The 144,179-nt window shown below is 33.1% G+C and overlaps 2 protein-coding genes across 2 annotated transcripts; both read right to left on the bottom strand.

Annotated features, from left to right (window-relative positions):
* Positions 1 to 56,257: 56,257 nt before the first annotated feature.
* LOC142974291 (nose resistant to fluoxetine protein 6-like) lies at positions 56,258 to 118,544 on the bottom strand. Its single transcript, XM_076116526.1, has 12 exons — positions 118,054 to 118,544; positions 77,633 to 77,805; positions 73,251 to 73,444; positions 69,946 to 70,228; positions 67,782 to 67,945; positions 63,708 to 63,876; positions 62,544 to 62,737; positions 62,279 to 62,404; positions 61,460 to 61,665; positions 60,826 to 60,968; positions 58,904 to 59,015; positions 56,258 to 57,836 (listed from the first exon to the last, which is right to left on the bottom strand). The coding sequence occupies exons 1-12, from the start codon at positions 118,517 to 118,519 to the stop codon at positions 57,751 to 57,753; spliced, it is 2,316 nt and encodes a 771-aa protein (XP_075972641.1). The 5' UTR covers positions 118,520 to 118,544; the 3' UTR covers positions 56,258 to 57,750.
* Positions 118,545 to 120,422: 1,878 nt separating this feature from the next.
* On the bottom strand, positions 120,423 to 142,960 carry LOC142974289 (uncharacterized). Its single transcript, XM_076116525.1, has 12 exons — positions 140,282 to 142,960; positions 139,606 to 139,844; positions 138,243 to 138,463; positions 137,742 to 137,899; positions 136,434 to 136,615; positions 132,307 to 132,452; positions 128,046 to 128,214; positions 126,519 to 126,712; positions 122,416 to 122,536; positions 121,845 to 122,034; positions 121,270 to 121,412; positions 120,423 to 121,029 (listed from the first exon to the last, which is right to left on the bottom strand). Exons 1-12 carry the CDS (start codon positions 142,749 to 142,751, stop codon positions 120,460 to 120,462), a joined length of 4,803 nt encoding a protein of 1,600 aa, XP_075972640.1. The 5' UTR covers positions 142,752 to 142,960; the 3' UTR covers positions 120,423 to 120,459.
* Positions 142,961 to 144,179: the final 1,219 nt, after the last annotated feature.

Below are 144,179 nucleotides of genomic sequence, written 5' to 3'. Positions count from 1 at the left end.
AAAAATTCAATCTTATTGACGCCTTAATTTTAGCTGTTAAGATGACTATGAGGGAATATCGAAATTGAAAAAGTTAAATTTTTAAAGTAATCAAATAATATAAGTCGGTAGAAGAATATGAAAAATAATTAAATGCGGATATTTTACCGTGTTATTGTTTTTTAACCCATTACAGTGCCACTGCTGTTCATGGGTCTCCTCCCGGAATAAGGGAGGTATTAGGTCTTGAATCCACCACACTGACCAAGTACGGGTTGCTCGTATGCTTGAGTTATGGCGATACAATAGACCTTTGCTTTAACAACTATAATGCTTACCCAAACATTGTACCAACAGGTCACCTCTTAATGGAAATAGGCTTGTCTCTTTGACATCCGTAGCGAACACCACTAAGCTTAGCTCAAAGCTTGGCCGTAGTCTGGCGAGTGAAACCGCAGCTCCAACACATTGTTCACTTCCGTGACACTTAGTGACATGTTGGTGAAATAACTAACATTACAGAACAATTATAGAATCGTTAGCTTAATTTTTGAACAGTGTTTTATTTCGGTACGTTAATAACAAATACGAAACATAAGACTGATGTTTCGCACACCACCACATTAGGCAACAAAAAATTGTGGAGTAATTTAAAAAAACAAGTTTACTGAAAATTTCTAAAGTGTTAGGTTTCACGTTAATAGTCGGAGGTATTGCGCAAATGGCTTTCAAACAATACACATCAAGTATTATTTAACTGTAGTAGACAGTAAATAATCTTTATCAGTGTTATTTGTTATTTTGTTATCCAATTTTTTTAATAAAGTTATCTATCTTTCAATACGTACTATTCATATTTCGCACAGCATCGCACTAGAATGTACCGAAGCAACAATACAAACGTCTCAAGTTTGAGAAACTCGAGCAAGTCCAATATAAAGTTTGTCAATATTTCCGTTGTACGGGCTGATGGCCGACACTCATTGATTGGGCCAGTCCAGGCGAAAAATAAAGTTGTGCTACAATATAAACTCTCGAGGGACGACGGTGTTATTGCCGTGACTTACCTACACGCCGGCTTTTGTAAATATCGATATATGTACGGTTTGTGCTTCGTCAAGGCTAGGCGTAAAACAGTTGCGACAACTTTAAAACTGGTATTTGATATCTTTATATTATAACGTCATGAACCTATTACAGAAACGGTTAAGCATCCTCTCACGAGACCAAGTTATGGTATGTTTGTTTAAAGGCGTATTTTGGGCGCACATTGAAACTTCTTGCAATAGACATCCAAAAGCGAATATGAAAATAAAAGTCGTCTAATGATTATGACTTTAAAGTCATGGCTCTATTAGAATGGATGCTTTTGGCTAAATAGCAAACCATATACACAGGAACTCTGTTTAACGGAAAGTTTTTTTGGTAAAAAGTAAATTTACGTTACAAATTGTAACGTTAATTTACTTTTTACCAAAAAAGCTTTATTGTAAGTTACAAATAAAATAGAAAAACATCGTACTTACCTTTCGTGCAAATGAAGCCTACATTAGCTTTCAAAAATATGACCAAAAGTCCTAAAACCTAAAATGTCCAGCAGAATAAAGTAGTTAGAACGAGTGGGTTCAAAGGTTGCCGTTATGCATGCGGCCACGTGCGCCCATTGAAGCCACATGGCGCAAAATAACCGATACGTATAACATTTGTATTATTTACACGTTAAAGGCTTCGGCAAAGGTCGCTACGGAGTTATGAGGACGTAGGATTGGGGTAGTGTTATATGTAATAGCTCTGTTCTTTTTTGTGATAAGTTTGGATTTTTAGTTGACTTTTCCGAACTAATAGTTTTAAATTATTTTCTAAAGTTCTAAAACACAACTTTTTAGGTACGAAAGTGGTAGCAATTGTGACTACCCTATTGATTTTTAGAGGTTTCTTTTCAAAAACCACCCAAATAAAGATAGTTTTTACACTTAACGAAACCACTACTATTTTTATGTATTGTAACGGCAAACACAAATTCGCTTTGGGTCTATTGTAGCTTATTCATATCTCGTAAAGTAAAAATAAAACACGACATTTATAAAAAAACGATGTAATGTTTGTACAAAACATTAATATTCCCAACAGACGAACACGTAAATACAAGTCAATATTGAATATTTAAATACACACGAAAATCAGATATTCACGAACACTATCTGTGTTAAAGATTATCTCCACAATGCAACCACGGACAGAACATTTCACGCAGCTGTTGGTAATAATATTTGTATCACTCGACGCTTTACATGGCGGAAATTAAAAAGTTTTATGCTGTACTTTATTTTGCGGTAGATATTCGAATCAATATTATTTTGGCTTTAGATTTACGACTAATTTATATAATTTCAAATACTAATGTATTTAGAATCCGCTGACATTCATGGGTTCACACGTGTATTACTTTGGCTGCATATGAGCAGATTTTTCAAAGAACTATATCCTATTTTGATCTAAGTACTTTAACGCTGTGCCACATTTTATTAGAATCGGGAGAGCAATTTTTTTCCTGTGAGCGTGAGAGGCACATAAACTACAGCATTTATAATAATGTAGGAACCTAGGTTCCTACTTATATTTAGTACATACATATTATTTATTTATGCTAGTATGGATAGATAATAATATTATGTATTATGAATACAAAAGCCCAATCGACATCGTCCGAGCCTTTCAGCTGATATCAAATTAGGTGTACGCAAGCCCTTCGACGTTGGCAACAGTCCAGTAAAAATAGGAAAAACAAAAATTATACAGATGAATAATTTATAACGATATACATACTTTTATTTGATTTGATATGACCTGAATATCATAGAAGTTTTACTTGGAATTCAGTCGATCGCACTGGGAAACATTCGATGAGATGTCGACGTAAATATCGAACGTTCACACATTCGCAGGTTTGACGTTTCATAAATATCACTGTGATGTTTCCCCGAAGGATTTTGTTGTTGTAGTGAGGTTTGAGGCTTTAAACTTGCAACTTGAGACTGTTTTTTTTCAATTTGTGATTCGCTTTACTGATTTTTTTAACGATCAAACAAGTTAATAGTCTTTTAGGCTGTTCATCGCATTTTTAGGTTAATATGTAAATATTTTTTAATTCACCAAAATGTAATTAGCGTTATTAGTAAATTTTGCCGTAGAGTAAGGTTCAAATCAATTGGCAGTATACTAAATTAAACGACCTCTCATAATTAACTTTCGCCTTTTAAAATAGATAAAGTATCAAATAAATAAGCCCACCTATACTTGTATACATCCCACTATTCCCGTAGCGGGGATTTTCAGAGGGCAACATAAATTTGATAATTATTTACACAAACTTCGCTGAAGGCTGGGTCCTTTAATCTAATAGGAATTTATGATGTAATTTTAATCACTGCTCGTGTTGATGATGGCAATCGAGGGCTTAGAGAATTATGTAATTTACATGCAGGTTGCGAACCTTTTACAATACACGTGGATTTTATTATATTTTTAGCTGATGTGATATAATACAGCGAACATGTATTAGGTATTACGTTTTTGGGACTAGTACCTTGTCACTCACTCACAGCAATATTTATTTGGATGGTTTGTTGAAATATATTTCGCTTTTGAACCTCGTCTTTTACAGTGTCTGGATTAAGGTTAGCAAGATTTGATACTTGTGTAACATAAAAACTTGTGACAAGGGGTTAAAACAATCAATGAGCTGTCTATCCGACCTATACAAATAAAGATGTACCGCTGAAACTATACCGAATACATCTTTGGGTATTAGATTGCTCGAATGAACATTATTGAACTGTTAGATAATCCAAAATTATGTAAGATTCAACTCTACCTAATATTACAATACCAAGAAGACTCCCACAGCGGTCTATTATCACAACGCCTAAAGAAATTCACTCAAAAAATATACATTAGCAAACATTACCTGAGATTATGTAAGGCGTAGTCTAATACATCTTCGTTACAAGGTCGCGACGAAGTAACACGACAGTGACACGACAAAATGACGTATGTATATCAACAATGTACACCGCATTGTATGGAAGTTAATATGCATTAACTTCAAACCCTACGCGTAGGGCTGTCTCGCGGTTCCTCAGAGTGTTATGCTGATCGTAAGCCCACGTCACGGATGTAATTAATCAAAGAAGTTGCGAGTACTATAATTATCTTAATTTAATTCTGTTTTGATGTATATGTCTTCGTTAGTTAACTATTACACGTGCAATGCTTTGCGACAAAGATTACAAGCATATTGCTGTTTGCTGTAATTATTCAATAATTAACTGCTTAGTAATTAATTTGACTTTTCTGCCTTTATGGCGCGATCGGTATTATAGAACACTCATAATCACGGGGTCTCCCTGGGGGTTTCCTTGGTCGGTCAAAGTTCTTTTAGTATTTCCTCATTTTTGTGGATTTATTCTCAATAGTAGCCCGCAGTACAGTAACGTACACGGTATATGGCAATAGGTTTTCTATGTACACGGATCTAACCCTGTAAAATGGTAACACGTTGATGTTAACTTCTCTGCCTTATTCTTAGCGACAACTTTACATAACAACAATCATTCGCAAAATACTGTTCATTAACTACAAAAATAATACGCATTTTAATTCTCATTGATCAAATAATACAACCCGAACGTTAATGAAGCAAACGTAAGCTAAGTAGCATCTTCATTAGGTAACAAAATCACGTGTCAATGTGAACAAGTTAATAGTCCTCGTCACAACCCTACATCAGTTCTAGGGCTGCGGCATTCAGGTTTGCCATGTCCGGGATCCGATTGTGACCGCAAGTGTCCGCGTTCAACCGAGGTACATTTGCGATTGAAATCATTGGTCTGTTCAATTATACCTGCAAAAGGATTTCGTTAAACTTTCAGTGCAAACCGAATATAGATGTCATAATTAAAGCTTTGATTTGTAAGTACCGATTTTGTAATCATTTCTAAGTAAAGTAACATAAATTTTACTACGATAATGTTTTGTTTAAAGTTTGCCTAAGTACGTTTATATCCTACCTTGCTTTACATTACATTAAGATTCATCTAGACGTCTCATTATGTTGTATAATTTAGAAATCATTCATTAAATTTGCTTGCATAATGATATCTCACCGTAGATCAGTGGAATATAGGTATTAAAATGAGGGCTAACATTTGCAACAAATTGAATGCGGTTTAAAACGCCACATTTTATAGATTCGCCCAATTGCAACATGAAAAAATAGCAAAAACCCTTTACATAATATTGTCACCAAAATATTATTACTATAACGACATTACGTACGACATCCTTCAACAAACTTAAAATTCACGCATATTAAATAACGCCATTAAAAATCCCCTTGCACCAAAGCTCATCAAGTTTTACAGAGCGTAAATTTCTTACCCTCAAAGTGTCAACCCTATGCTTAAGGATGACACACTTAAAATTAAAATAAAGCTGTAACTTAGGATGTTACACCCTGTATAATTTCATTTTGCGGTTAATGTTTCTTCTACGGTGTGTTATTTTAAACTTAGCGCTAATATGCGAGGTGGCTTTATTACTATGAACTCTTGAAGAGCTTGTGTTAAACTCGACTGAGCCAAATGGCTTCTTAGGGCGCTCGTTTTCCTTTACAATGTGAACAACTTCGAACGACGTCAATTTGAAAGTGTCGGTTTAAGAATAAACGTAGCGTAAAATGTACGAATATTGAGGTTTAACATTGTGTTTAAATATTGTTACCTGATGGTTTATTAAAATATAGAACTTAGTAACATTGTCTTATACATATATTTCATTATCTAGATTTAGTTATAATTTATTTCAGTGTGCCAGTTTATTAATTATTTCAATAAATTTTGCTTAGTATAAGATAAGTCGTGTTGGCAAAATATCCAGCAAGAGAGACTAAGCAAAAGTGTCACCAAACTGTTCCGCATAAGGAAAGATAAAGAGAAGTATGGAGAACCTTACCTATGCCAGCTACTTAATTCATTGTCAAATTCACTTATAAAATGCGTAACAATTGTATATTATATTATTATTATTTACTAATATGGACTACATTTGTATGTAAATAATATGTCTACAGCCAACCATCGGGCATCGTGGATACATAAAACAGACATGCAAACTTTCAATATCATGCAAAGGTCAACGTACTTTCCCTAAAAAAATGCTATCACAACCTTCAATTTGACCCCTAACCGTCATTGTATAGAAATAATCTCTTTAGAATAAAACCGCTCTTTAAGAATTTTTGATCACAAAAAGTAAGCAAATTGAAGTATAAACTATTCTTTGTGAGAATTTCTTTTTAATTTTGATAACAAGAGTGAGGCAAAGAACATTATAAAGCCTTCAGAAGATACGTATTAATTTTTGTTGCTGTGGTTCTGAAAGTTTCGTACATTGTTCCCTAGAGGGCATCAATTACAATGCGTAAACTATACAAAGGGTTTTCAAACTTTCGCCGAAGGGTTAATGCAGATAGATTGCTTGCAGTATTTTTGGATAAACAGCTGACCTAAATGTGTTAGTAAGTTTTGATGTACAAACAACTTTCGGTGGTGTAAGTCGTGGGAAACTACAAACATATGAATGAAACTACTGTTTACGAACACAAAAACTTTGCGTTCACCACCATTTAGTAAAGGTAAAATACCATTATTATAAGTGCAATCAAATATAGTAATATTTTGCAATATTATTATTTTTTTGTATCAGTATATTTAGTATAGAAGAAAGGATAACGCTAGGGTTTCTATGAAATCACTGCATATACGGTACATAATTGGATAGCTAATCTTAAGCTGATTCAATGACTATACAACCGAGTTCCTTATAACCAGGGACTAAATAAAGGTGGCATCGTTCTTTAATGTAATTTTAATTATATTGGCACTTCCACTCAAAAACAATACAACATAGCAGAATTGTACTATCAGGAAGCACATCAAACACAAAACCCAATAAAAAAATCAGACATAAATCTATTTCAAATGAACTTATTACATGGCTGAATTCCTCCTTATCTTCATATCAGTAAAGTTTTAATAAGAAGGTGCGAAGGGCACGTCTAAAGTATAAAAAGGAGCGATAACCTCCAAAACTTTGAGATCAACTGTGAGGAAATAATTGAATTTTTCTTAAAAGTCAATTGCGTTTAATTAATAACTTTTCCTTTGTCGGTGTTCAGGTTATTTTATCTTTTTCCTTTTATTATTTAAGATGTCTTATTCTAGGAATCTTCTTTTTAGTTATTATAATTATTCTAAGGGCTTTATTTAAACTTAGTTTTATTAATTACTTACCACGTTAAGGTTTAACTTTAGATCTTCTGGCTAAAGAGTAAGTTAAACTGTGCATTTAATATTCATATTTAACCTTTTGAGGCCCTCAAATTGGTTAGAATACAATACTTCCAACATATTTACAGCACTAGACTGCCGGACGAGGCGCCCATAGCCAATAGCGCTCACCGGTCGGTAAACGATCTGCAACCGTTGACGCGGTCATTCCATAGATGGGTGACCGCATAGTAGTATTTGAACTGGGCGTCTCCGTGCTTCGGAGGGCACGTAAATCGTCGGTCCCGGCTGTTATTTACTAAGGTAACAGTCGTTAAGCCATGTCAAAGGCCTTCGGGCGGCTTGAACAACTTTGACACTAGGTTGACCACTGACCATAGGATAAGAAGAAGAAGAAGTACTAGACTGTATCAGTAGTTTTTAAGAACATTATATGTATGTGTGTTATAGGCAAAGCAAAGCAGTAACTTGCTGCTTTTTATGTCTGTGGTATACAGACAAAAAAATAAAATTGGTTATTTAATTGTCTACAGATCAACAATGTTTTTAATATTATTTAATAAGTAAATATAACATTCATTTTAATTCATAAATTATGATTAAAACTAACAAAGCGTTGTACAGTTGGCAAAAAATTAAATTACGTACAAATATAATATGATACCTGATAATGCCAGCCACCGTCAGCTGCATAAGCTACCGGATCACCGATCTTCTAAATTCAGGGTTTCGTATACGCGATATACCAGCCATGATTTTTTCTCTAGCTTAGCTAGAGAGCTTAGTAAGCAAAAATCACGGTTACCATTTTCAACAGCTTAGTAGAAATTAACACATAGGTTGCCAGCAACTCACCAAGTGGGTTCAGAAAACCTACTAAGTAGGTTTGTGGGCAGCGAAAGTGTTGAGCTGTTGAAAATGATATCAATTATTTAATGCTTTTTTTGTTGACTGTAAATGAATAAACTAAAACTATTTACAGCCTTCTATCTCTTAATTTAATTAACACTCAATTAACTCCCGAATACTATGTTTTAATAAATATACCTTAATTATATTATGTTGTAATTTTAAACAAACAGAATAGATATTGCTGTAATTAATTGCCTAGGTTTACATTGTACTCGGTTAGACATTCAACTGCTTTAATCCACGATTACTAAAACATTTATATTAAAACGGGTGAATATTATTGAGAATTAAAAAATCTTAAAGCCCTCTGTTGAGCGTGTCAAGGTTATTTTAGGCCAAAACGGAAAGAACCAGAAGCGCGATGTTCGCTGCTATGCCATTTTTCACCATCAAAACCAGAGACTACTACTAAACTATCAAGAAATTTTGTATGAAAATCTGATCAGCGTTCTACACCGTAGGAAATATTTTGTAGTATTTTTGAAAGTCCAACTTTTGATACAGTATCGTCAAATACGCTACAAGAGATTTTGCAAACTACTATTTTTTATTCACACTTGCTTCTTGAACTGGACATTCTAACTTCTCGAATTTATTATCAAACGCTAAATCCATACTTTTAAAAAGGACTCCCAAAGTAGAAAATATATTATAATCTTTGTTCTATAATTTACTAACCAGTAAGTAGTAAATACAAAAAATATTTTTTTAAACTACACAGCTACATTGAGGGTATTTTAAACCCTTTTTCCAAGTAAACGAGTAAGGAGATTAAGTATCTAAACGTGTAACACGTGTAAAGTATCCAATTCTTCACAAAATAACTGACCACTGTCATACAAAAGACGCACATTTGTAACGAAATCTGTGAAATAATGAGTGAAAACTCATAATATTCTGTTCCTTATGAGGGCATTACGTACGGATGGCCGAACTCATGGCCAGCTCCATTATAATCGGGCCTCTTTCAAACGAGCGGAAGAAGGCCCTTTTTGATGTTGAATGTCTTTGTGTCCGCTTTCATAAAGTATAGGAGGGTTATGGACTGTGGTGCAGTAATTTTTACTGTTGATTAAATGAGGATTGTATGTCATTTATTCGAATTATGGAGTGGTATAAGCATATGGCTCCCACGCTAGCCCTCGAGGTTGAGGATTGCAAATGTTGAACATATACGAACTGGTTGCATATAAATAAACGAACTAGTTACCAAAAGTATTAGAAATATGAATTAATAATTTATTGAAGGAATAAGGAAGAAATTCTCATGCTTCTTTTTGGACCGGTTTGGCATAGAAACGTGTGAGCAATTCCTATATTTTTTAATTATACAAATAACGTGAAATTGGTTCAAACAGTGTTTTACGTTTTCACAGAAAAACGGTTCAGTAAAATGAACAATATGGTACCTATTACAATAATTTGAACAACCTGTTAGTATTGTTGTCTAAATAATTGAAAAAGAAAATGTAGTAGCAAAAGAGTTCTTTTTTCTCGCAAATTTAAAAATAAAACGAGAGAGTGAATTTAAAAACGGTTGTCATTAGACTAAATTAGTTTGCAGTTTCAAAAATGTTTTTGTAAGTCTAATATTTACTTGGAATTGCCAAGTTCGTATAAATTACCACTAGCTAAATAGACCCGAAGAAAATTAAGCAAATTCTTATTTTTTCTAATTTACCTACAGATGTTGGACATTTATAAGGTTTTTAAATTTCTATATATTTTCTCAAATACAAATATTATTTCGGGTTAATTTTCCATTAAAAATAAAAATATATTTACCAAGATTAAACGAAAAGTTTTTGCACTCAATTTGCAAACAATTTTTTCAAGTTATTAATTTTCTAATATTAGTGCATTTCTATGGGCTTAGAGTTCAAAGTTCAAAGTGAAATTAAAATAATTTAAATTACATTCTACGACTTCAGCTACGAAATTAAAAAACGTTTTTCGGAGCTATTTAATTTTCATACCGCGAATAAATTGTCAAAACGTAAATTAAATTTATTAGTTTCAAGAAACTCGCTTTTTCTGCAAAATATATTTTACGAAAACACGTACGCTTAACTTTTAACTGGGTTATTCGCCACCGTATGTCACAATACAATAATTTAGGTCACTGAATACCAATAACAAAGAGCTGAGAACCTTCAAAAAATCTTCATAACAAATGCCAACCACAAGTTAACTTAGCGACATAAACTTTCTATTTCACCGGATAAAGGGGAAACGGGTCGTGGCGCATTCATCTTTTCACTTTTTTATCTGAGGAATAAGGTTGCCTCACTTTGAAAATAGAGCTCCAAGCGAAAATACGCTTGCTTTGGCTCCCGAAGTGCCTATCCACTCACAGTGAGTGGCAGACACAGATCTTATAGATTTGGGAACACTCAATAGGCTGTACTCTCTTTGTAAACTGTACTTGTAAGGTTGCTCCCTACTTTGGTTTTGTTTTGCAAGGAATCTGTTTGAACATTGCACCTGATTTTTTATATTGTGTTATTTGATCTGTGTCTTTGTGGGGGAGATTTAGGTACTCTTTACAAGTGCTGGAAAAACTGAAACAACCAGTTATTTCCTTACATGTTAAGTCACTAATTTACTTAAAACTCATCCCGATTTTTGTATCGCTGGCTTTGATTTGCACTAAGAACATGATGATCAAGACTTTATTTTTATTTAACTTGTGCACAGCATTTCCAAGCGCAATAACCGCGAAAAATAAGGTTCTCGATTTACACCCTCTATAAAGTATTTGGCACGAAATTTGATACAAAACGGGCACATAAATTCGGGACAAAGTTGAAAACTAGTTATATTTTACAACAGATATTAAAAAATAAATCGTGTGCAGTGCAAACAATACTAGGAGCTACTAATGGATTTGCCCGTCATAAATTGTATGCGAAACGAACAAAAGGCTTTATTGCACTACGCTTTAGAGTTCCGTAAACTACCCGAAAAGTTATTTGGAAGAATGTGTGCGTTTTGCATGTTTAAGTCATTAACATGACAACCTCAGCAATTAACTTGCTAATTAGAAACTTGAATAGACTGTCGACGCTGTTGAGTTCAACGAGCTATTTTGCTTTACCCATATTTAGTTATTTAACGATACGGTGAAGCAACGAAATATTTGGATTTTAGTAAGTTTGTAATCATTGCTGACTGAATATGTTGAAATCAAATACAACTTTTTCTTTGTATGGTTTCGTAAAGCTCAAAGCTACATCATTCTGTTAAAATTTAATGTCACAAAAGCATGCAAATATTTAAATTAATATAACTTTAAAACGTACTAGACCAGTTTCAAAATATGATAGGTGTCAGATAACTTATTCAGCAAACAAAATAAACAAACATATTAAAAAATCAAATTATATTTCAATCAAAGCACTATTATAAATATACAATATAACTTTAAACATTCGAAACTAAGTCGAATTTCAGGCTTAAACTCGACACGATTTGACGAGTATATGAAGTCAGTCGAAAACCGGGATCAGCGTGAAGCGTACTCATCGGTATTCGTGGATCGGTCGCGCAACGAATGTGGAGAATTTATGATGTGTGCAGATGCAAGCTGGGCTATAACTCATGTGATCGCCCACACATACTGATTAGCTTTTGTTTTTTTTAGTTTTTCGAAATCTTTTAGTACTAGGAAGTGTGTTTGGAGGGATTTTGCATGATGCAGATGCAAAATCTGATAGTAGGATCAAACTTTAAAGTCTGAGACGACCTAGCATATAAATAGCCTATGGACTGGTTTTATTAGTAACATATTCGTACGTACGTACAAAGTTCTTTGCCCTGCTAAATAGTATAGCTACATATTTGAAGTTTAATAATAACTTTCTGAAAAGTAATACTATGAAAAATAACAACGTAATCATATATTATATATTACGTCAATTTATTTGTAAATGCTTTTTTGTCTTTGAATAGATTACCTACTAAGAAAACCATAACAAAACACAACAATACATTATTCTCACCTTTCCATTATTTATTATTTGTCGTATGGTTAGTGGTCAACCTAGTGTCAAAGTTGGTCAAGCCGCCCGGAAGGCCTTTGACGTGGCTTAACGACTGTTATCTTAGTAGACAACAACCGGGACCGACTTTTAACGTGCCCTCCGAAGCACGGAGACGCCCAGTTCAAATACCACTAAGCGGTCACCCATCTATGGAATGACCGCGCCAATAGTTGCTTAACCCACAGATCGTTTACCGACCGGTGAGCGCAACTGGCTATGGGCGCCTCGCCTTTCCATTTATTTAGAAGAAGTATTTTTTATTCAGAATAGTATATTTGATTTACAAGAGTAAACCGAATGTTCTTAAATAAATATAACCTTTCCATTTATTTAAGAACATTCGGTTTACTCTTGTAAATCAAATATACTATTCTGTATTTCGCCTTTCACATTGTTTTGTTCAAAACATTGATATGAGAACAAAGTTGCTTGTGTAGTTGAATGCAGATTTAAAAACGCCTTAAGGCAAGCTATGTTCTCGAAGAGTCTACACGCCGACCCGCCAACACGCCGTCAAATGTCGGCGACTTGATGTCAGCGGTTTTCTTCCAAAGGCAGACTATAAGTCAGTTACAAGATTGTCTTGAAATAAAATTCCGCCGACATCATATCGCCGACATGTTTCGGCGAGTTGGCGACTTTTGTGTATACTTCTTTAGACATTCAGACACTCAGACTTTCTATTCAAAAGCTTATAACGTGTCATTGTTTTGTATTCAACATTATTTTACACACAAGATTCGAATAACAATGGCGTTTTGGCTAAAAATAAATATGTTTCTGTATGATAAAGTAATGCCTGTATTCAGAATTCTTGGAATAAAATGAATGATGATATTTCACGTTTAGAGACAGGTTGGAACTGAAAATAAATCTATATTTTGTAGGCTTAAAGCTCATATAGGCTTACAAGTGTATCTATAATCGAAATTATGTACCTACTAATAGATTACTTATAAGTTTGATACTTCGATTTAAGGGATGAAATAGTCTTCATAATCCCCAAAAAAAGGTAGGTGTTGTTTTTTCTAATATTCTGGTTATTATCTAAGCATAGATACATCTTTGATGTAACCAAGTTGAAGGTAAAATTAAAAAAAAATACAAAGTTTATTTTGTTTAAAATAATTTCAATATTTATTTTTACGTAAAGTTTTTCATATCGCTCATAATTGAATAAAATTCACTAACATCACAGAGTGTTAGTTCTTGGAAACATAAATAATTTTCGAGCGGCACATCAAACATTTACATGACTAATAATATATTTAAATTCTAACATTCCATAATTCTAATATTAGTCTCTTCCAGGGAACGCAAATTGATTATTATCAAAGCTTAAACTTATATTATAACAGAATTCTCAAAACACCTGCGTAAATGCAAGGAAAACAAATTTTCGATTTAGAATAAAATAGTGGCAAACGATTTATGGCTAAGTCAGCTGAATTCTTAGAAACAAAAGCATTTTATGTTACAGTGAGTAGAATGTTTTCTTAAAATGTTACAACAAAACAAAATTTTATTGGAAAGATTAATAATTTTAAACAGAAATTTAAGTTTCACTTAATAATTAACGTAAATATTTAAATACAGTAATACAAATCTACGAAGATGACCTATGATACCTAATAAATTAAAATTTTCGTGGAAGTATAATTTTAAATCTATCGGTCCTTTGGTATCCAATTAAACATTTTCTAGTTAAACATCAAAATGGAAAATTTTGCATTATATTTTTTCCACATACTTAATACTCCTTAATTGCTCTTGAAACATTTCATTCAGCATCATAGTTCAATATAACAAAATAAACAACCTCTAAACCAATATTAAGAAAATGAAGTATTTTCCAAAGCTCATTCAACACAATTAAATCACAAACAATTAAAACCCCAAGCGTACTCTAACAGTTCAATTTGAAATTCAATTCAACAGCTACCAATAATCGCAAATCATGGTAGACCACATAATCCGTCTATTCTGAGGCACAGTTTGATGACGGCCGCAGATGGCTAGCGGAGGAGCATAACAAAACAAGCCACACGTTGCAACATCAATACAAAACATTGAAAACCACAGGAAGTAATGGTACACCTGGACGCATACTTCATGAATATTGCATGATTCATGGTACGGAAGTCACAGTGTGGGTAAGTGTCAGTATGACAAGTAGTGGGCGGATAGTTGAATGACAACTTGCACCTGATATTTACTGTGTTATATCGTTCGTAGCGATTTAACTGTCTGAAACTCCGCGTAAATGAATAAGGAAAATATAGTTACTATAACGTTAGTTTTACTATTGCATCACAATCCTATGTGTAAGTTAGGCCTGAAATCATGTAGGTTATACACTTATCACAGTTTTTTTTTCTGCATAGGTTTTTATTAAAATTTTAATTCGGTTAAACAATTATTTCTCTTCAAAATACACCTACTCTAACCGCGCCTATTTTTTTTAAAGACATTATACAAAAATAGACTTAAGACTTATCAATTTAATGGAAGCCACAATTTGGTCAAGTTAAACTAAAACTAAACTACTGTGTCCCCTCTACAATGACTTAACACAGTACCGAGTACGGACAAAGTTGTAGACAATGTTATTTGGAATAACTTGCGGTATTGTGTTATTTCCTTGCAAGTGAGTTTTAAATGATAACATGTTTGTTTTTGTGATGTTGATCAACTGCCTCGAGGTTTGTTTGAAACTTTACTAGTTAGCGGTAATACAATATGAGAGTACTAAGTGGAAGCCGTGGTTTACGTAGAAAATAACTGACGTTAGCAGAAGACTTATTCAGTGGGTAGAGCAAAGTTGAGAAAAAAAAATGATAACATGGGGATATTGGGGATGATGCGGGCATGGTTTTTCAGATTGCGATATGTGAAAACACTGATCGATGCAAGAAACAATGTGATCTCAATGATTGGCATATCAATAGGTACTTCAAAATAGTCGTGATAGATTTTTTCTAAACTTTTCTTCGATATTGAAAAGAATGTCACTAGTGCAATTTTTATACTACTTACAATTATTATTGTACAAGTAGAAAAAATTATTAAATCAACGATACAACTGCAACTATGTTTGCAAGTAAATATTTTTTTGTAGAAAATCAATAATTATCGGAGCTTGGCTCACAAGAACTTTCATAAGATTAAGGTATGTAACACTCAATGTAAAACGAACACTACAGTCCGTCCGTGAAAGCACTGATTGCACTACGGTATAGAGAACTCCCAAGTATGCAGGTTGTATCACTATGTTTTGCTCAACCGAGCAGCGAGTGACAATTAATTGCAATATGCACATAACTTTGGAACGCCAGAGATGCCTTGGCTTAGAACTTTAACCTTGTTTATGGCTAATGATATGTGTCTTAGTGCTGATACTTGATCTTATTTAGTATTAAGATTTCCGAGATTGTAATTAATTTATCTTTTGACTTTCATTTAGTATGTTATTTTTATAAGCTTGATAAAGCCGTTAGTTAAACTGACGGGTGTCGTAGGAAACATTTTGGCAGTATATTCTAAATGTCAAACTTTCGATACTGGGCAGTACCGACTGAACAGAATCGCGCTACTGTAGCTCCATTCTCTACTACTATCGACTATCGACAACCGACCTGTCATCGAGAAATTTTGTATGAAAATCTGATCAGCGCCTTTGACGGGTGTCGTAAAAAATATTTTGGCAGTACATTCTAAATGTCAAAATTTCGATAGCTAGCCGGTTGTCGGTAGTCGATAGTGGTAGAGAATTCTACATTATGAACAGTAACAATTGCCAATTAAGTAACAAAATCACAATGCCAACTACCCATTACACCAATCCAGTATGTCATTATCAAGTACATCAGATCCGTATTAACAACAAACGTACTTTCCGTCCTGTTTATTTCAACCAAAGTGCTATCACTCAACTGATCACGGCCGGTTAATGATTCAATTAATTCAATGGTTTCACGAATTCCCTGAGTGATGTAATTATTTTTGGTGAATAACAACTGTCGCATCTGTTATCCTAACAAATGTTCCCCCTGGTTCTAAAGTGTTGGACCATTTGTTTAATGTCGTTATGGGGGTGCAAGAATATTTACATAGCAATATCTATGTCTTCTAAATAGCTGAGAAATGTGTTTTGAAGGGTGGTTCTTAAGTGGTTCTTGACTGAGTTGCAAGCAAATTTCGACTTTAGAGAAGGAAGGAAGATGGTAGGCGTAAACAATAATCATCATCACATTGTATGAATATCTACTACGTTTCGGCGTATTTGCGAATAGAAAGCTACAATATGGTTTATAAGATAATCAACATTATATTCAATACAGCCAGTTCCCACCTACTGTTGAGTACATACTCTTCGTTGTTTTGATTGATACGGATCTGCTTTCGTCTCATACATAGTATCGTCAGCCGTAGAGGTACATTGATAATCAAAATACTAGTCTAGAAATAATGCTATCACAATGAATTGATACGGATAAAATGAAAGATACTGCAAGTGTAACAATTCCATTGCAAGTTAAAAAACGTTTAACAAAAAAAGATGCATAAAAAAGATTTATAATGATGGTAAAATCTTATTTGATCCTCATAAAAGGCAGTAAATATCCTTCATATTATATAAGCAACAAACCAGCCTCTATCCGTATATAAATTCTTTTTAAAACATCTCACCGTTATGATGTCGCTTCTCTTTATCCGAGGCCATTCGTTTGAGCACAAACAAAAAATGCAATTAAAATATATACAGAATACATGCGTATGTTTACAAGCAATTAAAACATGAACAAACAAAGAAATACTTGGTGTATTTCAATTATAATTACTGACTTTCCAGTCGACTTCATTTACTTTGAAAGTTATTTGAAAGTTAGCATAAAGGGAGATTTTCCTTTTGATCTCCTCTTCAAACCTCGTATTTGGATTAGATAATTAGTATAAATTTAGATTAAGTGAAAATTGAGGCCGTTTATAAGTTGATTAAAAATATTTTAATACTCGTTCAGGAATTTTGCGGGTGGAAGTTATTTGAAAATTGCACGATCAGACAACTTTGGTTATTGGATTAATGTACTTGATGTTTTAAAATTAACGGGCTTATTTCGGATATTCTAATACATTTAGGAATTAAAAGTTACCGGGATGAAGTAACTAATTCACGTTTCATGTATATAATCCTCTCTATTTCGTACGTTTTGTTCAAATCCGAAAGTTAGAAAGGGTAAAACTGTAACAAAGCTAATAGCTGTCTTTTTAAAATTGAGCATACGTTATTATAAATAAATAGTCCAGAAAGAGAGCAAATGATCGCGCACAGGTGTGTTAATTTGAAACACCAAACATAGTTACTACATACGGCATATTCTTGTCGAAATTTTAGCCATTTTGAGCTCCTCGATCTATAATAATGTCCTCCTAGCTGATATACGGCTACGGCGGTCAGTTTCTCTCTACTCGATCTATATTACATATTTAAGTCCCATTCTTCACAGCATAAACATCAACAGCCATAAAACACCCGTAAGTTTTAAATTCTTACAACACAATATCTTCCAGTCGTAACTATGTTCTCCGTCATTCAATACCGCGCTAAGTAACCCGTGGGGAAATATAAAGGAAGTGCGTTTGAGTGCAACCAGACAGACCAGGAATTCACGCCTATTTCCCTCAAGGATAAACACTGGTGTATTGCATTTAATTTATTTTCTTAGTTACAAAAGAAAAACTACCACTTTTGTGTTTGGAGATTCTAACGTAAAGGTGAACAGTAGCTGAATTCTCTACCAGTATCTTATATCAACAACCAGCGGGCTTATCACGTATCTCATTTGACAGCTAGTGTACGTCAAATTGATGGTTACTATTCAGTACATTGCTGCTTTGTCGTAACGTGTTAATCACTATATTCTAAGAGAGAAAACAATGTACAGCATAGTGGATTTCAAATTTTTGACAACTGAGATACGTGATAGCCCCCCAGATAGCTGTAAAGAAGTTTTGTATGAAAATCTTATCAGCGCCTCTAGCGAGCGCTTTAGGAACTATTTTTGCAGTATATTTTAAATATCAAACTCAATACTCAATAAAAGCGGTTGTAGTGAATTGCGTTACTAGTCAATCTGCGAATTTTGTTGGGAAAACCTGGACATGAGGAACCGGTCAGTGATGAAAGGGGAACGGTGGTGGGAGTTTATGGCCTTACTATGTTTAAAAAAGCTGTCCATGGTGATGGTAAACATATTCTTTCAAGTGCACTGGGTACTCCTAGATTTTTCAGGCGTACTCAGTACGTTTTCCTTAATCATATGAAATCGTTAACGTAATACGCAAGATAAAATGTTATTTACAGTTTACCGACAGCAGAATATTCAACTATATTAGTTCTTTTTTTTTCGAAACGCTTTTCAATGGATTTACATAACAAAAATATGTAGACTTAAGAGTGAAAAAATCGAAACTCACACGAACAAAGCGGCTTACAAAAGAGGTAATATATTGAAACCTTTTACGTAAACAATTAGAACTATAAATAAACAAGAGCCGCGGTAGTAATCCATTACTGTAGCATTGTGAGTGATACAATGCGCGCAGTGTACTGTGAGTTGACGCGGTGGTGGCGGCGGCGAGTAATGTACCGTGAACTGTCTTGTAACTGGCGATGGTGTAAATTAGTGATGTTCGTTTTTTAGTAGAGGACAACATTTTATAAAAAAATGCATCTTTAGATAATCTACTGCAGTAAGGAAAATCTTATTTTACCACTATTATAAATGCAAAAGTCAAATTTACTGAAATTTTTCAGAGAAATAAGAACCTAGGATCAAAGCTAGGCTTTTTTATTGTGTACAGGATGGGGATTAACCAATACTCCTTATTTTTGATGACGTAGGGCAAAGGTGGCTTAACTGATCGAGGTATAAAAAAAAAATTTCATATTTAACAACTGAACTTTTAAAAAATATCTTGCATTTTCACAACATTTCTACTAAGCTTGTTATTAGTATGAAAATATTCAAATGCAACTTTTTTTATTAACATGCGAACAAAGCCTCCGTTTGCAAAGTCCACAACAGTCAACTACTTTACACACAAATGACAAAAGACGGTTAAAGTGTACATTGCTGTTAATGAACTTCAAGATAATTTAAGTTTTCAAGAAAAAGAGGGAATGTACAATTACCTTAGTTTAATTACCTTCGTATTTGCCGAGGCTTGTTAAGAATGCAGATTGTAGGTCTTGTGTTAATTAAAAAATGTTGTTTTCTTTTAAGAGTTTTGAAGAAGAATGAAGAAAAGATGGACTGTATTAAGAATAATGAAGTTTAATTTATTTAAAGTTCTTTAAGTGTACGTATTTAATATACCTGCGTTTAATAAATAAACAAAATTGTTCTATTCTGTGTTTTTTAACGTCATTAGTTACCTCGCAGGTACTTGATTGTTTGTTATGATACTTTAACTATTTTTGCAAATGTTTTTAACACATCGGTGAACAAGGCTTTCAATTATCCAATCACTTTTTATAAAATTTTCATGAAATGCAAAACAATTTTAGAAGATTGCTTTTCGAATCCAGTCTTCATAATTATATCTTAAATAAAATATATTTAGAACTGTAGCTCGATTCTTTATTACTATCGACTACCGACAACCGGCCTGCTCTCGAGAAATTTTGTATGAAAATCTGATCAGCGCCTCTGACGGGCGTTGTAATAACTATTTTGACAGTACATTCAAAATGTCAAACTTTCGATACTCGACAATACCAACTGTGCAGAATCGCACTACAGTAATGGAAAGTTACTATACCTTAAAAAATACGTATATTTAGATAAAATACAAAACGTACTTCTTAAATCTTTTTCAAACCACAAAAATACAGTCAAACAATTCCTCTCAAATACAGTATTAAAACAACGTAAATGCTAAGCGAAAAAGCGGGGGAACGTTGACAGGAATGCTATGTGTAACCTCGTGTCAGATACAGGGAGGGAAGTTTGGAGCGGAATCCGACGTATTTCCGACACAAAACCCTCACAGACGGACGGAAAAATATTCATAAAACATTACATATGCGGGTCAATGACCGCTGCGATGATTTTTCCTATTTTTGGTCGCGTGTGCTTTTGATATGGATACGCTTGTTACAATTTTGTGGGAGTGACAACTTTTTTTGTTGGTTCTGTGATACAGTTTCTGTTTACTGATCATAAGACAGTATTATTTAATTTTGTTGTTACTGAATAGGTTTCAGTGTCAACTTCGATTTGACGTAATAACTTTATTGATAAGAAATTTTATCATTTGAATTCAACGAAAGAACAACACTGCGAGGTCACTGTATCGTATTTGTAAACTAAAGTATGTTTTTAACATTTCATAAAGAGTAGTTGATGTAACTGGTTGTCAACTTCCCTATTGCATATGATAACCACATATCTTCAGATATTTACTTGTACCAAAACGTCTCTTTACATAACCTAATACCTGCATACCGTTCTCAATATACCGTACATAAATGGTCACAGTCTCTCGGTGTAATCAAACGGCTTTGTTTGAACGAATTTGTGTTAATTAAAGGTCATACATACAGGTGTTGAATGGCTACTCGGCACGTGATTGGTCGAAGGTTTCAATGGTGTAAAGTGACTGGTAATGACGGTTGAATGTGATTTGATGTGTGTAGCTTCGTGTCAGAAGTATGTGGATATGTAGGCAAAATTTACACTAGTTTGTGTAATGTGTATTGTATTAGTAAAACCTTTAAGATTTATGTGGATATAGTTTTTTGTCTGAAGTTATGTTACCAGTACTTCGATTCTCTACTACTATCGACTACCGACAACCGGCTAGCTATAGAAATTTTGACATTTAGAATGTACTGCCAAAAAAGTTTCTACGACGTTCGTCATAGGCGCTGATCAGATTTTCATACAAAATTTATCGATGACAGGTCGGTTGTCGGTAGTCGATAGTGGTAGAGAATCGAGGTACTGTGCCAATTCTTTAACTGCACGTTTGGTGCAGTGGTAACGTAGTCACCTAACTGCAATAACCGTAGCACCGCATGTGCCGGATTCGAATCCCACCCAGGACAAATATTTGTGTGATGAGAACGAGTATTCGTCCTGAACCTGGATGTTAATTTATCTATATAAGTATACATTCAGAAGTATATAAATATGTTTATCAGTTACCACGATCGCTTCTATTTTCATGCAATATATGCATATAAAAAATGTATAATACCTGATCAGCGCCCCTAGCGGATTCCGTAAGAACTGACTGATAAAATTATTTTGAATAGCTGTACAAATAATAATATATCGATCTCAAATCATCTGCGTGTCTGTTCCGCTTCTCTGGTCTGGTCAGCTTTCATGCAGCTTTTATTAAACATTATTCCGTAATTCGATCACTGTTTTAACATCAAAAGTACATACAAAAACGAGTAAACCATCCCATTTTGCGAACTTATTATTCACATTTCACAAGTACCACAGTGCGGTATCAGTCATCGGCTGAGATATTACACAGCTGGGCCTATTAATTACACCGCACGAGTAAATTAAACCTATTACAGAGTAAAGATGATTTGTGTACATTGTTTATAATAAAACTAGCTGTATTGTAATTTTTTTTGTGTTGAAAAGTTGTTTGTAAGGCAAACAACTTTTGAGTATGATTGTAATTGTGAAAATTGATTCGTTATTAGTTGACTTATACAAGCATTTGATTCGATACCTACTTGCTTGGTTATCTCGGTTGATAACTAATAAATTGAAGCGCCCATAGCCAGGTGCACTCACCGGTCGGTAAACGATCCGTGGGTTAAGCAAACCTAGGCGCGGTCATTCCATAGATGGGTGACCGCATAGTGGTATTTGAACTGGGCGTCTCCGTGCTTCAGAGGGCACGAAAAAGTCGGTTCCGGTTGTTGTCGATTAAGATAACAGTCGTTAAGCCACGTCAAAGGCCTTCGGGCGGCTTGAACAACTTTGACACTAGGTTGACCACTAACCATACGACAAGAAGAAGACTAGTAAATTACAATTTGATAGCCACTCTGCAGTACATTGCTGTTTCGACGTAAAGTACTAATCACTGGAATTGAAGGAAAAAACAATGCATAGTATTGGTAGAGGCAAATTGTACGTTGTTTATAAACAAATATAAATATTATCGTTATATAATAATACAATATATACTTATAACTAATTTAAGTATCAATTCTGATACTAAGCCGATATTGAAGGTGGTAATCATAGTAAATAATGCCTAGATGACATTGGATCAAATATCGAAATCCCCGTAAACAAAGTGACGGGAAAGAGCAAGTATTAAAATAAACAGTAACTCAACACATGTAAAGTCCACCCGTTTTAAAATGTAGGTGTAATTTCATTAACAAATGACTAGTATTTCGGACCACGCTTTAAAAATGGGATAAAAATGATAAAAAGTTTGGAGGGGAGAACCACCCCACGTCCCCTGCCACGTAGTTTCATGCCTAAAAGCTTAGCTGGCTACAGTTTTAAATAAAAATCTGAAAACAATTTGTGACGTAACAAAAGAGGTATTTTTTTACCTTTTCAAAACGAGAGCAGCAGATAAATTTGTATTGTATATGCTACGCATGTGGTAAAATGTTTTAAGCAGTTACTACGTCGGAAACATCGTGATTTTTTCAACTTCCTTAAAATGGCGTAACAATATGATCACAGGCGTTTTATAAGACGTGTATCTACATATCATACGAAGCCTTAAAGGTGCCTAGTTACACCAATGAAATCTGTAATTTTTAGTCCTTATTTAACGTAAAGGGTCAATAAAAGCTATAGATCAGGCTCATGGGGTCACCACCCTTGTCCCCCGGCCGGTAAATCCTCTGAAAAAAGCAACCCTATTTGTAATTTTTCCATGGACTAAATAATTTCTACGTAATTTATACACTCTTGGTAAGAGATAAAACGTTTGCAAAATTAAACATGCCTCAAATATGTCTTTGTACCTTCCGGTATAAAAACAAGCGTAAAATTACCTAAGTGACCGATAGTAATTGTACGTAACTGGGTCAGAGCCTTAACCTTATTTATTTAAAGATAATGTCCCTTTGATGATCCGTCCTTAAATGAATTCAAATGCAAATAATGGCGTGAGATTTACAGATTTTCCTCACAAAAATCCCTTGGAAAACCGTCGGCTTTTAAAAAAAATAACGCCTGTAAGAGCAACGGGCCCAATAACAAACGATTTGCTTATAAATATTAAAATATTGAAATCCGTTCCATTATGCAGTCAAAACCGGGGAACAACAAAATATCGGGACGCCGTGATGACGAAACTGGTTAAATCCGGTTAATGCACGCCTTACTAAATGTTGAATAGATTTTGCTTGTAAATCCGGATTTGTCGGTGACCCTTACATGAGGCTATTACATCTTTAGGACCCGGAAAAATAATACTTAGAGGAAAATTTCACGACTTAACGCTTTTAAATACAATTTAGGAATTATTTTTTGTTTACAGATTTTTTTTGTCGACAAGAACTTCTTTTTTTATCTATATACATATATCTAAATTTTCTATTTTTCGGTTTCTTAATACCCCTAGCGACTTTGTTCGCGTAAGAAATATTCCCGTAGTAAAAACCTCTACGTGTTAATCATGGTTATAAACCATCTGTGTACTAAATTTCATCCAAGTCTGTCGAGTAGATTTTTCATGAAAAAGTAGCAAACATACACACATCCCATTCATCCTCACAGACTTTCGCATTTATTATATTAGTAGAATAAGAATTGACTTGTGTTACCGGAATAAATAAACAATTAATTTGCAATTTTTACTTTAACTATTTACGTATATTCTTCTCACAAAGTCTTTCATTATCAAATACCTAAAGCACTTTCGTCTAAACAGAAGCTCAACGTTTTACAAAATCGTTCACGGACACTGGAACAGAATGCAGTAACAAAAGGAGAGGACTCTTCACTACTCAAATTAGATTAGGTGTACCTAAACTTTGTTATAAAGTTAGTACTCCTTTGTCTACTTTTGCTTTCGATAGACGTGCTTCATTGTGAGTTTGTAAATAATTGTTTATTGATGATATGATTTAATCACACCGTATTATTAAAGACTATCAGAGAGGTTTCGTTGTCTTTTCGCAAAATTGGTAATCAATACTGTATTTACTATAACTCATAATTTGAAATAGTATTGCAAACTTATAGGTGGTTTAACCTTGTTTTTGTTAACGTTTTAGTTGGTTTTCTTTGTTTAATGTTACAGAGTTATAGTACATTTTGTAGTAAATTTGTAAATTTTGTAAGTTATGGAAACACATTTGGGAACGACGAAATATAATATTTTGAATATTAATTTCTTCAATATCAACTACAATGAGACAAGAAAGCTACGGTTTCTCTGCGTTATTCTCGTACGCATAGTACAAGGCATACTATCAATAATTTCAAGTAAAAATAAAAGGTCACGTTCACCAAATTTGTTTCCTAAATTCCCAAAAATACGCATAACGAGTTTCACTCACGCAAAAAACTCAAACACAAATTATTTTATGCAAAGTAGGTAGTTTGTAGTTGAACGCCAACTGCCGCGGAACTACATTTAGAATGAACCGATTTATGAGCGGAATTATCAGTAATTATTGGTTTTCCCTATTATTTATGGTTGTTAGTTCGTAATGGTAACGACGGCTGTGATATTATATTAATGGGGAATGTGGTTCGCGCTTTCGTTGCTAACTTTGTGACAACGCTCTAGTTGGGGTCATCGACCTTCTAACTATTATGTTTAAATACATAGATCGGCAATGTAGGAATCATCTCTTAAGTCATAGTAACTTATAGCAGACAATATTGAAAACTTTTTATTTTCCGATAAAATTATGAAACGATGCCTCAAATTTCACTGAAACCTACACATTAATTAACTTTCAACATTGGCAGAATTGTCGATATCGGCAGAGTTCGCAATAATCAAAACCTCAAAGATTGTTCCAATGCCGAGCGTAATAATTTTGCAGTAAGCCAGCAATTTCGAAGGTAATTCACCGTTCAAGTAATTAAACGCGTTCACCCTTACACTAGTGTGAAGACACCCTCATACTATTTTAACTAAACGCGACGCATAAAACGTAGTCACATTACTTCCTGAAATAAAGAGCTAAATAAACAGCTAAAACACATTCCGGTCCAATCATAAAAGCAACCTGAGGACTATCATTGTACGAGTATTTAAAGTACAAAGCACATTTACAGGGAATTTATACGGGACTTAATGAATACGCTCCAATTACAACCCCTTGCAAAGCACGAACGGCCTTAATAAGTAATTTTATTGGGATTACTGTTGTAATTAAAAGTACTGAACGTTTTAAAGCACATCAGATTCTGTAACTACTGCGTAGTCTGTTTGTCTGTGCCGCTTTATAATATTTATATTAAGTAATTTTTAGAATTGAAAATTTCAATAATTATTTTATCAATGGTATGGTGTATGGTTGACTAATCATCTCCCCCTATTTCATTCCGGTGAATTCATTCTTTATTTCGAGAAGAAGAAGAGAAGAGAAAAGCAGGGATGAAATGAATAATTAATTTGACAAATGACGTGACAATTCATTAAACTTTGTTCATGAGTTTCAAGGGATCTAATATTCGTTTCTTGTTTAAGTAGTTCATTACCTAATAAATACCTAAAAGTTAGATAATCTGTGCTAATAAAAAGCACTTTTCATTTTCACAATGTGCACCAATAATTTTCCAACCAGAAAAATATGCATGGAACTATTGGCGCGGGCCAGTAGATTTTTAGTTACAGTACAAATAACAGCTTTAATAAAATTCGAACCACTGCCCGCTACAGGGAACGGACAGGCATAAACATTGATTTTTCTACATACATATTGATTTTATGTCAAGGTTTATTCAACTGAAATAAATTCAAATGTAACTGAGGCTTTGAATTGCGTGTTTATTTCGTATTTTGGTTTTAAAAAGTATTTTAATGCTGGCTTCAATTTAACTTGTACAACTTTTGTTAGTTGATTAATTTAGGTCGGATAATTTTATGATTGAGCCGTAATTAAAACTGTGACTGAAAAGCTTTTTAATAGTCACTTTTTTAGTTGACTAAATATAATAATTACTTTATACAATTTTTCGTGTGACGCTAAAGATCTCCTAATATAAAAATAATTTGTATTACAACTTTTGCTCTAATCTTTTATTCATGTTTATATAGCCCATTAAGTACATTAAGAGATTTTCAGCTCCCTCTGTCGATTGTTGCATCTTAGCTACTATTTGCTACTAGTTCAATAACAAACCAAATTGACATACGATTTCAAAATAAGGTACTTTTCATTCAGCGAGTATATTCGCTACTGGTTGATTCGGTATAACTCATAGCAAATAGCAACTTGAACAAGTACGGGTGTATTACCATTGGACCAGTAAACACAGTGCGATGTTATCAGTACATTGCTGGACGCTCTGCGATAGACAAAATCGATTAGCCGCCTTTTACGACACCCTCGGGAATTTATGGCCAGTGTATTCTTAGCAAAACCACTGGGTGGAGAGAAAAATACTGGAAAAAAGCACTATCAATCTGCTTTATTTATTTTTATGTGCGGTTTGACAGATTTTCATGGGAACGCATTTTTTTCTCGGCACCACGGAGAGAGATGTATGCCGTTTGCCAATGACGAGGTTTCGAGTCTGATTTCAACAGGACAAAATCCTATAGAAACGCACTTTCTATTGAAATGGTCTCGATAGTGGATAGTAGCCTGAAGTTTGGTTACGTGTCTGGTATTTGGCAATAGGCACGCGCGTAACGTAGGCCCAATATAAAACGGCACGGTGAAAATATGGGTGCATTTCGATCCTTCCATCGACACAGGTTATCGGACTATGAGCGCACTAGATTTTCTACGAGAAATGTGACCCTAAAATATCATAATATCTGATCTGTTAGTTACAGATTGTGGGATGAAAAGACATTGCAGAATAATTCGGGTGTAAGTGTGAAGGAGGATGAGCGAGAAAATAAAGAGGTAGTGTTAGAAAGAATTAAATTAAATGTAAACCCATTTCTAGACTTGTTTTTCTTAACGAGTGCCCATACAAATTCAAAAGCTCGTGATAAATCAGTCGTATATCTGCTCAGATAAAAATAAGATATCGTATAAAAAGCTGTACTTAAACAGCTGTAAAACAAGTTTCAACAGTTATTAATTACACATACATACTCGACCCATTTCCCATCTGAGTCCTGACCAGGTTACAACAATAGCCACAAAGCCACTACATAAGCGAACAAACTTACCAACTTGACGACTTGAAATTTGTCTCAATAACACTGTTAATAACTTCTACCGGTGTCAGTGTTGGCCCACCAAGACTAAACTGTTAGTTACTACGAGTTCCGATGGTGTAACTATTTGCTTTGTTTCCCGAAGTAAGGGATACAGTAGCGCGATTCTGTACAGTCGGTACTGCCGAGTATCGAAATTTTGACATTTAGAATGTAAAAATATTTTCTACGACACCCGTCAAAGGCGCTGATCAAATTTTCATCAGAAATTTCTCGATGACAAGTCGGTTGTCGGTATTCGATAGTAGTAGAGAATCGAGCTATAGTAGATACTATAGAAGTACATTAAAGACCATTTAAAGTACATTTAATGCAATGCCATAATATACTTACTTCATTTCTTAGAAAAAGCGAATGTGTTATTAATATCTAAAGCGTGAACCGCCTTGATTACGAAAACATAATAATATGATACCCCTTTCATTGAAAGCCACGTTGCTTTTAGAGCCTATTCTGACAGTTAAATTTAATACCCTTTGTCTGGTAAGATTATTGTATTACTTGAAAGAAACTATTACTATATTTTTAAACTATTAAGCTAGTTTAATAACATATTTTTTGGAAATTAAGCAAAAGGTGTAAGTATCTCAAATATTTAACAGATAGCGTTGCACCAAAACAGTATAAACAAATCATATACTACAAGCTCTATCGAAATATCCGCTAGTAACTCATAGTACTCGAACAAAGTCCGGGCTTAAACTACTACATGCTCAACTTTTGGCCGATGTATGAAACTTGAACGATGCAAGTTGGTAAACTGGGAGCTAAATGGAACTGACATTTAGGTTAGGATAATACACCCAGCGGCGGTGAGCCGTCGAGACCTGGTGGAAGTTTGAAGAAAAATTAAATAACGGGTTTTTTTAACGCTACGTCTGAGTTTCCGAGAAGGCAAAGCTAAATAAAATATGTATGTTTTTCGTAAGTAGCAATAGCGACGTCATCACTAGTAGGTTAATTTAAAATAACTATTCTTATTTTCTGGAACTTATATAATATTTGTGTTTAAAACATACTTATCGTCAGCTTGTAACTTATCTTGTGTTAAAATCTGTAACGCGATTCTCAACAGTCTGCACTAATGATTATCGTTTCTACGGCGCCCACTACAGACGCTGATAGCAACAAATTTTTCGATAGCTATACGGTTGTCGATAATCGATAGTAATAGGCAATCGTTCCAATTACCCAGTCGTTAATGTTTCCTAACCAAATAACAAATATCAACCTCGGAAACATGCGGTCCGATGCATTATTAGAACGATAAAGCCACACCATTGAATAATAAACTAAATGTTAATCAATAATTTTATTTCATTTTGTGGTTCACCCTAATTGGAGGGCTATGTACAAATTATTTATAATTCGATATTAACCAGTTAACTATAATGCCAATTTGATGTTGCTTTCGTGAGAAATTTTGCAAATAAATAGTTGAATAAAACCACAGTAATAGTATGGGAAATTAACTAAATAAAAATTTGTTAATGATAGTTTTAGTCCTAACTTATAATGACAAAACTTTTTCATTAATTCGTATTCGTATAACATTAATATAAACTTACATATTATGTCAACTTTATTAACCGGAATAACTTCAACCAAAGAACACTCTGTAGCTATTTACTTTTCAAAGTATATTCTGACTATATTTTGATTTTCTATTTATAACATGAGGCGTCCAATTTTAATCGCAAAATCCTACTTTATGTAACTTTACCGAAGTTCCACTTTATTTCTTAGCGCCGAGCGCTCCAAGTTTCCCAAGAAAAACTAAATACCTGTGGGAAAGTTGCGGACTCTTGTTTTATGATGTTCGGTGTTGTTGAGACGAACAAAATAAGAAGGACTTAAAGTTTCAAGATAAAAAATATACTAAAAGCTTTTACATGAAAATGTCCACCAATTGGTTCAGTGTTCAAGTTGGATGGCACTAAGGCTTTTAGTATGAAAATATTTTCTTTTTGTTTTTTTAAAATAAGAGTCGTACTAACGAACTTTTTTCTAGATTCTAAAAAGACGACAATCAACGCCATCTGTAGAGTATTGAGTGTATTTTTTTAAAGAAAACTAAATCTATATTGTCAACCACGACAACCACGTCTCGGTGCTAACATTGATAACACGGAGGACGATTTACGGTCATCTTATGACAGCGAATCGCTCATACTATAGGGACAAATGTCTAAAGTCATATTTGATGACTAACGTCTACATAATGATTATATCAAATCATGCGATGACCAAGTCGATCTATTTGTTTTAAAGGTATTTTTTTTTAAATTGGCATGATAATAACATACGTAATAACTTAAGACAGAAGGTCCTTTAAGTAGAGACTAAATAGATTAATCGACTTGGTATTATATAGATCTCACAACTTTTTACGGCGAGACTTGAGATTTTTACAGAATGTTTTTGATGGTATCTCACTTCTTTTTGTAGAGCGAACATAAGTCCAATTTGTATGGAAAGACGTTTTTTTTCATCATTCAACATATTTTCCTATGGGAATGTTGTTCAGTTTCATGGGTTAAACACCCTTACCCACCCTATACCCCCTCCCGTTATGCCTCATATAGTAGGTACCTATTTACACCTATTTATTTTATTTTCTACAGTAATAATAATTCATAACTGCAAATATAACCTTGTAATCTTATACATTTATATGGGATTACAAAGTTATTGTTGCAGTTGGTGTATTTAGAAAACTGGACCGAAATTTGAAAATATTAAATTTTTCCCATGATTAAAACACTAAACCCTATTTGTATTCTAAATTGTAAGCTTCTAAGTCTGCTAGAAGTACCTTAGACTTTTGATGATCGGTGAGTCAGTGAGTCAGTGAATCAGTGAGTGACAAAATTCAAAATTTTAACAAGTTGTCATTCTTAAACTACTGGTTCAAATTGACTGAAATTTTAAATATACCGTGTTTATACAATTCTTTCTTTTCTTTTTTTTCTTTTTAAAAAGACAACTCCCGCACTAAGAATTGCTCTTGTGTCGCGGGGACTTTTACAAACATACAAACAACGGACACAAAGCACAACCAGACCCGAAACAATTATTTGTGGATCGCACAAATAATTGTCCCGTGTGGGAATCGAACCCACGACCTCCCGTTGCAGTGGTATCGGCGTGGCGACCTAAACCACTGCGCCACAGAGGCAGTCGAGTCGAGAGGCAGACAATGACTGATTAGTTGCTGAAAATCCAGGCTTCTTGTTTTATCCACAACGAAATTATAGGGGTGTCAAAAATAGCCCGAATTGCTTCGAGAAAAGGATGTTACGGCCGTGCCGCTTTTTTTTTGCTCGACTTGCGGGGGCACTTCCGTGCCCCCAGATAAATAATTTTGAGAATATTTTTCGTGAAAAAAGCATATTTTATATCATCACGCTACGACCAATAGGAGCAGAGTAACAATAAAAAGTGTTACAAAAACATGGAAAATTCTGACCTATTCTCTCTTATGTGACGCAAGCGAAGTTGCGCGGGTCAGCTAGTAACCTATATTTCATTCATATTACCACATAAATCAGAATAGCTTACAAGATATTACCAACAGCGATTATAACGTAACACTGAGTTTTCAAACTGTATACTAGCGCTATTAATAATCAGCACTTACAGTTGTTGCAAGTTCACAGGTAAATTAGAATACCTGCAAGTTGCAGCTGGCCGTTGCACAACATACCTTACAATAAATATAGTGAAATTGTAGGAAAAGCATGTGTTGTAGAATATGGGAAAAGTTTTAGCCTACTCTGTCTTACTTCTAGGTTGAAATAAGGGATTTAACCTCTGCATCCACGTGCAGTGAGAAGCTTTTGCAAGTAAAGACAGTAACACTTACATATACAGCGCAATTATTTGCCGCATCTGACTATCGACAACAGCTATTGAGACATTTTGTAAGAAAATCTAATCAGTAGTTTTGCAGTAAATTTTAAATGTCTAACTCTCGAAATCGATAATACTGGCTGTAAAAAATCTAGCCACTGTTTACTCAAAGTTTAGTGCGGTGATGTCGAATTTTCATCTCAAACCTAGACGAAATGACGTTCGAAGAACACGCACCCTATGTTTGTGCATATGCGCAGTTTTCGGCACTTGGTCGCATCCGTTTCCGTTAGAACCCTAGTGCAGAGGAATATGAAAAGGTTTTGGATGTAGATAGATACTAAGCTGGATATTTGGGGCTAAGACATGTATTTTTATATTTTTAACTAAACTAGACCATTTTTTTAATTATTATATAATACCTAATTGTCACTTACTACATTATTTAAATTTTTATCGTCTTGAGACACATTTGGTTTTCTTTTGTTTTTTAATAGTTAAACAGTATTATATTATCGGTTGTTTGTTTTTATCTCGGTACAGGAAAACAATACAATATTAATTTTATATTAAAAAGTCAAATTGGAAGGAAGGCCACGAAATAATTAATATGACATCTGTTGGACGAAGAAAATTAATAATTTATTATTACGAAAACATTAAAATGATCGTTTTTCTTTTCCTTTTCATTTCTTGGAATACAACAATAATTACAAATTATAGGAAATAATTGTTGATTGTTCAAAAACATTGTGATTTTTAAATTAAAAATTGTTTAAGTTATTAATTAAAAAAATAATAAAACTGTAAACATACTTAGAGAATAAAAGTTTAATTAAGGAATAATCGCGGATGCCTGGCTATCAACTTGATTTAACAATATGTATCAAAAGCTTTCGAGAGTCCTTAAAAATATTAATTTAGAGTTTAATCATATCGGTTACCGTAACCAAGGATTTATCGAAATATCTTTCTCAATGTCTTAACGACTGTCTTAATAGACAAAAACTGTGACCGACTCGTACGTGTATCCGAAGTATAAAGACACTCGATTGAAATACCACTTTGCGACTACCCATCTATAGAATATCTGCGCTAAGGCTGTTTAACCCAGTGATTGAATACTGACAGGGTGCCTCAAATGTCTTTGACATCTCGCGTACAGTTCTGAGAAGTCCAGCATTGATATTATAACAAGATGGTTCAAGTCCCAATATGTAGATGTTGGTCATCTCACCAAATTACATGAATCTCCATTCAATATGTACAGAACCAATCCTTTAAAGGTTCAGTGACCTATCTAAATCAATCGTTTTGTGAAGTTCAATGCCCTAGTCATATAACGGGCAGGCTCTAGTGAATGCGTATCGAAACATCAAAGTGCTGTCACCGGCACGACTCGGTTACTTGTCATTGACAGCACACGGTGGGCTTGAACGTTGCGAGAGCAGACTGTGTGATTGTACTGTATATGCGCATGCCAGGTATGAATAGAGATTAGCTTTTGTGTGTTTTTGTTCACAAAAATATAGAATTTTCTTTGAATGTATTTACTCCACTGGGATACACTTTAAACCGAGTGGGAGTATGATGATCAGCGATCATGTTTTGGATTGATAGATGTAGTCTTGGGTTCTGAAAATAGCACCCCTTAACCCCTTAGACATAGTGCAAATAAGCTATTCTACTATGTTAAAATAAATTATTGACCGCATTTGTTTTGTACTCTCATCTCACTAATATAATATTGTCCTGTATGACAAGATGTATGAATGTGAATAAGGCAAGGGACATTTGTAAGGATCGTATCGGATTTAAAGTGACAAAACACTGATAGTATTCAGTAGTACGATTCTCTACCAATATAAACTATCGACAACCGGCTATCGATTCTCGATAGACCCGTCTGTAGAGCATCGCGCTACAAAACTTACACAGTGTAATAGTAGGTATATACATTCTGAAGTAGCAATGTTCATTCTACGATCATATGACGTCACAATTGTATGTAGTACCATCATAATACCTCAGAGAGAACACATCGTCATCCATCTAGTGGCAGCTATAAATATTTATCGACTAACACCGATGTGACTGTCGGCTTGTATTGCTCCCTTGATTGTTTGTGGTAGATGGTGGTATTATAACGTGTGTTATATATTAGTATTATAAGGAAGAATGATGTGAATTTGTGTGTAGGTTGTAATCTCTGGAATCACCATTTAAGCTGAAAGATTACACTATGTGTAGAAGCTTTGTTCACGATTTTTTTTTCTTACCATACAATTTTTCCCGTGTCTTAATCTTACAAAAACTACAAGTGAATTGGTTGAGACATTCTTGAGATTTACGCTTAGCAACACATTCGGCGATTCTTTTTTATACTTATGAAATTATCAGTGGGTAGCCCGAGCGAAGATGATAGGTACAGTTTTGGTATAATATTATAAATCAGAAAGTGGTAGTTTTTCATTCTTTCAAGTCATAATCGCGGAAATTATTTTCACAAAATATGACTTGGGCAATTGAATAAAGGCTAATTATTTGATTATACCTACCAAAGAGACAAAATTTGACCAACGACAAACCCCACGTCCAAAACTATCTAATTAAAAAAGGTTTGATGAACACATTTCATTGATATGTAAATCGCTCTGTATAACTCTATACCCCGCCTTTCAAATCTAATTCTTTTAATACCCAACTATGTAAACTAAACTATAAACACAAAATAGATTCAGTATACACTAACATTTATCGTATTTTTATTACTTTGTTCGATGTCGGGAATCGAACCCGTTTACGACGCCGGCTATAAAGTAGCGACTTTCCCGTCGCTGTTAAAATGTATTACTAAACGATGTTAAGTTAATGCTTTTAGATTATTTTAACTGTTCAATATCATTTTATTTTATGATGTTGCGATACTTTGAGGGTAGTTTGGAAGATCGGGGTTTTAAGTAAGACTTGTATTATTTTTTGGTATAGGACTGATTTCTCAAAATCTGGATTTAAAAAACATTTTCCTTTTTAAAGGATTTTATTTTTGTAAAGTTATCTGGCGATGAAGAAAACTAAGCCCCAAGGACTGCTTATAATTTACTTTGACTTTTTAAAGATTTACCCTCTTATTCATAAACACACTAGAAATCTATTTTAGTTAAAAAGCTACTATAATATGTTTTCTTTTTTTCATTTCGCTAAGGAGAGAAAAAAACAAACCACTTTATAAGCCTTTCATAACATCATATATTCTTATCAAAAAGACGGATAAACTTCAGTTATACTTACATGCGACGACTAGATGAATTTTAAAAATAACTTACAGTAGAAGTAATTTCAGCAAAAACGACACTAATTGGGCTACAAATTCGTTTTCCCAGTGGTTTACTTACAATACAATGAACAAGAGTCAAACGCACATCCAAAGAAATTTCATGTATCTAGCTAGCTAGTAACAACTCAAGTAGCAACCCTAAAAGCTGTTTCCAAAAGTTGAAAAAATAACATAAGATTTTATAATTGCAATTCTAGGGCTATAACAAATTGTGTTGAAACAGACAAATATACATTCAAAATTCTGAGAAATACCCCAAAACTACTTCACATTAACTCTAATAAGTATGTCCTTCGAAGCCTTAAAGTCCATATTACGCATTAACAATTCCCGTACCCATATCCAGTAATTAAAGAGCCGTCAATCATTCTAAGTTCCTTGCCCATTATAAGTGAAACTTGATTCAATCAAAACCCTTCAAAGTTGGACATACAACGTTAATAAGTAATTGAGTGAAAAACAAAGTTTACGGCAAGGAATTGTGAGGTATCTTTATACAGTGTTTATAATTGGTGTAATTTGAACGATTATAAGTTGTTAGTTTTTAAAGCAAGTCATTATATTTGAAATATGACTATGTTATAATACGTATTATTTACATTATGTATATAAATAAATGTACTATTGTATTTATGCATTATGGTGAGTCGTTGACACGACAGAAGAAGAAGAAGAAGAATACGTATTATTTAAGGTTTATGTTAAAAACTTCTTAAATATGGATTAGGTTATGAGAAATAAACGTTTGGGTATCATCACTTAATGAACGGTTTTATTAAAAAAAATACTTTGTGGGCATCTGATGTCAATACAATCTTTGACAGTTGAATACTATTTATAAACATCCTTTTCTTATCACTAAAATCGCAATTATACAACTCTTAAAACTTAGTCCAGTTCATAAAACAAACCAATTTATCATCATTAATGTCAGTAATTCATAAAACTCTCCAATGTCGATACAGATCTGGTAATCCAGTACTAATTACCTTGCATAGTTCTAATTTCTAATATTTTTTGAATTAACCCTAGATTCTGAAAGTGCCATTGCGATATTTTATAATAATATACTTATTTTTGTTGTATTTTTGTGTCAAAGTAAATCAGGTCAAATGTCTGGGAAACATTGAAAAAGTAAAAAGACACCTTCCACACAATCAACTTTCGCACTAAAGTATGACATATTATTTATTATTAAGTATGATATATTAGAAGAGAGCTCCTGCTTTGAAGTAATCAAAATATTTTTGTATCAATAATTATTGTACTGATCCTTTGGACACGTATTTAACATAGATTTTATTTAAACAAGTTGATTTTCCGACAAAGGCGCTGTATCAAAACATAGACAATTGCGCACTTTCGCCTGAGATGTGAGAAATTCATAACCTTTAGTACTATTATACCTACCGAAAATAAATGACCTCTGACCTTCAAGACAGGTTCCACATGTCAAGGCATTTGGCATTCCAATCCAGAATTCCCGATCACTATTTCATACGCTCGGAATATCTTAGATTTATGTGAGTCCTCGCACGTCATATCTTTTCCGAAAAATTTGAGGCCTTTCGCCGATATGACCTAGGTTCTCGGGTATTTCGCAATTCCATGACTTATTCGATCAAGAAAATATTGGTATTAGGATAAGTCAGAAAATGGGAATCAATTTTGAGTCTGATTGTCTCGTCTGTTCGAATGTCTAGTCAAAGTTTATCAGCCAGCAAAGCGGCAACGTACGGTGAAAGATTATTTTTGTTATTATTCTTCCGTTTATTGTCGAATCTCTTGACCAATAGGTACATTGTACTACAATTCTATTGCCAAATATTACGATATAAAAAGAAACCTTTGGTTATTCCACAGTTTTCATTTCAACTATGACATCTCTAAAATACTATATGATCACGTCCGAAATATACACTCTTCCCTATTAAATCACATGACTATCAACTGTTGAACTTAAAGAATTTAATACACGAACTTGCCAATATACTTCCAAATACCAGCTGTTGTAGCCTATAAGAACTGAAGCAAAAAAGGGTCAACTTGGTGAACTCTCACTATGAATAGAAGAGCTAGTGATGTCAATATTTATGGGAAAACTTTAAGTGCTTGAAAATGTCGACCCGTGTCCGACTATAAAACTCGTTACTTTAGTTTTGTATTTTTATTGAGTTATAGCAAGTATTGGTGAATCGAATGGTGAGCTGAATAAGTAGGGAGGGATGTTACATTTTATAGCAGTTTTGATATAGTTAACAATTATCAAGTGAGGCGCATCAAATACATAGAAGATTTTCTATAAATACATATCTTAAAACTGTCTCATTCTTAATTATCATAATAGCAATGCAAATATTTAAAAGTTTGGGCCTTTTCATTGACATCTCGTAATCATACTTAATGAGCATAACGTTACGCGTTACAAATTGTTAACAATAAGATAAAAGGAAATATTTCTGAAATATCTACACAATGAATGCCATCTTAAATCTGAGGGCTGAGTATAGAGCAGTTATTCACTTACTTTTACTATACATAAATGGGTAAGAACAAGGCACGTCTACCCTTACACGTGGACTCCTAAATAAATACTAAAGAAAATAAAGGACAAATAATTTCACGATCAATCAAAGTCATACAGTATGTATTGATCTTTATTTATCATTTAACAGAATCTGAATAACTTTTGATGTCTTGAACTGAATGTAATGTTCCGTTTTCCTGGATGAATAGAAGTTTACTTTCAAAGCTTGGTTACGAACAAAATATCGTAATTTACTAACGCACTGCTTATGTATGAAATACCTACATCTCGATTATCGTAGGAACTGAGTTAACAAATCTCAGTTTTTACGAGTCACGCATGCAGGGACTGTACATGAAATAAGCTTATTAACAGTACAAATGATGCTAGGGGCTGATCTGATTTTCATACAAAATTTGACAATAACTTGCCAGTTGCTGATAGTACTAGAAAATCACCCTACTTCATAACGCTTCATAAATTAGTTAGAAAAGACCACTGGTGACTGTAACTCAAATGCTAGAGTAACTCATATCACACGTTTATCACTTCATAAACGAGTAAAAAAACACAGTACTGAAACATTTCCCGTCAGACCGACGAAGACACAGACTTGTTTCAACACACCTACTTCTGCTTCCATACTAATTTCTAGACTTATCCAATGATCGTAATGGTGCAAATATGTGATTAATTATTAACTGGACATGTTGTTCTAAAAGATTTTTTTGTCAACGCTGTATTTCCAGTAACGCGATTTTCTAGTTCTATCGACTATCGACAACCGGCCACGGAGAAATATTGTATGAAAATCTGATTTGCGCCCCTAGCGGGTTTCGTTGGAACTATTATTGCAGTACATTTTAAATGTCAAATTTTCGATTGAATCGACAACCTTGTTAGTATCGACTGCAGAGCGTTGCGCTACAGTTATGAGCATAAATGCAATACGATATTGTAAGCACAAAATTTTCAGCAGTTTTTATCTATCACTTATAAAGCCTAATAACAAGCACATAGAACTGAAATGTGGCGTAACTCATATGATACGTTTATCACTTCATAAACGAGTACAAAAACACGACAGAACTGAAACATTTCCCGTCAGACCGACGAAGTTAGACACAGACTTGTTCCAACTTGTAACCACAGCAATGATTTACGCTACGAACTACACATGCACGCGTTATGTTCTGTTTATTAATGTGCTGGGATTCGAACGTGGGCGTACTTTGAATTATGCTTGATGTTTCACAGTATTTTTAGTGTGTTACTCATATATTAAGACCTTTACATAGCGAGGAATAAGGTACATATATAATACATAAATAACTGCTACAGACAGCTACTGGCTTATTTCTAAAAACATAAATGATTAATCTTCAGTCTACTTAGATTTAGGAAAATGTTGAAGAAAATTAACCCTTTGACTGCCACGGTGGACTATACTCGACAAATCAAACGTGCTCACGACATTGGATTTTTGTCGACATTTGCCGATGAAAGCCTCGTAAAACAGGCATATAGTTTGAGAAAACCATTTGCACTGCTCTGTTACAAAACCGAAACACTAAATGAAATTTAATTTGAGTCGTACTTAACCCATCCAAGACTTGCTTAATAATTGTACTGCTTTATTCTACTAGCTGACCCGCGCAACTTCGCTTGCGTTACATAAGCGTTGAAAATTTTCCCCGTTTTTGTAACATTTTTCACTAGGAGCTCCTATTGATAGTAGCGTGATGATATATAGCCTATAACCTTCCTCGATAAATGGACTATCTAACACTGAAAGAATTTTTCCAATCGGACCAGTAGTTCCTGAGATTAGCGCGTTCAAACAAACAAACAAACAATCAAACAAACAAACTCTTCAGCTTTATAATATTAAGTATAGATACAAAGAAACCTGCAGGAGAAGGTACCTCAGCATGAAAACACCAAATCAAACAGATCATATCTACTAATTATAGTAAAACACAGGACGTAGCACGCAGAACCAACGTGATAAAAAACTCCGCGAAAATTAGACACAAAGTTAAAACTAACCACTTGAACAGACTAATTGGCAAAGATTACACCCGTTTTAAATATTCAAAGGGAATAATTACACGTTAATGCCCATACGGATTGTGCCGCAATGCGGACTCAAATTGTTGGCGTGTATAGCAAATTTGTATCAATTTAAACAACGCTTTTTTGTTATTAGCTTTAATAAGCTTACATCAATTTTGTTGGACAATATATTTTGGGTGATATGAAATTATGGATGTAGCGTTTCGGTGAATATATTTTTTATTGCGGTGCTCGGGCCGAATTTTTTGTACAAACACTAGTTAGGAGAATAAATGGTTTATATTTTTGTGCTGGGAATTATTACGATTCTGTGTAATGAAAATGAGCAACGAAACTTGTTGCCTACTAATAATTGAAAAATTTAATACTGTTATGAATTAAATATATCCAATTCAAATTAAATGGATAAATATGATGTAATTCAAATATCATGGAGTGCTATTAATTACTGAATATTTAAATACATAAAACATTTTTTGTATTTCTTTTTGTTCGTCGCGATACATTATCAAAACATCAGACTATGAACAATTATTTTTTCAACAGCAAAGAAAAATGTCTAAGGAATAAAAGCTATATTCTATTTTTCACGTAAAGTCTCGTGTTTTCAGTTCAGTGTTTCTGTTACATGCATGCACCTCCCACGGGATGCAACTGAAACTGAAGCGTGGAGGCTCTCTCGCCATAATTATTTAGTACACGTTGTTATTTAAGTAATAAGATAGGTAAGATATATTTATGTTGTATTTTATGTTTAGTAAGTTCAAAGCATCACGCGACTTAAATCATTTTTATAAATAAGTTTTATCCGGTCATTAACAATTTATATATTATGTAGTTTGTACAACGTTACGTTTTGACCATCGATTTAAAATAAAAACCTTCAAAATTTTGGAAACATTTTTTCTCAACTTTTTGTTTCCTTCTTTGCAATCATTTTGTTGACATGTATCTACCAGATCAGCTGTTATATGAACATGTTGTAAGGTCGGTAATTTATTAAAACAATGAAATTACAAATCTTTCCCTCTGTGTACACATGACATCGAATAAGCCAGAAGTTGTACCCAGAACTAATGTAATCAATTAGATACATACCCGTCTTTCAACTCACTGTATCGACAGCAACGTTTGATAAATTCTATAAACCAAATGTACAATACAAGCTTAATACACGAACTCTTAACCCAAAACACTGGCACGATTCCATACATAACTTTCGTCAACAAAGTTATCTATACAGAAAATTTATAAAATTAATCATGAAACAGCAAATTTTCAAGCAGCCGTCACATTGTGAACCCAGACAAGTCGAGCACTCAGTTAAATTAATGTGAAGCTAGGTATCTTCGTTCATAATATACATGTATTAAAAACGTATGAGATGGTCAAAGAGTGTCTGATTTTTTTGATACAGAATAAAATCTTTGAATTCTTGAGCCATTTTCTGCCTATAACGCCTTAACATGATAAGAAGTACATGTCATTAGTACATCTCTCTCAGCCCTGCTAAGCATCCCATACAATAGTGGACAGACAGGTCAGCCTATCTGTATCTTTCTTCTCTACTTCGTTCTATCCTCGACATAGTCTTCGGAAACCTCAGACACGCTCATGTCTTTTACATTTTAGTATCTGTTGCCAAGTTAAATTAATAAATAAATATTATAATATTTAATATCATAATATAATGCCATAATATTTTATTTTTGAGACACTTTTGAAGGCTTTTCGAATTATTTCGATAAAACTAACAACTTAGAAAAATAAAAACCCGTATATCTCTTCATTTAAAACCTAATAACCCGCAGCTGCGAAGTGTAATATGTCGTGAAACAGGAAAAGCTGGTATTTATTTTCATTGAATAGTTGAACTTTGAAAGCTCGAATGAGTTTCAGCGAGGTAATAGTTCAAAACAAACATGCTCTACACCCATATTTGTTATTTATATTGCTTAGATTTTTGTTTGAATTCCCGCAACATGGAACTGCAATATGTAGCTGACAATTTTGTAAACTCAGTTGAACAGTGTTTTACTGAAAATGATTTTGTTAAAAATGTTGCTCCATTTTTCATGTATTTTCTTTCGAATTTCGTTGTTGGAATATTAAAAATACTAGTTGTAACTTTATTATATATTGTACAAGATAATATTTATTTAGAGCACAAATTAATGTTGGGCTTTATGTAGAGAAATAAAGATTGATTGATGACACTCACGAGTCAAATAAAATCATACTTTTAAAATATGTGATAGATAATATTTTTCCTTTTCTACACAGCACATATAAAAACTAACTTAAGTCACAAAAAAATATATTATCCACGAGACATCTTGCCTGTAGGCATTAAACTCCATCCCAAAACGCAACTGATCACATCAATCCACAAATCTTTGGCACACGGTTTAAAACGACGAAGTGCGGCGAAAGCACCGTTTGGCGCCGCGCCCACTCCCGCCACAACCATTACTAGATTCTTTAATATTTTAATACTGTGCATTATGCATCACATTTCAACGCCAGACATTGTGGCAGAGTTTAATCCCGACGAAATGGTTCAAACGATTTCATTATGAAGCTTTGTCTACCTACGGATTATGTGGTCAAAAGTTGAGGGAACATTTTCGACGTATAAACTAGTAAAGTTGAATCCGTGTTGTCTCGTATTGGTTTAATTTTCCGTGTGTTAAGGGCCAATGCAGTTTTCACGTGTATTTTATTTTCACACAATCCAACAGTCGCATTGGACAAATCTGCCATTCTAACACTGACCATTCCGTATTATATATTCCTATTATGGTTCTTTAACAATCAAAAGAGTTAAACATAATTATTTTTCAGCTCAGTCCGATAAAAGCTTTTTAGACAAATGGCTGTCTCGTAAATCTAGTTATATTTTTCTAACTTGTAAATTGAACCGGTTACGCCCCAATGATCACGAACGAAGGAAACTTTCCAACAGTTTTTCAAGTGGAGCCCAAAAGGGTTTAAAATTCTCCTCATAATTTAAGAAAACGGCGTGAAAACAAGTAATTACGGCAACACGAAACCAGTCGCTAGCCCATCCTAAAACTCGATATTCACAAATTAAATTAGCGAAGTAACTCAAGAAGTATCTAAAGTATTCTCTATACAGGTGCCTGAAGTTGCTGAATAAAGTCAATATTGTTTCATTAAGTTTGAAAGGACCCCAGTATTGAACTAGTTAAGTATTCAAAGTGGCTGCCATTTGGTAATTTTATACTTGTGACGGAGCTGAATACTGATGAAAACAAGCCTTATCTGCCCAGTTGTGAAGTATTTGAGGGTTAGACGCCTCAAGTTGTGGTCGGACACACGAGTAAGTTTAGTCCCCCGCCAATGACGAGCGGCTATTTTAAGTTCGCTTTTTGAAATGTTTAACACAAAGTGCTGGACTGTATTCCTGATAAATACGAGATAGGTTCACTAATGTACTGCTTGTTAACTGATTGGCGAGTGCAACTAAGGCAAGATTGTACAGAGACTCCGAAAGTACGATCAAAACAAAACACTCGCTATACGACATGGACATCAAGCAGGTACATAAAAGAAAAAGAATAAAGAAAGAAGGTCAAAGAATAACATACATTTCTGTACAATACATACGTTTATTCATTACAGATATTAACAGGAAAACTTTTGTTTGGCTCTCATCTGTAAGGGGAACTTATAACAAGCGTTGATTAATATTGTTTATTTAGGACCATCGCTCACTAGTTCCACAAATACGAGATTACTTCAGTATTTACTAGTGTAATAGGCGATATTTGTAATAAGATATAACTGAGTAAATAAAGTTAAACTTGAAGATAACTTATTGCTCATTCATTAATAAAGTCCATTGTACTGAACTATCGTTTGTTAGTCAATCATCATTCGTTAGTCATTATCAAGTATCAATCAATTGACATACAAACAAAATGTACTTAAAAATAGTTCTCACGGAACCCGCTAGGGGCTCTGATCAGTTTTTTTACTCAAAATTTGACGATACCTAGATGTCTATCGATGCTAGATGCTAGCACACTCCTTCTGGTCGCAAAGTTCGCATATTCTATGCCTGTACTGTGTAGATTATGCTACTTCTCAATTCACAAAGAGAAAATATAATTGATCGTGCAAGTACATTTCGTTCGTGTCCAAAGTCAATATTGATAACCAAATTCAGAGAACATACAAGATTGCACTACACGTCCAATGTTTCCCTGACACATCAAAGGAGACCAGTTGACTACACAGCGTTAGTATTTGACAGCTTCTAGGAACATCACAATGTATGACGTGCTTACATGACACTGACAGCTAGGTATATAGTAGTATATACTACGTACTGTAGCTTGATTCTCCTCCACTATCGACTACCGACAACCGGATTGCTATCGAGAAATTTGTATGATAGTACTGTAGATAATTGCGTTTCTATACAGTCGGTACTGTCGAGTATCGAAAGTTTGACATTTCAAATGTAATGCCAAAATAGTTCCTACGACGCCCGTCAGAGGCGCTGATTAGATTTTCATACAAAATTTCTCGATGACAAGCAGGTTGTCAGTAGCCAATTGTAGTAGAGAAACGAGCTACTGGCAGCAGCTGTCATGAGAGTCACAGCCCAAACCTCATCTATGAGACAAAGAAATTCAGTGATGAGTGATTGACAACCGCTTTGAAGTTTTAGTCGGAAAAGTGAGAATATATGTACAGTTTGTTTTTGGGGAGTGTGGCGATACTATATTGGTCATAAAAGATTCAAAGAGAGACAGTAGGCGGCTTCGGTTCAGTTTTTTCAAAAGGCATAATATTGCGACAATATGTGGCTAGGTCTGTTATCTACAAAACGTAAATAAGGTTAAATATTTATCAGTCTACTAATTTCTTGCTGAAAAGCCGAGTGAGACATTACATCTAGTTTAGTCAATTTAAAATGCCGACAAAATTAAGTACGACTTCAAGATAAATGAAGTAATGTAGTTGACATTGACATTTAAATTTCCTTGAAACTAAAGTCCACAATTGACAGAATAATTATCGTATAATAAGATGGAAGCTGGAATACAAAAATCCAATTATTCTTCACCCACAGACGAAGATGGATAGACATTATATAAAATTTAAAGGTAGGGAGGAATAACAAAAGGTGCGTTTTTTAGAAACTTTTGTTTCTTAAGAGAAAAGAGACCCTTGCAGGCAGGTGGGGCAGGAATTTATTATCTCTACTCACCGAGTGTCCGGGGCCTCGTGGATTTATTAGTGCTAGATACGACTTAAGTTAATCAGTAGTAAGGAATATCTGCAGCTGGTTTTACCCCATTTTGCAACTCCCGTAACAAAATGTGTTGTAATAATAATAAAGTACCTAATAGTGAAACCATAATTTACGATTAATTTAAACAATACAAAACAGTTTCATAAATGTTGTGAAAAAATAAACTAAGATATAATAAAATGATCTTCTAATTTAAAATAGAACGGATACTTGTGATTCAATTGTTCGTTTTTAGTTTCATCATTGTAACCTTATTGGTACCGAATGGACTGTGAAATATTACAAGTAAAAATAGGCAGAAGGAGACAATATTAATATTCTCAAAATGAAATCCTTGTTGTATAAGTAGATTAAATTTCGATGAAGTCTAGCGGAGAATTTTATTAAAATATGTAACAATTCAATTGCATATTACTTAGAAATTGTAATATTTGGACGATTTCTCTTGCGTCAATGTAAAGCTTTTCAATCGAATGTAAGAGAACCTAATGTAGTAGTTATGTAAAAGTGGTAATATGCCTTCAATAGATTTTAAGATGACTTCAATTGGACGTATATTTTAATATTCTTAGTAAGTGGCACAAATAATATCTGAAACATGAAAATTACCTAATATATTGTATAATCGTTTTATTAAAATATTTTTGTCATAGACCGACCTTTTTAAATTTCTAAATGACACTTAGATTTTTGAAAGTCTATTCTAGCAACACCCAAGATCTACGAAACAACTTTATGCAAATTAGTTAAACAGGTACCCGGGCATGACACAATGGTATTATACTCAGTACATCGTGATGAAAGTATTATGTTCCTAGTATGTGGTCATTCGCATCGTCCACCCCTATATTACTACCTACCCTCTATTGTTGTACAGAGGCTTTATTAAAAAATGAAACTTCGTTATTTTCAAGGACCGGTGTGGAATTTCCTACAAGTATACTGTAGAGAATTGTTTTAATTTGAGGATGGAATGTTTCGGAATATGTGATGGCTAGTGATGTAACTTTGGGATGGAAAGGTCTTCAACAATGATGTTTCATATCTCTTTGTTATCTGTGTGTGTCGACTGTTGTTCTTTTTATGTAGTTTTTGCAGAAGAGCAAGCTAAACTAAAACTGAATTGATTTTCATAATTAGTTAAAAAAGAACTAAGCAGTACAAACCAATCCAAGATTGTGGATAATAATAATAATGAAGATTTCAAAATGTAATAAAAACGAGTACCAATGCTGGAATAATATAAATACGCTTAACAAAGTCTGGCCCCCACGAGATAACGTAATAGAAATCCAAAAATAAACTTTAATACTCAACAAGTAGAAAGCGAAATATCGCAACAAAATGCAGACCGTTATTATGAAATTTATATAAAATCTATGCAACCGTGATGTTCTTATAAAAATGTAATTCGAGGGGAGTACGCAAAAGATTGAAATTCTATTCGGAGTAGCGACGCTTGATATTTAAATTGACTGCGTGCCTCGCTTTGTATCTCGAAACTAGATATGAAGCTCATGCTTATGGGTGAGGTTTTGTTAACAGGGAGATGGGATGGTCATGCAAGTAAAATTGATACCTGAGATTATAGGATCGTGGTCCGTAGCGCGATTTACTTACACATCGTACTGTCCACTACTGAGTACAAGCCGTTAGAAATTGAAAAAAATAGATAGTGCTTTCGGAATAAGCAGATTTGATTTTGTTTGACATTCATCGCTATATACTCGGTTGTGGTTGAAAGTTGCCCCTCTATCTTTTAAGATATAAAACAATTATAAAATTAAAAAGCAGTCGCTCTTCAACCGTATGTATCGTTAGACTACTTGACCTAAGACGTACCTGGCAGAGGAACGATGTTACGATGCATAGTTTCATGAAATCCACCGAACAAAGAACGCCAAATCCTCGCAAAGCAGCTCCTACGTACTTTTGTGCTTTTTAAATCTTACATCTTTCCCCATGCACAGTTTCGCGTCCTCGCACATCTCGTGTAGGAATATAGCCTTATCTCGTAAATAACAGAGGATAATATTTATTAGAGGAATATTTTGTAACTATGCGAAGCTCGCGGGTATTGGCACTCTATTTTTAGCTGAAGAATTGGTTAAGTTTGTCACAAAATAACGTATATATTCCGAGTTTGTTTGGTGTTAGATAAACGTATCTTACGAATATTTTATGTACTTTGCATAATAACTAACGATCGCCTCAGGTAAATAAACTTTTATACGTCGAATTACGCCGAAGAACTTAAGTTATTGTTGGCAGCAACAATAAAAGACTTACAGGACGTTAGGTGATTGAGACTAATTTCCAAAAGAAAGAACCATTGCCTATTTGTAGCATTGACTTAAAAAATACGGTTGTTTTGTATCTAGAGCAAAAATGTGTACCTCTAAATAGTCCTACCTGAATTAGAATCCAAGCAAGCCTACTTATTGAACAAATAACAAATGATTCTACAAAATGCTATGAATCAAATTGTTAAGTACGTCTGACTTTTAACTTCTTCAAGGTCGCAATTATTTTAAAAACTAAAAGATTAAAAACAACTTCATTCGTTTATTTTAATTCGTAATGCTTAATTAGTCAACCAATTACATTTTCTTTCTTTAAAACTTTAAAATAGAAATACATCTGTCTTTTTACTTGTTGTTGCATTTTTGATGAACTTTTTTAATTTTTTCCAATTAGTAGAACTAATTTTCTAGTGATTCGAGTAAAGTTAATTTTAAGTTTTTTCATTAGTAAGTTTAATTTGCTTAAACTGTAAGTGACTTATTGTTTCTTTATTTTACGTCAAGATACAGACGGATAAAAAAATACTGTAGAATAAATTGAAAAAAGAAAAATTGGACAACTGCTTAGGTATGTGTAACATAAACAATGATATCTATACTAATATTATAAAGCTGAAGAGTTTGTTTGTTTGTTTGTTTGAACGCGCTAATCTCAGGAACTACTGGTCCGATTTGAAAAATTACGCTACGGTACGGTACGTATATAACATCACGCTACGGTCATTAGGAGCGGAGTAGCAACGAAAAATGTTACGAAAACGGGGAAAATTTTGACCCATTATCTTCAGTGACGCAAGCGAAGTTGCGCGGGTCAGCTAGTTAATGATATTATTATGAAAAAGTAACAAATCTATTTAAGTTCAAAATTGTCTGGTATCATAAAAACGTGTCCTTTTCTCGATGTCAGCTGTAACTTAATACAATTCATACATTTTCACATAAAATATTTTTTCACATACGCAAAACCTTCATAAAGCAAAGTACATTTTATATCAAAACTTCGTAATATTACGAAGACCTAATTTTATTGCCCACAAACATTTTACTTGTTACAAATTAACTATACACTCTTATCACAACGGAATAGGGTTGAAATTTGTTTAGCAACACGTTTGTTAGCAGTAAATTTAAGTTTGCTTCAAATTGTAAGCGTTCTTGTAGGTGGTATAAAGTGATTGGAGCCTAGTCTCACAGTTAATTGCTTCAAGTATATGTATGAAATATTTTCTTATCTCCGTAACTCCTTTAGGCTTGTTTATAACGATTGCTCTTGCAAACGCACTCTGTGATTTTATTCAGGCATTTTTATTTCACTATCTGCATACCCATTAGGCGCCTGGAATTTTAGAAACAGTCATGATTAGGTATATTTATTTATTTATTTATTTTTTTTTTTTTTTTAGTTTCCCATATCTGTCCCACTGCAGGGCAAGGGTCTCCTCCCAAACGAGGGGGAGGGGTTAGGCCTTGAGTCCACCACGCTGGCCAAGTGCGGGTTGGGGACTTTGCATGCCCTCAATAAATGTATTAAACAAATTTTAGGCATGCAAGGTTTCCTCACGATGTTTTCCTTCACCGTTAGAGCAAGTGATAATTATTTCTAATACACACATAACTTCGAAAAGTCATTGGTGTGTTGCCTCGGATTCGAACCTGCGACCACTTGCGTGGGAGGTGCCAACTTAAACCACTCGGCTATCACTGCTTTTTTAATTTATATATGAAGTAAATTACCGGCACTGATTTGCCTTATTATTAATATTTTGCAGAAGGTCAGTACTGGTGGGTGTTCTGTCCCCACTCCTAACCTAAATCCTTAGGACGTCTTTGCAGAAACTTGTGAACATAGTGTTTGAAGACCATAACTATCAAACGCTGCCGCTGTAGAAAAAAAACAGAAAAGAAACATCGTTAAACCTTTGGCATGTCTTTTATACATATTCCAACCTTGAAAAAGAAGTCTCAATGTCTACTCAAGACTCTAAACTATCTTTAATCTAACTTACTACCAAACAAGCTATGAGCTGAAATAAACTTATTCACCGCCTATGTCAATAAAGTGCAATACCTTACACATACAGTACTGCGCGTAATCCTCCCGTTCTAAATCACTGGACGAATCGACAGCTCCAACTCAAACGAATGGGCCGTAGACTAACGTGGAAATATATCCTTTATTTATATCCCCCTTTGATAGCAAAAAGCTAGAATATTTTTTGACACCTAACAAAGTTTTGAGTTTTGAATTTTTTGGAAATCTATCCATTACTTGATTCAGTGTTACATTTATTCATTCCTGACTTCTGGAATTCTGAATTCACAGATACAGGTAATTTGTGTTAAAAATGCAAAGTCTGTCTTTATTTTAATCCCAAAACCGCTGTTTTGGCCGCTAATTTTAATAAAATTGATTATAACCCGCAAAAGAAATTCTGAAATCTGTGATCAAAAAATAAAACAAAGACTTGTTTGCTGCAGAAATGTGACTCTTGTAGTCTCCAATTTATTTGCAAAAAAATACAGATCTAGCAAAACATTAAAGTATCACATTCGACAAAATGTGTGTACTTTTTAGTAATACTACTTTTAAAAGCCTACCTGAACCTTGTGACAACGTGGGCGTGTCTATACAAAGCACTTAAGCGTAGGTTGTATTAATAAATTTTAAAGGAGACCAGTCTGAGAGCCCGCGGCTATTATTTATGTAGTGCAAATTTTTCTTTTCATTGCAATACCCAAAATGCTTTTGAGTCTCTTTGATCTTTAAATATGTATGTAGTCTTTAGGTAAAGGGTAAGAGGTATATAATACGTAGGAACATTTTTATCGCTTTTTGGTACAAAAATAGTTTATAGGCTGGAGAATCGCGTGTATTCATTTGTAATCGGCATTTTAGGTTCAATGCCTTATAAATCATGTAAATAATTGAATTGTAAATTAATTAAAGCGATTAATTGTTCTTTTCATTTGCGCTTGCGGTCGGCAAATCGATTTTCCGAAAGATTAAATTCGAGTAATAAATTAAAAAAACAAATACGAAACCGTCTACTATTTAAAAATTTTGGCATTCTTCAGTATTTTTACACAAAATAATCTATAAGAAATGCAGAAAATAATTGAAAACTGTTTGTCCAAAATCAAATCCTAGTCGTAAATACTCGTGACCGTAAATAGTTAGAAACTACACGAATCTACTACATGAAAGCTTTGCATCTGCAAGAGCATAAGCTAGCGCCATCTATGTCGCCTACTGCGAACTAAATGCACAGCGAGAGTAATACGTTCAGCGCGGATGATAATAATTTATATCTTGCAAAGAATACATGTTATTATTATGAAATTATTCTTGTTTAAGAATGATGTGAATATTTCACACAGTGCTTTGAATCAATATCATCCTGTTTGAAAATAGTTAGATAATATAGTATAGTAGTCTTTTGTAGTAAAGATAAAAATGTAGTTAATTTGATCATATCTATTTATCTATGTTTGAATAAAATGTCTTTCACGTTTAATTCCAACTTCAACAATAACATCATATTACAAGAATAAACTAGTCTAAAATAAGGATAAAATAGTTATAATCAAATATTTAGGTATATGTAATATAAACAAAAACCTCGCCTTATTTATCTCGTATATAAAATAAAATATGTGACCTAATTTCTGTTAGCGAATGACAGCACACATCATAATTTCGAAGTGCGTGTAAAATTCTCTCGGATCGCGGAATCCAAAGGGCTCTTTGTCAATTACGTAATTGACAATACTTAAACCATTGATGTGACGTTTAACGTTGTTTGTTATGTTTTGCCCATAGTGACTATAATTTTATTTATGGATTATTTGTTTAGTGTATTATGATTCAAATACTCATATAAAAGTACTTACTAACTCACACCGAACAGTATACACTTGACAAATTGTATGTTGACAATTGTTATTGTTGTTTGGCGCAGTGGTTAAAGTAGTCACCTCGCCGCAATAACCGTAGCGCCGCGTGTGGCGGGTTCGAATCCCACCCGGGACAAATATTTATGTGATGACCACGAGTATTTGTTCTGAGCCTGGATGTTAATTTATCTATATAAGTATGTATTTAGAAGTATATAAGTATGTTTATCAGTTGTCTGGTTACCATAGTACAAGCTCTGCTTAGTTTGGAATCAGATGACCTTGTGTGAGTTGTCCAAAAATATTTATTTATTTATAAATACATGTGTTTTGTAATGATGATGTAGGCAAAGAAAAACTTGTATTAAGAGTGGGTCCAATTGGTCCATACTCGATTGCCTATTTTCTACCATGTTATACGAACAAGATACCAGACAATTGATCAATATAAAAACCAAAAAGAATGCTACAATTCCTGGCCGCGGAAATCGCGAGAAAAATGAAAAGGCTCAGAACGCAATTTAAAAAACAAATATTTCCTCAAATCTCGAACAGTTTTCAAGCACAGCCATGTTAAAAATATACACCTGAATTCACTCCAATCCAAAAAACTATACGAAGCACCCTTCAAAAAACCAATATCAAGTGGTGCAGCGAAATTGCGAGCCAAAAACAATAAGGTACGAACTAATAAATTGAAAAAAACACGTCGCCGATACGATTTTTTATTCATTGAAACTTCAAATCCGAATGCAATGGCGAAACATTGAAACGTCAGTCGATCTAACTCTACGAATGGAAACTATTTTAGCGTGTAGTTTCGGATTAGGTTTACTGCCCACGGGTAGCGATAAAAGGTCTATCATTCGCCAGTGGGAATCAACATGGCTCGTTTTGTAGAGATTATTGTCTTGAAATAGCTGAAAGACTTTTTGGTAAGTACTTTATTTATAAAATACGTTTTGAAGTTAAAATTTAACATGACTTGATAAAATATGGAGCAGTAAAAACAGCGTAGGTACGTACGTACGGTAAAAATAGTTGGTTGATGAGTAACATATTTTTTATGCGTTAATTCAAGTTTCATAGGAAATAATTTTGGGATAATAATTATTTAAAAGGTTTAAGATGGACATAACACAAACGCGCGCACAGGATATTATTAGTATCAAAAACAACAGGCGTGGTCCAAACTAAGTTACGCGTCGTAGCTGACAAAAGTAGCTGTCTTTCTCTCATATTAATAAGAGATCTTGCAGTATAGCATAGGTATCTGCAATTATACGTGAATTTAAAGTAAAATAATATTTATATTTCATTTTCTACATAGCTTATCTGCTCATGGACAACACCAGCATTTCAACCAAAAATATTACATTCCTCTCTATTCACTCGCTCAAATAAAATAACACAGAGCCGCGTATGTTTATAATAAACAGTGGGTACATTTCAAATGCGTGGCGGGCATGTGATATTAACTGAAAATGCCAAATTCTTTCCGCGGAATGGCATTTTACCTTCACCGGCACAATATTGAGAGTATGAAGGCTTAAAACGGACGGACTATGTCATGTTTATTTAATTTTTATGCATTTTTTAGGCTGGTGTGATTGTATGTATTTTACTGTTAGCCGTATTTATATGTGGATGCAAAACACAGTAACTCCTTTGGAAACATTGTAGTATGCCTACAATCAATAGCGCCATAAAAATTAATTTCAATGTTCTTAACTTTTCAGCCGTGAACATCGAACAGATAGACACTTTGTCTCAGCTTATTGTCAATCTTCGCAATATCTAAATAAATTGTTGAGATTTAGTAACAGAGAAGATCTTAAATGAGTCAATAATTAGCACCTTCAGAAGTACAAGTAAGCTATGTCTTAGCACAAATATGTTAATTGTATGAAAGATACATTTTTTCCCACAAATCTAACTACATAGTGACCTAGATTTATCAGTACAAATTAGTGGATTTATGTCAAATATTAAAGATAATCTTTACTAAGCATAATACTGAGTCACCACAGGATAATACAATACAGAAATGTGCAATTAACGTCGACAGTTAACTTAAACATTAGCGGTATCATCTGTCATGAGTTTCAACTAATAAAATATGCGAGACGAGTTTAAAGTTCGCTCAACAGTCTGCATTCAAATGTTCACTTAATATACGGTAATAAAGCAAATCTTTACTTCAATGGATAAATAAAATACAGTTGGACTTGGATGAAACTTGCATTTTTTGTTCCAATTTAATGCCTGAGGTTAAACTTGAAATTGAAGGGGTCAAGTGTATACAATAATATACATATATTGGTTATTTGATGTATGATTGCTCTTGGAACTGTTATTTATGAATTGATATAATAGTTCCAAAGGCTTTTGCATACATACATACTTTTTATTTAGATAGGTAAGTTTCAATTCAAAGTCCGGAAATAAAGCGGTGAATGGCCGATCCGTATTGCTACCTTGAGAGATCTTTGTCTAGTAAAAAGAAAACAAGAAGGAAAATAACTTATCCCCTCATTGTCAACTTAAAACCTCATCGTCCTCAGATTACGGCACTCTCAAAAGCCACACACTCCTCTTTAATCCCGATATCACCATAAACTCAACACAAAATAACCTTTTTTCATCAACGAAAAAACCTCCTAGCTCGTATGTATGCCACCGAGTCAATTTCCCTCCGAAATTTGAGTGAAAGCGCAAGATTACAAAGGACTTTGAATTAAGAATATTTACATAATTTACGTAAGCAACGCAGGTGTTCGTTGAAAGGGTAAAAAAGTTACCTACACGCGTGGTTGCTTGTTTTAATCCAAGCTCCTGGTCTAAAGTTATTTAGGTAGTCACACATATACTTTGTAATTTTTTGGCTGAACCAAACAAAGGTATGAAGTGAGATTTTTATTTTGTTTGGAACGTGAAAGAGACGGGCAATAACAGTGGGTACAATGGGACGTCGAGGTATTAAATACAACAAAGCTTTGTTTCTTTTACACGCCGTTTCAAACCTGCATAAAAGTATTGGCTAAATTAACGAATGGATTCTGGGGGTTTGTTTCTTTTATTTTCAATTATGGAAAAAATCCTTGAGCACGGCTTCATATGCAACGAACAAGTTTGAGGCATTTTTTTATTTCTTTAAGCAAGAATACATACATGAATAATGTTGACAAATTCAAAATGATTTGTACACATGTATGTTTGCTTTGCTAAAAGTTGTTATGTGTTACGAAAGAAATCAAACGCTAAATAAGTCAAAAGATTGTTCCAGTACCGAGTATCGTAACAGACTATTACAAATCTGCACTATTTACCCACAGAAAACTAGTTAAATAAATACCGTGGAAAAATGTTGACCGGACAACAGAGCTTCTATATCGAACAAACACTGGAACTAAACAACTAAAAAAGAAAATCGTATCGGAAGTGGAGGAACATTTTAATTTAACAAATGGCAAGTTGGAGGGAGATGAAAGAGATAGTGTATAAAGTAGAGTAGGACAGCAATGTTGTTTAGACAAAAGATAAGATATAAATGAGCAAGGAACTTGTAAGCCGGTTGTTTCGACGCGATAACGCTTTACGCGGTTCTCTCGGACGACCCAATATAAGTTTTCTGTCCTATCTCGGGTGTAGCCACACTGACAGCGAGTTGCGAATATTGCTAGTTGTTTTAGAATACTGTGCCAACATATTGAAGCTAGTTTCTGCAGACTATTAAACAAAATTGTATTCCTTAGTTTCTATAGTGATTGCTTCTTATTTTCGGAATGACAGACTAAAGGTAGACTAGGGTACTGGTAGGTACTGTAGAATCAATTATCTGAGTTGCTCAATCCAGCTAAATGTGTTTTTCGAAAAAAAATATTTCGAAGTTATTTGCAATTTATGTCCGTACATTTTAGCTGCACATATTGCACATTTTCTTACGAGAAATAAAAAACAATATAAATAATTATATTCTAAATATAAGTACAAAATCGAGATCGACATCGACAGTGCCCAAAATATTTTTTCCTGTAGGAAGGTCAAGAAAAATATTGACACAGTTGCTCACGCGATGTTATAAATAAACAACAAACTGATTGTTTCTCAAGATAATAGTTTGTCTCACATTGATCTTTCAAGTATTTTGTTTGCTTATCGTTCGGATTCGGACATTATTGAAGAAAGCTGGGAGGAAAACATTGGTTGATAGTTCTGAATCAGCAGTTTTCTTTAACTGAAGCGATGTTTGATGCAACCAATCGATATTTGAAAAGGTTTGAGATAATCTTTATATAAGAAAAAATAAATGACTAATAATATGAATATCTCCATACCATCTGAAGGTTTATAATTTAAGAAATAAGACACATTAGCCAGAAAATTATGAGTTCCATTATTGTATTTTAATGATTATTGCCTTGTATTTTTTTAAATCTAACTACGACTGTTTAAGACCCAAGAGTCGAAACGTAATAACGTTGTGGTATAATCTATCTGTCGTGTAGAATAATGTAGTAAAAAAGACTTTCTAATTCGTCTCTTCAATTTGTATTTTAGTGTTAGTACTTAATATTATTATGTAACACATTTCATCCATCAAATAAATCTATCACCACCAAATTACCAAAACATATAGGAACTAAACCCTTCAATAACGTTGCCCCAGATCCAACTACTCACAAATCCGAAGCAGTTAACACAAAAGCAACAACCAAGTTTAATGTATACTACAGTAAGCCTGAGCTTGGCATGTGTATACTATGATCCGACAAAGATTATGCAACTTGGCAAATACTTGACGGACTTTACTTGGTATGCACTTACTAGTAACTTGGTGTAATTGAAAACTGTCCAAGTTTTGGCTCGGACGCTCTTAGAGCATTGGGTAACACAAATATTGGTTGACTCATTTATATTCTAGATGGCGGTAGTGGTAGGTTTAGTTTGAGCGTGTGAGACTTATGTGTAGTGTCCTCTCTTACTTTGTATCCTACAAAGTTAGTTACTATGCCGTCAGTTTTTGTAAGTTTTCTAACTTTGTTTCCTAGGAAGGAATTGTTTCGTAAGAAAGTTTTTGTAAGAAATGGATAGTAAACTAATCATATCTTTACAATCTGTATGTATAGGTATTTTGAAGATAGCCACTTGATTGCAGCAGTTTTTTTTGTAACGTTATAGGATCTTCTATCTGAACTGGTAGTCAATGAATATCACAATTTGAAATAACTTTCTGCATGGGCTTGTAATTTTTAGTTGAATTAAAAACATGTTTATTGAAAATCGTTTTATTATCAAAATAAAAATCTTATGTTCGTTGAGGTATACATAAAATAGAGTATATACATTGAGCAACTTATTATTAATACTATTTTAGACATAATTCATAATTTTAATCGAAACATCGTACAAAATAGATTGTCATGACAATAAAGAAAGCTACAGTAGATAAAAAAAAATTCACTCGGTTTCTTTCAAAAACATATAAAATTAATCTCTTTCGTACCGTAAATAAAATACTTATTCAAATTATGTAAATGCTTTCAAATTATTTTCAGCTATTTTAAAATTGTTGGTATGTCATAGGCAACAAAAGATATTTGAGAGAGTTTTTTTGAACTGAACCTGAACATAATATAATATGCTACTTTTTTACTAAAATATATTTTTATGAATTGTTATAGCCATGTAATTCCACTTATACATAGTCGATGCTATAAACAAGACAGATTTCATCAAATACTTAATTTCACAAGTTTATTCAAATAAAAATACATCGTCTTCGATTAAGAGTTAAATCGTTAGAATATTTCTTAACCTCAAATGTCAAATTATTTATAGCGCCAAGGATATCCTGGAAAAAACAAAAAATATTTACAAACAATATTGAATCTTAGCATATTGGTGTAAAGATCAAAATTGAATGTAAATATTTCGCGATTGATGTAAAAATTTACAGTCTGTATACATCTTGTAATTTTCGTAATAAAAGTGTAAGTCGTTTTTGCTTACCTTCGAAAAAATACGACATTTTTACAACACTTTTACATCAAATATTACGAGTTACCGATACTGAAACCATAATCTTATTTTCGTATAAAAATCAAATTTATCTATCAAAATTAAAATGTTACTTACGCTAAATGTTCTTAATATAACTGGAATGAACATTAAATACATCCGCGATATGATTTATATACATTAAACGTATTGTCTAGTATAAAAAATATTTACAAAAAATACCTATAACCCTATAAATTGAGCCTATTTTGGTTTACTACGTACAGTAATTCCTCGATTTACTTATTATTTTATACATTATACTTTTAGTTTCTATAAATCAGCTTCGCTATTAGTCAGGTCATTAATTATGCAAACGGGAACAATGGACTTTACTAATTTTCTATAGTTTTAAGTCAAAATAATTACTTTATCAGCAGTTATTTATTCACTTCTTAGTACTTAGTTAGTGTAGTGGCACACTTGCCGCACATTCGACCATGAAAACCTCGACGCTTAAACGCTGAACCGGGCACAATCTCGGCTGACGTATCATAGTTGACTGAAATGACGCAGATATCGTAACGTGTTGTGCCATCGCATGAAATCGCAGGTGTGTCACAAGACCTATCTTTAACACTGCTAAGAAATCAATACTATATTTTTAGTTTATAACGTAATTCCGAGGTATTACCATACTAAATCGCTTACTTGAACCTGTGTAAATATCACACAGTGTCTTAATAATAAGTCTAAGCAACTAACACTATGCTACGAATCTAATTTAGATTGACTAGTGTTTCTTGACGATTCCGCCGATTCGTCTTTTCTCGCGTTGTCGCTTAGCACTGGACGAGCTGAAACAAACATAAAACTTTATATTATAACATGTTTCACACAATAACTAGGTATATGTTTTGTTATTAAAAAGTATACTTTTTAAACATTGGAATTTAAAAAAAGCAGACTCCAATTAATATTTTACTACGACTACGTCGTCTACATATTTTTTTATAGAACTCTCTTAGCGTCAAAAACCTCAGGCCTTGAAATCTTGAGTACAGTAGACCGACAATACATAAATATCCGAATTTAGACATAAACAAATAGAATCTTAATTCATTTTATTTTTAGAATAATACCTACGGAATACTGCAACCTGCAGCTGCACTAACTAATTATAAAGAATGTATGCTATCAGACTGGTTATATCTATAGGCACCAGACGCATTCTGTAAGTAGAGCGACCGATTCATCGCTAAATTTAAATCAAAATTAGTAGTCTTAGCCTCAAACGACAACACAATGCCTACGAAAAGCCTGATGACAATAGACTCCTAACTTTATTTATGCCTTGAAAACCGAGATGTCTTTTGTGAAATTATTCAAGAATTTCATTAAAATCACTTCAATTGATGTTTTTATTAAGTTCTTAAATGGTGAATGAGAAAATTGGTTTTTATTGAACTTTTTACGGCTGGATAAGTTGGTAATGTTCACGGATTGCAGTTTTAACTTTGTTGAATCATTTCGACAAAGTTGTAAGTGCTATCATTGGTCTGTATATAGAGTCGTTATAACTTAGAGATATATAAATGATTTATCTGTGAGTTCGTCTCTTTTGTCACTATGAAGGCTTACTTAGATTTAACCTGCAAATTCTAGCTAGAAAATTTAAACTAGTCTCTTAAAGGATTTGCAAACAAACATTTTTGTACTATCAAAAACAAAGCGTCTCTTGGAACAATTAAGCGAAGACGCCAATATTAGACTTTTTCGTTACGTTACGTAAAACTTAAGTTTTGGACAGGACTATCTATTTAACTTATAGATGCCTATCGAAACTTCTAGTTGAAGGCAACGACTCTTTTATCAATATTATATTATCAATGATATCAATAAAAAATAATAATTAGGTACTCACCGAACATTCTTAATAGGATCTTCTCAATACCGTGTAGAGGTGCTTCAAATGTCAAGCATAGAAACAGGGCAAGTAAGAAGGTTAACACGATGTGGGATATTGCTGTCGCCATCTGTAAAAGAAAAGTTAAGCTTTTAATAAAGAAATAGCACATAGTTGTTAGATTACTAGTTAATTACCAGACCACTAAGTGTAGTGATAGCGGTTCAATTGGCCTTAGATGTAGTTGAAAAAACTGTTTTTTATGTAAAAATCTAATATCTAAGCAAAATCCTTAGCTGTTTTTGCACTAGTTTAGTGCTACTGCTTCAGTGCCGTAAAAATCTATTTTTTAAAATTGATAGATGATTAGAGAAATGGGCGGAAAATGCAGTCAAATGTCTTGTAAGGTACTCTGTACAAATATCGTTATCAAATACTAAGAATATGAAACATATAAGGGCATACATGTCTCCCCCGAGCGATCAAGTTCTATGTATCCTTGTACCATCAATACCACACAAATTCATAAAAATACTTTAAGGTGAATACATATTCTAGTATGTTCCATTAAAAAATGGAGGCTTTATTATAGTAGTCCATATTGTGTTTACAGTGTTACATTTAATTCCAATATCTGAAGCGCGATTCTCTACCAGTATTAAATATCGACAGTTATAATTAAATGGTTACCTATCGAGAAATTTTGTTGGAAAATCTGATTAACGCCTCAAGTGAGCGCTGCAGTAACTAATTTTGCGGTACATTTTAAATGTCAAACTCTCGACGAACAAATTTACCCTCTGCAGAGAACACGTCATCGATTGTCAAAATTTGAGAATATAATGTACATTTAATCAACCAAAAACATGTTAAGAATAAAGAATGTCACGCCATTTGGCGAAAAAAATTGGTCGAATTACGTCGAACATTACACTACAAGGCTCATAACTTAGAAAACGTAATTACATAGAGCCCGATGGAGCTACGAATAGGCAAAATTTGCAGGAAAAGACTAGCAACTGGAGGAGCCCTATACCCGAAAGGGGCCATGACATGTTAACTTGTACCTACATTATTAGTTCTGTCTTTTATTAACTTTATCTTTTAGAAAATTATGTAGTTATTTATAAATATTTGTTATCAGTTAGTATATAAGTGGCATGGAAATATAGGCTTTTGTATTGTATTGTATAATAATTATATAGAGTTTCTCGTTCCTTTTCCTGTTTGACGAAGTTAAACATTCTTTGAAGAAATTCGCATTGCTTTAAAACACGATATCTTATAATAATCTGATCTGATTATAAAGCTAGCTAATAATAGATTCTACTTAATATAGTACCCCTACGCGATCTTGTTTCAAGAACAAGACTCTTGTTATTCTTTAAGCCTGAAATTCAAGTAACATTCGTATAACGACGCTATTAATAGAAATGTGGAATCAATTTCTGGGAATAGTCCCGGCAATTTTATGAAAAACTCTTTGGAAATATTCAATTAATGCTGTATTATAAGAATTGTTTTGTGACATTTTACACCTGGTACACCGAAAATCCGTTTATTTTATGGTTGCATCTTATTATTTTATCAATTAAATCTCAGAATTAACAAGCAAAATAATTTATGACGAGATTTGTGCGAATATGTAAGTACCTATTTTTACGTTTCGTTTACTTAATGCATCCCAATTGTTTATTTTGTTCAGATCTTTAGAAAAATAACATAAAATTATTCAGTTGTTCAGAATTTATAACCGGCGGCCGGTATGACAAGATGTATGGATGTGAATGAGCTTTCTTTGATCTCTACCTACTAGGTATGAAAAAAACTGGATATTAAGTAGGTATGCATGTGATTTAAGAAAAATCCTCTAACCTAAAAATCATAAATACTTTTTTCTTAATTTGTCTAATTGTTAATTAGATTAACAAAGTACTTACAACAGTGAAAAAGGTGATATGAAGCGGATGCCTCAGCTCTCCAACGTAGTACAATTCCACAATCCCATTCACTAAGTAAGCGCAGAATGTCAATCTTGAGAACGGCGCTAGGAACTTCCACATCAATAGTTTCCCGAGAATACCTGGAAGATGGAATACGTTAGATACAGCTGTCTATAAACTACATTTCTCAGAAACCTAGTTCTGTAACTAAATTCAGATTATGAATATGTGATAAAAGAGTCTATACAAGTCATGCTGAATGTCAACTGCTAAGTAAAAATTCTAGAAACAACAGTGATGAAATTACATCAATAACAGTGTCAACTTTTTAGCTATTTATAAGAATAGCTCAATAAGTTCAGTGGAATTATATGAAATTGCTTCTATGTGATGCTTTTACTAATGTTTTACTTTTTTTAAGTACAACATTTGATAAAATGACGTTATACTTTGCTGAAGAATTTACCACAACGGTAAACCATTATTATTTTAAATTCCATGTTGTAAGAATAAGATATAATAAAAATTTAAGTATCGTATCGGCTACTTTTCATTTCGATTTAATGGCCAATTGCTTATATACTTCATATTTTTAAAATATTGAAATATTGGGAGAAAATAGATTTCTTACCTCCATTTCCAGTGGCGCAGGCAATAATCAACCATCCATTGACGATACCCCAGGCAAGTTTGTGCAACGATATGTACGCAGCGGCTTCCAAGGGACTGTACTGGTACCACTCTTGATAGAATATCGTGACAGAGAAAGTAGTGACCACTCCGAGGATCACACTGGTGATCCAGGCGAAGGTCTTCATGAGGTAGGAAAATTGGTAGCTGGAAAAGCATTTGAAAAATTTTAACTGAACGTTTGGCGCAGTGGTTTACGTGGTCACCTCGCCGCGACAACCGTAGCGCCGCGTGTGGTGGGTTCGAATCCCACCCGGGACATATCTTTGTGTGATGAGCACGAGTATATGTTCTGAGCCTGGTTGTGAATTTATCTATATAAGTATGTATTTAGAAGTATATAAGTAAGTTTATCAGTTATTTGGTTACCATAGTACAAGCTCTGCTTAGTTTGGAATCAAATGACCGTGTGTGAATTGTCCCACTATATTTATTTATTTATTTATTTAAAATAAATGACTTCAAGCTATTGAGTAGCTAGTGATCCAGTGTGTATGTTTAGAATTGCGTACACGGTAGATCAGTGCAATGAACGCAGTACGCGTGGCCTTTACACACGGACTCTTCAATATTATATCTTATGGGTAAGGACCATTCGATGACTATGTAAAGTCAGCTTCTAATTATTACTGTCTTAAATATAAATGTACTGGATGTAAAGGCCGAAATTACATCGAAATTATTGTTTTCATTAAGTCTCCAGTTAAATTATTCAAAGTTCTATATGATGGATAAGTTTTGAATGTACAATAAAACTTACTTTTCAGTCTGGATTCTGTGTAATACATATCCAGTCAAAATTCCAATGAAATAGATAATCATTTTCATATGCGTCTTGATGTAGGCTTCGTTAAAATAGAAATTTGAAATGATGTCTGTGAATTCCCTGAAACAGAAACTATTATTAATATCGAACAATTTCTCAAGAATTACACGAAAAACTAAACAATAACTAGAAACTTCTTAGTTATTGTAGACTAAACATAAAACTAATTTACATTTAGAGTAAATTAATGATGGCTTACTTGGCATAGAACAAAAGAGTGGGATCCAATTTGTCCTTGAAGGTAATAACAGAGGGGATGATCAAAGAAATGATGATGGCGATGGAGACGAGAGCTGGTCCGAACTTGCGCCACCTCCACAAACTGTAGATGAAGATTGGTGCTATGAAGAACAGCTGAGTGTCCACCGAGAGGTACCAGGACTGGAACATGCACTGAAAAGAAAAATATAACTTTTTAGTTTTTGCAGTTTAGCTAAAGATGGAATAGCGGTATGAAGAGTTAGTTCGTGAAGTAAGGACTTTTATGCAATGATTAGCCTGCCTAAGGCAAGAAAACTTACAAAAATGTTGTCTAGAAGAAGTAAGATTTATTAATTATGGCGAGTTTTTAACTTAACTCATTTGTAATTAAAAGGATCTAATGTAATATAGTAGATGTACCAGGCCTAAAAAATATATGTTATTTCACGTTAAAAACTTGAATGGTGAAAAAAAAGCACTATTTCAATAATATTTATACAATAATATTATGATAATTGAAGTGAGGAATTTATATTAAAATCAACATCGACATTTCAATAACACGTTACCACAAAAATTGGAGGACATTTTGGTTTTATTCGATTACCTTTACCGAATTGTGGTCAGAGGCATCAGGATAATCCCTAAAATATTCCGGGAATTTGAGCCAATTATTTCGGCAAAAAGTTACGGGTCAAACATTCTTCATTCATAATTTTGAGGTTCAGCAATGATATAATCATTGGATTTGCGTTAAATCTAGCGTTCAAACTTTCGACTTTTTTCGTCAGAAATACGTTTTAGAAAATTATTGCCAATTTTTTCAATGAAGGTCTTTTGCCAGTTTTTAAAGATGTGCTATGATAATTTTTATATTTTAACATTTCTTGACCTTGTAAATATATCAAACAGAAACTAACGCATAATATGCATTTTACTCGTAACTTGGTTGCCATGACTTTTTTATAAATTAATATTGTATTCAACGCAATATTTAGTTGTATTTCTGCAATTTATTATAAAGAAGTGATTGTGTTTGTTGAAGTTTTGTTTTTTTTTAAGAACGCCTGATATAAATCCTATTATCCTAAAGAGCGAGTCATCTTTGTTACCAATGGTTTTGTATACTTTGTGATATATCAGAAAGAAAATAAGTACTTACCATTTTATCAGTATTCACGTAATTATTGATGTAAAGTATGTTGGTCCACCACGAGTCCATGCATCTTTGTTGTTCAAGCTGTAGTCTGTCTTGCCACAGAGGACCTTCTCCGATCTTCGGCAGCCATGTCATGTAGAAGAGGATCACTACCAAGTATGCTGGCGTTACCCTAGAAAGAAGAAAAATGTTTTGACAAAGAAACTATGCAGTCAGTCCATTTATTTTGCGGCAACCAGAGCGCTCGGCGCCGATATATCAAGCAAACATCAAGGTAAATATGCATCTAGGTTGTACGTCTTACAAAAAAAAAACCGGGTAAGTACTTGTCATAACACGGTGGCTTATTAAATGTTTTTATTATTATGGCTTTTAGAGACCAGACCTCTCCCTTATTCCGGGGTGAGATTCTTGCCCAGCTTTGAGACAGTAAAATGTTCAAACCTTTTGGACGCACATTTACTACACTACTATCATGCAATTACATATTTAATGTACAGTCTTTTGCATGATCGTAGTACCTAATTCCTATATTATAAATACGATAACCCATAATCCCTTTAAAGACTAGGAAAGGTACTACTGTGGATCCATAGTTCATAGATGACAGTATTGGGTCGCAATGTGAAAGGGTCGAGGCCTTTTTGTCTGTCGCAATTTATCGGCAGTTAAACACCGATCTAAAACCGATTTGCACTATAACGGAGATCTATCGAAGTTAAGATATAAAGATAAAAGTTGAATGACGCAAATGATAATATCTTTATTCGTTTTAGATGTAATTGAAAGTTGAATAAGAGTTAAGAGCTCATTCAGATAGTGTATAATATTATACTATAATATCACGTCTTTTACATTCAAAGCTGTAAGCAAAGGTGTGTCATATTAGGCGTATTAAATAACCCTTCCTAGAAACTGCAGATTGAATCATTGTGTCGTTTAAGCATCGGTGTAATTGAAAATCTATTGTCTGAAACTGTACACGTAACTTCTAAATTCAATAATGCTACTAGGAATCGTTTAATACAAATTTGAGACATCCATCCTTTTTCTCCGTGAATGGGCCAGGAAACCTCATGACCAGCAGTCGCGTATGGAGACAGACAATACCACTATCAAAAAGAGTAACTATGTTCATTTGTATGAATCATCATCTCAGTTCTACCTTAAACTATGAACTTATAACGCCATGATAATACGTCATGTTTAAAACCGATGTGTTTTTTACGACATATTGTAACGGTATCTCATCAAAATAACAGCTACAAATAATCCATTTTTTTTCCTTTACTCTAATGACCTTAAATCAAGCAAAAAAGAACAACAAATCATGGTCTAAAAAAAGATTGGACATTTGACCGTTACTTCAAAAACTAGTTTTACCGTTGATCATTTATTTATTACAACAGACTATGTGTTGCATGAATCACTTTTACTATGCTTCTCTAAATTAACTAAGCCTAAGATTTATCAAAATTATGGAAAAATCTTCTAAGATGCGACATAATCTACCACTGTTTTGTTATTATTTGTGATTAAACATAGTAGGTACGTGCATACGTAAGCACAGTGGGTACTAATTATATAATAGATTTCAGTAATTACATTTTACAACTAACGCTCCATTACAGCTACAAATGTACACTAAGTAAAAATATTGACGCAAAACCCAAGCAATACTCATTAGCAACAAATAAATAAATCACAAAAACTAGCTAACAAAACAAAACTTTTCTCTTTTTGCAAATAACAAGCTTTTACCTAATAAACTACACACAATGAACTACGACCCCTTTGTAGTATGAAATAAGTCTTATTAAGTGAAACGACCGCGTTTCTATGAACGCTGGGAACGCATTTCAGCAGGCTTACTTCCGACACTCGAATCCGATTTCAATCGTGTTGAATTCGAGCTTATGTCAAAATCGTACTCTCGAATTCCGAATTTTCAAGTGAGAATTGAAGAGCTGTCAAACTGTACTCTAAATTTAAAGCATGATTGATATGTAAATAAATTTACCCCTTAATGCCCCACTGCTGGGCAAGGGTCTCCTCGCAATGAGAGGAGAGGTTCGGCATTGAGACCACCGCGCTGACCAACTGCAGGGACTTTGCATACCTTCAAAAACAGTTCTGAAGAACTCTCAGGCATAAGCAATGGCATGATTAAAGACTATTATTTAAATAATCTTAGTAGATTTTGATTGTTTTTATTCTAAATCAGCGTCTGGTCACACTAATTTGGAATTTGAATGTACAATTTTGACCTAAACTCGATTCTATCTCGATTGGAATCGTATTCGAGTGTCAAGAGTAGCCCAGCAGGAGTCTGTATGGACTTTGCTCGTTTAGTTCCGTTTTCTTCGTAATGCCAAGTTTCACTGCTTTGATATGAATACAGTCTGTTTATAATTAGGTGCTGTATAAGTACTTATTTGTCGCTAGACTCCTTTTTAAAGTCCGTACTCAAAAGAATTCAAAGCGTGTAAGTGAAATTGTTTACAAAGACTTTTCTTCAAATAGCTACAAATGATTTTTAAGATGGCTCATATAAATAACTAGCTGACCCGCGCAACTTCGTTTGCGTGTATCCCGCTACTTCGACAAATACAGTCAACGCACCAACACATATTGGATACTAATTTTCAATTCACAATAACTTCTCTTTCCCTTAACCGCGTTTAAAATATTAAAATGTTTTTTGGTTTCTGTGACTCTTTTTTGATCGCCCCCCCTATCAGTTTTTGGAAAAAATATTTAAGTAATGTACAGATGTTTTTTTTGTCTTATATGTATAGATCAAAGTCGTAGTACCTACTTTTTAATATTAATTATTTTTTATGTACCGTTTTTTTAAATTTTTTGTTTTTTTTATGTACTTACCTACTTTTGTTCTATACATCTAATAACTATTATTTTCTTGTTTACTTTTTAAATTATTTACATTCTACATTTTATTACTTTTACTTATTTTTTATTTACATTTATTTTTAGAAGATTAACTTTGTCTACATTTGTTTGAAATATAAGGTATACATACATTTTCATTTTAACGATGGGAAAGGTTTCCCATATATTTAAAATTAAAGACTATCTACAATTAAAAACTACCTGTAGGTAGATATACATGTTATTTTTTTTTATTTTCCTTTTATTTTTTATTTAGCCCGCCGCCGCCGCGGCCGGCCCGTACCGTGCCGCAATACTAATATCGTGATATCTCCTAAACTATATGTCTAAATAACACACTGTAAACTGCAAAAATAATCTAAATTAAATTATATTATTAAATTTACTTATTTTGATAAGGATATATGTATTATTGGTTATATCACCAGTTAAACATCACCCAACGAATTAAATGTTTTTTTAATACAGAAAAGTAGTTTTTGTGACTTAAATAAAAAAGCTGGATATATGTCATCGCGGACTTTTTTGTAGAACTAATAAAGATCAATGTTTTTGCTATACATTGTTCTTACTTGTATCCAACGGTATAAGCGGCGCACGCACAAATGCAATCTTCAATTAGATTTTTTTTCTGACTTCTTGGACATAAATCGCTATAACTCAGCTAATATAGTTTCAATGTATTTCAATTATATATAAAAACCTGTCGGAGAAAATACTCTTTCTATTAGTGAAAACCGCATCAAAATTATTCAAAATCCGTTGCGTAGTTTTAAAGTTTTATGCATACGAAGGGACTACAGACAAAATGGGCGACTTTGTTTTATACTATGTAGTGATGAAAATATAAAGTTTTAAAATATCAAACCAATGTAACATTTGCCCTAAATTGATACAAAAAAGAATAATTATTAGCTGAATATATAAACATTTTTAAAAATAAGCAATTCATAAGATGTTTATGTATATGTTACTGTAAAATCCCGAACTGTGGTAAATCCTAAAATTTTCCGGTAAAACCTAAGATTTACCAACTCTCAATTTACCAATTCTCCGATCAGCAAAGAAAGGACAAAAACAAATTAAACTCATATTAGTTCAATAGTTTCACAACAGTTTCAACTGTATTAGTTCACAGCACAACAAATGAAAACAACTTAAACTTACCTAATATACCGGAACACCAAGATGGGTATAACATTAAGTTTGCCTCTTCTTTTATCCAGTTCCACAAGCAGAAGTCTTGAGAAGAGGAAAGCACTCAGCATAAGGAACGTATCCACTAGCAGTGTGTTGTTTAACATGAAGGCATTGGCTGGTGCACGGACTAACTGTAAGAGAAGAAAGAACGAACATTATAAAGAAAAAACATTTATTTATTGTAAATGCACATACCCATACACATTTGTAGATTAGACATTATGAAAAATAAAAAAATGAAATATTCAGTTTGATTTTATATGGATGTGGTCTGCAGAGTAACTGAAATTAGTTTGCAGTAACAACAAAACGACGTCATAGGCCGAACTTTTAAGAGAAACTCATATCATCGAGTAAAAGAATGGACTAGTTTTATTTATTTTAGCTAGCTAGTTTGATAGTATAATGAATGTTGTCGTTGTTTTGATGAATTGCGACTTAAACGCCAATAAATACCCAGAAAATAATAAAGCAAAACACGGTTTATCTAGAATTATTAAAATAACCTTGAATATACACGAGGCAGGAAGATGAATGAAGATTTCAAGAAAGCGATAAATTTTCTAGAGCCATTTGTACTTTCTAAATATAATTAAGCTTTGTGTAAAGCGTGATGACGTAGAACTTCTAAGTAAATATACAAGCGTTTGACCCTCGTCTTCTATAGAGCACATAATACTTAGATATCCAGTGAGCAAACTATTACATAATTTATATTGTGCGCTAGATTTCCCGGGATTTTCATTAACGAAATTTATGTTGCTACATCAACGGTGAAGGTAAATTGGGGACAGATACGTTTTGGAAGTGGAACAAGTCAGTAAATTGAATATTGGGATATTTTAGACGCCGATAAAAAATATTTCGTTTTATCGCCTCACGTTTGTTAACACTTTACGCTTGAACTGTTATTAGCTTCAAATACAAACTAATTAAATACAATATTTGCTGATTGGCACGTATATATTTTCACTCTTGTTTCTGAAGACAAATATTTGGTATTCCATTTTAGTTTATTAAAGGACTATGGGCAAAAATGTAAGGGCTCCCCACCTACCAACAAACATGGAACTGATACCAACGTGTTCATAAAGTGCCCCCTATTTAATTAAAATCCTTTGTTTTTGATAAATCAGTGGGAATATATATTTAAAAAAAAAAACAATTTGTAATTATTATTTAACGTATATTTTTATTTTACATTTGTAAGTTATTTTAACATTATTGTTATATTACAGTACTAACTCATATGTATAATAATGTCCTCCTAGCCGATATACGGCTACGGCGGTCAGTTTCATTGAAACTGGCCATCTGTGCCGGATTTTGTTTATAGTGTCCAAGTGTGTGCACAATACACAGGTACAATCTCTATTCCATCACTCTCATAGTTTGGTGGGACGGATAACCGACACGACCAGTGAGAGGTCAGGCGCAGGACCGACGGCTTTACGTGCTCTCCGAGGCACGGAGGTCTTCGACCTCAACTTCCTAACTCCGGGCAATCTCTAGGAAATTCTTAACAGAAAATCTCAGAAAAGACTGTTTGGCCCGACCCAGGATTCGAACCCGAGACCTCTCGCACCGCAGTCGCATATACTACCGACCGCGCCACAGAGGCACTCATATGTATATACTTATATCATTTCCATTATATGGTTAATACATGTTATTGATTTCATATTTCAATAAATATTTTTACTCGGCAATTATAATGCTGTCTAACAGATGCGCTGGCAGATTAAAATCTGATCAGATCTAAAATCGTGGGTTGGAGAGCGGGGGGAGGGGGTTATTTTGTACCCAGCTATCTTTATGTGCATGCGGCGTCCGTCGCTGTGCACTAATTAATAAATAAATGAGCATGTATTTTGGAATTAGTCGTCAATAGTACGTTAACGAGATATTTGTTTAAACCGAAGATACTATGAGAACCCCATGCATTTGGGCAATGTCGCCATAATATAAAAATATCGTCTTGCCAAGATATATCAATTGAGCTACATTTCATTTTTGTTGATGGGTGGGGACGATTCCGCCCATAGTCCTTTGTTTTTGTCTTTGTCGTTTGGCAATTTTATCGACAAAGTTTACACCTTAGTTCTAAGTAAAATAACAAAAAATGTCTTACCCTATCCCAAGCATCAGCATCCATGACAGGTCCGCTGGCAATAAACATGCACGCGTGGCCAGCAATAATGAAGATCATAGCCAGAGTCTTGATGCCAGTGATGCACTCCAAGCCTAAAGAGTTGTGCTGCTTCGTAGACAGGATCTTCTTCATATTGTTGATCACAGAGAAAGAGATTATGAGTGTTTGAGCGATGGACTCCTTGTTCTTGCCCCAGTAGATGACGTATACCTCGAAAATGGTGCTGAAGAGAAGAATGGCGAGGAAGAGGAGGAGTACGGATCTGGAAATAATTAAATAAAATTGGTACATACTTTATTTTATTACAAAGTATTATATTATTATATTTTTTTTACAACCAGATAAATATCAAAAAAAATATTGAATACACGAAAATAATATTGAAATTTGTTAATAGAATTTTATAACATAGCACGTCTTTTTTGGACCAGCAAGTAAAAAAGAAATGCTTGAAATTTTGTGAAAATAATAATTCAGTAAACCTTATAACAAAAAATCTCATTAGAAAACAAACATGAGCAACCGTCTACTTACATCAAAACTTATAATATGAAACGAGCTTTCAAGAGCACAGTAAAGTACACGATAAACAGACAAAATAATCTATATCATAAAATCTATTAAGTAGGAATCATTTACTGAACTTAACCCTTAACTTCTCACGCACAAACCGAAAGAGCTACCAGAAAATAATTTCGCGACGATAAGATCAAGTATTAATGAAAACGGAAGGTAATGTTATCTTCCAATAGTGATCAATCACAATACGTCAAAAGTTACCGCCACGATCTCTTAGTACGACGGAAAAAATATGTGTGTTCTTAACAAAGTATATTTTCACAAAGAAAACAAATAAAAACAGTAATTGCCGTGATTTTTCTGTCGGAGCTGGGTTATTGAGGGTTTTTACTGCTTGAGGGTATGTGATGTTTGTTTGTTATATTCGAGCATGAAGGTAAATTACTGTAATGGCAATTAGGTAAATGAATACTACACGTTATTATGACTTATTTGTCCAGTTCCGTAACAATTCCGAAGAAAATTTAAGTATGTATTCATTCTTAAAAATATAATTTTAACCTGTAACTTTACTTTACTTGCTTTTACTTTTACTATAGTACTCTAAAACCTTCTAAATAAAAGCTATCATTCACAGAGACTGTGTGTTTCTTCTACAAGATAAGTGTGCCTAATCTATACTAATATTATAAAGCTGAAGAGTTTGTTTGTTTGTTTGAACGCGCAAATCTCAGGAACTACTGGTCCGATTAAAAAAGAATATTTCAGTGTTAGATAGCCCATTTATCGAGGAAAGCTATAGGCTATATATTATTACGCTACGACCAATAGGTGCAGAGTACCAGTAAAAAATGTTACAAAAACGGGGAAAATTATGACCCATTCTCTCTTACGTGACGCAAGGGAAGTTGCGCGGGTCAGATAATATAAAGTTAACGAATTGACACAATATTATACGATACCAATACACAAAAATATATAAAGTAATAAACCAGTCCTACATTGTAAACAGTTCGGGATTTTCCCGCTCATAAACCTATTCACCCAATTAATCCAAATGAGTGTAACTCGTCCTAATTACTACACTTTATCACTCGGTTAAACCCAGTTTTAAATGTAGACTATCAAAAAATGTTAGTACTCAACTTGGACAAAAGGTAGGTAGTAATTAACGTGATTCATCATAATCTAGATTGTAGATATGGCTGTTAAATTTTAGACTTAGGACTAATTATACCTTACGTCAGACTAACTCTTGAATAAGGTAGTTAAGTGTTATCGGGTGTGTAGTTAGTTTTAATAATTTTATGACTTATAAAATATGGTTAGGGTTAAGGAATAAAATATGACTTGCATTATGTAGCAATATACTACATATTTTTATCGTCATAGATTTTACAAACACGCTTTTGTAGATATTTATTACTTCTTCTGCAATCAGTAGCTCTTTTTTACTTCAAATTATACTATACAATGATAATACTACACCCTAGTACATGGAAACAAATATCAGATCAAAATCCGCTGCAAGTCTTCGTAAACAAATAGTTTTTGGGACTCAATACGTTTACACTCTATTCAAAACCAATCAATCGTTTTTAAATACTGATTGTTTACCAAACTTTCAAAAAGTCGTATAACCCGACAAAATTAAACAGACACATAATTGGTATCCACCTGACCACATAAAGTCTCCTCGATTATGTCGTCCAATATCACCCGGAGCGTGTACTAAATCACGGAGAAAATGGAAGAAATATTGAGGTGGGCCGTAACCTGTATGATTTATAAGCAAACCTAGTGTGCTCTCTATGGGAATGCGGACTTTACAGAAAAAGCTTTTCATATCCCTTACTGTGGAGAGAAAATAGAAGGTTTGGGATCTAGTGAATTAATCGCTGTTTTTGTTATTAAAATTGCATTAGATGATTGAACTTTTACACCAGTGATTTTATAATGCGGATAAGAATACTACACGTTAATATGTAGATGATGATAAATATCGTAATAAGTTAAAAGAAAAGATTTAAAAAATGTCAACTAGCAGTCTCCAAGTTCTAATTATTTGAGAAAAAAGGAACCGCAATAGTGTTTTAAGTGCGGAAAAGCGGAACATTATTCATTTATTAATGCCAACCGGTCCTATAATTACGTGTTTAGGAAGTTATAAAATCTAAAAGCAATAAGATGTTAAAGGGCTGGTATCAAGAATTACGCAGTACGTAATATTTTAAATCGAAAATAAAGGAAATTAAGTACATTTATAATGGGAGTACAAATAACTGAATCAAATTAAAATATCTTCCTCATTTTAAAGATATTTGATAAACTTCCTTGTATTACGCATAATAGTTTCGGAGTTATATTTTAGAACTCTACATGGCGCCAGAATTATATACGTGTTGTTAGCCATTCGATTAGGTTATATATGTGGGTATATTATAGCTCCCAAGAATACCGCCATCTAACGAAGTTAAACAGAACTAGCAAATAACGCCATGACAGTTCTACATCAACTTACACGGGATGTTTCTAACACATTTTCCATTAATGTCGGACATTCTTATCGTATTTAGTCTAGTCATCTTCGTTACCACAATTACTCATCATTTCAGTTACACCTTTCATTATAACCTGGATTGGACAGATCACATGCGTTTCATTTAAAAAATTCTCTTGAATTTAGAACCTCCTTTTTTTGGAGTCTTTTAAAAAGCACCTGAGTTTCCTCATTCTTTACCGTAGAACTTATATAAAATACTTACAAATAAGCCACATCCAGCTTAGTAATCGACACAGGTCTTCGTGTATAGCAGTCATTTTCAGTAACTTCAACTCCGGTAGTGTTGCTCACTGTATGAGCTAACACGCTGCTCACGAAGCTTTGTACAGAGTTAGCGTGACACGCGCTTGGCACGCACACTGCCCATCGTAGAGTTTCACCTCGGCCTGTGCGGGTCTGGAAATATAAGAACAACAATTGTGCAAAAGGTGGAAGGAGATTTTCCAATATCTTTGAGCAAGGCAAACTTGTAACGCATTTTGAAAGAGCTAAGTGTTAAACGCTTCAAAAGACACTACCACGACAGTATTGTGACTATTATCACACTAAAAGATTGACTGAACTATAATTATTTAGGTTCATTCATTCGTACGTTAAATTATTGTATATAAAAATTAATCTCCTAATGTGTTTCTAAGCGCAAACCTCAAGAACAGCTCAACCAATATGACTTATTGTTATTGTTAAATTTTCTTTAAAACAAGGAAAAGGTATTTATGGAAAAAAATGCTAAGTAAATTCATGACCGAAGCTGGTGGACCAGCTAGTTATTAAATAAAATTATTTGATCAGGAAGTCTACAGTTTGGTTTTAAGGTTAATGTGTCATTAGAAATAATAATCTAAAGGGGATTCCCCCTTTTGGCATTAAATATTAAGACACAAATAAAATAAATATTGCTTGTTTAAAAGCGACAGTCATTTTGTTAATTAAATAATACTTGACACACATAAAATTATGTGTTACTTGTTATAAACTAATATTTAATTATATTTCCTCTTGACCTATAAAATATTTGAGAGGCAAAACGCGTCGTTGTTTCTACGACAGAAGGTTCCGTACTTATAAAAATGAAAGAGCAGAGTTCCCAAAGTCATCTAGGTATTTTTATTCGCCCTAATTCTTTAATCATTTTAATGATATATATGACTTTAATATTAATGACGATGCAAACTAATTTAAAACGTACCAACTGGTTAGCAAAACTTGAGAAACTTAGCTCAAACAAGCCCAACCAAGTCGAAACAAGTTCAATAAAAGAAAAATAAATAAAAATTACGGAATTCTAAAACACTGCATTTTCAAAACCACTTTGTAAGAACTAATAATTAAATCGCTGAACATATTATATATTATCATAGCACGCTTTAAAGAAACACAGGCATTAAGTGTGAAGATTTGCACTTGAGAGTAATTATTTACTTATCTGTGCACACATCGGGACAGAACATAATTGCAGTTAATGTTTGTTGAAACTGCTTGTCATTGATCATTGTTTAATCGATGCAGAATGTGTGATTGCATTTGTTCATTGCAATGACAGTAGTTCTATTACCTGCCTAATATTTTAATAGGTATCGTTAGTAGCAACTGAATTGGTTATGTAATCAAACAGCCTGAATAATATTAGGTAATTTAAAAAACCTTTTAGCTCTGCTCTTAAATAAACTTAACGGCTATGAGTTTTCTTTCAACTTGATCCACACATTCAGAGTTTCTAAAAGGAATGCATAAAAAGGAAAAATCACTCAATCGTAATTTTATTATGAACACGAATGCTTATTTTGCAAAGATCCTGAAGCCGCCATCTTGCCGCATACAATTTTTATATACCAAACAACAATACTTAATCTATCTAGAATAATATCACACTAGCTAACGCCCGCGACATTGTCCACATGAAAGAATTCCCGTGGAAAAAATAATCTGTGTTAATGCAGATTATAAATTATCTGGGTATTAAATTTAATTAAAACCGTTCAGTAGCTTCTTCATGAAATAGTATCAAACATACATACATCTAAGCTCACAAACTTTCACATCTATACTTATATTATAAAGCTGAAGAGTTTGTTTGTTTGATTGTTTGTTTGTTTGAACGCGCTAATCTCGGAAACTACTAGTCCGATTTGAAAAATTATTTCAGTACGACCAATAAAAGCAGAGTACCAGTGAAAAATGTAACAAAAACGGGGAAAATTATGATTCTCTTATGTGACGCAAGCGAAGTTGCGCGGGTCAGCTAGTTTTTAATATTAGGATGTAAAAATCACATAATACAAACTAATCATTCCCTTACACTTCCCAGAATTTCCCTACAGCCTCAGTTCAAAAACCTTTCAATAGTAATTCATTATACAACATAGCTACACGTTGCTAACACGGGTGGCCCATAATACCTTTAATTTGTATGCTGATCTTTACCAATAAAATTCCGATACCGCATAAATTAACTCGTTATGGATATTGATCGACTTATTACAAACGTTGTTTCTATGAAATACTAAGTATTATAATTCTTATTATTATAATGGCAAAATTTTAACAAATACGGGAGACCCAAAAGAAAAAGGGGGGTAACCTGGACGCATTTGAGGAGGACTGAAAAGGGAGTCTTTTGACAGTGGGACACACAGCGAGGCTAAGGAAATTTTTAGCAGTAACTTAAATACAAACATACTTTTCTAGTTTATATAGACTAAAAAGTTAAGAAGACGCTACAAATATCGGATACAAATATGGAATATCTGTCCTCTACGAAGAGTCTTGTGTTGCAGACAGACAACCTATAGACAACCAACGAACAAACCGTGTAGGAAGTACCTACGACACCCTTGTGCAGTGCTAACTGGTTTGGTCATCTTGTCATCAGCGGACTTCTCGTATCATTTTGCACCTCGCTAGTACTATTACCAGGGGGGCCCTTGGTAATAGTACCAGCGAGGTGCAATAGTAAACATTACCCAAGGCTTATTTTAAAACTAGCTGACCCGCGCAACTTCGCTTGCGTCACATAAGAGAGAATGAGTCAGAATTTTCCCCGTTTTTGTAACACTTTTTACTGTTACTCTGCTCCTATTGATCGTAGTGATATATAATCTATAGCCTTTCTCGATAAATGGGCTAACTAATACAGAAATAATTTTTCAAATCGGACTAGTAGTTCCTGAGATTAGCGCGTTCAAACAAACAAACAAACAAACTCTTCAGCTTTATAATATGAGTATAGATTCAAATAGAGACTTTTTAACATAGGAAAGATTTTCGAAAGAAAAATCTCACAAACACTACTTTACGTTTAACCTGATAAAACTAAAGTCATAATCACTTTTTACGTAATCAACTATTACCTAGCATAATCTAATAAAAACGTAAGTGCTTACATTGCACAAAATTATCTTATAATTATTGCAATAAATGGTTTAAAGTCTAAGCTGACTTATTTGTATTCGTCTGATGCTAGTTTTTACATCAATATTTGAATTTAATCACAGTAAAGTACACAACTTTGAAAACTATTGAACCTTGACCGTCGTAAGTTTTATATTGACCGTGAACCGCAATCGATTTTATAAGCACGTGGATTGATATTGTACTAAGAAAACACTACACTTCTAAATTAGGCATAGCAAGTAAAATATATGTTAATACATACGTAATATCTAGCCTGTAATACCCGGAAGGGAAGAGAGAGGTGTATGAAATACACCCACGTTTCGCCATTAACAATGTTAGCTCTACTTAATTATAAGCAAGCCTATTGCTATTAAAAATAGAAACATACTTATATTTTGTACTTGGCGCGACCCAAGAATCGAACCCTAGACCCCATGATTAGCAGTATATACACTACCGACGGGCTGAATCCATAATAAGTATGTGATAATTCGACAGCAAACAGAAGCATAGAAGCTACGTTATGATTTAACAAATATTGTTTGATGCCATTGTCATGATGAACTAGTAAGTAAATAAAACACTATTGGCACAAGAGTTTATTTTTCGTCGAAAAAATACTGTGACACGTTTACTATAGAAGCGCGATTTTTACACGCGGTAACTCACTATAGAAAAACGCGTAGCTGACGGGATTTTTTTGAAAGAAATGTTTTACTCTGTTTTGAAGCAACATCTGCAAAATATATAGTTAATCAATGTAATCTGGTAACGATTACACTTACTACTCCCTTATAGTCCTACAATAGAGTTAAGAGCCTCGGCATGCACGTATATATAGATTTTAATTCTTGTACTTGTATTTCCAAAATAAAGTAGTTGTATCACATAAACCAGCTGCGTAAGCCCGTGGGTCACTGATTTTCTAAATTCTGAATTCTTTACCTCGATTCTCTACCACTTTCGACTACCGACAACCGGCTAGCTATCGAAATTTTGACATTTAGAATTTACTGCCAAAATATTTCTTACGACGCCCGTCAGAGGCGCTGATCAGATTTTCATACGAAATTTCTCGATGACAGGTCGGCTGTCGGTAGTCGATAGTGATAGAGAATCGAGCTACTGTATACCTCCGATAGCCGCTAAAATTGAAAACAAGGCTCTTTACTAAAATACTTGTCTCACCTTCTTGGTCTCTTGCTTCTGTCTCCATTTGATAGTAGCCAAGCAATATTGTCCTTCAATTGTAACTCCATTATCGCCCGGGTCTTCAATAGCTACACACTCGTCAAAGTTGCCCAAGTGATACGAAGACCCGAAGAGAAGACCCTGTGGAGACTTTGCTGATGCGTCGAACACTGAAAAGAAGGAAAAATATTATCAGGATATATATCAATATTAGTGTTCTTTTTTGTATTTGTGGCACAGAATCATGCAAAAACTATAAACGTATAACTATTAAACTCTTATAATCTGATTTCGTAAACAATACACGATTTGGTTTTGTATTTCAAATACAGGCAAAGACGTAATAACGAAATAATTTAAGATAGCTATTTAGCTGTTAGCTGTGAAATAGACAACTTAATAGATACAATTAAGGTTTGAGACCTACAGGATCTACATTCATTTTTGAATAACAACTTTACAGGTACTATGTGAGTACCATATACTAAGAACCAAACCCAAAAACACCATAACGGAAGAGAACAATAAACTCTTATCACCATGCGAGTTTCGTCAAAAATACGCGTCATGTAACAGAAGCAATTTGGTATTATGATAGCCATCTTAACGACTCGATCTGAATGGGTACAGCAGTTTCGACGTGAGGTGCGTACAAACGGACAAATATGAAGAATCCCATGAACACGGATGCTACGTGGTGACACTGCTGTATGAAAATTCGTTAGAGTGTTTTATTTCCTAAGTTGAGATCTTGGTTTTTAAATAGAACCAGAAAGAACTAGAAGAAGTCAGTGATATATTTTTTTATTATTTATTATGTTTATTAAAGAAGTCCTTCCCCAAAATGTAATCTATTTAATTTTACTGCCTCCGTGGCGCAGTGGTTAAGCTCGCCTACCTTAGTACGGGGGAGCTGTTTAAAAAAAAAAATTGTAATGCGCCCGAAACGAATATAGTGTTCTTTGAAGAAAGTATTGGGATGATCTAGCAGTAGGTAAGGCAATCATAATTATACCAAACCAAACAAGAAGATTTGATAAACTAACATTAAAAAACGATATATACTATAAATACCAAGACCTAGACATTAAAAAATGCGTTTAAGATAATATCAAGGTTCAAATAAAGGTGCAATCGGAAGATGCGTTAAGCACTTCCTTGAAAATCTTTGTCATTTCAAGACCATATCTCAAATTGATGGTGCTAATGATCATTTTATCGCCTATTGTAGGCGTACCACTCCCATTCTAACCTATTGTGGCAAATACCTACATATTAAAAATGCAAATTCAAATTGATTATAATAAAAAAATAATAACTCATCGGTTATACAATGTACGTTACGTAATCATAAAAATATTTTGATTAATGCAAGGTGAATTTTTATTATTTGATTATTTCGATTACATGAATATTTGAAAGATGACTATAACAACAAAAATTTTAATTGCACTATTCAACACCAGCCGGCAGCAAAAAGTATAGAATGCAAAATAAAGTTTAGTCTTTATTAGCGTGAAAGGCGTAACGGAACACCACTGTTTCTCTCCTTCATTTATTTCTCAATTCCTAAGAGTTCTTTACATAAGACAGTCAAAGTTCTATGCATAAGAATTAGGTACATACTCAGAGCTTATTAATTAATTTATATAATTTAGTAAAATCTGCACCACTTATGTTTTTCATAGACGACATCAACAAATGACATCTTTACAAAGCGCAGTGTCTTAACTATTACGTCACTCCACAATCTCTTAACTCCCTTGCAGTGAAAGAATCCCGAAATTGCTTGCTGTAATGTCATCAATCTTTCTCTTTGTTTTATAACAATGGAGTGAAGTCGAGTTGCGGAAAACCAACGGTCCTTGTGATTGTCCTCACGAACTGCTAATAGTTTCCCGGTAACATTGAAGATGACATGTACAGTAATTATAACGAGGTTTTGGTGTTTCGGGTACGAATTTTTTGGCAGAATTTTGCAGGAACAGTTAAATTAGGTACGTTACGATTTGTTTTGAAAGCTATTTACAAGAAGGAAAGGTAAAAGGATTTGTCAGTGATGAAGAAAAAATGAAGAAGAAATAAATTAAAATTATTTAAAGGATATTGAAAGGGATAATAGTCTAGCTACTTAACTTACTAAACTTAGAAGTAATAAGCAGGGAACTAACATTACGCTAAAGTAGAGTAAAGATCATAAACCCAAGGACATAATTAATATTTATCTAATCTGGGCATAACGATCGAAAATAGTGAAACTTAAACCAAATTTACTGACCAATGACGATTAATCAATCTATAATTATGTAATTTATTAACTATTCAGCGCTAACAAAATAAATAAAAATGCATCCAAAATATGACAAATTGAATACTAAAGCAATCAAAAATGGGGTCAATTTCTTAATTAATAAAGTTAAATATCAAATGCAGTTATTATGCACGACGGCATAATCGTAGTTGCATTAGAGGCCACGGCCTCGCACTATCTAATTTCATAACAAAATAATCATTACTATGCTTAAAACATACTTAGCATACGTCGCTTAACATAAAACAATCACTTACACGTGTTTAGTAGTATTAACGGTCGAAATATTTAAATTTCGTTGCTTGCTACCTAAATTATTTAACTGGTGAGCAAAATGTTTGATACACGTGGTTTACTTGTAAAGTATTTTAAAACTATCTTATTATGAAATAATATTAAGCTTTTAACAAATCTTCGTATATTATAAACATACAAATTACGGACACTGAGCAACAATTTCCTATGGTTTCACGAACATACTTTCAATGGGATGAATCCACATTTTTAACTCCCGACGTAAAAAAGGGGGTGTTATAAGTTTGACGTGTCTGACTGTCTGTTTGTCTGTCTGTCTCTGGCATCATAACTCCCGAATAGATGCAGTGATTTCAATTTAGGTTTTTTTTTTTATTGTAGGGTACTTATAAATCAATTATGGTAGCCTTTAAAACGGACATTAATAAATAAATAATAAATCATTAAACCAGAAGATACAAATCCCAACTTTAATAACTCAACAAAACAGTGCTAGATAACAATCAAAACATTTACCTTAAAAGCATACATTACTATAAGAATTAAAAAGACACTACATGCATTATAATTATTAATGTACACTATCCTACGAAATGGTGACATAAATCACAAATTACGGTTATAATTACTACCATTCATAATAATACAGCTTGGCGTGACGTAAGCTAATAATGTAGCACATTTCGCATAATATGTACGTCATCAAAAATAAAATTAAAAGTATTAAACGTAATTTCCCATTTACTAATATGGGACGGGAAATTTCCTGTTAGTGCAACCTGCACCGAAATGTCAAAGGAAAATTGAGATAAATAATTATTATGTTAATTTCGTTAATCTGATAGAATATTTTAATCCATCAACCTAGTAGAGGGTCTTGTTTGAAAAGTTCGCGGCAGACGGAGGTGTAGATCTGCAAGTTTATGCAACTGAAGGTCCGTTTGATATAGCTACCTTATGCTGGAATAACGGATATATTAACTATAATCAAGATAAATCGCGCACGCCAAGACTCTCAACTTAGTTGTTAGACTATATTCACCCTTTCACGTTTTTTCCTTTAAAATATGAATATACCTACTTACATGATGATTTATTCCTGTCGTAGTAAAAACCCCAGTAAAATCCGCCGTACAACTTTAAAAAAATTAGAAATTAAACCCGGAATCACGAGTACTGTTACTCACTTACTTCACAAATAAAGCGGTATATTATCACACTAGCTGACCCACGCAACTTCGCTTGCGTCACTCAAGAGAGAATGGGTCAAAATGTTCCCCGTTTTTGTAACATTTTTTACTCGTACTCTGCTCCTATTGGTCGTAGCGTAATGATATATAGCCTATAGCCTTCCTCGATTAATGGGCTATCTAACACTTTTCAAATCGGACCAGTAGTTCCTGAGATTAGCGCGTTCAAACAAACAAACAAACAAACAAACAAACAAACAAACTCTTCAGCTTTATAATATTAGTAAGTATAGATTACTTGTAAACCACGCACGTGTCAACATAATGTATGAATTGTAAATTATCACAACGGCACTAATTTCGTTACTTTATACAGTTTTATAATAATTATCATTGTTATGATAATTTTCTTAAATACGGTGTAGTACTAAAACAGTAATATTTTGAGGAAAAATATGATAATGAAAATATAACATCGACGTAATACTATTTTTATAACTGAAAGCTACAACCACCAACCAAAGGCTACTCGTAGGTAGGTATTAATTGCAAGGTAACCATATTTATTGATATTTTCATTTCCTCTTAATTGTAAATAATAATTCTCTAAATATTCAAAATAAAATTGTCGTATCAAACACGCATTAAACTGCGGGTAAATGATGTTTTAAGTCCGAAATTTTCGCAAACTTTCCGTAAATGGCTCTCTAGTAAGTTGTCAGATAGCGTGTACACTAATATTTAATGGGACTAATATTTTTTTATCAAACTCTTCACTTCCATAAAATTAAAAGACAAAATTTCACGCAAAAATCTAAGCCAAGGAGCTTACCGCGTACATTTCCTTTTCGAATAATAATATAAACGTCATAAAAATTATTCTCTTAGGAAATAGCAGTCGTAAATATGCAGATAAAGTCAAGATTAGGAGTGCAATGAAAAATTCGCACTCATTTTATTGCAAGCACGCCGACATTTTACTAAGATGTAGTGAGGGGACACGACACGACATTTTTCTTTTATTTTTGTTTTAAATTTTGATATCGATGTAATTTTTTTGTAAGGATAGATGATTGTTTATAATAAAATCATGACTGTTTCTCTGTAGAGTCGGCATAGACCAAAAACCATTATTGCTAAAATCCAGTTAGACTTTATTGACTTCATTAATTCTTTCGAAAAAGAGTATGCCACATATAAACCGAACATAAAAACTATTTGTATTTAGGTAGACATCATTAAATTACATTGAAAGAAAAAACGTCTTCTTTCTCAGAAAAACAATCGTTTATTTAAACATCGACAAACTCGGAACATCACTACACTGTAACTGTAGGTTATTTAATCACACAATTAGTCTTTTACAAGTCTTACAAATTACTTTATGTTAAAGTGTTTAATAATTATTTTATTCTATGATAATTTATTAATTTACAAGCTCATTAACAATCATATTACCGCGTAACCTTTTATTCAAATTATCTGGCATAGCTTCTTTTTATTTCGTTTATTTATATATCTTCACGAAAAACATCGTGATGAAACCTTGCATGCCTGAGAGTTCTTCAAAATAGTTCTCGAATGGAACAAGTTTACCAACCCAAACTTGGTTCAGGCGAAACACGTCCTTCTTTCTGGGAAAATACCTTTTCATGCCCGGCCGTGGGACAGTAATGAATTCTATTGCAGAGCTAATATTAAAAGTAGGTACATCCGAATCGGAAGATAGTATACACTTAATTAGAGACATGTATTTTAATTATATGTTTATTTTCCCATGATGATTTAAATGTTAATAAAATTTGTGTTATAAATTTAAGTGCCTTTAAGTTCTAGCTTGTTAGGAGGTCAACGATCTTTAAAGAAACGTAAGTCACGCTTTCATATACTCGTTTTTCAAATTTATATTATAGATCAACGATATCAAAGAACTAAACTATTCTATTTCCATAATTTGGCGTAATTTTTGCATCTCTGTATATACTTCTAAACTGGTGAAATCTTCACTAACTCTAAGTTATTTCAAATATTTGTCAATAGAAATGATGGAATAGAAATATCCAAATAATGTTGAACACTTCTGCAACTACCTAACTACAAGTATTTTTATGTCAAAAATGTCACATCTTATACAAACTAACAAAACAAATAAAAAACTATAGGACTAAAATAAAATTTTCAAGTTATTTTTACTATATTGGCATAATTATCACTCAATCAATCTTTCATTCCTATAGCAACACAGGTGTTCACATCGCGACAGAAATAAAAATATAAAAATAAAATAATATATTATAATGTAGGTAACCGGAACTGTCGGTTCAACGTACTTAAAGTTTACTAAAAAAATGTATTAGCATAATATATCAATATGTAAACATTTGCTATAATATGGCCCTTGAAAGTTTGTATCACATTTTTTTGCACGTGAACTTAATTTACTGACTGATATTCTTAATTATGTTAATAGGGAATCTTTGGTGAATACCCCTTTTAATGCTTTTAAGATACATGTGACTTTGCTCTCTTTTTAAAAGATCACGAGTATTGACACGCGACTCGCATGATTTTTTTAAGTAGTCCGGCAAATTTCCTCGTTATCAGTTTATTAGTTTGGTAATGAAACGGTGAATCTCATTTTAATAATTTTTACATTTAAAGTTGATATATTATTGTGCAATACGTATTTCAGTAGTGTTCATGTGAGTAATTAGACTTTATAAACATTTTCAGGATTCTTTCATTGTGATAATATGATTAATTCTGCTATTATTTCTGTATCATTTCGTTTCCTAACGGTAATATAGTATAATTTAGATCTAGATGGAGTTGACGTTCTTCTTAATTATTTACAATCAATAAATTCCTAAAAGAGGAACAAGTAAATAATAGATCAATTAAGATCCCAAACCACTGAATTAATCAGAAGAGACATTTGGGGTAAACCAGCCTTTCATGACGTAGTTTATATCGAAGAAATTCTGAGAAAAACTAACAACATCTAAGAAAATAGAGCTAACGATACTACAAACTTGCTCCTTTTTGACGATTAGCAATGTTTAATAATAGATTTTCTGTGAAAGCTTTAATTTAACGTGAATCATATTATTTTTTTCGATGATTTCCTCCTAAATTCTAACCGCAATTTAATCGGCGTGGAAAGATTTCCCGTGACATATAAATGTCACATTTTGCGTCAAAATAAAGAGAGTTGTGCTTTATATCAGTGCTACTTGGCCAAAAAGTCAAGGAATATAAGATGAATATGCATGACTATTGACTATCTACTATCCTAGTGTAATTAATATACATAAGTTACCAACCTGTCATAATACAGTGTTCATAAAAGTAAATAATCACTACATAGTGAAAAGCATAATCGCTTCCCGCGTCTGCCCGTATGTCTTACTATACTATACTAACTACGCTAACTATATCTCTGTTTCAACGTCTTAGCACAATATAATATCATTATCAATGCATCAGTAACACGATTCTCTAATCGTTAAAATCTAGTATCGGGAGTTTGACATTTAAAATGTACTGCAAAAATAGTTTCTACGACGTCCGCTAGAGGCGCTGATCAGATTTTCATACAAAATTTTTCAATACCTAGCCTGTAATCGATACTCGATAATAGTAGAGAATCAGGCTACAATTCATTAGTTCTCTATCATTATCTTAACAAAAAGTGTATCGTCGAAGGCAGTATAAAGCGTTGCGTGATCAACGTAATACATGATTGTACAGACATAATCAATTATGTCATTGGCAACTTAACATGTAAACAATAAACAATGCCTACTATACTATAGACGGAATTGTATTTCAACGGTTCAGAATCCCATCAAACCTGTGTTATTTGCGAAGAAATATTTCTCCGCAAATAACACAGGTTATATGATTATAGGCAGCTTCTTTGATAAAAGAGTAGTATATGAAACTGCACATAGAGCTCTTAGGGCTTGAGGTGCTTGTAAATTATGTTCTCAATGAATTTGGTTGAAAACCTTTATCCTCACTACATCTCTATCTCCTGTATATATGACAGTCGTGGAAAGTATACTACTAGTAACTATCCCCCTAGTGGGACTTATGCCCGGTTTCTGAGTACATTTAGCGGCAGTTTATATATTCAATAGCGTTTTTATTTTTATTTTATTTTCTTATATGAGTTTAAACGCTATTTAATTGATAAACTACCGCTAAATGTTCTCAGAAACCGGGGGTTAAAGCACCGATCACTTATCAAAATACATCCAATGGTTATTGTTTAATTCACTTCGCTGACCATCAGCCATTCAGAAATGGATTCAAGTCCGTTGACATGAATCGTATTTAAAAACAACTTCGTTCCTTCCTCAAGTCGTTTTCCTTACAACTAATGACTTCTAAAAAACCAAAAAAGGTAACCGGTTTAAATATTCATATGATTGATCATTAATTACATAACAGATGCATGTGATTTGTACTAACCTTGTAATCAAGGCTACAACAAACTGCATTGTTTAGAGCATCTGCATTCACTTTAGTTCCGAAGATTTCCTTTTATGTACTATAAATGTGCTTGAATACATAATGTTGATGTTCCAATATAAATCTATACTAATATTATAAAGCTGAAGAGTTTGTTTGTTTGTTTGTTTGAACGCGCTAATCTCAGGAACTACTGGTCCGATTTGAAAAATTCTTTCAGCGTTAGATAGCCCATTTATCGAGGAAGGCTTAAGGATAGGCTGTATATCATCACGCTACGACCAATAGGAACAGAGTAGCAATAAAAATGTTACAAAAACGGAGAAAATTTTGATCCATTCTCTCGTATGTAACGCAAGCGAAGTTGCGCGGGTCAGCTAGTGTACTATAAATGTGCTTGAATACATAATGTTGATGTTCTAATATAAATAGTTTATAAGTTGTAATGTTATTCGCTGATCTTTGCTCTGTTACGTATATGTTATGCAATGCTAATGCACTATGCATTGGGATAAGTCAATTATAATTGCTGATCATAAGTTTAGCGACACTCCTGTTTACCGTTCGATTCAACACGCTAACTGTAGTATTAAAGTCGCTGATTTCACATAGCTCAAATTACATCGCGTTCAACGGAGCACTAATCCTGTCGCAGAGCCTTCTGCGCCAAAGGTTCGGCAGGTGTGACGGCACACTGAAAATCATGCCAATGAGATATCCTAATAACTGCTAAATGCATCTATTATTCTTTTTGCAGTTTTGTAACATGTCCTTGTTATTGCTTCTCTCATATAAAATTAAAGTCACCTTTCGTTGTTGTGTAGTTACCTGTACTAATTTATATTGTGCAGTATTAACAACTGTAAGCCTCGTCGATCAGCTGTTCTTAGAAGGTCAATGCATAATTATATTAAAATGAAACAAAATTCTTCGGAACACTAACAAACATTAATAAAAATCACAACAAAATAAATGTCTAGTTGCATTAAGTGCAAAAACACACAGACTTAGTACTCATAACTGCTAATTAAATATGTCATGTATAAAATATTGATATTTGATGTCAAACAACTCTTCATGAGTATGAGTACATACAAATTGACGTTAGAACCTCGTCGTGTATTGTGACGTCATAGTGTAGGTTATGGCTTGCCTATTTGTTTGTGATAGGAAACTAATACTAAGAACCGTTGTGTATAATAGCGGTGTCAATTTTGACCAAACAATGCTATACATAAAACAATGTGTTTGATAGTAGATAATCGGACTATCGAAATAGAGCCAGGACACGGGCCTACATTTTCTGAATCACTTTCTTTGTATTAATAACAATTACGCATGCTCTATGACACAGATTCCCAAAGAGGGTAAAATCTTCCCGTATGCAAAATCGTTGAGAGACTTATGATAAACAACAACAAAAATATAAATTTGGTATGACTGGTTTGAAAGGGGGATTTTTTTCCTAGTAAAGGGGGCTTTTGTCCGTAAGTTTGGGGACCTATGCTTTATACGGAAATAAAAGCCACACCCTATTCTTTATGGCACAACAGTATTTCATAAGAACATGCAAGTAGTAAACATACATTTTGTCGTCTCTATTTCGGTGCAAACCTTTTGGCAGTTATACATTTTCATAAACAAAGAATACCAATATTCCAACAAATAATTGTAACAAAAATCTTTAACACAATTACAGAAAAATGGACACAAACATCGAACACCAACATGCACCAACATTGGATCAAATGCATTAGTATGCGGATCAGGTAACAATTTTGTAATTACAACGAGTGGACAAACAAACAAACGTCTTTGTTTTGTATTGCTTTACTTGCATGTTACAAACGAGTTCGATTGGATAATATTTCTTTGATAACTAGATTTAAACGGTTCAAGTAATTTATATTATTAAAAATGGGACAATAAATTGTTTGCAATGCAAAATAATTGAGTCTGTATTATTTTTTTATTTTTTTCGGACCTTAGGAATACTTGTTTTTGGCCAAGATTCCAAGATTTTCCGGGATCTAACGATTAACTGTGTTGATCCGGGCTTTATTACTACTAATTCGTGTGGCACATTTTATCAAAATTCAGTTTTAGTTTAAGAGTAAGGATGTGTACATCAATCGGACATTCACGTTTGACTATTTCAAAAAATATATAATTATCATAATTCCTTATCAGAAAAGATTGAAGTTCAAATAATAAAGGAGCTCGTAAGTAAGGCCTCACAACTTGACGTAGTATTATTACGGAACATTTAACATAAAAAAAAGAATAGGGTCATTAACAGGTTGTTCACCATTTTAAATTACCGTACATGGGTTAATATCTCACACGGTATGTGATTAGTCACAGTGCAACTAAGTTCATGAGAAAATACCCTTCTCAAAATATTTTTTTAACATCCATCATCATCATTGTGATTGTGTGGAAAGATTAGAAATATGTATAAGGCACGTCTTCCTTGAACAGTTATGAAGATGATGGTTGCAAACAAAGCGTTGATCCGTAAGTTATTTTTTTTTTAAAGTATCGGGTTCGTGTCAAACTTTCGCGGGTAATAAAATATGAATGTGTTCATAAGAAAGATATACCTATGAGAAAGTGGGATTTCGTTTTCCACGTATTAATATTCAATAAGTACAAGTACGCTGAGTCCGTTATCAGTAGCGCGCTATCCACAATTTTTATACAACAATTGATCAGTGCCCCCTATTTTAAGTAGATTTTATATATCAAACCCCCGTCACCGATAGAAAGTGAAGAAAATTGCGATGCGACAAAAAAAAATAGAGATGACATGACAATGACTTCAAAAGTACAAAAAATAACTATCTTCATGAAAATTTTCTATGTCTAATTTCAACAAACTACGCATAAACTAATAGTACATCGTCATTATAATATAGTAGTTATATGGCATTATTGTGTGACGGAAAATGGCTGTAAAGCCTCCGCATTAAGCCTTTATTGCTTCTTTAATAAGACATTCATATTCCAAGTAAGTAACCGGTATCACTCTGATATATTTTAGTCGGAGTATTTTTTGAAAGATTTTTATTATTTGTTTTAGGCTATATGGTTTGATTTTAATGGGTGTTTGTGGGTTGAATTCTAATCATTTGATTTAGTTAGCAAAGGTCTGGATTTTTCCAGAAATGTGTAACTTCCGTAAAATTAAAAAATCTAAACCTTTTCTAAGCAAGTATTACAATTACAAAGTATCTTTGTATCAAATATTACTTAAAAATATTTTTATAGCTATTTTCTTATTTAGATCATATTCCACATTAGCCAAGCTATCCAATGCTACTTAAAATATTTCGGAAATCGAAATCGAGATTTAACTAACAGCAGTCGTAAACAATTTCATTGCACTAATACCGAATCACACAAACAACATTACATTCCCTAAATGAGATTTTTATCTAGAAGCTTTTGAAAACACGAACCATAAAGAAACCATGTAGATACCAACAATTTAATCAACCCTATGCATAGTATTGCATAGTCCTTTGAATATAAAAAGTTCCGGGAACTAGCAACGTATTCCAAAACATCTGTACCTTTGTTCGACGTCAAAAAATAAAAATTCTTTTGGAGCTAGCTTTGATATATAAGTTCATCAACTTCGATTGAAAACTATGCACCTAGGTATGCACTAAATCTATATATCCTTTAGTGAATATTTCGAAGGATTTCAAAAAGCCATGTCTAAAAACTTACTCTAAAAAATTTCATAGTTAGAAATGACGAGATTCATGTGTTCAATAAAAAGTAAAAATAAGTAATAATCAATTCCCATTTTGCTAACTAGAGCCAACTATGTTTACTTAATTAAGATGCAATCTTAGAAACCATCGAATATAATAATATTCTGCATACACTTTACTTATAGACAACACTCATTAAAATTTTGACAGAAATGTATGGGTGTGGTGGTATACATAATGTTATTTTATATGGAAAGATATCTCGCTTTACCCTATATTATTATCTCGATACGGTAGGAGTCAAGTTGATAGCAGTAGAAATGTAGCAGATGTAGAGCTAACAGTTTATTTAATTACGAAATGTTAATTGTATAATTATTTGTGGTCGAAGTTCATGGCCATGTGTTATGCACTACTATACATATATCATAATTATAGTCAGGAACACATAACTTACGTAATTGTAACGTTATTATTTATTAAATGCATATGCATAACTGTGTATGTATGCAAGTACTTCTAAACGCCATGACGCACTTAGCGACAAACAATTATAAAAATGATTTGTATAACTAGATTTGTATAGAACCGCAGTATAATAACTATAACTCGCGGAAATAAAAATATATTCTTCCTGGAAGTAAAAGATTTTATGAATTTAGACTAGACAGACTTCCTGAGATGAGTACGTTCAGCCAGTTTATTACGATTTTAAAAGACGCTCACATAATGTATCCAGCTTTCGCATCATTTTGCAGTAGCATAGGACATTTATTATCCTATATTTCAATAGTCGTACTTTATATTTTCTACAGTACCAATATGGTTTCGTAAAACATGATGCGATTAAAAAATCAAAACGGATTTAGCCGAAAGTGCTAAAAACCTTGGAATACTCTCATACATTTAAAAGTCTAAAACAGAATAAACAAAACAAAAATATTTCCGTTGTCAAGAAGCGATCAAATATTTGATAAGCAAATAAACCTGATAGCCAACTAAAGCCAACTAAATAAACTATTCTTTGACACCTACTAAAAGTAAATTGGTAAACTAAATTATTTATGGAACACAAGTACTGTATTAATCTAATCTGTGGCTTATGGTTCAATTGTTATTAGTAGACCTAAAATAAAGATGGACTTTATTTTTCTTTTTGACCTGTACCGAGAGTAAAAGCTCTACTAAATTGTAAAAAAGCTATTACTTATTGCATGGCAGTCTCCTTGCCAGATTCTTTCGGGAAACAAATCGTCTGTGATACTCTAGATTAATAATGCTCTCCTGCTTATTTTATCTTATTCCGTTTGACTTTAGTCGGTAAGTCATGGACACGGATAAAGTTACTCTCGCTTTTCTTTATCTATTTATTAGTTTCAAATACGGACTTCAACGTGAGCATTAAAAAACTATTTAAAGTACATATTTTCCTTGAATTTCTACCTTTACCACCACAAATCCCTATCAGTGCATCGTGTTCGTGAATCCGAAAGCACCTAACACATGTCCTCATTAGCAGTCAATCCTCAATCGACCTTGTAAACCGTCGCGAATGCCTAAGCAGATGTTCGGGAGCCACTGAGTCACACGCTTGTCGCCTGCTAACGAATACTCGTTGTACGGTGATATTGACCCAAATTGTGTAATTTTACGAGGAACGAACAACTTGTAGTGATGTGTTGCAAACTTTTTGATATCCCAAAGCGTAATTGGTAATAGGCCTTGTGATATGAAGGAAGTACTTTTAGAAAGTGACAATGAAGGTGCTGTTGGGCTTGTAAGGGTTGATGACGAAATTGGAGTAAAATAACGGTGAATGCAACTTCACGCCCACGCCCACGCGCAACTCGGAAATGCTTGATCTCTGATCTGAAATCTTTGATCTCTGGTCTTTAAGTGCCGAATTTCATATAGATTTATTCAACTGTTTAGTCGTAAAAGCGTAATAGATATACTTGGAGTTTTTATAAAAGTATTGACTAAAAATATTAATTCGGGAAAAAAGTCTTTTCGCATTATAGTATGTATGAACTTGTAATAAAGATCAACATAATTATTTAAACGCCTAACAAGATGAAAAAGAAAACCCATTGACGAGCAAAAGTCAAATACTAACAAAAATGTACACCTTTTTAAGATTTAGATCTAATTACAAACAATAAACCCGTATTTATTTGAGAATACTATTTGTTAACGTAAATATTGTATAGTAAACTTTCCCAGGTATATTTGAACTATCCGAATAACTACGAGTCGCTAGGTGACCACGTGTGATGAGTAATACTTGGGCCAATATTTGTTCAGAAATTAGTACCATTGATAAATAGTTTGGTGTTATAGAAGAATTTGAATAGGATTATAATTATTTTTAGTATGTGGTCAAAGACTGACAAGATATTTAAGAGGATTTTTTTTGTTAGCTTGTATTGTCCCACTGCTGGGCAAAAGCCTCCCCCATTTTCTTCCAATCCTCCCTATCTCCGGCTATGTGTCCAATTAATATAAATATGCAACATGTACATATATTAACAATAAATAATGCTATTAAATAGTACTATCTAAAGGTCACCTTCGCCTCTCATTACAATGAATTTGACGTAACCCCACAACCTCTACGATATGCATCAGACCGCACAGATATTTTTGGTATGCACATTAATTAGTATGCAGAACCCGCGCTTCGTCGTCATTGTTCGCGCTTTATTCTAGACTGTGACGTGCATCAACGAATGTTATGATAATACATTCTGTATTTAGACTTACTACGATCAAATTTTGAGTATTGAAACGTCAGTCGATGAAAATGGTGATGTTTTGCTTGAAATTTAGTTAGGTTTGAAGATTAGTGGAGGAAAAACGTTTGAGTTGAAAATAATGTTATATGATCTTATTAAGAAAACGTATGCCCTACATTTGCATTAAAATTTAGTCAGGATACAGAGCTTTTGCAGTTCATATGGTATGTACGTGTCAACGACTATCTCCAAAATACATTACTACATACAAAATGTAACGATAGTTTGCGTCTACGCGCTTAGTGTATAAACGAAATGAGTAGATTTCGAAAGAAATTACAAAATTGTTTTACAAAATTATCTGATAAGCGAAGAACGAAGGAACTACGGCTGGTTGGTATTAGGGTTGAATATAATTAAAACCAAATTATATTGGACAAAATTACCATATTTTTAGATTCCGATACTACTTGCCCTTTTTTTAAAACAGTTTCTGCTAATAAAATGATTGGAATAGTTTTAGCGTCAAAGTGGTTGAATGATTAGTTATTAAAATTTCACGAAAAATATCTAAAACTATGTCAAATTTAACCGTAAAATGTATAAAAGTACTTTATAATAAGGTGGGAAGTGAACAATTTAATATCTATACTTAAACCACTTTTTTGTGAACTAGTCCACTTTCATACTTACTTAATTGTTATTAAAACTATTTTTTATGTACTTTTTTGTTCATATTTCAAAATTGCAAAATAAAAAAAATGGATTTCAAAGTTCATTATCATTGTCTTTGTTTACGCGCGTTTCTATTATAACAAAATATTAGCATACCTTACGTAATATTATGTAGGAACCATTTAGTTTCCATTAGTTATTATATAGCAATTTCAAGGTATTATAGTCAATGAACGGTAGTAATTTATGCCTGACTAACAATATTACTATATTACATGCGAGGAAACAACTTTAATAATTAATTTTTATTGATATATTTATGTAAAGGATCCATGTTTCTCGTGAATAATTGTGAAACTTTGGTTTACACATGTACTTATTAATTAATTATTTTTTCTATCCCACACATTCAAGCTACTTACCAGAGCGGCAGATAAAGGATCAAGTCAGTCTAGGGTCAATGACCTCAAATGTTTTTATGACTGAAAAATGTCTCGGACTTGATCCAGCCCGAAAATTTGAGACTGTTATATTCACCAAATAGACAGTCCATATTTTAAATATTATGCTGTATGCTCATCCCCCAATACTCGGATTCAACAACTTTGATACTTGCTACACGATTAACCATACATGAGAACAACAAAGGCTTATATCTTACAGGCCTTCAATGTCAAGTCTAGAACGACTTCCTATTACAACGCATATGAAACAAACTAACACAATGCACTTTCCCATACACACTTAAAGTATCAAGACAGTTATGTCATTGATCTCGTTTAAAATATTCCATAATAGTTATAGACGTGCGCACGCGACGGTTACACAACAAGTTCAAGTTTGACTGCTAGTAGCACAGTGTAAATAAATGACAGTTGACTTAGCAAATAGAATAAAGATCAAGTTTTTTTACACTGTGTCTTGGAGACTTTGAAACCCTTTTTTGTTAATGTTTGGAAAGGTTTTAGGAGGATGTCGTAATATGTACCTTAAATATATTTATTATATTGTCATATTTAAGTTATTGTTGCTCTTAAGCAATATAATTGTTACCACTGTAAAATCAGTAAGTATATAAACACAAGTGAATGTAAATGAAAAAATATCTGTGGAACAATTTTCTTTACTCAGTATTATCGGCAAGCTTTTTAAACATAATAAGTTAGTTTTTTTACATAATTAGTCGATAGTGGAAGAAAATTACCCTACAGTAGCGCAATTCTCAAAAGTCGTTACTGTCGAAATCGAAAACTTGCCATTCAAAATGTACTGCCAAAGTAGTTCTTACGGAGCCCGGTAGAGGCGCTAAACAGATTTTGGTGTAATATTTCTCAATAGCTAGTAAGTTGTCGGTAGAAGAGAATCGAGCTGCAGTAGCGGACACATAAGTTGAGTATCGAAGTAAAGATCTCTATCTAGAGGTGTATTTATCGCTTATCAACATATTTTACAACTCCAACACTCTACAACTTTGTCACATAGCAGTAGTAATAGCAACTTTGTAGCAGAGGAAGTGTGTTCAATGAATTCATTAGAAAATTCACACGGTTACTGCTTTAGCCGGTTTATTGACGGGAATCCCTAGAACATGTTATGATGGGTTAATTGTGTTATTGCTTGAAACAAAGAAATACATAGAAATACTGAGAACAATACAGACAAGAAAGACATTTTTTGTTATACGTGCTACCGTCTCTTTAATCTTAATTTTGCAACGACATCATTGAACTTCGCCTACCTTTTTCTTAAAAGAAGCAAGTATATTATAGGCGGGCATTAATTTTATTATATATTTTGTCTCGAGTCGTGTTTCCCATTTCAAACGAAATAAAAGCTTGGAGGTAGGTTCCGTGATAAAGGGACAGAAAACCTTTGCACCTGCCTTTACAGCTACAGGGAAGACCTTTAACCAAAAGTGAATTCGCGTAGTAATAACACCTTAAAAGAGGTGTGTAAAATAATACACTCCCATTTCGTTATTTTATATTATATCAGCCGCTATTGTTATTTGTTCGTTTTCTAGACGCAAATATAAATGCAAATGTAACGTTTAAATACCAAGTATATCGGAATATTAAAACGAGATAATTTAATAATTGATCTTGAATTAAAATTAGAGCATTAATTAATATTTAATTGTTGACGTACCACGTGGTTGATGTTATTTATCTTTGGCATCGTCCTTGTTTATATTTGGGGAAAAATGCAAAATGTATACGTAAACAAAATAATATTATCGATACGTCATACCATATAACAAAAAGGCTGAAGAGATTATTAATAACTTAAATACGCTGATACTAGTACGATTAAAAAATATATATATCTATTAACGTTTTTACACTCGCGAATTGTACATAATATTTTAATGCAGTTACATGCAGGTCTTAAACGCGCAATTATATTTAGTTTTTGCCCGAGCTCAATTAAAGAATCATAAGTAACCCTATTTTTAAAAACCACACCTTACTTAACAGCAATCATTTGATGTTTGGTCATTCCAATCACTGACAAAAAATGCACCCACACTAAAAACAAGGACATTACACAATTCCCCCGAGAGGGGATCGAACCCACTACCTTGAGCATTACGCCATACTGTCACACATTGTTACTCTGTATCATATGGTACTTGAACATTTTCCACCTTACTGTTATTGCTTTCATTCTTGAAGGTAATGGTCATCTAAAAATAGAAACGCACATGACACACTATCATAAAAATTGGGCAATTATTCATTCAATCTATACTAATATTATAAAGCTGAAGAGTTTGTTTGTTTGTTTGAACGCACTAATCTCAGGAACTACGGGTCTGATTTGAAAAATTCTTTCACTGTTAGATAGCCCATTTATCGAGGAAGGCTATAGGCTATATATCATCACGATACGACCAATAGGAACAGAGTGCCAGTAAAAAATGTTACAAAACGGGGAAAATTACGACCCATTCTCTCTTATGTGGCGCAAGCGAAGTTGCGCGGGTCAGCTAGTGTATAAATAAACTGCATTGAAGTTGCTCAACACCCAATTACTTGCATACCAGACTGTTTTAAAAGCAAAAGTTTCGTTTTGTCTTTATGCTTTTTTGTTTTTACCCGTTAATAATAAACGTTTAGACGCAGTGTTGAAACAAAAAACTACGGTAACACTGCAATGTAAATACACTGCAACGAAATCTATTAACTAATGCTTTCCTAATTCCAAAATTTTCATTAAATCTTTTGAATATATTGAAATCTAAGAAATAACGTATTTCCCAAGCGCATTCCTGTATAATAATAGTCCTAAGAGCAAGGGTCTAGGGATTAGTCTTTACTCTAAGTAGCACTGCCGGACACAAAATCTTGTCTCAGATGTTAGGGTTTACTATAATATAGATAATATCCATAGAACAGTTACTTAGTAGAGAAGAGAGCCTTGGCATGCAGAATTTATCTAGAGTACGAATTGTTATCAAACAGGTCACCGTCAATTGAAAAGACTGCGGGTCACTGATGTTCTTAATTCTGACTTTGTATACCTTCGACAGCCGCGAAACTTGCATACAAGGCTTTATCTATACTTACTAATATTATAAAGCTGAAGAGTTTGTTTGTTTGTTTGAACGCGCTAATCTCAGGAATGACGGGTCGGATTTGAAAAACTATTTCAGTGTTAGATAGTCTATTTATCGAAGAAGGTTATAGGCTATATATCATTACGCTACGACCAAAAGGACCAGAGTAGCAATAAAAAATGTTACAAAAACGGAAAAAGTTTTGACTCATTCTATATTATGTAACGCAAGCAAAGTTGCGCGAGTCAGCTAGTTAGATTATACTTTATGCTAGAGAAGGTCTATTCTTCTCTTCCACAGTAACGTGCAAAAGGAACATTAATTAATCAGAATATACACTTCGTAGAACAAATAGAAAAGTAAATAACGCTATAACAAGATCTAACAAAGCGTTGTTCAACAGGTCTGGGAACTCGTGGTCAACAGTCACCGTCTTTGTTTAGGTACAGTTTGAAGAACGACACAATGTTAACAACAGATAACAAAAACATACTGACGATTGGGCACGCAGAAACTGGAGTATTTTTTTGGTTTGTTTATTCTGATTTAGATAAATAAATAGACCTTTTTACAATTTAGGTAACAGTTTTAGCCCTCTACTGCATTGGCCTGTGGTTTGCACTTTTGATGTCATATTATTTCTAAACAAAGTATAACGTATTACACGATTAAACCATTATTTTGCATTTCCAAATATGGGCTCGCATGCGGTAGAAAGTAAAAAGTCTATGAAATTGTGGATATCGAACTATTAAACCTTCCTAAAAGTATGTCGATAGAAATGTTTACTTACCATTCCTACTTTTTAATCAAAAGTCTGAAAGTGATTGCGTCCTATAATCCTTCTCAATAATACTTAGAATGATTGTTCCATTAAATGTATCTCGACTTGCTGTCAATTAATTCTTGCAGTAACCTCATCCGACAGGCTCCACAGGAGCAATAACGAAAATCGTGAAGAATCCTTTCATTACACTATGGAAGAATATTGTCAACGTTTTAAGTTATTATCAACCAAACAAGCCAATTGTTTGGTCTACAAAAATATAAAGCAACAATGGGGACGGGTATGCTGTGGAGAAAATATTAGTTCAATACTCAAAAGCTGCCTGAACATATTTATACCACGGGGAGTCGGAAAACACTAGCGCGATTCAGGAAAACTGTACAACGCCATCTATCGAGGTACGAGGTAAATGTATCCCGGCTAGAGCAGGGAACGGTTGGGAAATAGACTCTACCGTTGTATGAGCTGCGTGTACAATTTTCCCTTTGGAATGTTTTTTGAACCTCCTTTTACATTACTTTGTGTGGTAGGCCTTTTAAGTTTACAAACGCATGTATAAAACGGATCACTCTATGATTTTATAGTGCTGAAGAAAACACAGTATTGTATTACTGAAAGAAACGTGATACCTTTTTCACTAAGCAATATGGAAAAAATGTATAAGAAGTAAGTACAGTGACATACATAAAGAATGAAATGCAATTAAAAAAACCGAAACGGTGCACTTTTTTTGCAAATAGGACATACTAGAAGGCATAGTAAAACAATTAATGCAATGAAAAAGTATTAAATTTGAAAAATAGTGAATAAAATACCATACAATGATTAAACCTTAAGGCGCTCATGGAATCTAATAAGAACTACAATGCATAACTTAAGCGACTTGAACCGAGGCGACTTTACAACTTGTACGGAACTTAACAAGTCTGACTCTCTTAATTTTAAAGTATTTTACAACTAAGCTAGTTTAGAACAAACAGTATCGTTACTGAAAACTTAAGGATTTACATTTTTAATGATCTGCATGCAACATTGTCAAAGAATTTTTCGATTTTCAGACTAGGGAAAGACTTTTGACACACAATTTAAATTATATTGCATTTCTATTTAAAGAGCTAATATGCAATAATTTGACTAGCTACCGATAAATTTGAAAACCTCATCAAAGCCTTTTATGAGGCTGTAAAAACTAACTTTTATATGTCACATTCGATAAATCGAATTGACACATGATTTAAGGGATCTCGTATTCTATAAGAAGACTCGTAGCCGAATAATAACTAAGTTAAAAGATAACTACAAAATAGTAACGCTTTATAACAATTGACAACCAGGCTCGGAACAGATACTCGTGCTCAACACACAAATATTTGCCCCGGGTGGGATTCGAACCCAGCACTCGCGGCGCTACGGTTATTGCGGCAAGGTTTAACCACTGCGCCAAACGTGCAGGCGTTTTATTTCAATTAAACGATATGACATTATATTTTACCAGCTATTCAAATAACTATTTACCGTTATTAGATGTTAATATGGCAATTCAGTTTTATCACCTTTGTTTAACTGTGTTATAGCAATATTATTTCGACCTAGATGTGGAGTTTATTAGTTTAATGGATTTAGGACCATTGCTCTGGAAATAGGTCAATAACCTATATAATAGGCTCTTTTTCTATCTAAATTCAATGCAGTGTAAATTATTTAATCCCATTTAAAATTCCAAAATCTCACACACACACTGTGCTATATTTTGCACAAATAATTGTTTCGGGTCTAGTTGTACTTTGTGTCCGCTGTTTATGTTTGTAAAAGTCCCTGCAACCCAAGAGCAATTCTTCGTGCGGGAGCCGTCTTTAGGATAAGGATAGAATATAAATTTAACCCATTCATGTCCCACTGTTGGGCAAGGGTCTCCTCCCGTAATGAGGGAGGGGATAGGCCTAGAGTCCACCACGCTGGCCAAGTGCGGGTTGGGGACTTTGCATTCCCTATATAAATGTTTTAAACAAATTTTTAGGCATGCAAGGTTTCCTCACGATGTTTTCCTTCACCGATGGAGCATGTGATAATTATTTCTAATACACACATAACTTCGAAAAGTCATTGGTGTGTTGCCTCGGGTTCGAACCTGCGACCACGCACACTGATTATCTGCACCAGCCTTTAAACTTAAGTAATAGTCGTTATTTCTTATCTATTTTATCAATTCAGTGCACATAAGTGATCTTAGTCATCAATTTGAAGCTTCATGTTTCCGTCATTATCGATGCATGACTCATCGGATTCTCATAAACTTTATATGGCAATTGTCAACAGTGCTTCATATTGGATTTTCCTGGGTTTTTGTTGCTTGATTTGATTAAATTCATATCATGTAAGTGTTGTAAAAAATTGGGGACGATAATGCAAAACTAACCATCACATGAATTGCACACTGACTTGCAATATTAATTAAATAAATTACTAGTTGTTAAAGGATATTATAATGTTATAATGTATGAATTGTTTTAGCTACAGTTTATGTGATTAATTTTAAAGATACGTACTACTCAATCAAACAGAGCAAGTTTTTCGGTTGTTCTAAGTTTTACATCCTACAAAGTTAAACCTGTAATAAAAACGTTCTGTTTACTGCAAAAAAAGGCTTATGTGTCACATTTTTCTTAAATTTTAGGCTTGTTAGGAATTGAGCATGTGTAACTCAAATATTTTCAGACAACCTGCCATAAGCTTTAGTTTCAAACAGCGATCCCATATTTACTATCATAACACATATATAATATATACTAAGTATTAACAGAGCAATCTCTACTGAGTAAACAGCGAGTCTCCTCTAAGCCTCGAAGGCACGGCTACCTTCATTTGGTTTTAGTAGTCGTTATAATCGAGCGCTTAGACCTAAGTGCCTGTGGCGTTGCTAGGTTAGGCCATCAGCACGAACTAGTGTGAGCAATGTTGAGAATCATGGAAAAAATTACAGAATTTTGTATAAAGTGGATTGAGTAATGATTGACAATCTTACTTTTAATTACTAACTTGATTGACTTAGTGCTTTAATAATATTATTATAGTTGCATATAATATATATATATATTATTGAAGATTGTAGAAGTATCCGGTATATAGAAAATAGGCTTCTGTCGCAATTCGGCTCTCTTAGAATCGATCAATGAATAAATGATTGCCCAAGTTACGACAGGAACTTTCAACTTTTTATACATATTTGTATCAGTATAACACACTTTTTGTATCATACCACCTAAATCACGTGCTCGAAGCTATGATTATGGACTTTTCCTGAAAAAACGTAATCACACTGTCCTGTTGTTTAACTTTTAGTGGTTTTCATAATATTCCAGAATCTTCTTAATACATACAGCGTGCATACATTAGAAACGATTTACGGTTACACAATCCTTATGTACATCGATCTATGTAAGTACATACGAATGTATAAATAAACGTTTGTTCCTTTAATGCAAGGGCAGTGTAAGTCTATGGCTAGGGTGACCTAATCTTTGCGATTGATTTGAATAGATTTACTTACTGATTTGCGCGATATTTCATTTGGATGTGTAATGTTACGATAATGATAGAGTCTTTGTTATTCGTTTATGCTACTTAAAAATGTATTTCATGTGATAAGCTCAAATTAGCGCAATTAGGTCAAAATTTTACAAATTTTGTAAATAGTCCTAAGCGGTAACTAGTTCATATATTTATTTATTTCAAACTTTATATACAGAGCAGTATAAAGGCGGACTTAATGCCAGGGGCATTTTCTGCCAGTCTACCTTGGGGTGATGCAGAGATTTTTATGAAGGTGTAAAAAAGAGGAAGGAGAGTGAGTTGAGAAAGGGTGTACAAATAAATAATAATAGATGTAGGCAATATGAGGAGTAAATAAATAATAATATGAAGTATATACACACAAAATAAAAAATACAAATATGCATACATATTAGCTACATAAATATATATATATGTATATAAACTAAGATAATTGTGACGCTTCTGCAACTTTAAACTGCATTTCGATCAATTTTAAACTCGCTCAGTCAACTCTACTCGATTTTAATCGCTGATCATTTTTCGCAAATTACCCTCCAAAAATATGTTGTTTACCAACATAAATGGGACGCGGTAAATATTTTTCCAGCACGACTTAAGATGAATAAACACTTACCTAGGCAGAATAAATTAGGGTCTTGTGATAATATTTTCGTGAATAATAAGCTAGGGAACACGATTCGAGTCATTTTGACTGAAATTTAACTAGTTTTCTGTTAAAGGAAATTTGTTTTTAAAAGACGTGAGAGAAATTCTCAAATTCTCTTCTTATATATTTTCCGCAATTTTTTATCGACTGGTAATTATTTTGACCATAATATTTTTTGCTTACCTAAACTCTTGCTTTATTTAGACATCATAGACATTTTCATTCAGACGTCAAAATTACGGGTATAGTTTCTGAATTAGTAAAAAAAACAATATTTGTTTAGTGAGAAACCAAAACAATTGTGCAATACAACATTGCAGTATTTTTAAACAGTATGCACTAAAGTAAACACTAAAGATGCAGTTATAACTTGTAATATGATATTTAAATATATTATTAAGAGATGATTATTTCCTAATTATTAATAGTTTAATACATGATTATTTCCTACATTTGTATATAACAGTTTAATACCCATATTTGAACAATAACACTGCCAATTATTGTTCCGTCGTCAAAGTCATTATCCCTTAACTCATCAATCACAGATAACCGTGCCTTGAACTGCGCACAACTAATGAATTCTTTAAGTAATTAAACCTTACTTATGCTTCCTCTGTCCTTTACAAGGTTACTTTAAAGGGTATTACAGATATGACAGGTTTATTCATAATATAGTATTGCAATTTTCCGTAAGTCTTCTTAGAGTATTATTTATTATATTTCTTGTGTTTTTCTTCTTTATTTTGCAAATAAATTATCATCAGAGATTCTTTTACCAGTCCTTTTTTGAAACTGAAAAATCTTTCAACACGAGGATTGTCCTACTAAAATTCGTGCTGGGATTTCGTAGTGTTGATTCGTCAAAAATGTACATGGTGTTAACTTTGGCAAAAATATATTCTCGACACATTTCGATATCCGTTTCCGTCACCTTTCATTTACACTGCATGTAACCGGATGGACTTAGTGCGATCCACAACAAATGTTGCTAAGTCTTTAATTTACTTAAATTATGCCATGCAAATATTGTTAACACCTTTTTTTAATTGATACAGAACTATGTTCTGTGCATAGTTCTCAGCCACAATAGACGTTCTAATATGAATCCACCTTTAAACGATTTTTACTAAGAACTGTGAATGAATCAAGATGATTTTCCTTGCGTTAATCATTGAAACGTAATTAAAGGGAAACAATGGATAGGCTTCAATGACTTAACATGATTGTTTATTGAGCCTTGTGTAAATGAGCCATTTGTATACAAAGATGTTATCATATAATCTAGTTTGTAACGATTTTCTTAGATTTATATCATTTTGTTCAATACTAAGTGCTTGCGGTACAGTTTTTAGAGGAGCGATTTTCTACGACTACCGACAAATTTTTACTATTATTTCCAAGTTATTTAACATTTTAAATACTCGCTTTACTTGAAAGTGCGATCCATTACGAAACAGACGATTTCGAAATTTCATTTAAATGTATTATTCGGTTAAAATAACAATAGTTCGTGTCTATAGAACAATTTTACTAACAGAACCTTCAATATTAAACAACATCAGATTCTGTCCAAAAGAGAAGAATATGTCTGGCCTATAATATCAAAGAAAAATAATACTTAAAACATTTTTACGCGTAGATCTCCGTGCCTTGAAGAGGACATAAAGTTGCCTGATCTTTCGCTCGTCGTGTCGGTATAGCTGACCCACCAGGCTATGATGGCTAGAGTCAGGGAATAAAGAGTGTACCCCTGTGTTTTGTATTGACATTATAAACAATATCCTGCAACGTTGGCTGGTTTGAATGAAACTGGCCGCCGTAGCCGAATATCGGTCAGTTTTGTACGGACAATGTCGCAATCTATAGCTAGTTTTCTATATTAGGATAACTAAATTTAAATACTTTATCAAGAAACCTTGTTTTCACAATGTCAAAGTTCGATTCACACACTTAAGCCGATCAAGGCCGACAGTTTATTACATAAACTTTAAATATTCATTGTTTATTTGTCCAATAGGAAGTAATGGACGTAAACAGTCATCCAATGTCGTATTTATATCACGTTCAATAAACTCAATAAGACTCCTGAGTGAATTGTTACTCTTGTATACAACTTTATCTTACGATATTCTTTTATGAACTTTGATCGAGCTGGACTTCTGTAGGAAAATCTGTACATTTTTTCGCATTCCGACCTACCGTGGTTTTGGAATCACACAAATTCCAGTAACAGATTATTATAAGATCTATAATATAGTTTGTTTATATAAGAATCGTTTACACCGCGGTAAAACTCTCTATAACCTAGAAAACGACTTATAACCTAGAAACTGTCTTGGTACATGTGCGGCTTGACCAAAACATCAAGAAAAGCGAGTAAAGTAATCCACGTATATGGTATTTAATTTACAACTTTTAGTATCGAAACAGCTTGACCATCACTTTAATTTATCACCAGTAAGCCATATGCGGCATTCTTGTTCCGAATAAATCTAAGTATATGACCGGTGATGACCTTCGTAAAAAGCAGTTGCAATTCATACACGAAGGCTTATTGGCATGTGACAACGCTATTCCGTTTGGGTGATAAAAACGTGATCAAATCTGCACAAGTATTTACACGTTTTGGAATAAATAATAATGTATTAAAATAAACAGGTTTTATAAAAAAAAAACGATTTTATCGTTATGTTCATGATAGTATCGGTAAAATTGTATCATATTTAGATAAAAAGTTTACTGCGACTTGTATTGTATAATGATTTCATTATTATCAGCTGAACAAACTTACTAATACTGAATTTGATCGAATTTTAGAAAAAAGGTAATTCGTCAATTCTAAGTCAGTAAAAGTGGGGTAGCCGGGGAAAAATTGAAAGTCCAAATACACAAATTAAAATAAAAATGACAAGCCGATCATTAATTTATTGAACGTAGTATTGAATCATTTCGAAAATATCTTATGATTTTATATACTCCGTTTTATTATCGTAACTAATAAGAGAATATAGTATTTAGAAGTATTTATACTTACTTGTGTACGGAAGTTCATACGAGTATGTGCACATACATTTATCACTTATGTACGTGAATGGCTTGTATGCACTGCATATAGGCACAGTTATTTCAATTGCTCTCATAGCGTAGGTAGGCAGTGGGCTAGTACTTTTTCTAGGGAAAGGTTCTGACTATTGCTAGCGTTATAGGAAAAATAGAGGATTTTGGAAGATTTAAGGAGTTCTTTAAGATGCTATAGGCAAAAAAATAATTTATGTTTACGTGCGCTATGAATAAATTAGATTAAATCTGTAACGTGCTACAGACAGTAACTACTTAAAAATCATGAAAGTTATCCCGTTGACAAAATTACGAAACAAGTATTTTGTTGGGATTATAAAATTCTCTTCATGTTTCAAAGAAACAGTAATTTTAAATAAAAAAAAAACATTTAACGACACATCTGCCGAACCTTCAGCACCGAGCATTCGGCAACGATAGGAGCGACCGCAGCATTAGTTTGGCTGATTATTAAAGAACACAGCGAGCGTGTTGAATAGAACATTCGACGCCGAACATAGCGCAGGTGTGTCGTTAGACTGAGACTTTTTCCTCTACTAAAATGCTACTCTGTCTTACAACAAGCATTCGAAACATAGCGAGAAATGTTTCTATAGGCAGTCCCAAGCAGATACTAGTTAGATTAAACGTCTAGGTAATACAAGTGACCTAGATTATATTACACAACGATACTGGTACAATCTGGTGCAGGGCAACGCACTGTCATAGTGCCAAGAATGCGTTAATGCAACAGCTGTATACCAATTAGTGGTTTACTATTTCATATAGGTTTTATATTGTGGGTATATAAGATACAAGCTTTTATTTTTTATGATGCTGATATTATAAGTTTTGCGGTAGATGTTGAGACTGCCTCTGTGGCGCGGTCTCGAGATCGGTACCCGGGTTAGCTAAGGTGCAATTGGTCTTTTCACATGTATATTATTATATTTCTCAAAAGTAACCCAGTTTTATAAAGTGCCCAAAAGATGGCAAATGAGACAAACTTTTGTTAATGGTAAAACGCGGGTGTATTTCATACAACTCTGATTTCAACTACGGTTATAACAATCTTGATATTATGTTTGTGTCTATTTAACCGATCCATGATATACTAAAATAACATTTTTGTAACAAAGATTGTGATTTTCAGGATGTCGTATTTACAATTTGTTGTCCACATTTCTTGACCTTAGTATTAGCACAAAAATAGACCGTCCCGGAGTTTAAGGTGATACCACTCTGCTATCACTTATTCACTACTGATTAATGACTTTATAGTTCAATAGTAAGGTTAAATGAATATGTATCAAACAGAAGTTACTACTTAATTACCCTTTTATTTACCATTTTATCTCAATTATATCAATTAATAATGAGTTATTCATGTTGTTATGCAAAAATATCGCATAATTTAATATTTCGGGCATTAAAAACTTAATCGATCAGAAATAATTATACCGTATTAAATTTCTATTAATAAAATTTGTATGCAAAGGACGTCAACACATTTCCGAGAGTAATAAAATAATTATTACGACGCTAATTAGTTTATCATTGAAAACTGCAGCGTTTAATTGCTCTAGGTCAAATTTAAACTCAATTTCGGATCCCAATTAATTTACATACATCGCATTTATAGAAAGAAGATTTTTGAGCTATTTTATGGGTAAAAGGAAAATTATTGAAGTGTTTTTTACATAAAGGTTCAGCGAAAAGAAAACAAAATTATACTAATTTTCTATGTTTATAAAACAATTTCAATTAAAATACACTGAACTGAATTGTTTTAAGTTTATGGTCAAAATAGTAGATGTTTAATTTAACTTAGATAAGATGTGTAATTAATAGATAAGGATACAATTTCATTCAAATGTCAGTTGCATGTTTGTTAGATTGTTACCATTATAAAAAATCAAATAAATTATATTTATGTTGCATCTATTTTCATAAAGCTCTTCGACTAATATCGTAAAGCATATTTTTATCAATAAACTTATAGTAATAGTCAAAGAGCCGAGTGTCAGTTTTTATTCGTTTATGTTGACGTATAATAATATGCTATGTCACACGTCACTAAGTAAATATTAGCGGCGTTTAGAGGCTACTGAATTAATTAAACAAAACTTTTAATTGTCAACACGTGGATAGATATTAATGAGGCATTTTATTTATTTGGATGATTATAGTTTGGCGGCCAACGCGTTGCTGTTTTTGTTTGTTCATAAAAACTATCATAGTTAAATAGATATTGACACTTCTGCTACTTTTTTATTTATAACTAGATTCTTCCCACGACTTGATCCTTCTAGTAAAAATAACTCTGAGTTTTAATGTAAGTTATAGCCTAAGCCTTAATACACATGACGTATTTGCCTTTTATTAGAATCTATTCAGCAGTTTTGGTGTGTGAGAATAATAAACATTCGAAGATGCTTTTAAATTGGCTTGTAATAGAATTCTTAGCTTAAATAGGCCAAATCTGATATATACTACACATGCAATTCATTATGCAAAATTTTCTTAGGTTTTCTTGACGTTTCGGCCTGCAATATATGAAAATCATAACCTTAAAATCTTTAAATACTTAATGCAAAATCCATTTACGTATTTATATTGCATAATGTACATATAAGTAATTAAGTGCAGGCACTAAAATAATTATAGCGAATAAAATCGATACACGCACTTCCTCACTTCCTGTAATTAAAATTGTTTTAAAAACATTTCCTTTTGCCCTTAATGAGTCATTAAAGTTATTTTTAACTCTCAAAAAGGTTCTTGGTGTCATTGAACAGTTATAAATAGATGCAGTGACAGTGACCGTATGGTCAACATTCTTACCATTTGTAGGTCATTTCGTAATATGCATGATGTGTGGTATAGCGGAACTGAGGTATTTTTAAATTTTTGATAGGAAATGATTTTATGCTTTATATTGTTCGCGTCATTAAACTTTGGATGTCTGAATGTAGCAACAAGTCGCTGCGCACATATTAAAATAGATACAAGGAAGATAGGCAAAGAGTATGAGCGACCGGAAGGATGCCGACGTTATTATGTTTTTGTGTGAACCGACTTGTTGCTATATTCAGAGACACAAACTTGAATGACGCGTGCTTTGTTCAGGTATTTTTTAACTATTCGTAAGTTTTGTGTCACAAGAGCTTAAGGGCATTGGCGAAGGCGAAAAAAAAAGATTTAATAAAAAATAAAATTAATCGTATCTTGGTTTTAGAAAAGACAATGACTTGGAAACGTTATGACTGATATTTTTATCATTCTTATAAAAAAATCGGATAACAAACGTCCGATAAAAGAAATTTTAACAAGTGTTATTGTTACCTTTGAAACACTAATTATACAAACATATAATAGTTATATTACAAATAATGTTATACTCTTGATTTCCGTCTTAGTAACTTGTAGTTAGAATCAGGAAGTTAGACTGCCACCAACTGGCACTCCGCTTGGCAAACATAACGACCATCAGTGCAGACCGTGTGTACAAATGAGTAAATTGTAATAATTACTTATACAAACATACAAAACACATAATATGTATAAATATAAGACTTAGTGCAATGTTTAGTAGATTATAATCATGTTTTAATTTACACGTGTCAATTTTTTTATACTGGTAAAATGTGTCCATTTGAAAGAAACTATACGTTAAATATTGAGGACTAGGGGCCGCCCGTGATTGTGTTCTCGTTGATTAGTTTGTTGCTACCGAGTTATCTCGTTTTCACAATATTTTTAGTAATTTTCACTAAATATATAATTAATTAAAAATAAACACGCATTTTTTGCATTCAAAGATTTTTGGTATATTATTTTCAAATGAACCGGATGGACCATACTTTTTTCTAGCCTGTGAATGAAATTAAAAATTGAGGATTTTCCTATGGCTTATGTTATAAACTTAGAATTATAGTTTTATTAATTTAATTACCAATTAACATGTTATTTCTAAAGATTACGGATAAGATACACATTATATAAAATAATAATTACATATTTTTCTACGTACAAATTTTAAATAATTCAACGTTAATTCAAACGTCGCCATTATTTTACGACTACAATATAAAAACAAGTTACATTATATTTGTTTATTTCGCATAAATATTTAAAACACGTACATAATCAGAGCGTAAAGACAAATAAATATTCACCATATCTTCATTTCCGCGACTAGATCAAGTTTAAAATGGTTAATGATTAACACTTAATATTAACGAGGTTCCGTACATTGCAAACTAATATTAAACATGGAGTCATTATTAAAAATATTAATTGTTTTTAATACTTTTATTGCTTCACAACTTTATTTGGTAGAGCGCGGCCTACTTCTAACGGCAGAGCCAGGATACTTTTGCATTGCAGCAACGATTACTAAACTTGTCCTTTATCTCTATACACAGTATTTGTCTGATTCTAACTTCTGCCTATGACTGCGTTCGCTTACGGAAGCTTAAAAAAACGAAGTAAAATCCCGTGTAACCCCCGGTTTCTGAGTACATTTAGCGGTAGTTTATCTATTCAATAGCGTTTTTTTGTATGAGTTTTAACGCTATTGAATAGATAAACTGCCGCTAAATGTACGTGAGAAACCGGGGGTTAATGGTTAAAACGTTCAGTAGTTTTGGTGTAATTCAGTAACAAACACCCAAACTTTCGTATTTCGTATTAGTATAGGATTTCTAGTTATCCAGGACTTATTAATCGACAATTATACCCGAAAATTGAGAGCAAGGTATAATTATTAATCTTCCAATTAGTTCTAATCACATATTATTACGGATTGACGACATAACTCTAAAACTCTACATCCAATTACGGAACTAAAAAACCTGTTTTACAAGAGACGACTTTTAATAGTTCCTAACATAAAAATGAGTAGCAATAATTTAATTCGTGAGATTCCGCAATGTTTTTTGTTGTTATGTCTAGTACTATTTTTAATTAGACTGTTTTTCGGGGCAAAAAAAACATCTATAAATAATGCTGTCTGTATTATTATTAACGTTAATTAAATTTAAAATTTATTTAATTATTTAAAAATCTCATTGATGTTAATCTTCTCTTGAATAGATTTTTATTATGAAGCTTGGTGTTTTTGATATATACCTATATATAATCGGTATGAAGATAACAATGTTTGGATTCAATTTCTGAATCAAATGGAAAGCCATAGACTTTTTTATATCTTAGATGTAAAACTGGATCTTTCTGCTATTACATAGTAACAATATCATAAATGGTAAAGGTGTATTTAATTATTCAGGCCAATAAGCAAGAAGTTTTAAAAAATCTGGCGTGGCCAGCACGGCCCTCTCCCATTTGGAGAGGAGTCGCAAATATCGTCACCCTGTAAGTTATAAAAATCATTAATGCTATAAATGTACTCCAAATAATTAAATTATTTATTGTATTTTATTGCAAAGGCCGTAAACTACAAAATCGTTTACCGGTTCCTTAATCGCAATAAAATTTCTAAGCCTTATAATTAAAAGCTATAAATTCACTATTTCGCAACAAATCATCAGTCGATAAATTTTTACAACTAAGCAACGAATCTTGTCCCTAAAATCAAGTTATAAATACTGAATATGTTAATTAAGTGGAACTGTTCGTTAATTATTGCTTTTAAAACAAGTCTATTTCTAATTAGTTTCATTAATATTTTTTTCTTCAAAGCTTATAGAAGACACATAAAAGATATAAAATAAACGAGAGATATTTTTTTTTCTTGCTAGCTCTTTCTCGTGACTCCGCCCGCTTGGACTATAGTTAAATGGTTTATCACTCGCTTAATTCCCGTTCGGCTGTTTGCCCTGTCGAAAAAAACTATGTTTGTTCAAAAGTTACCGTAACCTTAACTGACCATACTCAATGAGATAAACACGTAAGATGATCATCATGTAATAATTATAAGGATGCATAAAATTGATTTAATTTTAGATCTCAGAATATTCGATAGGATAAAAAATGACTTTGAGTTTCCTTGCGAGCATGTTCTTTGAATGGGTGTGTGAATTGTTCGTGGGTGTTATTTTTGGACAATTTATCAAATGTCTGCATCAAATTTACTTAAAAAATGGCTACTACGTTTTAAATAAATAATTCGACAAAGATTCTGAGCTTTACAGATTTATTAAAAGATAGCGGATACAAAGATATAGATTTAGAATGTATTCGTAAAATAAAAGAAATAAAAAAACGTATAATGAGCATACTACTTTTGATCTTCGATAGAAAATTCTAACGGCTTTTTTATTGACAGTATAAGAATGAATCAAAAAGCAATAGTAGACAGGTGTTAGACCGCTGTACCGTAATATATTATTTATAGTAACTATCACCATTCAATAATAAGCTTGCATATTAACAAGGTCAATGAACTCAATTGTCTATAACCAGTCATACGAATTGGAATGCCCAAAGGTTTTGCATAAGTTTATTTGCAAAATATAATTTTGATTTTTTTCTCATAGCCACTTTGCGGCTTTACAAGATTGTGACTGAAAAATTACCAGTCATGTATATCCCCAATGAGTTTTTTTTTTAAATTGGACCTGCAGTTTGGATAGCACGTGAACAATCTCTTCTACTTTATTGTGTTCAAATCAATTTAATCTTAATTCTCTTACTCAAAAAACATCGATGCATTGGGGTTTTTAACTGAAATAACGGTATTTTAAAACAAGAGTCTCTTAGGATTATCAGTTATTTAAACAGAAAGAATTACACTAAGACTATAAATCTAAACGTGAAGATAAAGTCAATCCTCTCGCAATTTATTTCGATATTTTAAGTTTATCGAAACACAACATCAGCGAATTTACAAAAACGTAAGGTTTTTAGCGAACAAAGAACAATGGCAAAATCTCATACATCATAATCACTAATTTTAAAATGTTGCGTCTTCAAATAAAACAAATGTTATAATATGCAGCATTAATTCCCGACTCTAAATATATAAATATGTTCATTAGGCGCGCCGGAGATCCTGAGTAATTTGAGTTTATATTTTTATAGGTTATGTCATCATCACTTCATTAAAATGTTATAATTGACCGTTAGCTGTCAATTACACCCTGTATTACTATCGTCATCGTAGTGAAGTTGACTGCCTTAACCTTTCGAGCAGGTATAGCCCCAAAACTAATATGTACCCAGAGATTTCCGTATGGTAACCTCTGGGTCTTATGTCTACATTTCCAATTCTTTGCGTTAATAAAGAGATAAAGAGCCGATAGCTGCTGATAAACCATTTGTAGCCAACTTCACTCATATTTTAATTGAGTCATTGTTCCTACAACTAGACTGTTATATTATAAAACAAACTGTTTTATGGGGTATTTAAGTTATCAGATAGTATAAATCAGCTTGGTTGTAACAACAAAGGTAAATAAAAAATGAAAAGGTTATACATTATTTATGTCTTTCATACACATCTCTGATTATCATTTCATTTTAAAATTCAGTTGGTACATTATCTTGATGCCTGGGCTATCCTAAGTACCAGACTAAAGTCAGCACAGCAGCCTATTGTACGAGTATGTCTATCCACCGGACAACCTATTTTCGTGAGATATGTTATTGGATAAATCCAGCTAATCAGCAATGTGGCAACTCTTGTATTTTGTTCTAAAGCAGGGTATCAGCGGAAGCTATTCTATGTTACAATTCACGCACAGAATTCGAGTCAGTCTGACACGACTTCCCATACTTGAAGAAGTATTATACTAGTTCACAAAATCCAAAAAGCAAGGGAAACGTCCATGATGAATCAGTAGAAGTCATGTAGATGCAATCCAAATCGAAATCCGTTAGAGATGCAGGGTTGACAAATAGAGCAGAAATCCTCAGTAAGTCAGAGTTGTTTGAAAATAGGTACGAAAAAGCAATAGTAATCGAAAAACACAACAACACGTCAATGCCGAAAATCACCAAACGTCAACGACAAACAATCAAATCGAACCGAAGTAGACAATATATAGTTGCCATACTTTAAAAAGATAATACTACTAAAATATCTCTGTTGACTGTAAATATATCTTTGTATGAGCAAAATAAATGAGAAGTTTTCAGTTTATTAGTAACTGTTTTTAATAATTTGTCATAACAATATATTTCACGTTGAAGACTATTTAGTTATTTAAACAATTAAATAGACAAAGACAACATAAATCTACTTAATAAACAACAAAGTACCTAATGGCAACATTTTCAATCTAAAGGAAATGGAGAATCATTCTTAGATAGTCAATTTTTTACTTTTTGTTTAATCTATTAAATGTCGCTTTCAGAGGTAAAAATGATATTCCTGAAATTCATACGATAATTAATAAAGTACATTGGTAATATTGAGATTCGAAGACGCTCAAAAAATATAAGTGATTTTCTTGCCATTGTTCTTTATCGATAATGTTATTTAATATCTTTGAAAAACTGCTGATAAAATATGTAAAATATGTACAACCTAATATGTGAAAACTATTAGATATTATCTACCTTTGATAAAACTATATGATTAAACTCAACATTAGAATCAGCTCCACGTTTTACGTACAAATTCTGTCTGACTCGACCGAAAACTATACTTTCATTAAGAAATAAGTATACTTTGTTAGAAATGAAACTTCGAAATACTCGTAGCATTATCAACCTGATAACATCTAAGATTAGCATCATTTTTCGAAAACTGACTACTGAATCGTATTGCAAAAACATTTTTACAAATTACTGCATACTATTTAACCAGAGCAAGAAAGTTTGCTCAACATAATACATGTTTGATGCAACAGAAATAATGCAATTGCACTTTTGCTGCACCGGCTTGACGCCCTTGAACCGAAACGTCTAGAAAAAACAACCTTCCAAAACATACAATTTTACTTGATTAAGTACTTTTAAGACCTTCTGAAAGTAAGATTGTATACTATCACCGATTGTAGTTCCGGAACGACAATGTATTTGGGTTTTTGATACTTTAATTGATTACAATTTCTTGCGTGAGTTTTATGAAATTCTAGTAATAGCTGTTACATATCGAGTCCAACGAAAAAAATTGTATTAATTTTCATTTATACATTTATTTGCTGTTATGTTAGATACCTTTTCTCAAACCGTAAAACTGCTCCTAATTCTAATAAAACTTAAATCAATCGTTTTACTGGACTGCCTTTTGTAAGCACCTTAATGTTTCACTTTTTTAAAACACTAATCATAGTGTCATTAGATCTAGATACATTAGATCTCTTTACATCATATTACTAAGTGTTCAAGAAAATACAAATTAATCATTCACTACTCATTACCGTGATTATCATTTACAAGTTACATACCGTATACGGTTTCGTTGCAGAGTCTTAAGTACTGACACGATTCACAAAATACCAACGAAATTGCAATCTCGCTACTATTACGAAACTTAACTTAAAAGATCTGAGGCAATTAACTACGATTCAATTTCATTCGGAGTGATCCTGAACCTTGTTTTGTTTTGTATGTAGTGAAAGTAAAAGCATTTATTTTTTCTTAACATAATATTCCGCCTTTTATTCTAAAAGGTGTAAGCAGAGGTGTATGAAATACACCCGCATTTCACTATTAATAATGTTAGTTCCATGTAATAGCGTTAGAGCAATATTGCGATATACTGGGCACGTCACAAAACTCCGGACTACTATTGAGAAATTTAAATTTAAATTAAAAAAATGCCACTTTAAAAATTGCCCTGTGTCCGACCTGGGAATCGAAACCAAGGCTTTGTGGTTAGCAGTAATTAGATACAGGAGATTTATTGCGAACAGACACGGTAAGAGCACGTTATTGTTTTAATACGTATGATGACAATAAAATTAGTATTGTCAAACATAAAATAATATTTTGCTAGTTAATAGTTTCCTGTCACATCCGATCCAACGATAATAGTTTTAACCATAATAACCATTTATTTGCGAATAATAAAATTGTCCTCATTAAAATGAACCACAAATATTTCAAACTAAATCAAAAACCAATAGTTGTTATAATAATTGACACAGAATCTAATTGTTTACTGAAAAGTCACGTATATTTGCGCTTAGCTGTCGTAATAACGAATCAGCAGTAAGATGTAGATGAGTGCAAAATGTCATTGATGTCTGCATTTTATTGTTTTGCTTGAGTTTAGAACAAATTTTTCCTTGTCAATACTATTGTTCTTATTTTCCTTCAAAGGCCTCCGTGGCGCAGTGGTCGCCACGCCACTACCATTGCGTCGGGGGGTCGTGGGTTTGATCCCCACACGAGAATTATATTAGTGTGATCCAATTATAATTGATTCGGTATGATTGTACTTTGTATCCGATGATTGTATGTAGCGTATGTAACGGTCCCCGAGACAAAATAATAAGTCTTAGTGCAGAAGTTATCCTATTAAAATAAAATAAAATTATTGCATTACAGGAGGTTAAGATTAATTGGCTACTCTTTAAGAAAATGTAATTAATGGATCTCATATTTTCGATCAAGTTTAGTGTTACTATCGAGTACATGAGGTGATCACATTTAATGATATCTATTTTTAGTTCGATTTTAATAGTTGCTACTAAAATTAAGCTAGTTCGAGGTATTATTAATAGTCTTAATCTGACCTTTTAATAAAAATACCAAATCATATTTATACCGACACTTAATAATAGCAAATTAAACTGTTATTATAAAACTAATAAATCAAAGACATTAATACGTATAAAAACCCAAAACTGAATAATTTAATAAACAGACCTAAATAAAACACAATGTTGTACCCAAAAATAGAACTGCAAAATAACAAAATATTTGACCCTTGTGACGTAAATACTACCGACATTTAATCTATACTAATATAATAAAGCTGAAGAGTTTGTTTGTTTGTTTGATTGTTTGTTTGTTTGTTTGTTTGAACGCGCTAATCTCAGGAACTACTGGTCCGATTTGAAAAATTCTTTCAGTGTTAGATAGCCCATTTATCGAGGAAGGCTATAGGCTATATAACATCACGCTACGGTCATAAGGAGCGGAGTAGCAACGAAAAATGTTACAAAAACGGGGAAAATGTTGACTCATTCTCTTAGGTGACGCAAGCGAAGTTGCGCGGGTCAGCTAGTAAGGTATATTTTTAGAACATATAAAATTAGATAATCTTACCCGCGATACCGGTGCATTCAAAATAAATTAAGAGGCTTAGCCTTCGAAGAACGAATGGAATAAAACTTGACTTAGTATTTTATTTTTGACCGATTTTTAGTACAGTTTGAAACTACAGTCCGGCAGCATAGTAGAGAGGCTTGCCGTGCTCGATGTATCTCGATTTTAATTAATAATTCTATGTCTTCCCAAAATAAAGTGGCTTTATCAAACAGACAACTGTCAGACTGTCGGGTCATTAATGTTCTCAATTTTCAATTTTGTATATCTCCGACACCCGTTAACCACGCATGCAAGGCTCTGTACCTCGATTCTCTATCACTATCGACTACCGACAACCGGCTAGCTATCGAAATTTTGACGTTTAGAATGTACTGCCAAAATGTTTTCTACGACACCCGTCAGAGGCCCTGCGCTGATCAGATTGTCATACAAAATTTCTCGATGACAGGTCGGTTACCGGGAGTCGATAGAAGTAGAGAATCGAGCTACAGCTGGCGTACTGTAAAAGTCGTTAACTTTTAAACCAAAAAGTTTATTAGTAAAATAAACCGTAGTTTAAAATCATAAACATAATAACTTAAATAAATATAATAACTCTTGAAATCTATGTCGGTTTTCATAAAATTAAAATCATTTCTCACTATAAAAACGGGTCAGCCGGCATACAATAATGAATTATATATTTATTAAAAGGTCATTAAAATAAAGATGTCCCAGTCTTTATTAGGAAAACGACACTTTTTCCTGTATTTTTTTATTGTTGTAAATTTTCCTCTTGAAACGATGTATTTCCTCAAAAAGATCTGTAATTTCGGTTCTTTTATTTTATTAAGACTCATAATTTATTCCTATATGAATTAGAGGATTTCTTATGACAAGACCCGGAAAAAACCAAGCTAAATAAAAGAATATTTAATTCCAAAAAGTCGTAAAAGCTAAGGCTTATGGTGTTACGTGTGTCATTTTTATACCCATGCAATGATATCAAAACTATTGCATTCTTGTTGCGTGTGCTTTGAAAGCAATCAATTGTATGAACTTTAAATATTTTCATATTTCAATACACAGTTTTTTGTGATAAAAATGCATTAGTATTTTTTGTTTAAGTTAGTCAAAGTATGCAATAGTAGCAATGTTTAGAAACAAAATTACACATTACTTACTATATTTTTTCTATTGTTTGGTTGAAAAACATCAATATTGTAGTATGGGTTAAGGAAGAAAATTATCGATCCATCGTTTTGTTGCCATAAAGTTTTGCATACTTTTGTTATTAACTGGCTGATTACTGACGAATTCAAGCCAAGACGATCGTTGTTTTTAAATCCACACCGACATTAAGCGACTGCTAATCTTTAATTTATAAGAAAATAGATCAAAATCAATCAGAAAACAGGTTTATTTCCGAAATCGATGAGATCAATATATCACCGAAAACTGCAAATTTTCTGTCGTAAAATAATCAATTATCATTTTATTACAAGAATAATAATCTTGTTTGAAGTTGTTTCCTTATCAAACACGCTTTAAATCTATATGTCATGTACGTCAACAGAAGAATAAATATTTCTGAAGATATGAATTATACTGCTCATTTTAACATTAAATTCATCCTCACTTCTCTCATCATTTTCTAGCTACTTACAAGGCATTAGTCTTCGCTTGATTTACTTTGTGCTACTCTTGTCTACTACAAACATACTAACTTATAAAATACCATCTATCGTTAGAGTGCTTTATTCTTCTAGCCACCAGATTTTCTTCCAAAAATCTGATAGCGGAAAAACATCTGACACAGATTTTTATAATGATATAGTATCGACTTTCCTGATTCTGTAACGCAATATAATATAAACAATTTAATGCATCGATTTACAAGGAAAAAAAGGGATGTCATCTGTTTAAACCTACGCAAGTTATACAATGATCACATCTGTGTGTTCAAGACGATTGTATACCGATCTCATTAGTAGATACATGTGAACTAATATTTATGAATTTTCTAATAAGAATTAGAAATACTTAGTCACCTGTTCGATTCGTAGTTATTGAAGATCCAGCAAAAAAATAAATAATGTTTTTTTCGCATGTCATGTAACTTTAAAAAAATATTAAAGAGTTTAATACGTTTTCTGCTCTTATTTTAAACAAAATTCAATAATAGATAAACATAACTTAAGTTAAAATATAAGAACATACCTAAAAATGTATCTTTTTCAAAAAATAAATTAATTGTACTTACTCTTCAGCGCCCATCTCTTGTTCATAATCAATCCATCCAGGAACTTGTATCCCTGCTCCCTGCACACCCTCTCCTGAACGCTGGCTACAGCACTAGTCAGCGACAGCAGATCGCTCGCCAACACAACAGAAGAAGCGTAATCTGGAGACTCTTCAACATGCCTCACAGTCCCTTCATTATTCCCTATCTCATCCCCATAAGCATCATAAGGCCTATCCTCCCCAGAAACTTTCGCAACATTGTCAATACCAGTAAATTTTGCAACTAAATCCCTATCCACACCTAGATTTTGTATCGTTCTGTTAAGTAGAGCTAGATCATTGTGGTCTATTGTTTGGTTCGATTTAAATTTTTGTGATAGTTTTTGAAGCACTTCTTTGTTTATTAGTTGTGTTGTGTTTAAGTTTTGCGGGTCGACGGCGACGGTCGCCGCGCACGCGAGTAGTAGGAGCGCCGCGGTATTCATTGCGACGTGCGCACACGCTAGTTCCGACGAGAGACTGAGGCTTCGATCAATGAAGCCGTTTAAGTTAGGGTGCTGTTGCCTTTTCAATATTGTAATAACTTCATTGTTTTGGTGGCGGTTTGGTAATCCCGGCTCTAGATGTTTCTGTTGTTGTAGTGTTTTATTTGGGTTTAGTGGTAGTGAATTTTTGGCCCTTTACGTCATTACTTTTATTGAATTGTGTCTCATCAACATATTTTTCCTAGAAATACTCCAGCACTTTATGACGCGCAGTCGCACGTATGTATTTTGAATTTAAAAATGCCTAATTATAACTTAAATATTACTCGCTGATGAAAAAGTTTATTTCGATTTTAATTATAAAAAAACTACTAACTTTAAGGAATAATACTAATATACAGAACAAAAAGTTTAGTCCTTTTTTTATCTTCAAATTATATTTAAAAACTGTCTTAATTAAAAGTATATTTTATATTGCAAAAAAACATTTATAACTACTGAAATAGAATCGAACAAAGGCTCTATCCGGGAAGTAGCGTGTAAAATTCTCACGTAAATTCGATATTTTATGAAAATAGTTTGATTCTTTTGTAAGATATACGGATAACTAGAAATATACGAACATAATTAGACGCATTCTAATTGCTCACGTTTGTTAGACGAATAAAATATGGAAAGCCAATTATTTCGGCCTAGTTCTGAAGTTACATCTATTCCTCAACTCAGGAACAGTTACAGTCAGCGTCAAAAATATTAGGTCAGGGGAAAAGTCTTTTAGCATTATAATATGTATAAACTTGTAATAAAATCTTTTCTCTACACAAAAAAGCTCGATATTTGGGTACCTCAGGTGCTCACTGAAAGAAACCTAATGAACCGTGTACTCATTTGTGATTCTTGAAGCCAAAGAGATTTTATTACAAGTTCATACATACTATAATGCGAAAAGACTTTTTCCCCGACCTAAGTATACAAATTGGTTTTTTGCATCATATTTACAAAATTGGGGTACATCTGAATATAATAAGGATAAGATGCCTACGACCTTCAGCAAAAGTTCTCTGCGTCAATGCAAATAAATTTAGGTTTTATTTATTTTTGTCTGGTTTATCTTTATAGAGTTTAAAAACCACATAGTAATTATACATACTCATGTAAGATATTTTGTGGGAAACAAGATATACATCAAATCTTTCGTTACATAATCACTATATAAACAAAGTCGCTGCATACTGTCTGTCCCTATATATGCTAAGAGTTTTAAAACTAAGCAACACATTTTGATGCGATTTTTTATTAAATCGTCTGATTCAAGTGGAGGCTTTATGTGTAAAAATTGTAAAGGTTTTTATTTAATAACCAACAATGCCGGGGCGGGCTACTAGAAATTTATAACAGGTATGTTTAACTTAAATAAATAAATTTATTTATTTATGTTTAACTTACAACTTATCTAGCTTATAGATGTTTTATCTGACATCAAGAATAGCTAATGTCTTTGAACAACAAACACTAACTTAACTGGATGCATATTTTTGTATGTAATTTAATCAATAATGTTATCTCCGCTAACCAGATGTAAGCTTTTCAAATATTTGCGACCTTGATCAGCAAATATTTTATTACCTTAATCTTTTGATATAATAATTTATTCTGCCAAATCAGCAAATGCATATTTTAATAAGTCTTCGTTGTTTAGGTCAAATCTATTTTTGATGCATTGCATATTTCATATTATTAAACCTGTTAAATTTATATACAAAATCATTATTATACACACTGTCACTAAACACGAATATTATTGTTAAACCTTTTCGAGAGACTTAGGTATTATTTGGCGATTCATAGCAAATTACTAAATCATCATAAGGGTTTATCCTCATGTAAAATAAAACAAGAAAAATAAAAACAAAAAGATAATTTAATTTAACAAAACATCGCTACCTTGAGTATCGATAATATTGAGCTCCATTCCGAGTCGCTCCATTAGCCGTCCATTCCCACTCATCTATATCTTGATCATCTTCATTAGAATCAGTTCTCCTTGGCGTATACTGTCTTCTGTTCAACCACGACTCGTCTTCTTCATCTTCTCCACCTTGTTCTTCTTCAATAATTTCCAAATCGTCATCCATGTCCATATTTCCGATAGATTCTTCGCCAACATCTTCTTCTTCTTCCTCTAAGATCTCCCCAAGACCTTCGTTGTCTCTCTGTGACTCATATTCCACTTCTGTCTCAGGTATTTCTTCGAGTACTTCTCTATGTGCTATTAAGTTCTGTCTGCTTCTCAATTGCGGTGCTTCCACTTCGTCTTTTTCTTCTTTCTGTGATTCTTCTTGCTTTTCTTCTTTTTCTGTCTCATTCTCTCCTGACTCCTGAGACTCTTCAGCACTATCAGATTTTGTTGAGAATGTAAACACTTTGTGCAGAGATTGCATTGGTATGACAAAAGTAAGAGTTAGTAATACAGATGATAGTAGAATTGCTGATATTTCTTGAACATCGATCTGTGAAAAGAAAATCATAACCAATTATGTAGTGAGAAAAATAAGTTTAGCAGAAGTTAAGTTATGGTAAATTTCGCAAATGTTCCTTATATCGATGAATTTCTTTCATACACTTTGAGTGATTTTATCTATCAAGAAGGGTATCTGACACTTATTTATACGCAGAAAAATTAGTTCTCAATCAACTTATTTACAAAGTCATCATTATAATATTATGCTAAGATTTTAATATAAACTTACCAAAGACATCAGCGTAAATTCACTAGAAGTCTTAACGGTAGCGACGTTAGTGATGAACACAATGAACTGGGTAAGGTAGAGCGCGTAAGACAGCCGGCTGATCAGCACCAAAGGTCTACAGCACAGGAATCTTGACAGGAAACCTTTGTCAAAAAGAAAATTTTAAGTGTGTAGTTGATGCAAAACATATAAATATGAATTTATCTACGAACGAAAACGAAGTTACAAAAATCTAATTAGTAGAAATATTATTATGTGTTCTAAAAACTTTGCGAGACAGTTAAAGACATAACAATGAAACACAATTAGGGGAACGTGATTAAGCTCGTCCAGTTTTTTAAATTTTGTTCTCATTTTCATAAATGCGCTAAATACAAGGTGTATTTGTGTGTTCTTCGTGTATATGTGAAGATCTAAGTCCTAAGCTTAACAGATTTCTGTACTGTTTTTGTCGCAACAATATTGCTAGAATATACATCGTTTATATTTTATACAGTCTGTCTCTGTATCTATTTGATTTCTTCGACATAATCAAGTTACTATTTTTTATTTATCTCTGAATGTTCTATACTTACCAGAACCACCACTATGAACAGCATAGATCACCCAAGCGATAGCGAGTGCGGATGCGATAGGTGCAAGTGCTGCGTACTGAGCCGCGAATGAAGCACTATAACGATACTGGATTGAACCGGAATCAGCTCCTGCCCACCACACGAGGCACCAGAGAGCAGTGCTGGATATCCAACCGATGCCGAGGAGAAACTGTAAAGAACAAGAACTTAGTAAAATAGAAAACATTGATAAATTCGATAAGAAATTCAAGGAATTTGCTATTTAGATCCGCAAGAACATCGACATACTCCACAATACAGACTTCTTTCTTCTGTCATTAAATTGAAAAAAATATAAAAAAAACAAACAGTAATGCACAACGAGTACAAACTAGAATAATATTTTCGCGGTATACAATAACATTATCGTTACTCTCACTAGTTTTGTAACACTATTTGACTAATAAACCCCAGGCTCTAAATTTTTTATAATTTTCACAATATAACATCCGCTTAATTTTGTCTAAATCACTGTAGTCACAAAATTAAACGAGATTAAAGCAGCACCATTAATAAACAAAACAAATCCAACCTTGCCATGTTCCGCAGGATTCTTCAAGGCCAATCCCAAACTAAGCCCGATCAAATACGGCGTAGAACGATGCAACACCGAGGTATAACTCAAACGCGCCGTCCTGTAAAGCTGGCTTACGCTGAAAACATGACAAAATTAAAATTCCAAACTGACAACTTAGTTGTTCAAACTTGTTAAGTGTTCATGTTAAAGTATCAGGGTTTTGTAAACAAGTTCACGGAAAGAGTTGGGCGAGTTTAAGAGCCTTAAGTTTTTAGATAGACAGTTATACCTACAAACCTTAGTACGCTCCTCAATTTGTAGGGTCGGAACACTTCTGACGGAAGATGCGTTGTATAGCTAATTAAATTTATTTTATTTATTATTTGTTTTTGCTTTTATGTCGCGGGGACTTTTACAAACATACAAAAAACGGACACAAAGTACAACTAGACCCAATACAATTACTCGTATATCGCACAAATAATTGTTCCGTGTGGGAATCGAACCTACAACTTCCCGGCGCGATGGTAGCGGCGTGGCGACAAAAACTACTGCGCCACGGAGATAATCAATTTAGTATTCTAATCTTCTGTTCTTCGCAGCAACGCAGCATCGGTTAAATGAGTAAGGTAATATGTTACGTTTCGTCTTAATATGGCCGATAATACACGTCACATTTTCCGTCAAATATGTTCCAACCCACAAGGCAACAAGATTTCTTCAGTCTGTTGTTTAACCAGTTTCATTCAAACAGCGACTACCGGATCGTGTATGTTATTTTGAAATATTTTGAATTTCGGATTAGCAATTTTGAATTAGGATTGCATATTAATGTTGTCTAGACATTAAACTAGTTTATCTTAGTTCAAATTATTATCTAATGTGGGACGAGCGTTAAGGTGACCGATATTTAACCAGATGTTGCAATCAAACTTTCATAGTAGTTACTCTTCAGTCGCTACTATCGATTATCGCGAGTTTTACATTATTTTAAAATGTACTTAAAATTCGTTCTCACAGCATTCGCTAGGGGCGCTGATCAGTTTATCATACAACATTTTCTGATAACTTGCTAGTTGTTAATAGCCGTAATAAAAAATTGACCAAAATTTTTGATCAAAATGTATTTGTTCCTGGTAATTTCTAGTTTAATAGACAAACACAAAGAGACACTAGGCAAACGAATTGATTTATGAAAATGAATGAATTTGTATCGATAGTAATTTTAAACTACTTGCATATTCGACGGCAAATAAAATCCATGATCGCATTGATTCTCCTATCCTATCATCAACTATCAAACAAAGATCATCATGTATCTATCAGGACATTGAGGCCATAATTCAATACCAGCGCGTCAGTGTCAACGCCGCGGGCGAACTATAATGCAAACTGTCATTATAGGCTGTTAATTTTGTGTGCAGTACATTTAGTACCACCTCAGTGTGCTGCGCTAATAGATGGGATAATACCTTTGACCAATATTGGTTTGGTTGTTTGCGATTGTTTAGTCCTTAGGCAACTGTGCTTTGAAAATACCTAATTGAATAAAGGTACTGCTCTTATAAATAAATTTTGAAAGAGTCAACGTGGTTTTGCTCTACCGAGCATACCTATTACACGTTTATTATTGAAAAAGGTGGAGAAGAAAAAAAGTTTATAACGTTCACTACGTTATACATTTTTTTTCTTCTTTTTTTTCTTCAACAATCGATACTTATAAAGTATGCGATAATAATATATATTATATTATAGAAATAAAAAGTAAATAAAACTAAAAATGAGCACTATAACTTGCCTCCTCTCGACAAAAAATTAAATTAAATACAAGTGTTTTGCATAATGTAATTACTAAGTAGATCTGATGGACTAAATAATAAAGTAATTAGTATTAGAAATACGCGATTGCACTATTGCACCATTACGCTTGCATCAAAAACTGCAGCTAGACACATTAACATTTAATAATATGTACACTTTCATATTATTTTGTAACTTTTCTATTTTTGATTTTTGTAATCCAAAATATGGATTTTGAGTTCAATCGAAATATATTTATTGCTCTTCACGGTCTTAATAGTTTATACTTCGGTTCATTTTTATTTATATTATGGCATGACGGGAACAGAAACGTCAGTATCTGATGATCTGACTACATTAATGCAAGATCCAGTTTGAAATGTAAGGTAAGTTGGTACACATTTTCTGAACCACTAAACATTGTTTTTTAATCTAATTGTAATTAGTTCGTCAATTGGTAAGTATATTCGAAGTATTAACCTACCATAGTACTTTTAATTTATTATTTCATAACGTGTAAAAAAACATGCGGCTTCTTTTAAATTTGGCTTTAAAGGCCATTATCAATATCAATTTTAATTTGTAAAATGAAATAAGAATTTTCAATCGTGAGACTTTATTTATTCATTTTATATAATTCTTTTCTACATAATTCGAAATCCACGCAAGTAAAAATCACATCCAACAGCGAATAATAACCAATTTTCATATTAATTAATCATACAACCAGATTTATAGTACAATGCCCCAGTTATTTGTGATATCCAGTTATTTCAGTAACGTTCCGAATATGCCGTCATAATAATTTATTGAATGCGCTGTTTAATATTACGAAGTTTAATTTAATATTGCATTAACATTAAAAGAGCAACGTACGTTTATTTAACTGTACATTATTGTGAAACTCTAAAATCAAATCATATTCATACAGGTCAAATGCTGACACTTATGATAGTCAATGATACAAAGAGTGAATTTACCGCCAGTTCGGTAGGTAGGGCCAATGAGTAGAGCTGGCAAGAAACTCTAAGGCCAAATTCAATTAAATTCCCTACCTCTAAATATCTATCAAAAAGCTCAACAGATGTAACCTTGACACTCGCTTTCTGACATTTAGTATCACTTACCGCTTTATACAGCAAATACTTATCACATATGCATGAACTGAAAAACTGGCCTTAATCAATATAAGAATATAAAACTATTCCGTTACTGAGTAACTGATTGAGGGACAATGCACAGCCGAATCTACCAGGTGAAATTTGGTATGAAGATGCCTTAGGAAGTGTAAAAGAGCACTGTAAGAGGATTTTTTAAATTGATTGATATAATTATATAATTAAAAAAGGATTGATGTAACCTTAACTTCTAAAGTTCATGAACGTTTTTATCTATGCTAAAAACAATAATTATTTTCCAAACGACTTTCAAACATATTTGGATTTTTTATTTAAAACCTATTTGTTTTAAGTACAGTCCAAATTAAAAACAAGTGAGAAAAATATTTGCAAACCTTTATAATTGAGCTTTTAAAAATACATAAAGGTAGTTTAAACAATATAAAAATGAAGATGATTTTCTTCCCACAATTACGATTTGGGTCTTTATTCCACACGTGACTGTAATCTCAGCCTCAAAAAACAATACATCTTGTTCAAAATATTTTATTTATATGTGTTCTACACTTGTAATTCATAAGTGCTGAGCAAACTACTAAAATAAACGAGCGATATGGTCTTTGTTCGTTTGTTGAGCATAACTTGTCCGTGAAAGTGAGTTTTGTAGCGCGATACTCTGCCACTATCGACTACCAGCTGCCAGCAGTTATCGAGAAATTTGGTATGAAAATATGATTAGCGCCATTTTAAATGTCAAACTCTCGATCCTCGTCAAAACCGACTGTAGAGTCGTGCTACAGTTCTATAATGTACATACGTGATAAAATAAAAATCTTTTTTAAATTAAGGCCTTCCGATTTGCAATAACAGAACGCTATATCAAGTTACTTTATATGGAAAACTGAGAATTCTATTTTAAGGTGTATTTGTCAATTAATTTTATATCTTAATTTTCCGATATTCAATATTGTATACCACTATTAAGTAACGAGTAGCTATTGAAACAAAAAATATTCCTGTCAGTATTTTTTATACGCGACAAAAGCTGGATATGAGCGTCTCGTACTAGTAAAGAGAATTTTAATTCGCCCTCCAAGGTAACCAAATAAACCGCGTGTACTTCAAGGACCATAGTTACTAGCCCAACTTAACAAATGTACAAGAAAATTTTCAAAAATACGTAAATAATTTATGAGTTACCTGACTCCATGATAAGCCAGCATAGTGAGCCGATGATCCCTCACAGTAGTGTACCTCGAGTACGCGGCTACTACGTGCAACGCTGGCAGTATGAGCTTGTATACGCCTTGCTTCACTTGCATCACCCATACTAAGATACCTCCCAAGATTGTCAGCTGCATGTCCAGGGCTAGTTGATGTGTTTGGGGTGCGCACTGGAATAAATAAGCAATTCGAAAAGTCCGCACAGTTGCAAAGAAGTTGGTTATAGGTGGAAAAAAGGAGGTTTAAATGCATAAAGTGAGCTAGGGAATTAATTTATTGTGAATTCAATATGGTTCCTGACGATTCTCAAAATTTGTGATTTTCATTATAGCATCGAAAATTTACAAGTCTCGGGAAATAACTAGGTAATTGTAAATATCTAATTTTTGGTTTAAGTAAGTATACATTGGTGTCGTATTTTAAGACGCTGACATTTTTACCAATGATGACTAGGTGACTAGAATAAATTGAAACATCATGTCCGCAAAATTCGTCAATAAGTGTCACCTAAATAGACAATTACGTGGCTATTTCCATATATGAGTAAATACGTGTGGAATTACCCAATTGATTTATATTCAAATGTAAAGTCTGTCAGCCAAATATGTGATCCCATATGACAAGATTTATGGATGTGAATGAGGCATGGGAAGTTTGTAAGTATTGTACCAAGTGACGTTCTTTTGTCTCACTCTCTACCAACCCCTATTGTAAAAAGGCGTGATATTTATGTATGTAAACCCAGCTGTAGTTATAGCTATGGACACATATTCAGAAATACATGCCCTGGGCGTAAACTTTTTACAACCTTGAAGTATTCAAGGATTACTTTGTTCAATATAAAAAATATAAAATTTGTAATCCAAACTTTCAAAATAATTTATAATTCAAATAAATTCCCGTGTGTAATAAAATACATTCGGCGCATTGCATTTCATTTTATTACAAAATACAATTGCAATTTTCTCGGCATTAAAAAGCGTTAAAAAGCAGTTGATTGCAATTTAAGTATCTTTTTATTTGCAGAGCAAGCTGTTGGGGAATGACTGTATTTCTTTCGTTCATGGAGTATTCGAGAGGGAATAATTTGTTGTAACGTAAAAGAAAATATGACGCGAAGCCATTTACAAAACGCCGCCATTCTTAGCTAACTTTAGGAATGTATTGACAGTCAAATAGTTGTGTACTGTATTTTCTCTAAACCTCTTTTAGGTGACCACAATATAGAAGAATTATTTAATGATAGATAGTTACATTATCCTCAAGAAATCAGTCACATGACTGGGAGCTATTCTAGTAATATTATAAATGCGAAAGTTTGTGAAAATGTATGTATAGATGTTTGTTACTCTATCGCAAAAAAACTTCTGGACGAATTTTGCAGATAGTTTTTAATCTGGGTTAACACAAAAGATAATTTTTACCCCAGAAAATCCTTTCACGCGGGCGAAGTCGCGGGTCGCAGCTGGTTAATAATATGTTTGTATATGTCATGTATCTTACCATATCTTCAAAACCGAAGTAATTCTGTACATACAGAAGGTTCCACCACCAGCCTTCCTGGCAGACCTCCGCGTTCTTCGTGACGAAAGTGCCCCACATCGGACCGATGGATATGTTGTCCCAGATGTACGCGTAGAACAGCACTACTGCCAGAAGAGCTGGTGTCAATCTGGAGGGAGAAAAAAAGGATATAAGAATATAATTTGGAAGTCACCAATCTGCTATTACAACGAACTCATAATAAAATCGAAATGATAATTTTTTTGAAGGAAAATTATATTAGCTTTACTGAATACAACTAACGAATCCTTACCCCATGTTATAAGTAAGGTAGGAGGAGAAAGAGAAGTAAGAGAGAGGTTTCATTAAGGTACGAAAAGGCCTACACATTGCAGTTGTAAGTACTTACTCATTTCTTCATTCAATAAATCAAAATCATCAGTAACGAACAAAAAATAAAATTCAAAATGTAGTATATTATTGACAGTTTAACTTTTCCTTTCTGACCTTCGAAATCAAATCTCAAAAGTGCAATCAATCTTTGAGAGATGATTTTGCAAATTCTCGTACAAGTTCATTACCTTTTGATCTGATGTCATTACCCTTTACTCACAATAGACAGGTTTTAATGCATTCAATATTTTAAGAATTGTGTTAATATTGAAAGCAGGAAAATATTTTGCATGTTGTTTGCGTGAAATAAATAATTTAAGTAGAAAAACAGCGTTGAGTAGTCATTGTGAGTGTGACGTCACAACACTTATGCTTGTCTTGAACAAAAAGTCATTCATATTTATCGTGGAACATTATTGATGATTATTTGAATTAGCAAATGTGTTCTTGCAATGTGTTAATTTTATTTTTATGCACCTAGTTCGGTCGTGTTAGATACTGTGATGTATAGTTGCAATGAATTCTGCAATTCTGTTTAAGTACCGGTTAGCTTGTCAGAAATCCTCTAACAATATGATACGTCAGTATTTTTATCTAAACAATAGTTAATCCGACGCTTATCCATCACTTCCCTTAGTCTTCAAACGGCAACTTCTATGAAGGAAGTCAATTTACAACCGTATTTTTTAATATGTTGGGGATGTTGAAAAAGTAACATGTAGGAAAATCTTTGTTTCTAATAATAGCCTACTTATGAGCACCATTTTTTTATTTGCATTGTTAGCTAAAGCAGGCACTCGAGCGTGCCAAAGCAAATATGTCAAGTTTAGTATGTTTTATAAAATAATATGTTTTGAATAGGTCTTTTATGTTTGGGTTCTTTGGATATTTTATTGGAATTGACATTATTTTCAGCTCTTCCCATATTCAATTGTATCAACCACTTTGTTTATCATTTGAAAATTCGAAAGAGTAGTGTCAGTTTCTTGCTAACTCCCATAAGGCCTCATTTCTAAACTAGTTGTACATTCAGTAATTGTAATGAATAACATAGGTGTCAAATGACTAGGAAATCTTATGTAAAGCGAATCAATATAAAAAAAACAGAGTTTAAAAGATGCATTGTAATTCACACGCATATTTCCTTCAATAAGGATTCTATACTCTACCAAAATAAAATAATAATACAAATAAATAATTAAAGAACTTCAGTGAACAAAACTACTTTTATACGACAATTGAACAAACAAACTAAAACTACTAAAGTACAAATTATATTTGTTAATAGAGTTATTCGTAAAACTTTGTCGTAATAATGCAAATTTTCTCTCCAAATTTACAATTTTCGCGTTTAAAATGTGCACGTGTTATGAATCGTGTAGACAAATATAATTTTCTTATTGTTAACACATACTTATAGTGTTTTACTGCTTGAAGTAATGATGTTTAAATAGTTTAAAACGATATATTGATATTAAGACGCCACGTGACAAGCTAATTAGTAAGTCTTTGGTGCTATTCACGTTTTTTAATATAAATTGCTGATTACATACAAACATAGATAATATCACGCCTATTTAACACGAAGGGGTAAGCAGAGGTGTATAAAATACACCCACGTTTTGCCATCAAAAATGTTTGTGTAAAATGTAGGCGAGCCTATTATATATTATAGCGATTCAACGGGCATAATATTACCTAACTCCGGGCTACTATTGAAAAATATTCTAATAAAAATTAGGAAATACTAATAGCCTTTTGCACGACCCGGGAATTGTAACCGAGACCAATAATTTTACTATTAAGCGCAAATAAACAGTTCTATAGTTTTATCAAATTAAAACGTGACTCCATGTGTTTTTCCATCACATTAATTCTTAAACAAAACTTCAAGGAAATGTATGAGAATACGCACTTCACACCGTTAAAATCAATACAATGACTCAAAAAATTATAAACGCAAATCATCAATGCGGTGAATTTGGTTAATTAACACTTGGACATTACACTAAAAAGTACCAGTTCCCACGTGTGTCATAATTCTATGGTTACTTAGTGTCTTAGTCATTTACTACGATGATCTTAAATCTACAGTAAAATCGGATGCGGTTTTCCACCGGACTTAGCAAATCCGTGCTAATTAATAATATCCAGCGAATCACATTTTTATTTGTTCGGTGAAAATCTTAGAATTGGTGAGGAATATCTTATGTTCGCAATATTGGGAAATGGTATTGTACCATTTCCCGCACGTGTTGAGAAAATAAAAAACAAAGTACTTGCACTTACAGTATCCTTTACTTTGAGTACAATCCTACGCTAACGTTTTTTGGATTTAAGAAAATTTGTACAAAAATTAGGGTTTTATTTTACATTATTTACAAATTAGTCGGTTTGATAGTGATAAAAAATAGTACGTAAATTATAATATATATAACACAGTAGAGAAGTAAGTGGTTCCATACGACATATAGTTTATTTTTCTATATTTGGACGTGTTAGCTTTTAAAATAACTTTAACCAAATCAGTAATCTCTAACCGGTAGTTACATAAAAATTCTATTCCTATGGTGTGATAATTATATTCTCCATTTTTTTATCACTATGTAAAAATGTAATGTCATGTTCAATATATAAACCGTGATACTTAGCAGAATAATGTGAATTGAGTACTAATTGATTAAAGTTATATATAGTATGATATTGATAAAATAAGGCAATCACCGTTTTCAGAGATCTGTGACGAAGTTTGTGCTAAGTGGGAATTACCTTACTATAGAATACAAGGATTAGATTTTATTTAAATCAAAAGTTGCATTCAGACGATGAAAGTGCGATAGCTATGAGAAGGTACTCAATCAAATAATTATAACAGCATAAGTATGAACTAGTTGGCTTTACGCATCCCTTACAATAAGGTTAATAGCAACACTGATCAGAGACAAATCTTTAGATAAGGAATAACAGGACTTCCGTATAGTTTGGCATGTTTTAAATTAGATTAAAACCTATTCATTTGAAAGGGACACGTTAGTAGTTTGTAGATATCCGAAACTCATAAATAGTCAAAGTAGGTACTGGTCAAGATTGCCATAGAACTGGAACGAAATAGAAATCACAGATTAACGCACAAAAACCACACGCTGATGACGATTAAGACAATCATTTCTAATGAATATGCGTTTTATAAACTCCATTCATCTTAAATCAATAGTTTGATACAAAAAATTGTGACATAATTCTGAACACCGGACTTCCCCTTAGGAAATTGAACTATAATTATGATGATAGTTGGTTTTTAGAAAATTACTAAAACTGGTCCTTAAAGTGACCCTTACGGTGTTTCGTTTTTAGGTTATAAAAACATATTAAGATGTTATCCTTATTTAATATAATAAACAAACGTTTATTTATCATTTTTAGGAGTGATTTAAAGGTCTTGTTCACGTTTGAAATATTTGATGCTATATTTGGTATGTTTTTAATTATTATGATTAACTACCATAAAAAGGCCTTATTTTTTTGTCTGTCATGTTTTATATTTTTTTTTTATAATAACTACATAAATAACATCAAAGTAAGTATATAAAAATCTGATAAAATCTTCAAAAGCGCCTGTCATTTTTTTAATGCAATACATGGCATGTCGATTCAATGAGCAAAATTTAATCTTCTGCAATAACAGTTTTTTTATAAGAGACTGGTACTCTGGGCATAATATTTAATCCTCTACTATCCTATACCGTAATGCGTAACAGGTCTAGGCATGAGTTTCATTCCACCCCGTTGTAGATCACAACATTATAGACACTTTCTTTAATATTAATTCTCAGGAATGCAATGTTCTTCCCAAAGGAAATATAAATACCTCAAGTATCTGGAGAACAGTCTTCTAGGAGCGCCACTGTCGGAGTCAGAGATCCTGTGCGCAGTGAGAGCGCCGCTAAGGAGTAGAAAGCAGTCAGTGTACATCCAACCAGCTCGACACCATGACCAGAGTGGAGAACTCGCTAACTGGAAAGAAAAAGTACGGAATTAGTTTCTTAAAGACCACAAGAACTAGAGTATTGTTTAACAGTATGAAAGGGAGGTTTTCCAGGGCGGAACGTTCATTTTATGATCATGACTGAAACCATAACTGTTTATTGCGAAGGTATGGATTGTAAATAGATGAGCATATATTTGAAATATTCTGTGGTTTCTATTAAAATATCAGTTTTAAAACAGATGCATCTGTCAAATGACAAACTGTTTATAGTAAATACGGTGGTGGTTAAAAGAGGATGCCTATTATGCCTAATCAATCATTATATAAGTATTTTTTATTTTTAAAATACATGTATTTCGAATACGAATATCCTTTAATGCAATATTATATTTAAACGCTAAATAATTATTGATAAATTCAAAAAAATATTTTTAATTAACGCCACTTTAGCATCACGTGTACTTATCATTGTCATCAAAAACAATGCTGTACCTAAACATTTAATATATTTTCTCCATAAAAACTAACTCAACTAACAATCTTAATAAAGAGAGTACCTCCTCCCTATTCATATAGTACTCTCCTTGGCCTATTCCGGGAACGGGGACGCCTATTTAATTACACAAAAAGCATGAAGATAATATAACAAATGAACAGAGAGTGAGTCAACTAGATAAATTCGGCTAATTCTTAATCCTCTAGCCGTGTGTATTAACTGTCTCACAATAAAGCTTGGTGCGTAATTTATGGTTTACGCTGTGTCATTTGATTATTTCTGTTACTTTCTTGCTTGATATGACATTGATACGAGTTCTAACTATTTTTTTGGAAATATCAGTACGATTGAGGCTGAAAACTGTTGCAGAAACTATATTTTTTTTATTAGGGCTGAACTTAATTATTGAAAAATAATAACATCTTAAAAAAATCACGTCTAATTGATTACCTCATTATTTTTTTAAATCGGTTAACATGTGTGTAACCTCGAGTAACTGTGTTTCTCACTATGTCACTCACATTAAAAGTATACCTAGGTTTGTGTTTATTTAACTAAATAAAAAAAATTAATTGTTACCTACCAAAGCTAAAATCACATTCTGCATTATTTTGTTTCAAAGATCCTAACATATGTATTAACTTTCACATTCATAATTTTAGTAACTATAGATACGATTCGTCCTTAAATTCTTATAAACAGTCACGTTTTAGATTTTTTTACTGTTTCATTCAAACATCACATTTTAAGTAAATACACTTAACCATGTGAAGCCACCTTGCCACTAAATAATCGTACAAATTGACTATTATCATAAACACGACAAATGTGTTAGAATTATCACAAACTGCGCACATAAGCTAAAAAAAACTCTTCGCGATGTCAAAAATGTACTGTTATAAAAAAGTAATAGAGGAAGTCAATTTATCAAAACACATTGTGAAGATTTTACACTCATATGTTAAAAGAAAAGTGTATTGAGTAACTAGGGACAAAAATATTTTTAATGCAAGAACGATAAGGTGGTTTAATGACTACTGTCTTTAGGCGTATAAAATGGATACTATACCTATCTATTGGATAGATAATGACAATTTACAGAAAGCCAGTCGTTTACGGTGATCGAGCATACGCAAGACCTTACAGAAGACCTCACATTTTCCTCCGTAAGAGAATCGAACCTGTAACTGACCTTGTATAAGCAAGCATCATATCAGACAGTAGTATTCCTGTCTTTATATAAAAAAATATCTCTAGAGCCACTTAAAAAAACATTACATTCTAGTCGGTTGATTCTGAATTACTGAAGAATACCATTAGTTATCATGTGGTCAAAATCCCTGCATCATTACGGAAAAGCCGAACAAAGAGTTAGTAAGTTATTTTTTTTAAACCTTGATTACAATGCACAAAATTAGCAGCTCAATAAAGTAACTTGATTCCTGCCTGACAGCTTCTAGTTAATACATCTCCCGATCATTTCGCAATTGGATAGCCTGAAGTAATAAAGAATGAATCAGTTGGATGTCGTGCGTTCACAACCGGCCAACCGAACACTTGGCCTCACGCCAACGATAACGTATCAAGGAATTGCTACACGAATATGAACCTTAAGTCCTACTAATAAGAATGCCGTAAGACCGTAGTGAGGTGATTATACTCGATATATCGATGCTTCTTGATTTAATTGATTAATCAAGTCACATTATTGTCGCTTGCTGTTTAGTGATGGATGTATGTTCGGGTGATGCATTTTTATTTGTGGTTAGTTTAGTTGACTGAGTGCAATTAAAGGTTGTCTTTCGTCATGTACCTACCAGTGTAAAAATGACTTTCAAACTAAGCCATCAAAGTTTGATACACAATAACGTCCATAACGATTGATATACTCGAATGGAGAGTCTAACCTATCGGAAATGTTAGTCCCGTGTAATTGGCGAGCTTATTTCTTAATTACTCTTCTTCTTAACCTCTACTTAATTATACTTTTCGATAAACAACAGTTGTTATTTTTTTGAAATAACAGTCAACTGGTTCATAGTTTAAAATAATCTCTTCTCTAGAAATAAACTAATAATCTTAGTTTAGGCAATACAGCTTCAAAAGTATAACAAACAAACTAACGGACAAAATACTACAAACATAACATTAAAAAGTTAATTCGCCTTAATAATTTTATTTTTTACTTTCTTACAATATCGACATGACAATCACATCACTAAAACTTTATTTTACAGCATGCTTTTCACAATTGGTACTAATAATAATTCGTGGCTAAGGTTAACTACCTTTGCGGCTTCGCCAAAGTGGATTCATATATAACATTATTGACTGAAATGTGGATTATTAGGTTAATTAGTAGTTAGATATTTTGTTAAATTGTTTAAACCGCGACCGTTGGCTGGTAAGTGGTAAGACCACTATGTGTAAACATGTGTTAATAGTTTAGGGGTATTTTGTACTGTATGAAAGTAATTTCAGATAGTCATTGTATTAGCAAACATTGTAGCATCCTATCAGTATTTAGACTGGCACAATTTAGTACTACTGAAAGTAGGAAATGCTTCTAGACTACAAATTTCAAAATAAAACACCGTCAATTTGTTTATCTTAAGTAAATTATTATAAGCTACACCAAAAGTATGCTGTTAAACATTTCTGTACCATTTTATCTGTTTCGCATACTTAAGTGCCTACCTTTAAAGTAGCGTATTATTTACCTTTAATACTTTAATTGTACAAAAAGTACACATAGGTAAAAGTAACTATACTAAAGCATCTACTATGGATTATCCATTCTACCGCGTCCATATAAACATATTTTTAAATGCATTCCTCATATTTACACTAAAATTATGCGTAACGTTAATCCACAAGCCGAAAAACTATTAATAAACGAGACAAATATTAAAACAAACTCCTGACAATATTTTTACCGCAATGCGCATAAAGGCATACATGGTCGTTAAAACTAAATAACTTCTGCACTCTGTTGATTCGTTGAATTAACATGTAAAATAGATATTAAGGGGAGAAATATTTAATTATATATTATGAAAATCTGACAATAAACTACTTTAACAGTAAAACTTTATTTTTCCGATAAGAAAGACCCAATTGCTGGACATCAAGTCGTAGCCAATTTTCTATTCATCAATTTAAATTGTTAAAAAAATATACTAACCTTTTCTTATTCGATGTGGCTTAACTAAAAGATTTTAATAATATAACTCTAATTAAGATGAGATCTACATTTTATTAGCACCTCCCTAATAATATAATAAATTAAACCCATTAATGTCGGACTGCTGGGCAAGGGTCTCCTCCCCCAATGAGGGAGGGTTTATGCCTTGAGTCCACCACGCTGGCCAAGTGCGGGTTGGGGACTTTGCATTCCCTCAATTAATGTTTTAAACAAATTTTTAGGCATGCAAGGTTTCCTCACGATTGTTTCCTTCACCGTTCGGTACCTCCCTACTTTAGTTTAAAGGATTTGATTCATACTTCTTACCTCAGTAATCCTCAATCTATTAGTATACGGCATAACAGCAACCGGTAGAAACTTGTGTGCAACGAGCAGAGCGATGGTCGCGATTCCTCTCACGCCGTGGATGCACGAGATCTCATCGGTATCTCCCGGAGCCACCAGCTTGTCAATCGTGTAGTAGAGCGAGAAGGAGCTTAGGAAGCCTTCTGTTAGACAGAGAGAAGAATATTATATACTTTAATAGTAAATTTTATCAAAGGTTGTATCGTAATGGCCCATTTGTGTATCTGTTATGGGATTATAATACCAAAATTGGTAATGGACTACATTATCTTTTTAGATACTTAAAGTATTAACTGATTATCGTTTTCAGCAGTGAGTTTTTTATTTGGTTGATTTTAGACGTGTTTTTTTTTAAATAGGTTTCCTTAACTACATAACTTACTAAATAGAATTAAAAATTCACATGCTATCTTTGAGTAACAGCTTTTCCTAGTGTTTGCTAAAGACAAGAGTGTAAATTGCTCTAAATTTTGATATCGTACTTAAATACCTAATTTATTCTCTTCTTTTCGGACACAGCTGATCACAAATGGTTTTAACATTCATATCATAAACTTTTTATTATACTTTTTGCGTTACGAAAAACTAAATACAAAATATTTTACTCTAAGCTTTACAGCTGCAAAATCATAATGCAACAACAAAACGGTTATTGGTTAGTTCTGTGTTTACAAAATAACTAATGTATATTTTCAGCTGCATAGAAGCTAGGTTTATTGGGGAAACCAAACAATACCGTGTTTATCTTTAGCATCGTTCAATAGCTTTCAGTGGACGGATTGAGTAAGTCCATTACGGTGTTGTAGTAAGTTTTAGTAATAGGTAATCCGTTGTCCATATTGACTTCACTTTTGGTGCATTGGGTTAAAGTAGATTATTTATTTTCACACAAAAGTCTTATTAATATTTTTTTATTATGTGTCAGACTCTGTAATGTAAGTTTGTACTTGTTTTGGTTTGGACTCACTTTGCAAACACAGCATGCGAACTAATACTGAACGTAAAGTAACAATATTTAAAGAGCATATATTGTTCCATCATCACATATATTTAAGGAATATCTTGCCGTTATAGTCAGCACACCGTAGTCATTATAGTTCTCATAAAAACCTCTTATTAAGTTATTAGACTATAAAAAAATAAACACTACTAAATTAGGCATTATGAGGTATGACTAACAAAGCGTTTATTTACTAAGCTTAAAAAATATTTATGTTTCCCCAGTGAAAGTTTTCCTATACTTTTATTTTACACGTCTTTAAATATTACCTGATCCTTTTCCGCTACTGGCTTCCTTTTCTTCGTCTTTAGTTTCTTCTTCATTGGACTCTGCTTTCTCATCGCCTTCCTCAGACGCTGGTCTTCTAGCAAAAAAGTCTTGAAGCGTCGCCACAAGTACAAGCAAAATAATGACACCATAGAACGATCTGGAAGAAAACAATATTGTCACTATTGTTCACCAACTTTTTATTGATCACCAAATTAGTTTTTTACCACTCAAAACATCACCAAACTATATTTTTATTAGTTAAACTCATACATAGCTATTTTAACCGTACATTTATTACAGGAAATATTCTCAATACATACTTTTCAATATTTTTATTTGACGTAAATCGGTGCCTACTGCTGCACATAATATATGTCAGTTACTCAATACGTTTTCATTCTAAAACATTATTTTGTCCAAAAGTATATGAAAACTATAGTTACGTTCGTACTATTTGATTATTATGGTCTATCATTTTTTTTATTAAAATCACGACTTACAACGTCAGGACAGTCGGCAGCTCAATCCAGTCCTTCCACCACTCAGCCTCTTCAACACAACAGTCCTGTTCATCAACTTTAACCCTGACAATGACTCCGCTGGTCTTCTGGTAATGTTTGATGGCATCTTTGATGACCACCTCGACATCCTCAGGGTTGCAGACAGCAGGGACGCAGACCCCCCAGCTCAACGTTGAAAATCGCGGCACGAAGTGACCTGGCTAAACAAAGCATGGTAACGCTTAGTGTTAGGAGTTCTTAGGCACTTTAAGCTTTATAACTTATCACTGGCTGCATTTTACCTACAATATTATGCTTTACTGTGGATACTTAATTGGCCTTTAACTATTTTTTCAGAGAATTAAAGTAGTTTTCGATGGATTGATACGGAGTCGTAAATAAATAGTCTACGTACGTACTAAAAAATCCTACAAAAAAGTACTTAAAGGTGGGTATATAATAGGTTTATTAATTTTAGACCGAAATATATTTTTTTATAAACATTCGGTATGTAATTGAGCGGAGCTTACATTAATTTCTTAGGATATTGTTTTACTTATCCAATAATTTGTTATAACAAGCACTAACAAGCAATTATCTACATGGAAGCATTGGTACTCATTAAACCTAAATATATATTCTAATACTTCGGCAATACATTTAGGAACAAGAGAATCATTAGATTATTTATTTATAATGAATCCAGAGCAGTGCGTACTGCCGGCAATATTATTAAGTATTCAAGATAATTTATTACTAATGAGGCTCTATATAGAATCAGTGATAGAAAATCATAATAATAAATATGAAGTCAGTCACGTTCGTACTATTTTTTTACGTAGAAATGTCTGTCAGCCTGTCTGTTGTGCTTTCATGAATAAGCCACTGAACAAATTTTGATGAAATTTTGCATGCTAATACAGAGATCAAATATAAACATTTTTGTCGTAAAAACACGTGTTTTTTTTAGTAAAAGTACCTAATAAGATTATTATTGGATTGGGCATTAATATAACATCAGGCGATCGAAAATCAATGAATTAATAAACTATCGTAAGACTTTGTAGGCGTTTATTACTAAAACAGCAACAGTGAGTCAATTAATTGAAGCGTGATTGGCGCTTAGTGCACTCTACCATTAAGACCAACAAGAATAATGATGCCAACATCTGCCAGTCCTAAGCAGTGCACGATAAAACATTATAGTTTGATCGCTATTTTGACAGCTCAATTGACCCAGACGATCTAGATACAAGCAATGTCTAGGTTTAGTGACGAAATGACCGAGGTCAGTAAAAGTAGTATAAAGATGATGAATTTTTTAATGAATATGTAATCTAGTGAGATCATATCTAAAACTCACATCATCTATCCGACTCCTGATCAAGTTTCTGGCCTGCGCCAGGTGCACCGGCGTCTCCAGCTCTGGGTGTTCAGCTTTCACGTCGAGCCGAGCTAAACAGTACTTTCCCTGAACCTTGACCACACTCCCACTTTCTAACTGCACCCGAGCACGGCTTCCCACACACTGGTCAAAGTCGCCGAGCTGGATTCCATTACCTTGCAGTATACCCGAGGGGATCTTTGCCGTGGCGTCGAGCACTGTAATGAAAAATTCCTGTTTCGTTCAACTATGCAAACCCTCTGGGAACAACCTGAGGCTAACGCAAACGCGCCAAGGCCACAACTTTGTTTACTGTTCGTTATAATACCTGGTGTATAATTTTATAGACCAAAAGACTACAAAGTTAACACGCAAAGTACAATTTAATTTTTAATTGCCAGCAAATGTTTCCTTCATATAAAATAGTAAAACCCTTGATTAATTAACTGCAATAAGTAGTTATTTATGATTCTTTTTGCTCGGCATCTGTTGTTGAAATCTCTGAATCGTTGCCAATATAAATAGTTATTGTATGGTAGAGTAATTATTTCGGTTAACGGATATAAATCTCAAAATACAAGAATTGAATTTCTAAACTTTGATTCGAAATTGCGCCGTGAGTGATATATTATTAGAGAAATAATAAAAAACTTACTATTTAAAGCCCATAGTTTAGTGCCTCGTAATTGCCTCAACACGATCTGGCCGTGACGCCTGCATTCCGGATTATGAATTCGTGAGAAATTCGGTGCAAAAGTTGGGAAAAATGCATAGAAGTCTTCAAATTCGCTTTTGAGCAAATTCCGTCTGTTCAAAGCGTCCGTAACGTGTTTTAAATGACTTTCAGTCGACGAAGATTCTTGGCTAGCGTGTAGTTTTTCTTTTGATGATTTGTCAGACCTTTTATCTTCACGGCTTGAGCGAATTTGAGCTTTGATTTCTTTTTTGATATCTTGCATGTTAAGGGCTTCCTTAACGTATAGTTCTCGTTCACCAGAAGAAGGAGCTGGTTTTGTTTCTACTTTCTTTGGTTCGGCGCGGTGAGTAGGTTTATCTTCCTTATCGTGACTAGGTTTTGCTTTTACGCTTTCTTTTTCTTGTTCTTTCTTAGGCGCTTCTTTTTTAGGCTTTTCTTCTACGATTTTCGATTCCTTCTGTTCCTTCTTATCTTCTTTTTTAGCTGGAGTCTTGTCTACAGTATCTTTTGCGGCTTTTTCTTTTGGTTTCTCAGCCTTGGGTTCTTCTTTAGCCTTAGGTTCTTTTTCTTTTACCGGTTCGGTTTTTTTACCATCAGTTTTTGGTTTTGCTTCTGGTTTTTTGTCAATAGGTTTCTCCTTTTCTTTAGATTCCTTCTTAGGATCAGAGTCAATTTCCTCTTTATCTTCTTTTTTCGGCGGTGGAGTTAGTTTAATAGGTGTTTCCCGTTCTTTGATGGCTGATTTTAACTTTGCCTTTTTCAATAAGTTAATACCGTCGTCGTCATCATCGTCGTCATCATCATCGTCATCATCATCATCATCATCATCGTCATCATCGTCATCGATGTCCATGTTTAATTTTATTATTTTCTTGGGACCTTTCCCTGCACTTTTAGATTTGATTTTTTTTGATGCGTCATCATCATCATCGTCGTCGTCATCATCGTCATCATCATCATCGTCGTCGTCGTCATCGTCTGTTATGTCTCTTAATTTGATGGTCTGTTTAGCTGGTACTGAAGGTTTTTCCTTTTCTTTAATGACAACTTTAGGTAGTACTTTTTTCAATAATCCTTTTTTATTATCATCTTTGTCATCATCATCATCATCATCGTCATCGTCGTCATCATCATCATCATCGTCGTCGTCGTCGTCATCGTCGTCGTCATCATCATCATCATCATCATCATCATCATCATCCTTCTTTGTTACTTTCTTAGGTCCTGGTTTAGTAATAGGTGTTTTCAATTTAGGTATTTCGGGCTTTAGAACAGTTTGCTTCAATTTAGGAGTTTCCGGCTTAATAATACTTTCCTTTAACTTCGGAGCTTCAGGCTTAGTTTCAACCTTTTTAGGTGGATCTTTAGCTTTCGGTATAACTTCTATAGATATTTTATGTTTTGATTGAGAAGCGGCTTTATCTTCGTCTTGTTTTTTAGCCTTAGCCTTTGGAATTGACTCTTTTTCTTTCTTGGCTGCTGGTTTGAGGCTTGGATCGATGTCTAGCCCGAGCAAACTAAACGTTTCCCAAAGACTCGATAGCGCCCCGTCATCATCGTCATCGTCGTTATCATCATCATCATCATCATCATCGTCGTCGTCGTCGTCATCATCATCATCATTATCATCGTCGTCGTCATCATCATCATCATCTTCTTCTTTAGATGCTGACTTAGAATCAGTGACTTCTGAACTATCAGGTTTCTGTTTGTCTTTCTTGCCATCCAAAGTTTTCAACTTAGTAACAACAGGCTTTTCGTCATCATCGTCATCATCATCATCATCTTCTTTGGAAGAGAATTTAGATACTTTGTCTTTGGTTTCAGCTGGTTTTATTTTCTGATCAACTTTTTTCGCTTCTAGGACTTTTGGTTTAATAGGAGTTGGTTTTTTACCATCATCGTCATGTTTTACAGCTTTTGAAGTGGTATCCTTGATTTTGGAACTCTTTACTTCCTGTGGCTTATCACTTTTCTTTGTGTCAAGTACTTTAGGTTTTTTCAACAAACTAGATTTACCACTAATATCGTCATCATCGTCATCGTCGTCGTCATGGCTAAAACTTACAAACTTTTTGCTACTCGCCTCTGGTTTTACTTTACTAGCGCTGTGTTCCTGTTTCGATCCAGTTTTTGCTTTTAAAATACTCGAATCATCATCGTCTCCGTCAGACTTCTGGTGGATCTGTTGTTGTTTCTCTCGCACCGCCTTCTTCAAATCTTCATACGCATGTTTGTCACTTTCAGATTTAACACTAGGCAACTTTTGACCGAACTTCACTTCACAGTCATCACACTTTTGCTTTCTATCGAGTTTTACACTGTTTTCGGAATTAGGTAAATCGCGTACACGGAATGCGGTTATCACTGTGGCAAGGATAGGCAGGCAGATTAAAATTAGAGTCAGCGTCCATCGGTGGCGCGCCATGGCGGACGCGTAGCGTGCTCACGTCGCCATACTCTCGCACTGAAACTTCACGAACCTTGACGGTTATTTGTAACGCACGGGTTAAAACATATCTCATTGAAACGGGTGCTCATTGATGGTTCTCGGTCGAGGTTATGGGTTAGTAAGATATTTTAGAAATTTTGTGGGAGCGGGTACGAATATCAGTCGGGTTAGTAGTGAACTGGCGTGAGCTCAGCTGATGGCGGCCGTCCAAGATCAGTGTAAAAATAGTGTTGCAAAGGCAATTGTCCGCCGTCCGCGCGCTCTCGCCGATAAGATTGACTGTATTGTGATAGATCAGCGTTATTGTTCAGGATTCACTTAAATGTTTATACATTTACTTTATAAACATTCATACTATATTATTAGTTTTTATTTTATTAAGTTTTCTAACAAAATTATGAAATAACTGCTTGAAATATTATTTATGTGAGGTTAGAGATTGTGATTATGTTACTCTCAAAGTCACAGCTTATCATTTTGCAATATATAAGTCTATTAGATATTATTATTAATGTTTATGGCCGTAATAACATTTATTTTGGATTTGCTCGTGATGAAGAGATTGAGCTCTTTATCTACTCTGGGTTTAGATTCTATTACTTACTAAATTTGAAACCAATAATTTTTCTTCATGCGAGCTTATAATTTCAATATTGTACAATTTTGTACAGTATATTAACTGTTTAGATGAATTATTAAGCTGAGGCAATGAAACACATATTAAGAAAAAAAAACATTATTCTGTATTAATACAATTACCAACTGAAGAGTTAATGTTAACTAATAGGTAACAGGTTCTTATAAAGCACACCCAAATATTTAATTATCTTCGATATTATTTTATTTCGTAGTTCGTAGACGTAAAGATACTAAACTGCTACAGCGGTTTAAGCGCCTGCGCAATTATTCGTTACCGCTCTATAGTCATGCAAAATGATTGCTATAATATTTTTGATAGGCGTTGCGGAATACACCATATTGTGAAATTGTGTATTAACATGCTTTTATTTTATCTTATTAAGTAAATATAAAATTTAGATTACTAATTATGAAAAAGCGATATTGGTATATTAGTAACATTAGAAAAGGTCATTAAATCTTCGACTTACTATAAAATCTATATTGCGTAAAGTAAAAGCACGCAGAATAGCACTCACCTTTCTAGACTAGTTTACTATATAATATATTAGTTAAGCTATTATTGAGCCGCAATTGCTTAACAGACCAACTTTTTCACAATATTAAAATTATTTTAAAACCTGCATCAACTTGTATTTCCGAAGAAATTAGATGAATAACGAAAGGCTTGTCACATTCCATTTCATTGCCGTACATTCAGTACAATGCCCTATCACAAGGGTAACAGGAATAATTAAATAATACTTAATGAAAAAATAAAAACAA

Source organism: Anticarsia gemmatalis, chromosome 7, assembly GCF_050436995.1.
Source record: "Anticarsia gemmatalis isolate Benzon Research Colony breed Stoneville strain chromosome 7, ilAntGemm2 primary, whole genome shotgun sequence".
NCBI lineage: Eukaryota > Metazoa > Arthropoda > Insecta > Lepidoptera > Erebidae > Anticarsia > Anticarsia gemmatalis.
This window is presented reverse-complemented; position numbering and strand designations above follow the sequence as displayed.

Coding starts and splice junctions, on each gene's coding strand:
- LOC142974291 (XM_076116526.1), bottom strand. CDS start 118,519: ATGAATACCGCGGCGCTCCTACTACTCGCGTGCGCGGCGACCGTCGCC. Junction 61,666..62,278: donor CACAGAATCCAGACTGAAAA/GTAAGTTTTATT, acceptor ATGCTTTTCCAG/CTACCAATTTTCCTACCTCA. Junction 59,016..60,825: donor ATATCACCTTTTTCACTGTT/GTAAGTACTTTG, acceptor TTTCTTTTACAG/ATGGCGACAGCAATATCCCA.
- LOC142974289 (XM_076116525.1), bottom strand. CDS start 142,751: ATGGCGCGCCACCGATGGACGCTGACTCTAATTTTAATCTGCCTGCCT. Junction 136,616..137,741: donor CAGTAGCGGAAAAGGATCAG/GTAATATTTAAA, acceptor TCTGTCTAACAG/AAGGCTTCCTAAGCTCCTTC. Junction 132,453..136,433: donor ATAGATTGAGGATTACTGAG/GTAAGAAGTATG, acceptor TTTTCTTTCCAG/TTAGCGAGTTCTCCACTCTG.